General features: G+C 39.1%; 2 protein-coding genes across 6 annotated transcripts; both read left to right on the plus strand.

Moving 5' to 3' along the window:
• Positions 1-34,462: 34,462 nt before the first annotated feature.
• Positions 34,463-110,832, plus strand: RPS6KA3 (ribosomal protein S6 kinase A3). Of its 4 annotated transcripts, none has more exons than XM_042036605.1 (22): positions 34,463-34,689; positions 47,532-47,588; positions 69,181-69,297; positions 71,411-71,492; positions 75,206-75,286; positions 76,269-76,348; positions 78,805-78,911; positions 81,879-81,916; positions 82,292-82,434; positions 85,523-85,593; positions 90,406-90,494; positions 90,762-90,826; positions 90,925-91,027; positions 91,213-91,337; positions 93,119-93,244; positions 94,718-94,807; positions 99,098-99,256; positions 102,689-102,850; positions 103,044-103,120; positions 104,173-104,290; positions 105,002-105,142; positions 106,709-110,832. In XM_042036605.1, exons 1-22 carry the CDS (start codon positions 34,618-34,620, stop codon positions 106,829-106,831), a joined length of 2,226 nt encoding a protein of 741 aa, XP_041892539.1. In that variant the 5' UTR covers positions 34,463-34,617; the 3' UTR covers positions 106,832-110,832. The 4 variants fall into 4 exon arrangements, with proteins under 4 accessions (XP_041892539.1, XP_041892550.1, XP_041892520.1 ...); XM_042036616.1 differs by having other exon boundaries at positions 93,122-93,244; XM_042036586.1 differs by lacking the exon at positions 34,463-34,689 and adding an exon at positions 35,299-35,774.
• A 1,480-nt stretch (positions 110,833-112,312) lies between these two features.
• Positions 112,313-120,999, plus strand: EIF1AX (eukaryotic translation initiation factor 1A X-linked). 2 transcript variants are annotated; one of them, XM_042036631.1, is made up of 7 exons: positions 112,313-112,423; positions 113,298-113,381; positions 115,014-115,117; positions 116,480-116,530; positions 117,739-117,820; positions 117,928-118,019; positions 119,647-120,999. In XM_042036631.1, exons 1-7 carry the CDS (start codon positions 112,408-112,410, stop codon positions 119,650-119,652), a joined length of 435 nt encoding a protein of 144 aa, XP_041892565.1. In that variant the 5' UTR covers positions 112,313-112,407; the 3' UTR covers positions 119,653-120,999. The 2 variants fall into 2 exon arrangements, with proteins under 2 accessions (XP_041892565.1, XP_041892574.1); XM_042036640.1 differs by lacking the exon at positions 112,313-112,423 and adding an exon at positions 112,746-112,764.
• The last annotated feature ends 21,099 nt before the right edge of the window (positions 121,000-142,098 follow it).

Here is a 142,098-nt window from a genome sequence, read left to right on the forward strand (position 1 = left end):
CTGTCTTTGATAGAAGGAGGAATGTGACATGTAAGAACAAGAGAACATTTACCCTCTTGCAAACTAATAAGTACATTGTGTGCTGAGACAAAGGCTGCAGGAAGCAGAGGTGGCAGGCATAGCTGGGACCTTCAGTGTCCTTGGCCATGCTTCTAACATGTCCTTGATCACTCATTCACATACCTGTGTAAGTTAAACACATCCTAACAAATCTGTAGCTGTGAGGATGAGCAAAGCACAACATCACCAGAGGAGCAGAGCACAGCTCTGACAGAGGTGACCTGTGGGCACTTGCAGGGGCACTTGAAGAGCCTGGGCTGCACCCTGGCTCCCTTTACAAACCATCTGGGTGTGTGGACCACTCAGGAGTTTGAACTCACCTTCAGCAGTGCATAGGGCGCACCACAGGCAAGCTCTTCTTCCATCCCCATAAACAGAGAGAGCTTGGGAGGGAAAGGAAACATTGAAACTCCTCTGCAGGGTTGGAAGGGAGGATGCACAGCCCCATAGGTGCAAGTGGACTTTTTCTGCAGGATTCCTGTATTTTCTGGTAAACTCATAAAAGTGACCATCTTCTGCACTTTTTCACATGGAGAGCATTATTCCCAACAATGGAATAAGCAGAGGACACCTTACTCTGCATTTTCCAAAGTAAGAATGACATGCCAAGAATATCCTCATGAATAATTATTCAAGAAAAAAAACAGGAAGCTTTGCCAAATGCTACACATCAGGAAACACTTTCATCCACATGACCAAAAAAAATCTTGCGTTCATCAGGGCTTTTATGATAACAGGCTTTCCTATGCTTTAACAGCTAAAATACATTGTTACATCTACAAAAGGATTGGTGACAGTTGTTTTGCCCTGCATTTCCTACACTTTGACAGGTCATTTCTCAAAAAGGTGCTTGATCCAGGCATCTATACAGATATGAGATAATAGTAATTCAATACTGCAAAGTGAAATTTGTTTCCCATGATTACCTCTATCATCTCAAAATGAAATGGGTTTGAGGATGAAGATTGTAACTCACACTGTGTTACGGTTTCTCAAACAGAAAGCTGATGTAAACCTTCATCAGCTTTCCTTTTAGCAACAAAAGAACATAAAACTGCCACCCAGAAACACTGCATTTTTGCTCACTTGACCAGCTAGCTGTTGAATGAAATTTGCTATGTAATTTATTTCTGGGTCACATTTGTACCAAAAAATAAGTGTTAACCAAAAGTATTTTTGATCTTAAAAGCCACATGTTTGGAACATCAGTGTTCTCATGAAGGAGAGCGGATTTGTAAGGACTCCCTGACAGAAATCTATCCCCAGGCCACTGTCAGGCTTTGCAAGCAGAGAAGTGGGCAGAGATGGCAGCTGTGACCATTGCCTTGTATCTAGCAGGACACAGGTCCTGTATCCACCAGGACATGGTCACAGCAGGATGGGTCCACATGTGGTGTCACTGGCCATGCTGTGCTTCAGACCCCAAGATGGGATGCACATAGGCTGTTTACTTTTTGATTACCAGAGACAGTGAGTCCTCAGAGAGGGTTTATATGCCACAGTGGGGACCCCATGGCTTTAGAGTACATTTCTGACAAAAGTCATCACCACCACTGCCAACGAGATGACACCTGCAGAAGAGGCCTGGGAGACCTTCCCTAGTAAAAGGGAGCTTTGGAAGAGACCTGAAAGAAGCAGCTATCCCTCTGTAACTCTTCTGAAATTTTCTTGCCAGGGAATTAAGGAAAAACAGCTTTAAAATTTCCACCCCAGAACATCAGAAGGTTGGACAAGCATACATACAATGTTATGGGAAGCATATATATAAGCAACAGTGACTTTGTTCCTTTTTCAGCCTTTACCATCATAATGAAACTACAAAAACTATTTTCCTACTTCAGAGCTTCTTAAGGGTGATTTCATGTCATTGTATAAGGCACTGGAGAAGTAATTAGAGCCCAAATGCTGGTATACAACTTACATGCCCTCTTCAAGGCCATAATTAACCAACTTAAGCAAATCCTGATGTGGGGGGAGGCTTTCCATGACACGGCCATGACTTTGCAGTGAGTGTGATGGTGCCTAGCTGCAGTTTATTGGCTTCACCATCGGACGTGATGGGGACAAGGAAGGACTGCCAGCAGTGCATGATGGGAAGCTCTGTTCCTGTCACTTGCCAATTTTTCCAAGTCTGAATGCAGGCGTCCCCACAAAGAGCATTGGAACTTGGCTAGCAAGAGGAGAGGCAGGACAGGAGGGCAGCAGGAATTAGTACAATAAGAAGTGAAGTGCCCCATCCCCTCAGGGTGCTGGCAGGGAGGCAGCTCTGCCGAGGGCATGGAGTTGGGGGGCACTTTACTCAGGCTCGGGGAGAAGGTCATGCCAGCCCTGGGCTGGCAGCTCAGTGGGCTGCCCCTGCTTTCCCTGCACCTGGGAGGCTTGGATGGGCACTAGCAAAAAGGGTACTTTTCTTCTGGGTTTGTTCTGCTGAGCAAGAAGAGTGTGTGTGTGATCTCCCGGCTTATGAAACGCTTGGTATTTTATTGCTCCTCAGCTTTAGTGTAACTGAATTGCAGCAGCTTTTCTGCTGTCTGGGCCAAGTGTGTCTCAACTTGCATAAAAGGAAATTAACACTGAGGTTTTGAACTAAAACCATTTCTATAGTAGGGTAGAACTGAAGTATTTTGATACATTCAGCTAATTTGTGCTGTAATCTAAACAGTGGGAAAGAACTCCCTTACGTTAACCTGTGAACAGATAATATCCACTGCAGCTCCAAGTCCTTCCTCCATACTGGGACTGAGTCCTCTCTCATTAAAATTTTGCTGCTGGCACCAAGATGGGAGGAATCCCTGAGGAGTTCAGCACACATTCATTCATACTCATGAAACATCATCTTTCCCTAGCGGGGACAGGCCGTCAGCTAGGCTGAAACATTCATGAGCAGAGAGTCTGGAGGGAACAGGAAGAGCTTTGCTTTGTTAAACCACTGCAGCTGGACTGTCTGAGCTGTGCTGAGCATTAATCAGCTTTATTTAATTTATTTCTTTATTTTGGGAAGGGTTAATGAAGCTTACCTATGGTAAGAACTACAGCTGTGAGTTATCTCCACTAAGGATATCCATAGAGCATTCAGAGGGGTTTAAAGGTATGAAACTGTAACATCACTGACAGAACATAACCCAAAGGGCAGACCACTTTTTCATCTTTAAGGTATTGATTGTGGCTGTTACTGTTCTTAGAAAAGCAGTGAGATGCCAGTAATAAGCCAAACCACATTGCAGTTTTGCTACTAAATTATCAACATGATTCTAGAAAATTTCTAATTATTTACACATAAACCACCAAAAGTTAAAAAGCAGTGAGCTATTTATTTTGCAACACCACCACATAAAAATTTACATCTACCCATTTCTGGGAACCACATTTGTACAGCAAGGAAAAGATGGTGCAATTATACACAATATGTTCCTGTGGAAATTTATACTAGCTGGAAAAGAAACTGTAATCATACCTCACTACATGGGATGGGGAAAGACTCTCTCTTCAGCTGCCCCATGAGGGGTAAATAAGCCTGTGCTTTCTGTAAGCTTTCAAGTTTCATGTTAGGTCCAGTACTAGCAGGAGTGTAAGTTTTCTGCAAACCATGTCTGCATCTTGTCTTGTGGCTTCTGAGGGTTTCAGCTACAAGTCAGAAGTTCACGTTGCCATCGCTCTTCTGGGAAAAGAGATGTTTAAACTACGGAGAAAGAGCCAAGAGTTAGAGCCCAGATCCTGTGGCCAACCCCTTGAGAGATAATGCGCTCCTTCACACAGAGAGGCCTGTCTCTGCTCCAGCTACAGAGCTGGAGTTTCCTGAGAGATCCATCAGCTTTGTCCAACAATTATAATCTGCTAACAGATCAATGAGGTCTTTCAGCCAGGCAAGTGTCACATAAACTGTTAGCAGTGGAGTTTGTAGTAAGATCCCCACAGCATTCAGGCTCTGATTGAAAACCAAAAATATTGAATGCTTAGAGAAAAGTAATTATTCCTACTAGTCAATAGAGATGTCATGGTGGTGGGTTAGGGCCTGCCTGAAGCTGAAAACTGTCTTTCAAATACCCACTCTTTGCTACATTGGAATTCCTTCCCAGCCCAGCCCAGTGCTAGTGTTTTGACACGTCTCCACTAAACACATCTCTATGTGGAAGTGCACACTGGCTAATTTGGCTTTACTGCCTCCAGAAAAAGAGTACCAACCAAACCCACTGGCTTTACTCTGGACTTGTCTCTTTCCAAGTGGTAATAGAAGGGGCTATTCTAGAAGAGCCAAATGTTGACGTCTTTCTTGCAAAACTGGAGATGGAATTCCTGGAGGCAGAGCAGAGCAATGAAGCAGATTCTAGCCTGGCTCAGGCTGCTCACCAACAGAGTGCTTCAAGGCTGTTTTTGTGTCCTTCATCTACAGTTCCTAAGTCAGGACTCGGTCAATTAACATTTTCATTCAAGTAGTCCAGCAGCACCCCCAGAGCTAAATGCCAACCTCTCCTACACTCTTTCAAACCTCCTTTCTCAGTACAAATGAGATACTCAGGCTGTACCTGTAAATTTTTGCTTTTAATATTCAAGGTTGCTTTTGATGTTGGTCTTCTTTGAGCTACTGGTTCCTTCTACCAGTTCCCTAATTCAGATGTAGAATTACTTGTGTGTATCATGATCAGCTCTCAGAGACCTGTCCAGGTACAGGTGAAGTATTTATGGCTTATCTTGGGTTGAGAGTTATCTTGAGTGTTCAAAGCACTTCCTTGTTGTTACAACATTCCTAAGTCTGATCCTGTATGCTAATAATTACATTTTAGTTGTACATACTTCTTACTAACTACGTGTCATCAAACAATCTCTTCCATTAATTTGGCTTTTCATAGAGATTGCACATGACACACAAATATTATATGTCACAGACTTTGTTAAAAGGCTTTTAGTCCCAGTAACTACCACTCCAGCCCACCACGCACAGAACGCTATGGTGCCACGCTGAATGCTTCAGAGAGGAGGAGATGATACCCAAGAAAGCCAAAAGTCTGACATCTGCCAACACTGATCTGTTTTGATAACTGCTCTGCAGTTGCTGAAACTAGTGCTGCCTGCATGAACTAAAACCAGAAAGGAATTACTCCTTCTCCCATATTTAAAAGTTAGAAGAAAACTCAGGTTATAATGGATTTTCAGCAGAATCTAATGCTAGTCGTAGATAAAGGCCTGAGTACACAAGCCTAATTACTGCACAGGGCTGTTTCTCCAAGATTATCAAGTGCAAAAAAGAAGTCATGCTGCTGACTCTGATTTCCCAGCTAAACTATGCTGGCAAATACTGATTCATGATCCTCAATCTGCTGACATATTTGCTGTGTGATTTCCTATGCACTCTTTAAGCAAATTGAGAAAACTGACACACACACAGAGACCTAGAACTAAAAAGACTTTTATATTCTACATTTAAATATGAGGATACCAGGAGAAAAAGAAGAGTTTAAGTCTGTGAGACATTTTGGTTTTGGGTTACTTTCAAAAGTTTAGCTGTGAAACCTTGGCTTCCTGAAGCGAAACTGTTTGGGGCTACTAGGACAGCACAAGGGGATAATATCCTGAAGGCAGAGCCACAAACAGGGCTGTGCTGCTTGACTGTGACAGTGCATCCCAAATGCAGCAAGCACTGTGCACCCCCTACTAACCCCAGTGTTGGGTCCCTTCAGTCACACTTGACCTAAAGGTGTAGCTTCTGTCAGGTCACTTCCTTTGGCATTTTAGGCCATCTCCATGATGGCTGGAGTCCAAGACTGGCTTCAGGGCAGGTACAGCCAGCAGATACATGACGGGGCACCAAAACCACCAGCACCCAACCACCGGCTCCATTCCAGGCTCTGCCCCTCACCAGACCATGGGTACCACTTATGCTGAGTTATAACCATTATGCCTTTAATATTAACAGCGATGGCAGTATGAGTTATCTTCAGGGTGCAGAAGGTGCAAGGAGCATCAGTCTTGGTAGGCCATAAGTTGCCACTTAGAATGCCACTTTTTCATTTGCTCTCCAATCTCTGTATTTACCGTCTTCAACATCTGCAGCTGTGTATGGTTGGTTCTTAAATTCTACTGGTGACCATTTATTTTGTGAAGTCAATCTGAAACTGAACTCTCGTTTTCCTTACTATTTATTTTTATCATTCTCATTTCCTTCTTCTGGTTATGTGACTATAGCACATCCCTGGGTGTTAAAACTTTCCAAAAGCTGTGGTAGATTCCTTAGGAGCTCTGACATGGGGAGCTGCACGTATTTGGTGTGCTTTCAAGAGGTGAATGCAGAAGTATTTGACTCCTGAAGACCCCAGCTTTTAGGCATTGCAAGATGTGGTTCTCTCACCCACCAAGCTAGCTGGCAGGCAGAGTGGTCAGGGCACTTGTGTGACAGAAGCCAGAGCTGTTAGGAGGAACTGCAGTACTTTCAGCAGCACATCCACAAAAAAGATCATTCCCCCAGTAAAACAGAAAAAAAGCCCACAGGGTTTTGAGGGATTTTTGTCAGCAACTTCATCTACTAGTAACTCTGCAGTGCTATCACATACCTGTTCCCAGTTTTAAAACCTATTAAATAACGTTCACAGTCTGCAAAATTTCCAGACCCTGGGTTGTGCCATCCTCATTTTGATCATCTTAAGATGCTTGCTGAGTCACTGAGATGGCAATCTGAAGGGAAGCTGTCATTTCTCTGAGCCAATGCATCCAATATGAATGTGTGAATGTGACTCCTTGAGGGCTCTGAGAGTGAAAAAGGACAAGAATAATGTTCCAGATATTAAAAAAAAAAAAAAAAAAAAAATCAGGGAACCTCTGTAAAGTACTTTAAGTACATGCTAAAGTAGGAAAGGACTGTTGAAACCCAGATCAAGAATATTATGGCATTATGATATAAAAGTAAAATAAACAGAGATAAAATCCAAAAGCCAGAACAAGGAAGACAAGAAACTGCTTGCTTGCATACATTAAAAAAGAAAAAGCCCTTTTATGAATCATCAGTTGCAAAAGTTGGGTATTATTTTATTTTAAAAATAAGCTGCAAATATATTTTTTCTTTTCCCTCTACCTTCCCTTTTGGGACACTTGCTTGTTTTTCAACAATAGTGAAACTGGTAAAACCTCCCATACACAATGACTGGTTTGGATATGTATTATTTACTCTAAAACCATTCTCCTGTCAGCTCAAGAATTGTGTGTGCAGGTTGCAAGATGCAATTAATTCATGAAATGTCCATGACACTCACTGAACTGGAGCTCAAAGAGATCTCTGCCAAGTTACTGTTTCTTTCCATAGCAACTATGTGCCAAAGAAAAGGTAAGTATTGTCAATGTGTAACACTGGTTAAAAGTTAGAGTCATCATAAAGGACTGCTGGAAGAGGCATTGCCAAAGTCTCCTAATGAGACATCTCTTACTTTACCTCAGCCTTAAATAGGAGTTTGTGTTTTACTTTGGTTTGGGTTTTTTTTTTATGTTCATGAATTTGTTTAATCACTTTTTGAATCAATGTAAACCTTTAGTACTTCACATATCCTCATGTCTGTGTTCCACAGCTGAGCTCCTGCCTGGAGCATCCTCCAATCTGCTTGGATGCTCCCTCTTATTTTAGAAGAGCAAGATTGTTGATGTTCCTTGTTGATCTTCATCCCATACATGATTTTACAGGTCTCTTTCATAATTCCTCTGAGTCAACATTTTTCATAGCTAGAGTCCTTCCATGTTTGATTTTTTTTGTACTGAGCCTGTTTCATCCACAGTTGTTATTCTAGTGCTCCTTTATAAATACATACATTTATATATATATAGATACATACTGATATGAAGGCTAAAAAATGCCCACAGTATTTAAGATATTGTAGCCTAATACTGTTTCAAGCATCGTTCTCCCTCCCTTTCCTAGTAATTTGCTTCATACTGGCTGCCATTCAGCACTGTGCTGATGTTCCTGCAGAATTTGCTATTATAACTTCAGAATCTCTGTACTAGCTGATAATAGCTTCTTCAGAGTCTGCAATCGAATACATTAAATTAGAATGCCTCTTGTGAACTCTGTTTACATTTTCACACATTCCTTTTCCCCACTCTGCCATGTTAACTCAGTATCACAAGACATTACAGAAGCTCTTCAAACTTTGTTAGCTTTTGTTTTTACCACAAAGAAGAGTTCAGAACAGTCACTGGACTTTGTCACTTCATTTTCCATTCATTTGTGAATCTAATGAAGAGCCAGGCTCATCAGATATGTCCCTATGGGACCACAGTGGTAAGTTCCCTCTGGTGAGGAAAGTAACTTCTTTTAATTGGTTGCCTATCCATGTCAGCACTGTCCCTCTCATCCCATTCTTAACTTCTTTAAGACCATTTGGTGAATGATCTTGTCAAGTGACTTTCAGGAACCCAAGGAGACCGTATCAGCTGTATCTCCCATATCAGCATGCCTGTTCATTCCTTCAGAGAACTCTAACAGATTTATGAGAAATTCATTACCTTTACAAAACCATGAAGAATCTTTCTCAATGTAGCATATTTGCCTACATATCCAATAATTCTACTCATTTATTAATGTCCAAAACTGGTCTGTAATCTTCTAAAATCTCTGAAACTCTGTTCACCATCAGGCAGCATCATTTGTTACATTTCCAAACCTCTGTTATCCAGGTTATTGGTTGTAGGTGAGAAACAAGTGGCTCTACACTAAACTCGTATTCATTTGCATCCATTTAGAGCTCTCACGTGAAAAATATGGTCCTGCTGGTAACTCTGTTAACTCTCCATGCAGTGGCCATTTAAGGCAATTTGACTTTTCATGGGTTTGCCATTGCCAAGGCTCAGTTCTCCAAAACTGCTTCAGGTTGGGACATTTTGAAGTAATTTCCTTATTCCTTGTCTCGGTTTTTGAGACAAAACGTCAGGAGGAAACACTCCGGAATGAGTGTTCCTCCCCTTTTCCTCCATCAATGAGACAAATGGGTCACAAGGAGTGAAAGTGGGAAAAAGAAACCAAACTGTTTATTAACACACAAACAAAACAGGGTAGAACAGGTGAAAAAAACCCCGTCAAAATACAACACATTCCCGGAGAGGGAACAGACGTGTGGGCTCGGACCAGCCGGGGCCACCCCACGGGCCCACCGGGGCCACCCCCGCAGGCTCCCCGGACCGGAGAGGAGGGAAGGGAGGCAGTGAGGCAAGGGCAAAGAAAAGGAAAAAAGAACAAGAAAACAAAACCCAACAGAACCTTTTCCAGCTAGCTGGAACACAAAGGAAACCAAAAAGCCGCACAGCGCTCCCGGCGCACCCCCTCCCAAGCCCTGCTGAGCCACAGAGCCCCCGAGCCGTTGGGTTCAGCCGTTAAACTGCCCCACACTCGGGTCCCGTGGTCCTCCCCGGGTCCATCTTAAAGAAACTGTGTCCTTGGGCATTGAGCGGACAGTTAAGGAATAAAGCAGCTTCATAACGTCACCCCAGGACATTCCTACAAAATTAACTGAAATGAGAGTTGTGAAAAGGCCAGGAGATGAAAAAAAATCACAACAACCTGTCACTTAAAGACCATGTCAGAATGTTCATTTAAAGGCTGGACATTTAAAACCTCCCGATTTAACTTCCCACAGCACTTCTTGACAAGCTCTGTGAATCAGCAGGAGAGAAAAGCAAGAGCCTGTCTTCACAACTGCCTCTTTTCCTTTTCAGTTGTCTTTGTTTTCCTGTCTAGAGTCAGACCTGTCCTGATTCAAAAGGAATGAACAAAAAGATAGATCATGGCACATAGGCATGCTTTTCTCAATTAGGATGAGCCTTCATGAAATGAAAGTTTCTGTAACAAAGGCTTTTAGACACTGGGGCTTTTTATACATTGCTCACATATAATTTAGCAATGAGTAGTTACCAATGTAGTTAGGCAGTTGTGGACCCAATTATCCAATTACTGCAACTGCCGGCACAAACAGGGTAATTGTACCATGAATGCACTCACGTACTTGGCATTCGTGCTGTTGTGAGCCTGGTGTCACCCTTTCGGTGCTGTGCCAAAGCAGGGATGTTTCATCTTGCTTATTAACGTCTGTCCTTGGGGAAGTTTTAGCACTTGGTTTGGGGAGAAAACATTCTGGGCTTTCACATAAGGCAGCTAACAGTGGAACTACCACAAGATAGCTGGCAACCAGGAGCATTAATTCTCTAAAATTCAGATGACACTGAAGTTAAATTTGCTAGCTTCTCTGAGCTTCCCCTTCTCAAAGTTTTTTCTTGTGATAAGATAATTCTATTCCTTATAGACGTTGAAAAGTCACAGCAGCCTCACCAGCCAGAAATTTGCATGTGACTGAAACAAATCCACAGAGGAAACTGAATTTTCTGCTTTGCCTTAACAGAATATTAGTTTAGTGTATGCCACAAAATACAAACCCAGATCTAGCTCAAAACAAATTTCAGCATTCTTCATGTTATTCTTCTTGACACTCGGGTTTGGCATGAGAAGGGAGAGGTGCATCGTCAAGTCTGTGCCTGTGCAACAACAGTATAAACAATTAGGCAAATTTTTCTTCAAGATACAAGTTCATGTGGAAAGCTAAATAATAAGAGTAGGTTGCTTGGGCAGTTGCAAATAAATCAGATCATAATTTCATGCCAAGTGGAAGTGGGGTACATATTCTTCCACAAACTTAAGCAATGCATTTCCCTTCACACTTACATTTCTGACTGTGAATTGCTGTGTGGGAAGTCTAATGACTTGGGACAATTACTGAATAAAATGGCACTGCAAGAAAGGAGATATTCTTCGTGGGATGCAGCAAAGGTAAAATCACAGATTGTTCTAAACTGCTTGTATAGAAAGTACCTTATAAACATAAAATATGTAAGTGTATTTTTGCCTTGATACAATATTCTTACAGTGTTCATCTTTTCCCCATTAGTCTCCTGGATTCCCACAGTGCACAGCTCCCTTCCATTAGTCCCTTATCCTAAAAAGTAGTTGATCAAAATCCAGACCATGTTTATCTTGCTAGAGGCAATTAGTTGGGACCAGCTGTCAAAGCCACAGCCAGTTCCAAGCACATGTGTGCAGCCTGTCAGCAGGCACAGTAACAGCATATGCCTTCCAGAAGATAATGACACTGATCTTAAACTAAAATCGGGTTTTGTTGGGTAGAATAACACATGGAGAACCAGATTACACCATAACCAAATACTATGATATTTCAATAAATGATTCAACTTCAGGCCTATTTTCTGTTTTGCAGACTGTTAGCACAGCAGCTGCTTGTAATATAAGCTCACTTTATCTATGCCCTCCCAGTACTTAGAGGTTTGAAACTCCTTTTGAATTTACTGCCATCTCTATTTTTAAAAGCTCATTTATCAGATAAGCACAGCTGAAAGGCCAAGAAACCTCTAGGCTTTGAATTGATGGATTAGATTAAAGTGTTGGGCACAATAAGTGAAGATTTTTTTCAATTATGCAACTTCCCCTGCACATCAGTGTTTTCAACACTGTCATATTTAGAAACTGTTTTGCTGCAATATTATTAGAAACAGTAGTTAAGTGTTACTTATGAAAGAAAAGCAAAATAATGTTACCCGTTGGTGAGCCAGAACTGTCTACCTCCTACTGAATGGGAACTATCAAATAATAAAAAGCTCTTTGAAATCTATAAAAATATCCTGTGCTAATTATGTTTTACATCCAACCTTTGTAATTCCCAACAAATTCATTATGTAAAATTGATAAAGAACAAATGAAGATTAAGCTCACCGTGATTACTAAATTCAGGTCAAAGTGGGGAATATTCCATTCCAGGAACAATTATCAGGATTGAGAAACTTTGTATCTGGGTTGAGATACATTTCTGGAGATGAGCTTTACTCCCTTGTGTTCTCAAACACGCTCCCTCCCCGAGAGGCTGCAACAGCCCCAGAAAGGAACTGCAAAGGCCAGAGGATTTTCTGTGAAAGTGTCTTTAGGAAGAGAAAGTGTTATTAGACCTGACATGACTGAAGCAACTTACTGGAAAACTGACCCAGCCATGTGGGTCACAGCCATGTGGGAGGGAAGTCCCAGCCCAATGCAGTGATCTCTTCTGAAACTGGGAAGTAGAAGAAAAGCAGCAACAAACTGCTAAAGCTTTGAGCCACTGGTAACTGTACTACCTTGCAATAAACAAGGACCTAATTAAAAGCAGACAAAAAGAAGCAACACAAGGAGGACTTTCTCCTTTTCTGACACCCTTCACTGGTTTCTAAAGCTAGATTTGGATGTGCGGATGTGTTTTCTGCCTGCCCATCATTTTGACTGTTAACTTTGTTTGAGCCAATGCAAAACTCCTGAGCAGCAGAAGAGCTCAGATTTTGTTATTTGCTTTTGAATTGCTGAGTTCTAGACTATGGAGGTGATAGCCTCTTTAATAAAGGCTGTCCCTTTCTTCAGATAAGGGAAATGGAGCTGGAAGCTCCATAGTGGGGTAGTTTTGAAACTCATTATCTCCATGCTAAATCTTCTATAACTATTGCAGCAGAAGATTCAAGATCATAGCAACCTCTCTTTTTTGGATAGCACTCTGAAGTGCAAGACAGAGAAGAATAAAAGCAAGAGAAAAAGTGGGAGATGGGAAAAGAAAATGTTGAGCAGATTATGAAAATTATCCAAGTAATTTCTTAAATTAAAGTAATCTTTGACTATGAGCAGCAGAGGTTGCAAGCAGATGAGACTTTTGGGTAGAGAATTCCTCTTACTAATCACAAAGAGAAGCTCTGTGCAAGCAGTCTAAAAGGAGTATAATAGTATTAGTCACTCCTCATGCTCTGGGATTAACTTCTTTCAAAACACTGATTACAGCTCTAAGTACAGCCAAAAACTGAAATTTATAAATCAGACGAGAGGTGGCATTTTTAGCAGTTCCGTTTCAGATCCCAGCCATTCTCTTTCTGCAAAACCAAGATCAGCTTTTGTAAGCTTCTGAAGTTCTACCGTATACAGTTACTCATCCTATATAGTGACTCTTCCCTGTAAGTCAGATTGTGCTTCAGCTGATTTCACAGTTTATTGCCTAGGACTGGAAGTTTGGCAGCCCAACAACCAGCCCTAGCCACTGCAGACCTCAGTGGAATGTCTCTCTTTGGCTTTTAAATCACACCAGGTATCTGCATGCAGAGGCCAGACTTAAAACAATTTGAGCATGGGTCTCTTTTGCCTCCTTTCCTGTGTTTGCCCTCCCAGCTGACACAGAACCTATGGGAGGACACAAGGCCAGTTCTTGCATGGAGCACAGGGGGAACAGGAACAGCAAAGCCTGACCAGCCATTTCCACATGCCACCCTTGGCTCTTGGCCAGGGCAAACCAGTTTTAAGCTCGGAATACTCAAGGTCAGTGATAGCTAAGCAATAAATTACGTCATAAGAAGATGCTGAGCCCCTGACTAATACGCCAGGAGAGAATAACATGGAAGATCCACTTTTGGAAAAATACAGGAGGAATTAAAAAGCAGGAGCAAGGAAGATTGTCAGCCAGTGGACAACCTTCTGTCAGAAGACGCCTAGCCTGATTTTTTTAAAATTACAGCCTGCAAATTAAAGCACATTAAACCAGAAGTAAAAAATTCCATGGATTCTTATTTAACAAGCCCATGTTTTCTCTTGCTTCTCAAGGAACTAAGTTGCCAAGTCAATTCCTGCCTGGTTTGTCTCCAGATATCTGGAGGTTTCACATTGCAGAGCCACTTCCAGGATCTTAGGAAGATGAGTTAGTCTCAGAAAAACTTCTCCCCTTCTCTCTTTGCCTTTTCTTTCTTGTGCCTGAATATGTGTGATGAATCATGGCATCCCTAGGCACAACTCCGAGAAGGGGCATGTTTGTCCAGCAGAATTCACATAACTTTAAGCTCTTGCCGAAATTAAATGTTTAACCACTTCTTAGCTCATACCCTGCCAAATAAAGGCATAAGGACTAATAACCCCAATGCTCAATGATTATGAAACTGTGTGGTCAGACTGACAAAGCAAGTGCTCATCCTGTGATGAATCTAAAGAAGCAGGTTGAAAATTTGTTAACATGGATGATGTCGCTAGAAAAGATCTAACAAAATTGTAGACTTCAGTATTAGGAGACCAAAACTCTTTAATAATTACATTTCATTTACAGTCATTTACATTTCATTTACAGTCATTACAGTTTCATTTTCATTACAGCGGATAGCCCAGGTGAAAGTGAATTTATCTCAGTATATACACAGACACTGTAACATCTCTATGTTCATTAAAAGCAATACATTCAAAGAACATGGAAATTGCCTAAGCACAGCAAGACAGAAAATAGGAAAATTGAGGTTATGCATTCAATCTTAAATGAGTCCCTTGCACTGTCTTTTAACTGATAATACAACATTTCTCTCCATTTCTCTACTTATTCCAGTGTATCAAGTAATTTATTGCACATTGTCACCTAGCCCCAAAAGAGCCATTTTTCCTTTAATTGTTCCTCAAAGCAGTTATTAGTGTGTCAATAGATATTAACAGCAATAGATATTAATAATAGATATTAACAGCAAACAGAAATTTTTTTTAAAGGAACAAGCGTCATTGCTTCAATATTGTCATCTCTTTCCTCTGTTTAAATTACAACCTTGCTAATTACTGCCCAAATTAAATGTTTTTCTTTGAAATATGCATAGCTGAATTAGGGTCCAGCTCAGTTCCTATTCAAAACTAATGATGCAAATGAAAGGGAAAATGAGACATTGTCGTATCTCTCACTCCTAGCCTCAGCTTCCTTTTTTCTCTTCTTTCCTTTTTTCTCTTCCTTCTTAGTTTCACTATACATTTATCTTGGTTCCTGAAGGAGAGGGGGATTATCTGACCACATTGTCTGTCTGCTCACCTTCACTTTTGAACCCTCTGGCTTAATGTACTTTAACATGAGAGAGCTACTGATCTCCAAGAGATTATATTTCTATGCATTCTGGGGACATAGCAGAGAAGAGACAGCCAGATCAGTCATCCCTCTAGGAGAAAGGTGGCAGTGTGAGGTGGGCTGTTACTCCCCCCCATTTTGCTAGGCTGCAATCCCTCTAGTGAAGGCATTACTTGAGAAGCATGGATAGCAATGTTGATAGCTGGGTATTACAGAACACACAGAAGGATGAGTCAGGATGAGTGTGATAGGAGCCTTAGGCAGATCGGATTTCCAGTCAGACTGGAAATTAAGATTCACAAGTGACAACTCACAAACTGAATGTTCTGTTATTTTTTTATTATTATTATTTTTATGTTTTTTTTGAGGAGGGAGGATCAGTTTGATCATGACTTGCAGTCCTTGTGAATATCTAAGTTCTGAAAAGGAATCCAAATGTCGGACAAACATTTGGTTGAGCTAAATCTAAGCAGAAACTTTGGGACTTGTCCCAGTGGCCGTAAGAGTTCACTTCCTCACAGCATTTCCTCCCCAGATGGCAAATGAGTATTTCACCAGCTTCTCACCTAGGCCAACTTCTCACCTAGGCCAGCAGTGAAAGCTCACATCAAGTCCAGCTTCTAAAAGTAACCATTTCACCTGGTGTTGGATTTTTCCCTCTTCCCCCAGTGATAAATTCAGCAAACCTTTCATTTTTGTTTCAGAAATACTATACACCAAATCCCAGGTCTTAATGAAAGCAGCTATATGCAATGTCTTATAAACATAAAAGTAGGACAAGAGACATGAAAATGAAATCCCATGGCCGACTCAGTTGTGGGAATTTCTTTTGTTATAACATCCAGCGCAATGAATGCTCAGCTACATCTAAAATTGCTCACATGCCTGTTCCATTTTCTTGTTTACAGCAGCTTTGCTATTTAAAAAAATTAATTTAAAATGTGTTGTCCATATACTGATCCCACAATTACACTGGCCAGCTTCTCCAGCACCTTCAGATAAATCCTATCCAGTCCTACCTCCTGGTATTGAGTACATCCAGCTTCTTTCAAGTCTATAAGTTGTTTGATCTCTCCCCACTGAGGAAGGGCTGTCCCTCTTCATCCCACACCATGCCAATTTCAAAGCAGCTTTTCCTCGTGAGTACTGAGGCAAGACAGTCACTGAATACTTAAGCCTTTTTTGCTCCATTGTAACTAGTGCTTCTTCTCTACCCATCCCTGGGTCCTGAATTTACTTTGAAACTAACATTCTCAGAATCTATGCCTCTCAGTAGTTTCAGCTCCAGCTGGGCTTTGGCCTTCCTAATTTTGACACTAAGTTTTTAACACTGCTCTATCTATACTGCCTGTCCTTGTTTCTACCTCTTCTCCACTTCCTTTTTGTGAGCTAGTTCAATGAGAAGCTCCACACCTGGACATGCAGACCTTCTCCAGAAATTTAGTCTTTCCACCTGGTGGGATTAATTCCTGAGCTCTCAGTAAGTTACCTTTAGAAACCAGCCAGCTTTCCTGGGCACTCTTCCCCTTTACAGCAGCTCCCTAAGGGATCATGCCAGGCAAACCTTGAACAACTCCCTGTTTGCTTCCCCAAAAACCTGGGTCCTCTGCTCACCTTTCAGCCTTCCTCTGTGCCCCAACCTCCAGCATCTTGTGTCACTGCATCCTGCTCTGCCCTGTGTGACCAGAGCTGCCACCAGTAGGGGCAGGTTGAGTCAATCAGTGGGGTTCTGGATTGTCAAACCACCACCCGAAGGAAGAGAGCCTGCCAGCAGGATCATGCTGCTGTTTTGGAGCTTGTGCCTGTTCCCAAGGAGCACGCACCTTTCTGCCACAGGTGAGGGTTGTCTGTCTGTACCACCACACATTGCCAGCTACAGACACTATTAAACTTCGTAAGACTGGTCCATAATAGTTGCCCTGAAGAGGTGAGCTGGTCCTCCATTTTTAGACAAGTGAGAGCTTTTCTATCAATTAGTTATAGTTAGTACAATGAAAATGGTATTTCTTTTAAAATCTGGACTTTGGAACTCCTTTCTGAAAATAACAGGAATATCAGCTCAAATTACTTATCAATTGCTGATGTAATTTTTTCACATGAAATACAGCTTTCCAGTTTGTTTCAATTTTTAATTATTTTCTGGTATGACAACCACATGTCTTACTGTGCTCCAGTCAAAGACCTCTTGTTTTTAAATTTTGATACATCATCTGAGTCTTAGAAGGTGATTCTGGCAGTTAAAAAACCAAAACAGTATTGTACAGAGATTTATTTTTTTCGAGTTAATTAAGAAAACGACCATGCCTGTACTTAAGCACTTTATTAAGCACAACTACACTTCACTCAATATGTGATTATGAAACCACTGTTTCGTTAAAGCAAATATACATTTGAATGCATTGTGGGGGTGGGGAAAAGTTTGCAGCATAGTGGTAAATGGAGTCTTATGTCCCTGACAACAATAGCATGTCTGAAAAATCTCACTCAGGGATAAAAATGGTATAATTATGGGGGGAAAAAGATATATTGGTTTGGCACTGGCAGCAGTTTGCCAGGCTGGGTGACTAAACCAGTACAGTCTGCACCAGTGAGACATGACCTTAATACCATGTTGCACTTCAATAATGTTTTTATAGCATCTGGAATCTTCAGTGTTGAAATTTAGATCCAAAAATGTAAAACATGATGGAAAAGGGGTTACCTTTGAGACTTTTCTCATCTGAAAGATTTTAAGACTTCTTTTTCTACAGGAGAAAAAGATAACAGCTCTGTCTGAGCTGCTGAGTGTGGTACATGTGTTTTAGGCAGTTTTAGTCTGCAGGGTCAAAAAATAAAGGTGCAGAGTGTTGGTTTAATTGTTACCATCTTATCACATTAATTCTTCCTTTCCTATGCCATTCTTTTTGATCCTTGAGGTTCACACTGCAGGTTGTCACTACCAGAAACTCTAATTTTAGCATCAGAGATCCTAAAATGAGATCCTTATTCCTGGGGATAAAGAACACACTGAAGATGGATAGAAATGCCAGTAATTCTCAGGAACTATCGCAGAAATCTAGGAACAGAAAATTTGGCCCATCTAGTCCAATATTTTTTATTCCAGTCATATGTATCAGCCACCAGTAAGGTTTTCTTTCAGAGCTCAGAAGTTGTGTGGTTCTTTGTTGCCTTTGCTGCAGTCAAGTGAAACTCTGCAGTCCTTGAGTATTTTAAAGACCATGTAGAAAAGAAAATATTTTTTTCCCTAATGTCTTATTCCTTTGCTTTCAAGGTTCTAGTTTAATAGTGTTTTGTAGGCCACCTCTGTAATGTAATCTCTGCTTACAAAGCATTATTGCTTATTCCCTATCTTATTACCCTAGCTGTCTTTATCTAATCAGGTTTGCATGTTGGCACTCATGCCTAAGTACCTGAATGCTACCAGAAGGAACTTGATTCGAGTATCTACAGGAGCATATTATCGTCTAAATAATCACTCTTCCACAGAAAGCTATTCATATTTCAATTTTAGCTTAGCTTTTTTTTTTTTTTCTGTTATGGACACTTGCTATATCTGCCCATGTATAAAGGTTAGAGACTGACCCAGGAGCAATGGACCGGATGGCATTTCCCAGTGCATCAAGTTCTACTTATCTGGTATTCCTGGCAAACAACCTGCATCTTCTTTTTTATAAACTGACCAACTTCTGGTTTAAAACTATGTAGATTCTGTCCTCCCTTATTTCCACTGTACTTTTAAAACAACCAAAATCTTACTGCTCTGATAGTTATAAGCCATCCCATCTTTCCATCTAGTTTATTCACTGCACCTGTTCCAGTCTGAATTCCCTCTCCCTCAGTCACTGATACTCAGAAGTGCACGCAATACTCCAGATAAGGTTTTGGCAGAGTCACTTACACCTGCATGAATATGTCTCTTTTTTCCCTCAATTACTTCAATTGACAAATCCAAGCACGGTGCTTCAAGGCAGCTTCTCATTAGTAGCTCATAGTCTGATTCTGATCAATTAATACAGCCCAAAGCATTTATCCTCTCCATTATTCCCACCTGGCATTCTCACAACACTTTCTTCAAAATATTTCTGCAGGAATTTCATTCATTCATTCATTCATTCATTCATTCATTCATTCAATTTTAGCAATTTGAATGTTAGTGGTCAGGCTCATCAACTTTAAAGTATCTGTCAAAGGCAACTTAGATAGGTAAGTCCCACTGTGATTCATCCCATCTATCTCCAATAGATTTCTAATACTATCTTGATGTCTCCACCCAAAGGTCACACAGAGTCTGGGACACATGGGCAATATTCCCATGTAAATAGTCAGCCCTTGCCTAAGACATCAAGGCCATTTTGTCACATGCTGGCCCTGTAAGTCCCATGTCCTCCACCATCTCCCCAGTTCTCTCTGAGCTTACACCAACCCTGGCCAATGCAAACATGTGAAAACCAAAGCTCCCACACTGACAAACAGGTTCACTCACTCTGTGTAAATACCGAAACACTCAGCCATGAATTACCCAGCACCAAAGAGATGCGTACAATGTGTTTTCACAGAAACCAGTTGGGATTGAGAAGGATGAACTGGAAGACAGCAACAGGGCTTGGAAAGGATATTAGGAAGGATTATTAGGAAGAAGATAAGGACTGGACTACTGTTCATTTTCCTGGAACAGCTGTATGGACAGACCAAGACCTGAAACAGCTTTAAAGTTTGGTGAACCAGAGAGAGGACAGACTATGGAACAGCTCCAGCCATGGCTGCAGGAGGGGTAAGGGGAGCTGCTGAGGAAAACACTTTCTCCTAGATACCAAAGAAACAGTTGAAACTCACTACCATGGCCTTTCTCACTCAGAAACATTAAAGACGAAAATGTTTACTGGCATTTCTTTACAATCTGAGCACAGGCCTTCTTTTCCAGGATAATTTCTCAGATATTACTGAATATAGCATGGGAAGGCCAATCAGGACTAGAGCAATGTTTGGGAAAGAGCCTTTGACTACACTTGCCTGCTTTTTCTCATTGTTTGAAATGGGCAAAGCCAGAACAGACATGAGACAAGCCCACACTATCTCTGTAAAAGCTGTTGTTGCTGTCTAAAAGAAAATCATGGTTAGAAATTAATTTACTCTTTTGTGTATGAAAAACCCAGCAGCTGAGCAGTCTGATTTGACAGGCAGATCAACAAGGTAGGACTAGGTGTGTCCATTGATTCCAAGCCAGGGAAGCAAGACTTTCTCTGAATCTGCTTATATGAGCAACTCCTGGTTGTTGTTGTTTGCCCAGATGGCCCTCCTCCAAATTTTGCTCTTAGGCCCACTCCCATCCTTTGCCCTGACCACAACCCTCCCGTTCTTATCAGTGCAAGTGATCCGCCATTTTGAAACACTAGGAGTCACTTTTTCAATTTCTTTGGTTTTGGGGTTGTTTTCTTATTGTTGTTGTTTAGTATTTCAGCTCAAGGAGTGAAGGTTGTTGTTGGGGTTTTAGGAGTTCTCCTGGTGTTTTTTTTCTGTTAAAGGAATTTTCCCCATACGTGTTGCTAGGGGGACAAATTGCTGGGTACTTAAGAAAAAACAAAAGACCTAGCCAGTGGGGGGGAGGGGTGCATCTGGCTACTCTTGTGTTTCACCTGGGTGTGTGGACAGTCAGTTCCCAGGGTTTGTACGGAGAGAGAGGCTGTTTTTTGGCTGCTTTTCCTTCTGCCAGAGAAACCCCGGGATCCCAAGTCCGCCTTCCCTGCCCCGCTGGGAGCCGGGCTGTGGCCGCCCTGCCCCGCCGCTGCTTCGAGCCTTCGCTGCGTTGTAGCCGTGCTCACCCTGCCTGCCCAGACCTCCGGGGGGCTCCCACCGCAGCTCCGCAGTTTTGATACATCTTGTCTGCCACCCGGGATTTGTGCTCGTCCCTTCCGTTCCAGCCTGCTGTTCCCGAGGCTCCGGCCGGACACCGGGATCGGCTGCCCAGGGGTTTGTGAAGCCTTTGTCCCATCCCTTCCCGGGATCCCAGGCCGCCATTGCCGCGAGCTCCCCGAGCTCGCTCCGGAGCGCCCCCTGCAGCCGCGGGGGAACCATCGCACCTGCCCTGCTCACCGGGAGCCGCCAGCGCCCCTGCCGGCTGCGAGCGGAACTGCACCCGAGGGGAAAGGGCCCGACAGCCGAGAAGGCTGGGACTGGGTTTGTGATTGTTCGCTGTTACTGCCATAGATATTGCTGCTTGTTTGACTGGTTATACACATATAGATATATAATAGCAAAGAACTGTTATTCCTATTTCCCTCATCTTTGCCTAAAAGCCCCTTGATTTCAAAACTATAATAACTCGGAGGGAAAGGGGTTGCACCTGCCATTCCAAGGGAGGCTTCTGCATTCCTTAGCAGACACACACCTGTCTTCCAAACCAAGACAGTTGTTCAGCATATTGCTGACCTTTTTAGGTGCAGCCACCAATCTGCTCCCATCGGTGAGGGTCATTTCTCACCTGACGTAGTTGGACTCCTCTTGCATCTATCAGCCTTGAGGATGCTGTGAAGTCTGTCCAGACATCCAAGGCTCTCTTTACGATGTAGTGGGCTGGAAGGCAGATGGGAATCTCCTGCCATGGCATCTGACACACGGCTGAGAGGAGAAAGGAGAAGCAACTCTTGCATTCTGGGCAAGAAGAGTTCAAAATCAGGGGCAGAGCTGTGTGGGACTACACTAAAGGATTCCCAGCAAGTCCTTTACAGTGACTGGATAATCAGTACAACACTGATTTTGTGCAAGAGAAGAGACTTCTTCCAGCTACCGTCTCTCTTTCTCACATCTGCATTGCCCTAGTGACAAGGAATTCAGGGTGGTGAGAAGGTCTGTGTCAGTAGCAGCCTGAGGCATGGGCCCTGCCAGTGGCTGCCCAGGGGCTTGAAAAGCTTGGTAGGGGCTTGCCCACAAGAAAAATCGTAATTCATTATTTCACTTGAGAAAGTACTGAGTGAGTGCAGAAAGCCCCCTCCAGATACAACACTGAGCTTGATTTCAAGTGGCTGACATTTTCCCGCACATTTTCAGGTTCATCTTCAGCCCGTGACACAATATACAACTACAGGTAAGCTACATGTGTACCATCTTTCTATTGTTGGCATGTTTTAAAGACTGTTGGAAGTTAACAGCGCATATCCCAATATTACAAAATTGCCACCAGTGATAATTCTACAATTTTCAGACAGTGAAGTTTAGTTGCCTTACCATAAAAATGTGCTACAGACGTGCTAGAAGAACCGACATTTTTCAACCTAAATGAACCCTGCTTCTCCATCCTAGAAAAGTTTTTCTGGAAGTGTGTCATCTCAATGCCTCTGAAAAATAGGGCATTAGATATGTTTCACAAAGCAATACAAATTCATAAAGCTGGGATTGATCTGTATTTTTTATTCTCTCATAGTCCATGCATCCACCTGGCACTTAATGCATCATAAATGCTATAGTAAGCATGTCAATGCACACATCTATTTAATTTTGGCAAGTTCTTGATTGCAGTCTTTTGTATGGAGGCAGTTGCAGATAGGAATTGTGACAGACAGTAAATCCAACTGATTTTGAATTGGCAACAATAGCTGTAATGAAGATTTGCATTTTTAAAGGCGTGTAATTAACACCAGTATTAGCTTTTTCCTCCAGCTAAAAAGTCAAGCTGAACTACCTTTTGCTGAACTTACGTTGGTTTTTGTATTTCTTTTGCTTTGGTGACAAGTATAAGGCCTGCAGATCAGCTGCTGCCCAGGTACTGTTTTGAATATTGCTGCTAGAAATTATTAATCCATGAGAGAAAAAGCAGGACAAATGCATAGATGTGCTAAGAACCAATGGATAGAACAAATACATATCTTACCTCAGGGCCTGATCTGAGACATTACCCTTAGAAAACTTGGGCTTTACTCTGTTTTCCACAGCAAAATTACACAATGCATAAGGCAAGAAGAGTTTCCTTCCATACTTTCTTCACTTTTATTGTATTCACCTAATGCACACAGTATCAAACACAGAAATGGCTTTGGTGTCCTTTGTGTTCCCGCAGCCTTTAGACTCTCAGTTCGAACACACCCCTCTGAAGGCATGACATTTAATCCAGTTATTTCAATTTTTTTTAAGCACCACCAAATACATAACAGAACAATACTATGGTGGACAAAATACTAATGATAGTGGTCTTGAACAACTTAAAAACCATATATCAACCAATAAAGCTGAGTTCCCAATTTTTGCTGATTTACTTTTACATTTACTTATTATTTCTGTAATTTTTTATTTTCCAGATATTGTTTCTTTAGCTGAAATCTCCTTCGGCTTGTTTAACAAGCTCAATAATTGCCAGTAATAACAATGAAGTATGATTTACTTGAGCTTTTTCTGGGCCAGAACCTGAGGTTTCTATCTAAAGTTTACTCAGTTTTTTGTCAAACAAAACTTCCATGAGTTTTGATTGGTCCTTGCCTTTTGAAAGCTACGAGTATAAGCTGTTTTACAGAATGCAGAGTAGTTTATGTGAAGAATTCATCAAACTGTATGAAGAATTAAAAAGCAAGACTAAGCATGAACCTTTTAGATGTCACTGTGGGATGTGAGATGAAGTCCCTCCCAGTCTTGTTTATGACACAGCACGGAAATTTTGGTTCTCTAAGTTAAAGTTCTTCACATGTCTTTTACATGCACGGTGTTATACCAGAAAGCTGTTTTGAAAGCTCCTAAGTTGAAGGATGCTATGCAGCAATCCTCTATGACTGGATGAACTGTGCCATTTTAAAATAAGTTTAAAAGCCAAACTGAGTTTTGCTCCTGGATGTATTTATTTGAATTATGCTTATGGTTTCAACAGGAAAATAATTTATTCATTGTTTTACTGTGCTACTACACTACAGAATCAGAGAATCACAGAATATTCTCGGTTGGAAGAGACTACCTTTCCATGTACCTCATATTTAAATTAAATGTTGCCATTAGTTTTCAGTTTGTTTATAAGAAAGTACATTCTACAATTGAAATGAATCCCTAGAAGGAGACTTACAGAAGAGTGGATTCACCAAGAGAAAAACTTGCTTGACCAATGTGACATCCTTGTATGGCACAACTGGCCAGGCAGATGAGGGAAGAGCAGTAGATGTTGTTTTCCTCGACTTCTGCTTTGAGGATGACAAAGCACTGGAATATCTCCTTCTCTGGAGATATTTGAAACTTGCCGGGGCACAATCCTGTGCAGCCAGCTCTGGCAGAACTTGCTTTAGCAGGAGGGTAGGACCAGATGACCCCACTGTGGTTCCTTCCATCTCCAACCATTCTGTGATTCTGTAATTCTGGGATTCTGTAAGTATTGTGACATCAATTTCTAGAATTCCTTAATACTTTTCCTACATAAATGCACACACATTATTAAAAGTGGGACAAATAAAAATTATTTGTTGAGTCCATGAGAATTTAGAAATATGCCAGCATGTTTTTCTTCTGCATCCTAACAAAAGCATGAAAAACCAGCAAGGAGTAGCTTCCAACCTAAACTTTAGACGGAGAAACTAAAAACAAATAAGCTAAAGGCAGAAAATTAGATTAGATTGGATATCAAATAACTTCTAAGGCTTACAGAAAAATAAACTGAAATTAAGGCAATGCTACTTAAACATCCAGACGAAAAGCACACAAATGAAATAATCTCTGTATTTTTGCTTATTCTTATTTCATGTGTGTGCTCGTCCTTGCTCTGAATATATAGAGCCATTCATTGCATTCAAATATACCTTATCTTTTGATTATGGACACAACTACATTCTGCTTAGGCGAGTCAGTGGCATACCTAAAAGATGCAAAGTGGTCAGAAAAGCTAGAGCCCCTTTCATCTTCTGCCAGCAGAGGATTTGGCCCCTGGATACCTACATACAGAAGGAAAGCCAAAGAAAGCATGCTGTCAGGAAAAGTCTCCATTTGCTGCTACTTTGCTTGTCCAAACTAAACTGCAGCTTTTGTTTTTCCCCAAAATGCACATAAAATATGCCATGTAGAAATCAAAAACTTTCTCTGTGAGCAGGAGCAGTTCTGCCCAATCTTGCAGCTACATGGAAAAAAAGATAATAAAACAGACAAAAGAAGGTCCATTTCCACACTCATTTTCCAAAGATGTTTTCACTTCAGCTTGCAGAGATATTATGGGGCAGGCCAGGAAGGAAAAATAAAAGCATCTGAGCAATGGATCTGCAGCCAAACCATCACTTGCTGACACCACTGGCACTGTGTCAGCTGAGGTGAAGGCAACAATTCAACCATCGCAGACAACCAACAACTATATCAACACTGTGGCCTGGTATGGAAGGAGAAAACTCTTCAGTAGGACAACTCTGAAAAAAATCTTATATATTCCTGCTTTAGACAACATCTTCTGTATAACAAAGTGCAAAATTATTTCAGTCTTCATTTCCATTTTCCTTTATGAATAGGAGTACCTGTACCTGCTACAAAGAAGGTGGATATTTGAAGACCCAAATTCATGGCCAAAATAGATGAAATAAGCATAACTACTCACTTCAGACCTAACAACTGAGTCAGCAGTCAGATTCTATTTCCCTTGTAGAAGTCAGAAAACAAATTAAGCAGACAGCATACTTCTAATGGTGATGACATCACTGAGAGCAGAGTTATTTTCAGTCTCTACAGCACTGGTAAATGAGAAGCATAAAAGAGAGAAAGGGAAACTTAACTTTTTACTCATGCCTACTCCTAATATATTTGCTTTGCACCCCGTCCCTCAAGTCAGGTATTTTTTGCTATTGCCATTCTGTACTTAAAAGTATACACACATTTTTCAAAAGCTTGGAACTGAATAAAACTTTTCTTTCTTTCTTTAGAAGCACCAAAACATAAGATTTATAGCAATTTTAGCCTTGTATGAAGTGGGAACAAATCCTCCAAATACTTTGGAACTGCATCTAAATAAAACAGGGAAGAGTTTAAACCATTTGCCAAAATGTTCAAAAGTCACCTTATATGAAGTCTGGCAGTCTTCAGATGCCCAGCCCGTGAGCCCCACAGGATAATACAGAATGTGGCTCTACATCTGCAAAAATAAAAAAAAAATAAAAAAAAAAAAAAAAGAACCTCTCTCTCAACCGCACTGCTTTTTTTTTTTAAAGTGGAGGTGGAAAAGCTTCTGCTTTTTGACAGTACAAAAACTGCACTTTGAAGAGTTTTCTAACTTGGAAAAAAAAAGACTTTCTGGGACAGCAGCTGAGAGACACTACTAAGGTGGATACAGGAAGACTCGAGGGGATTTGGGGAAAAGCAGGCCTTTCTACATGAGAAGCCTGAAGCACAGAGTGACATAAAAAATGCATGAACTTGAGAAGCAGTAGAAAAGAAGATGCATGAGTATACAGGCCCATGAACAAGGTAAAGGAGAAAATGAAGAAATAAGCCAAGACAGAGTTCTGGCAAGCCATAAGGCTGAACCTGAGTAAGAAGCAGAAAGCAGTGAAAGTGTGGAAGTGATGAGAGAGACGGGAGCAGCCTGGCTGTGTTGGTGAGTGATGAGATGTGAGGTGATGAGAACGTTGCAGCAACAGGACTGCAACTCCTGGCATTGGCAACAGGCAGGAAGGAAATGCTGAACTGCCAATATGCAGTTCCTGAAGGTACCTGATTTAGTGAGAAACTGATGACTTGATAAGGAGCATTAGAGAGGTTGGTTTCTTGTGTAGCAAGTGGGAAGCTATTAAGAGAAGGGGAAGCAAAGTTTTGGATGCACCACATAAAATATGCAGATAATTAAAAATTAATGATGACTGGGAAGGAAAGAGGAGTCATGGTAAGCAAGGAAATAGATGTACATGAGGTGGGTGGGCACCTCAGATCCACTTAATGTATTGCAAGGAGAGCAGGCAATCTTCTGCCAAATGCCAGCTTCAAGCTGCGTGAGAAGGATGAAGAATACCTTGAAAGAAACATGAGAATGAAGTTAAGAAAACCATGTCTGTCTTCAGAAGATAAAATGGAGAAGAAGAAACGTACAGAGGACTAAGAGGACTGAGAAAAGGCAGTCAGAGCTGGCTGGAAGGAAATTAGTGATAGATTTCCTGCTTGTCTCCAAGGAAAAAATAAACCCAGTGTGGAATGTCACACTTCAGACAAGAACATTCATGACATGAATGTAAAAGGTGTTTCTGTAGACTAAAGTGTACAAATTTTGTCACAAAGATGAGTGGTGCTTTAATGAGCTAATAAAGAATCTCTTTGTCCTGAGGAGCTATTAAACCAAAACCCAAAATCTGTAGCAATGAAATTAATAATTAAGGAATCCTTGCAACAGACGAATTCAGCACTCTCTAGAGATGGCCATCTTATCACAATTTACACTCTCTCTTAAACCAACATCATTAGTAGTGGCTCTAGAAAGCAAAAAGGAATGAGGCACTGAAATACTGCAGGAATGCTGTCAACACTGATCAAAGCCCTCATCGTAGCTTTTGTTCAACTAGAGCAAGCAGCTCGTTTGTGCACATTCTGATGAAGCAGGCAAAATAACGTCACTCCTTCCCGAAAATTGTGATTTTTAAAATAGCTTCTTTGAAGTCAGAAAAAGTTTCAGTTCTGCTGAAAGTGAATCAGTAGAAGAGGAATATAATCCTGACAACTCATTCAACCCTTTCTACTATCTGTGGTGATGTAATACCAAAGACTCTATTAACTTATAGGTCTACCCACGAGCTAAAAATTTACTTCTTACTGCAAGCATTAAGCTAAGACATTGGAAATTTTATCCAGTTGTAACAGATTTAATGACACACTGAATGGTTGTTTAGTTCATTAATCTTTTATCAAGTGACTTGAAAAAAGAAAATATTGATAGCTTCCTACAAATATTTAGAGCATCTCTCTGGCTTATCACCATTAACACAACAGCCTTTACAATTTCCTGTGATTCACTAAATATTGACACAAATATATATAGATTTAACTGGATATTCACATCCAAGACACAACCGCTCCTTATGCTCTTTAAAACCATTCTGTTCTTTTCCCTGTTTAAAAAGCCATCTTCTATTCTCAGCATTCTGTCTCCATTTTATCCTACATCTTACATTACCTTCCTTGGTACTTACAGGAGAATGACCAACGAGCCAAAAATCTTCCACAATCTCCCATCCTCCAGTATCTTGCCCCATCTCATAGCAGATCAAGTCCATACCACTCGTTAGCTTAAGCCCAGAACCTGCAACAGGTACCGAACAGCACAGACTTTAGTTTCTGACTCACCTGTCACATATGCACCATTTTGCAACACCAAAGCTCTACATAAGGGACCACATCTTAACACATTCTTCAGCTGTTCTGCAGTACAGGATAAATGTTGCTGCCTCCTCATCCTGCTACCCTTTTTGGCAAGGTTGTGACTCTGGAGCAAGGCCTTGAGAGTGTCTTTGCTCCATTAAATAGGACAAAGTGGGTCAATGCAGCCGGGGCAGAGTAAGGTACTTATGAGGGGGACAGGGTTATTTCATCTAACATGTTTCTCTTCACTGCTTCCAGATAATGAGCTGTCTTCCATCACATACATGCTTCCCTCCAGTAAGTGCTGACTTTGGGGGAAAGAAATGTGCGCTCACTGTGGAACTGTGTCATTGCAAGGTACTGAAATGATTGCTGGGGATCTAAAATATCCGTATTTAGAGTAGGCACCTTTTCACCAGTAAATCATTCATGCGACACAAGGAAGGGTGCCAGCGTGCTTTGGAGTTTGATAGCTCCCAGCCAATAGTGACTGCTGAAAAACACTTCAGGGTAAGTCAGTCATCACTGAAGTTCCTTTTTCACGTATTGACAGCACATAGGAGTGTGAATCCATCATTTAACTGAACACGGAGGGGCCCAGGGCTCCTACAGGGAGCTGAGGAAAATACCACCTCTATGCAGCCTGTTGTACAACATACACAATTACGATCCTTATTGATTTACATCTGATGATGTAACAAGTTTTACTGATCACTGGAGAACATTTTTGGATATGATCACAAACCTGGGCCCCCTCTGACACAGCTTTGTTCTCCACAGGGCAAAAGGTAAGGCACAAAGGTGAGATGCTGATGGAAAAGTGAGTGAACTGCCTTGAGAGAACACATGGTTCTTTCAAACCAGTAGAGGTAACAAATGCTATTTTTAGGTATGATCACTTCAACAGCACATATTTTGGAAAATATCCCCAGACTACTGGGAATGAGCATCAGGTGTTGTCAAGCAGGATAAAGGACAGCTGTTAGCTCAGTCTGGAGAATCCTGTTCGGTATAATTAGGGTCAGTGAAGAGAAAGTGAAGCTTTCTAGATTTAAAAGGGATTCTTGGCTAAGAAATGCTGGATAATCTATAAAAGGAAGTGAAGAATAAGATTGTTAGAGTAGATTTGGAGAGTAGCTTTCAAAGAGACCAAGGCACTATTTAATTGGGAGGACATAAAATCAGGAAATTTAGGTAGTAAGGTTAAATCCCAAAAAAGTGAGATAAATTAGGCTTTGCTTGTCAGTAGGCTCTTTAAATCAGACTTAATTTGATAACAATTATAAAAGAGTCTGTGACCCTTAAATTCCTAGATCTGGGGGAGGTAGGGTGCATAAATAATGCTGTGGCCTCCTCTAGACCTTGTGTGTTTTATAGCAATGACTTGTGAAGCTGACAAGCTTTTTATTGCTATATTATCTTGTATAATATAATAGCATATTCTACTTCTATCACCACTGTATCTTTTTTCTTTTTTTCTTTATGAACAGCTATCTTGTGTTGTATTTAACCTAGGAGAACCCTGATCCTCAAACACTGATCCTTGTTCATAATCTACCATTTCCTTTTTGTCTCAAAATACCACAATCTGAAATTCTAATCTCCTTCTCAATGTTCCACTGCAAAGGGGTGACAACCTGCATTCAGTATTTGACAGCAGGTTTCCATGTAAGATTTCAAAGCTCAGCAAAAGGTTTCTTATACTCTGTGGTGAACAGGATAAATTTTGTCATTCAGAAGATAAATCAGAGCTATCTGTATGTACAGAAACACTAAAATGAGAACATATGTTGGAGACAGGTATGCTGTAATGAGATCATATTTTATTGAATTCCAGATTTCCACTCAGGATGTAGAAACCACAGGCACAATTATTTCCTGCTAGCATAGTGACCACAGATAAAACTCGGATAAGTAATTCCATCGAGCCTGATGCATTATGCTTTACCCTTTCAGTGCAATTTTAGGTAAACATACTTACATCCAGAAAAGTTACAGTTTTAAGCAGTGAGTCAGACACCGTATCTCTAATATATATAGGATTTAGAAGTATTCGTATTGTCATTATCGCATCTACTACACTTGCAGGATTAGAACTTCAAAGAAGAGCCTTCCAAAGGAAAATGCAGGAAATGTTTGCATTCCTGCATGATTCCATCATCCAGGGGCCTGTAATGGTGAAAGCACCCTTCAGCAGATGTTGTTTGAAAGGTCAGGTTAAATCTTAATACACAATAGACATTCATTTCAGTTCTTCCCCTTTTAGTTATTGATTATAACTCTGATTTGTACAGCAAATCCTTCTGGTGTCTCTACTATGACAACTCACACCAGCTGGAAACGTCTTGCAGCACTTTGTCTCTCCTCCCCTGGTCTTTGTCAGCTTTGCAAACATCAGTGAAATCATCCTTTCAATATCCCAGTGAGGTTAAGGAGATGTTCTTTATATCTGCACCTAAAGCACAGAGTAACCAGTTCTAATTAGCACTAAGGCTTCCTTAGTTTATTTTGGCAGGATGTATTTACACTTCTCCAATCAAGGCCTCCTCACAATTTGAAAACATCATGAAGAAAGATTAAGTCTCCTTAGTTGAATCTCATCTATATGAAGTGACTAAAATACAGAATTGTCCTCTGTGTTCTGCTAGGAATTTAATCCAGGTGTCTTGAGAGTAAGAGACTCTCTTTGTCTATTAGCTATACAGATAAATGCTATTGATTATTTTTTAACTCATTGGAGGTTTTTCCCACATAAATTCGGACAGTACCTTCTGTAAAATTTTCTGTGCATTAAATTCAAATTATACACCTCAGTGCTATGGTCATAATACTTGAAACAGAATTTCACACTTTTGCACTGTATTTACTGTTTCTTATTTTATTCAGAAGATACTGCATCATAATTCCCACCTAATGCACTACTAGACTTTCTAGATGAGTGTCAGATTGTGGGGATTGTTGCCAGCCTTTCCTTTGGTTTTTTTCCCCCCTTTTATGTGTATTTCAAAAATGCAAGTTCAAGCTCACAAATATTATTCTGATAGCAATATTACTAAGCTAGTTTTGTTTTATACTTACTATTTTTGGGGGCATGACTATGGTGATTTACTAACTCTGCAATTAATTCTGTACTAATTGCAAAGAGTAAGTAGGTACTACTTCAAAGCCAAGCAAAGCATCAGATACCACCAACCACAAGCAAGCTTCCCTAATTTCTGCCGCACACATATCAAGAGGCTGCCTGTGGGAAAAGACAGGTAAGTACTATTAGGCTGATGTCTCCCTTGCAATCAGGTGACATTTTAGTGAGATTTGTTAGAAACAAGAGAAAAAAAAAATGGTGCAGCACGTGAAGCCCACCTAATTCATGTGACAAGTTAATGGGATTTTATACAGCACCGGCATTTCAGTACCATATGCTACCCTTTTCCTAACAAACATGATCAAATTTTCTGTTGCAATGTATATAAAACATCCATGTGGATGCACCACGATTGCAACCACTTATGCAAAGGTGAAGTCAACGCCCACAACCGAGTCTGGTGACAGACAGTTATTAGTGGTGACTACTGTCAAGCAGGGACAGCTGTGCCTAGAGGGGAAGAGGGTGAAAGGAGAGGTCTGTGTATAGAGGTCTGTATTATGCCACAGGTGAAAGCATTATCTTGCTTTGGCCTGAGACAAAAGGAATGAAAAATAGCAGCTACTGTCTTGAGGCAAAATATCTTCAGCATCTTACCTCTTGTTGGGAGGATGATCCAACTCTGAGCTTAGCAGGATTTGAAAGTCAGAATCCCCTGCATCTCCCAGAGATTAACTGATATGTTTGTCTTCCCCGTGGAGACACTTTCCAGATGATTTTCTTGCCCTGAAGTCTGTTCTTGCATAGTAGCTCCTATTAAAATCCTGATGCATTTTTCTCTTTTATAAAATTTAAATGTGTGGTGTGATAATACTGAAACCCCTGAACAATGAAATGGCATACTTCTACCTACTCTCTGTACTTCAGTGCCTGAGAAAAGCTCAGATTTCTATTGTTTGCAGCCATCTTACCTGCTAGTGCAGAAGATCTTTGCCCCTGTTTTATTTTGGATTTGTAAGATGCCTACAGGGAAGGACAAAAGATCATCTATGTAAAAAATTCAGAGACAATAACCAAACTATGACCCCCGCTCCCCTTCTAAAAGGAGTTTTCAATTCAAACAAGCAATTTAGAATATATACCTATGGCAACAACTATGAAAGAAAAAGGGAAGATCATGGAGTTTTTAGTTAGAGTCTTTTCTAAGGAGGGACTTGCTGAACTATGTGAAATGCAAGCTTAGGTTTGGGGTAGTTTTCTTGTTGTGATTGCCACCTTTTAGTTCTTAGGTTCTTCTCCCTAATGGCTCATCTCAGACATATGTACCTGACTGTGCAGTTGATGCAGGTAAAAATGCATGAGCTTTGATAAAGTCAAGTGAAATATCCCTGTGAGGGAATAGAAAACTGAATTTCCAGAGGGATGTAAAGTAACATTTTTTTTAACATCATGAATTTTTACATGAACTCAGCCATTTTTAGGAAGTCCTGATTTGTGTGTCAACCACGTAATGTACGACTCCTGTAAAAAATGAGTTTTATGTTCAACATTCCAGCAGCCAGCTTGAGACTCAAGTGACCTGGTGCTGATCAGACTACAAAAAATATTCCTTGCTATTAATATTATGATGTTAAGCATAAAGGCTGCCAAGCACTACTGAATTATCTGTTTTCTATTGCCTTGTTCTAAACTTCATACCATTAACCAGCCAGAGTTCTGCAAATTGACCACACTGGAAAGAAGCAGTCCCAGCTCCTCTTCAGCTTTTAATAGGGTGGCTTGGTTGGTGGGGTTTTGAGGACAACAGAAGGTAAAAAGGGCAGCGTAAGTTTTGATGTGGATCTGTTCCCTGGTCTAACTCACCACATGATAGCACAAGCAACTGCACCACTTTCACAAGAGAGGCTGATGCAAGGGCCAGACTGAACTGCAGTGAACACAGGGAGGACACATCTGCTTCTCCTGGCTTCAGGTGATCATTCAACTATGACCTTTTACTCCAGATATGGAAGTCTCTGTAGGACCAGCTGAAGACTGATTCATTATCAGTCATAACAATTGCCTATCCACTCCTTTGTACCTCTCTGTAGATAGGTATTTATGCTTACATGAATATGAAGTGGGATCAAAAATGCTACTAAGTAGAAACAGAAGCAGCTGGTGTTCATCACAGCAGGGTGTGCATGCACGTGCACCCACTTTTAATTACTAGCACTCTTGCCATTCCTCCCACTCCAAAGAAACTTCCAAATATTTAAAGAATGTTAACTTTTATAAAGGCTGGAACAAATCACGTGACCTGTCAAAATCTAGAAATGCTCCGGGACAGTGGGGGCTGTTGAAAACTAAGTGGCCTTCTCAAACAATTCTGGAAAGTTTGGCTTCAACAGCAAGAAGCCTGACACCAAGTGTTCACCCACCTTCAGTCGCTGGTCTCATGTTTCAAGGATTCTTCAGCATCGGCCAAGCCATCTAATGTTGCAAAACGATGGGTGTTTATGACAGTGCTTAGCATTTTAAGAGAACCATGTAACACCCCATACGTTGTGGGTCTCAGCTAATAAGTTTTCGTATCAGCTAACAGCTGAGAATAAAAAGTCAAATAAGGGCCGTTTTCGGAACCTGTGGGGGTTTTTTTGACAGCTTTAGCGTAATGTCTCTTGGCCTGTGGAAGTATGACTTTCCCGCTTCGAGGCAACTCCTACTCACACAGTCCAACTACTACTTAAACGCTGTTGCTACAAAAACAAATTCCTACACGTTAATTCCTTTCCCTCTTAGCCTAATGATATTCTGCACAACACATCTCACCCGCCTCTCGACTTCTCCCTCTGCGCTTGTTTATGCAAACAAACTTTCCGTGTCTCCCATTCCCCGCAGCCCGGGGAGGCGGAGGCAGCCCCGGTTCCCGCAGCCCCTCTCTTGGGGCCGGGCCCGCCCCGGCGGCGGCAGCGCTGGGGCCGCAGCCCCTCACGAGCACTCGGTGCACAGCACGGTGACGGCCGGCGCCGCCAGGCGCAGGCGCGGGCGGGCCGCAGCCGCCGCCATGTCGTGAGCGGAAGCCGAGCCGAGCCGGGCCGGGGGAGGGCGGTAGGGCGGCCCCGCCCGGCAGCGGGGAGGGCGCGGGGGAGGGAGGGGCGCACCGCGGCGGCGGCAGCGGGCAGCAGTCGCCGCCGGAGCCGCCGCTGGAGCCAGCCGGGCTGTCCCGCGCCCTCCGCAGCGCTCGCTACCTGCCTGGCTGCCCCCGCCGGGGAGCGGGAACGCGGGGGCTGTGGGAGCCGGGCGGGGAAGATGCCCCTGGCGCAGTTGGCGGACCCTTGGCAGAAGATGGCTGTGGAGAGCGCGGCCGAGAGCAGCACCGAGGTACGGGGCGGGAGGAGGGGTGCTGCGGGGAAAGTTTTGAGGAGAGGACGGGACCGGGACTCCCGGTGCCGCCGTCGCTCAGGGGATGGGCAGAGTTTCCCCCCGCGAGGTTTCGGGGCGGGCACCGGGCGGGGGCCGGGCGGCAGCGGCCCGCTGAGGGGGCGCGGCGAGTGCCGGCCCCTGCATGCCGCTTCCTCTCCGGGGCACTGACTCACGGCCGGCACCGGCCGGGACTCCCCCGCCCGCGCCGGGCTCGGGGCGTGTTTCCCGGGACCGGGCTGCTCCCGGCGCGCTCCCTCCCCTTCCGCCCCGTTCCCGGGAGGGAGTAACCTGCCTCCGCGGCGGCTGCCGGCTCGGGCGCTTTTGTTCCAGTGCGGTGTCTGGTTACTGTCACGGCGAGTTTCCCTTCCCAGGGCGGCCCCGCCGCCTCCGCCGGCGCGGCTCGGGGTGGGCAGGAGGGCCAGGCCTGCCCTCGCCTTGCCCGGTGCCCTCGCTTTGCCGCCGCTCCCCGTGCGGGTCCCCGCCCGGTGCTGCTGCTTCCTTATCTCGGCAGGATGGGGTTGCCGGCAGTTTCGCAAGCGTTTGGGAAACCACAGGGACGTGAAGGGTGGTGAAGCATGGGTGAAGCTTTGTGCTCGGCGGCGTTGCCGGGAACATCCCCGGGGTGCCGCGCAGTGTGGGTTTCCCGCTGTGGTAGCGGGGAGTGCGTGTTGTGCCTGCCCTTGTTACGCAGGACGCGTGTTTGCTTTCCTAGGCTGGGGTAATGAGAGCTGCTGGAAATTAGAGTTATTTGCGACTGAGACCATAGAAGCTTTCAGCTATTTTAATTTTTTTCCTACTAATGTTGGTTTGGATCTATGTAAACTCTGCACCTACACAGTCAGTTGTGCTGGCTCCGTGAGTCCCTAGTAGTCCACAGTGCGTGTGCTACTTTGTGACCAGACTTCATCTGAAAAGAAAAAGCTGCTTCTGACAGTGCAGCTTCGACCTGAATCGGCTCCAGCTGATACAAAGCCAGACTGCTTCAAGTGATGCTGATGTGGAACGGTGTGGACCCAGGCCAGCTCACAACAATTAGTTGCAAGGTTAGGACTCGCTCCTTTGTGAGAGGAGCAAAGAGAGACCAATGCAGAGTTTCTGCAGTATCAGGATTTGTCCTTTTGATCTTTGTCTTGTCATCCTTCTGTTGAAAGTCACTGTATCTCAAGGAGTCAGAAGAACCTACAGTTCAATTTGACAGGCAGATCTATCTTTTAAATTCCTGCCGGGTGCTGTAGTTACTTTGAAATTCTTGCTAGTTATTCACTGACTTGTGGAGTAGTGGTCTTAGATGATTGTAAATTGGGAAAATCTACAATAGTACTGTGATGCTTGAGGGTGGGGCAGAAGGTGGTAGGGGAAGACACTTAGATTAATCATTTAGAGACAAGAACTTAGCTGTTGCTTTAGTTTTTGATGCTCACTGCATGCAGTCTAACTTCAATAACAGTATATATGCTGGATAGGTAGAAAAATAGAGTACATTATTTAAAACGTGTACATGCATGATTATACTTTGTTACTTGTAGCATATTTCAGACATCATTTGTTTTTAAATTGCTGTCATAAACTTCTTGAAACAAGTGTATTTTATCACTTCCTAAGAAATAATTAAACTTTTATATTGACATGAGTCTACAGTAGTTTATCACCAAAAAATTTCTAGGACCACTAATAAAACATGAAACAGCATGAACTGACAGGTTTGTACTCCAAGGCCCTAGTCTAGAATAAATAGTTCTTGAAAAGACCAGGCTGCACCTGCAACAGCTTCTCAGATGACACTCAAAAGGAAAAAGTTACTTAGAAAGGTTGCTTAAGTGAAATGACTATTTAAGAAAAGATATTTTAGTGAAAATAGATAAATTTAATTCAAATGCATAGACAAGCGACCTAAATACATAACTTAGATTTTTGATTTGCATGAGTTGTGTTTATCTGTAGCATAGCAATATCCTAATTACAGACCCTATTCTGCAAGAGTATCCTTGGGCAAAAGTATTCTTACATTTGCCTGAAACTCATTGTGATTTCAGTCATAGTTTGGTACTAATAATGTGTTTAGCTGTTACTCTGAGTAGAGCATTTCCGCTAACCTCTCAGATTTGCTGACGCAGTTCTTGTAACACTGTATTATCTGCATATGGAATTACAAATTTTTGAGCTCTAAAACTCAGCTCAGACACTTTCCTTGTCTTAACAACTCATGGAGTTTTTAATTTACTTAATTTTTTGTTTATTTCCCGGTGCAGTCCTGTAGTTATAGTGGTACCACCAAGGGGATGATACTCTGTGATGGGTGGGCAAATTTAGGAGGAGGACTAGAATACCTGTAGTATTCTAGAAAGCTTTACTTTGGAAGTGTAGTTAACCACAAACCGCTGCTGTAACTTAGGTGTGCAGAACAGCAGAATGTAGTCTTTCTCAAAAAATAATGCAGACAATTTTTTTTAGATAAAATGTGGCTTTATAGTTTTCAAAAATAATTTCCAGGACTTCTGTTTCTACAAGTGCAAATAGGTCAGTGATCCACATTGCATCTCTGACAGCTTTTTCAATGTGTAAATTTGTTACACTATTTTTAAAATATTTTGCCTGTATAATATAATGTGTAGTTTCATGTTGTAAATCACAGCACCTTTAAAGCCTGTGGAATGATGCTGTCTCTTATTGACTCAGCGTCTACTCAGGATTCATAACAAGCATTGGTTTCTTTTTCATGGTGAGAATATGCCTGTTATTTCAAGTCATCTGCTTTCGAGCAAATTAAGTATTGATTACTTGAGTTTGCATTTGAATAACTAGCCTGATCCTTTGATCTGTACTCCCTGCTATGCATATTGATATCAACTGGAGGAGAATGAATACAGTTATGGCAGCCAAATTTTGGACACCAGTATGTTGAAAGAAATGGCCATCATAAGGAGATGCGATGCCATTTGCTAGACTTTCTGGGAAGCATTTGTGACAGCTATCTTTGGGAGTTTTAATTTAGATGCTCCAAGTTGGTTGTGGGAAAAGTTCATTTTTTTTTTTTTTACACTGCTCTTGACAGGGTTTATGGTCACTTGTTCAGATGTTTAAACAGATTGTATGAATCTTGCTTCTCAAATTCCTCTGTATTATATTCTGTATCTAGGATTATTTGAAGTTTGCATGAGACAAGGGGTGCTAGCATTAAACAGTCATGCTGATACTTTAAAGAAACTGGTATAATGTAAATTTTGCTTTGTAATTTCATTCTGATGTCAGTGTGGCATTCTCTATGTCAATATATATTTCTGGCCTGGAAGCTGAAATTTATCTGATGTCTTGCCACCTGTAGCCTTGAGCCTGTGGTTGTGATTGTCTCTTCACATTCTGTACTAGTCTGTGTAATCAGTGTTGTACTTGTCCTCCACAGGAGCAAAGGCAATACGAACAGTCATTTCTGGTATAGCCAACACAGGTGAATAGTTAAAGCCGAAGTGGAATCACCTAAATGGGCTGGTCTGTGGGGATGTTGGAGACCATGCGTTGTGTCTCCATTATAGACAGAATTCTGTGCAGCACTCAGCTGTCACTTCTCATGCGTAACTGCTGTCAGCACAGTGCATTCTGAAGTCTGTTTTTCACTCATTTGTGGGGTGACGTTTTCTTATACTGAGTAAAATATGGAAATTGGAAATTTAATTCTCATCTAAATAAGTAGTATACCCTATATTCCACAAACTGCTGTGATAGCAAGATAACAGATCTTATATATATGTACATACTGTCTTGAGAAACACATAATCTGCATGAAAAGTGTTTTGGTTGCATGGAGGGGGTGTTCAGAGTTTTCATATCCTTATTGGTACCATTTTACCTGCTTTGTTTTTTGATTAACACAATCCCAGTCCTTGACATAGTAATGATGTCCTGTGGTCAGCTGAGTGGGGGAGGAGAAGGCAGAAGGTTTACTCTGTTGAATTCAGTACCTTCATATACTACTGTGAGCTCTCTGCATCTCTTGGTTTGCTCGAGAAGGTGTTGAGTTTAACTTCTTTGAATGGTTCTGTTGGTTTTCTTATGACATCAGCAGTTCTTGTTTTGTTTGTTGTAGTGTAGGCAATATTTCTTGCTCCAGTTGGGGCATGTAACACAAAGTAGACGTAAGCAGATTGACACATTTAAAGGCATGTCTATTGTCTTTGAATTGACTGTGGTCTGTCACACTGACTGTAGTAGTTTGTCGTTTGAAATGCTTGACTTAGTCACAGTGATACATAGACTGAGGTGGGTGTTTAATTACATCTGCATATCAAAAATATCAGCTTTGTGTGTTGACTGATATTGGCAGATCTACCAGCTTTAAGGCCTCATTCAAGATACTGGTTTGGAGTTGTGTTTTTTTCTGTGGCACTTGGTTGGAAGAGGTGTTTTGGTTTGGGTTTGGTGTTTGTTTTTGTTTGTTTGGGTTCTTTTTTTCACCAGATATAAATCATAGCCATATTCCAATAGTGAAACTTTTAACCAGTTTTTCAGGCCAGAGAAAATTCATGTAATTTTTTTTTTTTTATCTTGGTGACTTCCAAGAGGAAAAGAATTTAATCAATAAAACTAGAAAAAGTTAGAATCTCTTCAGGGGATTTTTAAGTTTGCGTGAAGTGGTTGAGTAGTATAGTTGCTGTGCTAGATGCTTGCATATGTGATACTGTGCTACTTATTCTCTCCTTATTCCCTGAAATAAGATTAAATGCCTCACCTATTGGAAATAGAGGGGAGAAAAAATCCTATGTAGCAGATGGGAAAATGAGGCTCAACAGCTTAGTGGCTCCATCTAGCATCATTCGTGGAGTCTGTTGTAGAACTAGACAAACTCTGCTTTCCAGGGACCTACTCCAGTGACTTGACCACAAAGTTACTGCTAGTTCTTTCCTATCAGTAAGAGTTACCATATGTTGCCTTTGATGCAAGAAGCCCCTGTGGTATGCTTAGTGCTCCAGTAAACTATTTTTGGAGGAAACGTGCTACCATTTTTAAATTATTAATTTATTTATTCAGTGAAGCCATTCAATTGTGTATAAGCAAGTATGTATCTTAAAAATACATTATTATTGTCTAGGTCTGTTTCCTGACAGTTTCTAAGTTTAAATTAAAGTAAGTATTAAAAAAAACCCCAAACTTAAATAATTTAATCCAAGCATTAATTTATTGTAACATGCTTAGCTATACGCAGATGATGCGAAGAAATGATATTTTGTGATTTTAAATGTCCAACAATACATAGCTCTGAAAAATAAAACCCTCTGTCCTGCAAATTCAAAAGGTGGTGGCTTTAGGATGTAAACATTATTTGAATTATTTCTTGCATGACATGTTTGCCAAAATTAGTCATTGTTAGACTTACATGTGAAACAATGCTTTTAGCTTCATCGGGAGTCTTTCTCCTCCTGTCTTCCTGTAGCTGACTTTTGTTATACAGTCACCTCAGAAATCCTCAATTTTAGAAAATAGGGAAGTTGCTCCACAGCTTATTCTCTATTCTTAGCAAATTGTATCAAACTAATTCATGAAATAAGTGTAAAGAGTAATGCTTTAGTTGACTGCAGTATTAAATTTCAGCCTTTGTAATTTGTCATACATCCTGGGAAACCAACTCACATCTGAAAACCCCTGTGTGCAACACAGGGAATTGCAGTGCACAGCCTTGCTGTGCCTGTTGGCTGCCCCTGCTCATGGGGGAAGGGCCTGGCACATCCTGCCTGTCTGTGCCCAGTCCTTTGGCAGGAACCCAGGAAGGCGCAGAGCATTTCCATGGGCCTGGCACTGCAGGAGGTAGGGAATGTGAGGTGCACCTGCCTTCTCTTGCAAATGCAGGCTTAGTAATAAGATTTGTACACTAGCAGGTGCCTCTTAAGATTTTGTGCAAGCAGAAGGAATTTCTATTTTCATGTGTGCAGCAGTGGTTGGATATATTGAGGTAGGTGATTTCTAATGTGTATTTCTTCTTCCTCTTTGGAGGAGAATAGAGATTAGATGCTGTGAGTTTTTTGGGTTTGTTTTACTAAGGCTGCTGAATTGATGTGTTAAGTGTCATAATTTACCCACCCATCCACTTGTGCAAGCAGGAGACTAAATGAGACTTTCACTTCCCTGTCTTTTTCTTATTTTCTTGTTTTGTTTGGTTGGTTGGTTTTTGTTCATGATTTGGAGCTGGTTTTAGCTACATAGAGTGGATGTCCAACACAAAGATTTTAAAACATAAGTACATAAGTATATGTACAGCCTCTTGAATAATGTTGTGGCACTTGTTTGACTTCAAGATGAGTTAATTCAGAGAAATTTGCTGAGAGCTGCAAGCCTTTTTACTAGTTTTTTCTAACCTGACTTGGCACAGTGCTGGACAAATGCCATCCAAGGAAAGAATTGCAGTGCAGGAAAGGGGACTGCTTTTCTGTATTATTAAACTATGCTCTTGAGTCGTACTAGATAGGAAGAAGGTGGCAAAGTAGAGAGGGTTTACAAAATCACATAGTTAAAGTTGCCCAAGTATCCTAATTCAAAGAAGTTTGGCTTTGTACCTAAATGATCTGCATGTTAATGGCTTTTATCTGAGGTTTTCTATGGAGAGGCAAGTTTCAACATCCTGTTGTATTTCTTTTAATACTCAGCAAAGGAATAAGTCAATCGCCTTAGACAATAAAATTGATAATAAATTATGTGGAATTCATGGTACTTGAGTTAACAAAGTTTTATATAAAAAAATACTTGTGTGAATTTTCTTTTTTTTTTTTTTTTTAATAAGGAGTTTTAATACTTGCATGTACTATTTCTAACAGTATATGCAAAATGTTTTGGGTGAGTGCTGTAAGAGAACAGCTAAAGAAGTCTAAGATGATGGCTCACTTCTGCTATTTACATCTAGTAAATTTTAATCAGGTCAGGATTTAGGTAAGTGCTTTGGATCTGTGTGGCTTCACAGCTCAGAAGTTAGGGCACAAGTCATTAATTCAGATCCTATTAAAGCCTTATATTTTATTTAAGCACTGGAATAGATTGTGAAAACTCCTGAAGATTTAAGAAGGGCTTAGACATAAATGTCTTGTGAGCAGCATTGTAGGACTAGCTGATCATGCTTTGGTGTATGGAGATAGATTGGATGACCTCTTAAGGTCCTCTCAGTCTATTTTCAACTATTTTTTTGCAGACCTACAAATTTTTTCTCAGGGTAGCTCATTGCTGCTTAGAATAGCAAGTTTGAGTGTGCATAGTTCGAAAGGTTTTTACCCAATGTGGCTCCACACAGCGCCTTGTGTTGCTAACAGCAAATCTATTACGAGTGTTTCAGTGGGAAAACTGCATTCTGTGCTGCTTTGAAACAAGCCAGAAGCATTGTTACAGCTTTTCTCCATCCAAGGACCTCACGATTCTTGGGCTTTGTCAGTTGAGAGTCCCTTGAAAACACCAGAGAGAAAGAGCTCAGGTATATATATGCCCAGTGTTTTAATGACTAAATAATAATACTGGAAGTTCTCATGTGTTAAAATCCTACAGCTGTATTTAGAAGTTGTTGGGTACGTCTGGAAGTTTTGGGAGTTGAAAACTAGGAGTTACCTGACAGAAGCTTCATCACCTACGTTACTCATTGGCATGTTAAAACTTCTACCTAAGAATTTGTAAAGGGTCTGATTCAGACATCTTATCTTTTTTGCTTATTTGTGTACTCAAAGCATCATTCTGCATTGATATACAGTTTAATTCTTGATTTAACTCGTTAATTCTTGATTAATTTCTAAGTCTATGAATATAACATTTTTTATCTTTACTGAGTTTTGTGGTTCTGCCACAAGGCATCAGTTACATGGAAAAGCCAATAGTTGCCAAGTATACTGAACTCTGCTAATAGTGTAAGGACTGCTTAGTAGTTTACATGCTCAATTCCAATATTAATAATTAGGAAATGTTGAGTTTAATGGCAGAAGAACTATTCCAAAAGATGCAACTGGTATTGGTTTCATAAGGGGTTTTAAAATAGCTGACAAACATAGTTGGGGAAAAAAGTTAAAATATTTGCCAGAAAGAGTACTTAAACATCCAGAAATAGTCTAACAATAGTCTAAGTGCAAAGGAGAGATATTATGGAGGTGAAAGAAGATATTTGATTGTGTCTAATATCGAAGAAGCTTTGGGAACAAACTTACACCCTTCAGAAAAAAAAAAATCCTTTTAGACTGTATAAAAGAAGTGTTTAGCAAGGTAGGTCCAAATCAGTGGAACTTTGACTTGCAAACAGTGTAGGAATGGAGATACTAAACTAAATCTAAAAGCTTCAAGTATATACTATCTATGATATTATTGATGAAACTAATCGGAAAACAGGAAAAATTAGTACAATAGGAAATATAATGATTTTCCCACTTAGTATTCCAATTAATATGGTTTAGATACATGTAAAAAACACTATGTAATAAGAATGATGGTTACCTAACATTATTATTAAAACAAGATATCCTGCCCCAGATTGCTAAATTCTAATTGTATTTATGGATGGTAGGTGCTGTATTTTGCATACAAAATTACCCATCTGGATCCAGTGCTAATCAGAAGGATAGATGGGAAAAGCATGAGGTTTATTGTGCAGGTGAGTTTTGCCAGACTTCTGAGATGAATTGGATCTCTTGCAGTAAGTGTTTGCATCATAATTTTTTTAAAAATGGCATTATGACTTGCAGATCAATATATAACTGTAGTATGTAAAGTGCAGGATATTCACTGCTTCAAAGGAAGTGGTTAATTGATTGTGGGGGGGATGTGGGCTACATTTCTTGGTGTACTTCTTTCTTACAAAGGGTTTGGTATGACTGTTTTCTAGATGCCAGTACCTTAACATATGACGCTACTTGTGACCTTGTCGTCCCTGCAGTGGTTTTTATGGGCGTGCATTACTGGTCAAGAATTGAAATAATCTGAATTTTAAAAAAGCTTTCTTTAAACTGTCTTTCTGGCAGGAAAATCCTACGAGTTCTTATATCCTGAGAGTTCAGTGGGTTGAAACCTGCAATTTTTGATTGCTAGAAATATTGATGATTGGTTGACTTTTGTGTCAGAGGTTCTGTCAGATCATATGGGGGGGGCATTCATGTACCAGCTGCCTAATAAAGATTCCCTGATGTCTGTCTGCTTTATGCCTAGTAGAGAACCTGGAGGATCTCTTTGTGTTCCTGTCCATGTGCCTTCAGGAAAACTGCTGGAACCCAGCTGTGTTTAGATATTGATTTCTACTAATTTAATGAGATAGGTCAACAAGTTTAAAAGCTTTGGGGAATCAAATTTGGACCTAAATTAACTTGACTTTTTCCACTGGAAAACACAACAGGAAGTTGAATCAGAGTGGACTGGAAGACTGTTTTGTAGGTTGCCTTTATAAGGGATGTGCACCCTCCTTTCCCTGGCATAAATTGATTGCTGATGTGGTCAGGTGTAAGTAGAAATTTTCTGTGGATCTTTTCTGTTATTTTTCTTACATTTCTCTTGTGTTGCCATCTGAAATATGTTTTACTTTTGGAACCAGAGTACTGGGAATAGCCAGATCTTGGATCAACTCTGCTTACTTAGTTGCCCTGCTGTGGGAGGAGAGCAGCTGAAGAATAATCAAGGTCTAGAGTCTCTGTCTTTTGAATTAGACTAATCTGAGAATGTGACAGATACATACTCAGCCTTCTCTTAGTCTGTGTTCATCAGACTATTGTATCTTCTCCCAGTCTGTTATGTCATCGAGGCATGCCCTTAGTGCTAGTTAAAAACTAGAGGGAGGCTATTCCCAGCAAAACAAAACTTATTTTATTTGCTCACCTCTTAAGCATGCTGCTGACCTCCTCACTCCACAGTGGTTTCAGTAGTGCCATTTCCAACAGGAACCCTTGGGCTTTATGTTTTAGCTCTTAAGAAAGTCAGTGCACTTTTCAGCCTTTCCGAATACACAGCTGCTTTCCATTTAATGGTATCATATACCAGCAAACCATAAATCATATATACATCTTCTTCTTTACCTTACATGGCTCAGACTGTTCTGAGGAAAACTGGTTCTACCATCCAGTGATTCCCCTAGCATAATCATTGCTTGGGTATACCTGGTTAAAAAGATCTTGCTAATCCAGTGCTCTGGCTCAGACATGACTGCATGGTGGTCATGCTGATTCCTTGAGTTTGTTCCTAGTTCCAGTGAGTGTGTTTTGAATGCATTGCTTGAATTCAACTGAAATGTAACTGTAAGGAGTGCAGGATTAAACAGGAAAACCAGACTGTGCAGAACACTTTATTTGTTTTGCAGAAGTTTGCTGTGGTTTTTCTGGTTGACTGTTGAAAAAGTCGGTGAGGTTGAAGATTAGAGCGTTTTTAAAAACAGAGGTTGATCTCCCCTTTTTGTCTTTGAAGGGAGGCTTGTCTGAAGTTTCTGAGAGCGGGTTTCACTTCCAACTAGTTTCAGTTGTCTTAAAATAGGTAAATGTGAAAACTTAAAGCTTTTTGTGTGGTAAATTCTTATTTAACCTGCAGTTAATGTACATTATTATTTAGCAGAATGACTGTTGTAGCAGGAATCACTGTTTCTGAAAATCTGCGTGTAGAGTGGAGTCTGTTTAGAGCACATGGTTTTGATATACAAATTGCCCTATTTTAGGCCCCAGAGTTTAGCCATTGTTGTTGTTAGGACACTATAAACTCGTTCTTTTCAGCTAAAGTCAATTATTTTATTTGTTCTACTGATTTATTTTCTTTTTTTTTTTTTCTTCCAGTTGACAGGATACAAAGGAAGCTATCTTGGAGCATGAACAGTGTAGAGATCTGTAGCTAGCTAAAATACAAATGTTAATTTATGTACTAAATTTGAGAAAAGGGAAAGTATGTGACTTGTGGCCGTGATGGTAATGATAGATGTATACACAATATGTTTCCCTGCAAACAAGCTTTATTAAAAACACTCATTTCTGTTACTTAGCTAAGCTGGTATTTTTCTGGTCTTCCATTTGATCATCTCAACTTTTTATGTATCTTAAGGAAGGATAGTACAATACAATATTCACTGCCTGTACACTGTAAGTAAAAGATACTACAATGTGGGGAATGTGGGCCTTTTGGAGAATCATCAAATTACCCTTAGCTGTACAGATAGGTTGTATTGACTGCCCTTAACTGAGACAGCTTTTAAAGATTGTATTCACTGCTGTAGTAACATATAGCACGTGACACTGATTTCTTATTAGTCCTCCATCATGGAATGATGACTTTTAGAGTAGACCAGAGTTGTGCTAGAAATCTCTAGTATCTTCCTGATGCCAGGAAAGATGAGAAAATAGCACTACTACCATTCCAGATGTCTGCAGTAGAAAGACAATCAGCAAGCCCAGCCTTCTTCCCCTGCCTACCATCTAAACAAAACAACCAAAAAAAACCCTAAAGAAACACCCCCTCAAAAAAACCCAACCCACCTGTGTCATATTTGGGAAATCCATAATTCCTATAACTTAGCTTTTTCCAGCTGCATCTTCTAGCAAAAATAAAAAAGCTCAGGAGAAAAGTTGCTAGAGAGCTCGTAATCATCTGGTTGAGCATTGTATGCTTGCAATATTTGAAAATTAGAATTCATAAGTGGTTAGGATTTAATGTGTCATATATGAAAGACTCTCCTCCAGCCATATGCAAACTAGAAGACTATATTAATCAGAAGTTGTTATAGAAGAATGCTGGGAAGGTTCTCAAGAAGTCTGCTGAAAAACTGAGTAGTGGGAAGGAAGGCGTAGAGTGGAGCTAAAATCTCTGAATTTCTGAGCAGCTTTTATTAACTTTCTAGCATCTAGAAGATAACTATCTATACATGCATGTAACTATTAAGTAAATTAGGATTTGAAAAAATAAATTAATTAGATTTTGGGTTCTCTAGGAAAGCAATAGACAAATGAACTTAAATTCTGTCTGCAGTGATAATGGAAAATGGTAACCATTTTTAATAGTTTTTCCTTTGTTTCTAAAATGATACAGAATTGCTGTTAAACTTTAGGAGAAAAGTAATAATTAATGCCCAAGGTGATGCCCTGTACCATAACTTAGAAAATACATATTTTTCCTTACAGCTTGCTATTGATCATGTTTGTTGTGTAAGCAAAGTCATTCAAAGTCTTTCAGGGAAAAATATCTCTTAGAAATTCTCCAAGTATAGTATCACTGTCAAGAAAAAGAAATCCTTTGTTTGCCAACTAGGTATTTAAGATTTTCTAAAAAATCTTTATGGCTAAATTTCAAATTCAAAAGCCTTTTTCTGTATGGTTTGTTAAAATGGCCCTTGGGAAAGTACAGAAAGTAGTAAATGCTGTAAAATTAATAGTAGAATTAGAATTGCATTCAGTGTTTTTTCTAAATCCATACTGTAGTTACAAATTATCCTTAAAGTGGAATAAGGGCTGAGCTGCTTTGTAAGGTCATGTTCTTAGAAAGAACCTGCTTATCTGTTCTTTTTTTATGGCTTCTTGCTGTTCAGTCTTCATCAGGTTTGGCTGTTTTGCAGAATGGAAAATAATGTCTAGCTGTGTAGTAGTGAGGCTGCAAATGCCAGATTGTTTTATAGATTTCTTACTGTGACTTCATTCAGGTTGAGAATACATGAGGATCAAAGCAACAGTGGCATTACGTGCCAGCAATATGGAGTTTTCAGTGTTTACTTTCAATTACCCGCTTTTGTAGAATATGGAGAAGAGAGTACAGTAACATGCTATGATAGCCTATCTCCAATATATTTATTTCTGTACTTGGATTCAGTATTTATTTTCACTTTGTCTTTTTTACAGAATGGACAGCAAATTGTGGATGAACCCATGGGAGAAGATGATATCAACCCACAAACTGTGAGTAAAAGATGGTTGTAATAAAGATAGTACAATATTGGAGCACACTGACATCGCTTAATTCATAGGTGTTTGCCACTAGCATTTTGTTGATTAGGTTTTCTGAACATGGAGTGCACTCTAGGATCTTAGTATTTTTGAAAGGGGTTTTTTCTCACTGGCTCTGGTCTAGCTTGGTATCCTACTGTTCTCAAAACTCATTCCTCAGCTTTTAATAGTGTTTCAGGGAAGGTCAAGGGGTGAGGAACAGCTGTGAAAGTGTTTCCGTTGTGCTTGTTATTGAAAGGCCTTCATCGAAGGAATTCTTAAGCTAGGCTTCTTAAAAACAGAGATTGTTACTAAAGAGCAGATCAATGAACCTTCCTGACTGTGATAATTTTTAAGGTTCCTTGTCTTCATGTCAAACTTGCAGTTTACAAAATTTCTTATTGTGAAAATACCACTGAGTTCAGTTTTCTTGTTGCAGTGCCTGTGAGTTTTGTCAAACGTGAAGTTTACCTGTAGTTCTGTGTTAGAGAATACTATCTGAATGTTAAGTCTGGTGATAAATGGCTTTACCAATAAAAACAATTTTTGAAACTCTGTATTTGGTTGGAGTTCAGGGTTCATATGCTGGTATTGCATATTGTGCAGACTTTAGGTTGTGAGTAGATGGTCAAAGCTGTTTCCATCTATACAGCATGGATATAATTGCAACACCAAAGCAGTTTCTCTCTCTGCTGAAATTGTGCACAGAGACAGTTGAGATAAGTTGCTTTTTCCATGTTTGTCTTCAAATGTACCTGTAATAGATGTAGCTCTTAAGCTGACATGAAAACTGGGTGATTGCAAGCCTGCACTGTGTAGCTACTCTTGGTTCCTCCTCATAGCATCAAGGTTCTGCTGTATTTAACACAAGATGAAGAAACAAGGCAGCTGCTGACAGATGACTGAAGCAGTGCAGTGTTGAAGAGTAAGAAAAGAACAGTATTTGTGTTTAGAAGGCAACACTAGGAGATTGTTCAAATATTGTACATAATACAGACTACAATCCTTACTTGAATTCTTGAAACTAGAACATATCTTTGGGAAAGTGTTGAGTTTTGTTTTGGTTTGTTAATTTATTTTGACTAGTGCCATTGCTTGATTGTTTCCTTATTTTGAGTCTGTAACTTATCTATTGTATTTGGTTTACAAGGCAAGATTTTTGGGGGGGGAAGGGGTAGGGGGTAGTGGGGGGTTGAACTCTGTGAGAAGAGTTCAGGGAGTTTGCACCACAAAGTGGGACAGAGCCAGATTCAACCAGCTCCAAAATGGGCCCAGCACTGGCCGAAGCTAAGCCCATCAACCATGTGGGTGGGGAGATCTGTGATAGCATGCTTTGGGTAAAAAATGCTGCGTTGTGTCTGTGAGGGTAAGGAGTTAAAAAGTGAGAGAAACAGCCCTGCAAGACGCTTAGATGAGTGAAGAAGGAGGGACAGGAGGTGCTTTGTGTGCCAGAGCAGAGACTCCCCTGCAGCCCTGGAGAAGACCATGGTAAGGCAGGCTGTCCCCTGCAGCCTCTTGGAGGATTACAGTGGAGAAGATCTCCACCCTGCAGGCTATGGAGGCCTCCACGCTGGAGCAGGTAGATGAGCCCTGAAGGGAGCTTGAGCCTGAGGAGACCCCATTCTGGAGTAGGCTGGTGGCAGGAACTGCAGCCCATGGAGAGAAGCCCACAGAGGAACAGGTTTTCTGGCAGGAACTGCAGCTCATGGGGGACTCAGGCTGGAGCAGTCTGTTCCTGAAGAACTGGACTCTATGGAAAGGATCTCTGCTGGAGCAGGGGAAAACTGAGGAAAAAGTAGCAGAAACAGTGTTAACAACTGACTGCAATTCCCATTCCACCTGTGCTTCTTGAGAGGGAGAAGGTAGAAGACTGAGGAATTAAGGAGTGAAATTCAGCCTGAGAAGAAGGGGAGGGTGGAAAAAAAGGTGGGTTTAGTTTCATCTTTTTCTCACTATCATAGCAACAGGTGAAATAAATTTTCCCTAAACTGGTACTCTTTGACCCATGGTGGTAACTGGTGAGTGCTGTCCCTCTTCTTAAGGCAGTGCATGAGATTTTCTTCCACATGTCCTGCTGAGGAGCGGGGATTGAGAGAGTGCCTGGGTGGGTGTCTTGCAGCCAGCTAAGGTTCATCCCTCAAAACTGTCAAACTTCTCCTTCAATATTTGATAACTACTGGATTGCTTACAAATGTTTCCATATGCTTCCTTTGGAAATTTCCAAACTGCTGCTTTTTTGGTGAGCAACTGATTTTAATACAGTATAACCATCAAAAAATTAAAATATTTCTCTAATATTCTTTCTGTCATGCTTGAGCTGCTTGGTTAAGATTGTTTTAGCTTTTTTCTCAGACCAGTATTTTAGGAATATATTTTGCATTTATTTCTAGGCTGTGGTGAGTAAAAGTTTGCCAATTGTGGTATAAATTAATGTAGGGATTTTTAAACAAGACGTTACTACTGCTGCTCAGTCAGTTATAGCTGGAAGCTAAGCAGTGCTGTTAGTCAGATGATAAAATACTACTTGAGCTGAGATGTGAGATTCTGTCAGTGCTTCATAATCTGTTTTGGTGCAAGATACAGACAATTTTAAATTACCACTGAAACTCATTTAAGTTCTGTTTAACTTTGCACTTAAAGGGTCTAGGGACACTTACACAGGTGCTGACAATTTATGAAATTTCTCAGATGTAACTGAGGGCAGCAGAATGCCTAGGGTGTGCTAGCATATCAGGAGAGAAGACAAAATACTTTGTAAGTGTGTAAAGTATGCAAGTTCAGGATAGGAAGTTGCCATACGTCTGTGGAGATAGAAGGTGAAAGCTTGAAATACTGCATCCTTTTGCTGTCTTAAGTGGTTGGATAGTATGCTGATAATGGAAACAAGATGGGAAGCTTAAAATAAATATTAAAAGTTAACACAGTTCTATGTACATAGGAGCTCTTCCTAGTATTCTGTGTACCAAAAGATAAATTGTTTCATTACACCTGTGTTCTTTTGGTCAAAAGTAAAGTTAATTAACAGGAGAGCCTGAGTTACATGTCTGTGATTCAAATTTAGTGGTTGTTTTAGGAAAAGCAGGAGCTATAAAGATACCCATTTCTAAGGAGTCCGAGATGCTGTATGGTTCAAAGTCTTGCTTCTTATTCAGTAGTCTGGTTTTATTGCAACAAGTATTCTGATTATATCTGACTTTACAGCTTGTTGTCAACATTTTTTTAATCTGATTTATCTCATAAATGACCTGGGCCAAGCAGGAAATAAATGTAAGAGCAGCTGGCTGAAGTTTAACCTAATGTGAAAGCTTAAGTGAGCATTACTGAAAGGGGAAGCTATTTAAAGCCTTTTATTTGCTACCTTTCTCACTCTTGTGCTGTCTGCTATTGCTTTTTGTACCTCAGTGTCCATAGAGATTGAGTAAATTAACTGAGCAAATTAATTGTTTTGGGCTGTTGCAATCATGCTGCATGCTTTATTGCTGGTTAAAGCTAACCAGAAACTGCAGCTAGTCTAGCAGGTGGCTTCCCATTTTGTGTATATGTGAAGAGCGTATTGTGCTGTGTTCTTTGTTGTTTTGTTATCTGGATTCTATTTAGCTGATAAAACACTTAGTGCAACTGATGTATTACCATTGTATTCTACTAGTTTAAGCCTAATTATTAAACATATGAAAAATATTAGGTTCCAAGAATTTGTAAAAACTTTTCTTTTCACTAGTACTTTGTAAGTTGCAGAAAAATTGTCTATTTCTTTTTGGTAACATGCAAGAACTAAAAGTTGGGGTTTTTTCAGTACAGGCAGAACTGGAACCTATTCAGACTCAAACCTGCGATGAACCCCTCTTCAATGCAGGTGGTGGGGTCACGTTCCTACCCTTGATTTCTTGTATGCTTTGGTAAAACTTTAAACAAGGCCCTACTTTTAAACAAGCAGAATTAAAGCATACATAGAACTAAAACTAAATTAAAACAAATCATATTAAAATGTGCTGATTTGGGCGATTAAAAAATTAAATCGCAGTAGCTGTCATCCTCTTACTGAAAATATATAGCTGAGGTAACAATGACTAGTCAGTGGGTAGTCAAAAGGTAGAGTAAGAAATGCTTGCAAAGAGAAGTCAGTAATTAAAAAGGTCTTTTTCATTTATTTTTTTCCTAGTAGAATTTAAATAACACATATTTGGAGTCAGGAGAGATGAAAATTAAGATCACTGTCTTCCCAATCAGTGTTTTTTTATTAAAAGAGTTTATAAGAAAAGTGTGATCTTAAAAAAGGATACATTGGAAAAATAATCTGAAGCATGTGGACAATACAGTCTCTTCCTTGAAGTACTGAATGTGACTGGTCAGTGCTGAGATTCTGTATTTTACATGCATATATACCATACAATTTACACTAAATCTACGGCACTGAGGTGGGGATGTCAAGATAAGGAGAGAGATATAATTCACCAGTTACAGCCATGGGCAAGGCCCCATCACTCAAGCAATAATGCTAAATCCAGAGTAATCTAGGGTAATCTCATTTGTTGTATCTTCATCTGTGAAAATAATGTAGGATGAGAATGTTATTCAGGAAAATTCAGGGAAGAAAAGCATATCTAAACTGACAGATTTTTAGGTTTTAAAATATTTCAGAGAGGATTAACTGATTTTTAGTTTTACCTCAATTTCTAATATTATGTACTTGCGAGAACGCAACGTTTCGGAAACTTTTGTTTGCCTTTTGGCAAGTTGAAGCACGATTTCAGGACTGCTCTAAACTTCTGCTTGATATTCCTGCTCAGGTGATCAGTAACAGTTTCCCTGTTTAAGAACAGTCATATGTTAACATGACAATGAATGCATTTCTGATGATTGTTTTGATATGTTTGTTTTGCTTTTGCTGAGATAACCTTCATGTTTCAATTTTCTGTGTGTGCATTTTTGTCAGGTTTTTTTATTCAAATTCTTGGCTCTGTGGTAGAGGTTTTAAGACATAGCTGTAATTTCTTAAACATTAGGGAAATGTTTGGATTCACAAGTGTTCATAGTCCACCAAGTTTTGGGTTTCTCATTATTTACAGACTAATACTTATTTTTAGCTGAAACAGCTACTTGTGTAGCTACTTGTAACAGCTTAGGTTACAAATACTAAACTTGTACTTGAAAGTATTCTATAATCTTACATTCCTTTTAGTGTATTCTACTAAATATACTTAGGTATATGTACTCATGTATTTAATTCTATTTTACAATCAAATAACTTGATTCTTGAACAAATAAGCTTCTCAGGCAAACCATTTACATCTGTAAAAATTAAATCCAGTTATTCCCTTCTCACTGCCTAGATTGTGCTTCATAAAAGGCAGAATACCTTTTTTTTTTTTTTTTTGTCTAATATAATGAAATTGGAAATTCAGTATCTTCCAGAGCACTCTACTGCAACTTGGATGAATTTTGTTAGCAACTTAGTGACATGGTGCATCTTACCTCTCCGAATGAACTTGTGGGTCCTTGTCTAAGTAAGAAGTTACAGCATCCTTGTAAACAGTTTAGGGCATTTGGCTGATTAACTCTTAGATATCAAACTAATATATAAAGTAGGCAAGCCCTGGAATACTTTTTTCCCCCAAGATGTTATCAGGTGTTGAAGAAAGGTTACAGCAAAGCTTTCACTGATGTGTTCTAATGGATTTTCTGAGTGACTTACTTTGTATTTGCTTAGGTGCAGGGTACTTTCTGCATCTTGGTCAGAAAATTTGAATAATTTGAGTGTGTAAGCAACGTTCAAAGTCAAGCTGCTTACTTGTTACATGGAGAGAAAACAGATGGTAGCTCTGCAAAGCCTGTAAACTAACAGATGGAAGCTGCCACACCCACTGTTTAATAGAATATTGCTGCTTTGGCTATACAAACATATTTATTATGAAGAAAAGTATATTATTCAGCTTATGAAAACTCAGGAAATTAGCTCTCTGTTCCTCAACTGTTGACCTTTGTCAAACAAGGGCTTTTCATTCCTTATGTGTGCTGCTTCTTTGTTTTTTCCAGATAATTGAAAGCAATCCGTACTACAGAGCCTTGCTTTTCTAGCACAGCAAAGACTTAATTTGCATTATTACACTTCTCGAACTGAGGGTATAGGAGATTGTCAGTCCGCCTAATGGACTCTACTTTGATTAAATGTTTCAGCACTCAATAAAACTCATGGATTCCCAAATATTCTGTACTGCTTTGAGAGTTCCTCAGCATTTTTCAGTTCTCCTGCTCTCTGTAGTGTCTGTGAGCCCCGTTCTCTTGAAAGTCTAGACAGCATTTCTCTTTATTTTTGTAAACTCAGAGCATCCAGTTTGAGCAATGAGAAGGGGAAGATGGGGGATGAACTCACTTTATATTTCTGTACTGGAGGAGGAGGAAATGCATTATGCAAGTGGAGTTCTGCAATTGACAGAACTGTGACTGACAGGCATACCACATTCCCGTTGTTTTGGAGATAGTTGTGTCTCCTGATAAACAAGTATAATACAAATCCTTATCAAAGATTTCAAGGTAAGGGGAGCAACTTGCTGGAGCAATTTGTTCTTGTTATGAGAGACTTCCCTGCTGGGGACTGCTGCCCTCTAACCTGTCTCCTTCGTATATGAAGGAATATTTAAAAGGGCAAGCTCTCCTCTGAGAGATTCTCAGAGTTGTGTAGCTTATATCTCAATGTTTCTGGTTGGCTGCTGGTGCTCTTTGGGAACCGTGCAGGCTGTGTTCTCCCAGAACACAAGAAATTTCTTCCACCTGCCACAGACCCATGCCAGTTATGGGAGAGCTATTGTTGTGAAGTAACCCTACTGACCCCTGAGCACTGTGCTTTGTACTTCACTGGGAGGTCACATAAAAGGTTTGGGAGAGCAGTAGTCAGTAATTGTACAAATGTTTCAGTTGAAATTCCTTATTCCTGTCACCCTTAGCATATACAGCAAATACAGTCTTACCTTCACTGCAGAAAGATAAGGAAATTGTTATTTACCCATGGTATCTTTTCATCTTTAAGGAACATTGTAGTTAGAGCAGCTCTTACTGTTTACTCTCCATTTCTGCCTTTAGCTCTTTTTGCTACCACAGGGTTTAATTTAGTTACTTGAAGATTCCTGGTCACTCTACTTTTAGTGTAATTGTATCTATTCTTGACAAGGTAAAGGCAGAGAGTTTCAATGGTCTCTCATTTATTTACTTAAATTTCTTTTAAGTTTTCCAAGTGCAAATAACTATATTGCTGTTAAACTGCAGTTCTTGAGGTATTCCAGTTTTGAAGGGGGAAGTAGCTGCAAGTTTGAAACAATTGAAGAGAGGAAAGCTTCAAGTAATTTTTATGCTATTTATGAAATATTTAAAATCCTTGTGTTGCTGTAAGCTCCTTGTGTTCAAGAAGCTTTATTCATCATGGAATTAATATTTAACAATTCTTCATGCTGTGTTACTGCTGTTGTGGCAAAGACTGCTTCTTCCAAAAAGGCTGTAACACACTGGACTGTGAAAAGCACATTGGCATTGAGGACTTTGGAGCCCTCAGTTGAGTTGCAAAGTCCTCCGTTGTGTAGTAGTAGTTCCTGAAGGCCTGTGCAACTTACAATAATAAGAATAATTGTGTATATTCAGAACACAGAATTTGAAAGATTGTCCCTGCAGATGTGATACAAATAAAGACTCAGAGGAGTACAAGAGAACAATAAAAGGGCACAATTTTGCTTGTGGGATATGACTAAAGTCAGGTCTTTATTTCATCTCTCCATTTTGGCAAGATGGTCTTGGTTCACACTGAGATGATGTGTAATCCTGATTTAAAGGAAAAGCTAGAAACTGATACTGTAGACAGCCAGGATGTGGGACAGAGATAGCAGCAATGTGTTCTGTCACTTAAATTATGGGCTTTGTCTTCTGAAGAGGAATTAAAATATAACAAAAAATGTAGTAATCCTGATATTTGTTAGAATCCAGTCAAGGGAAGCTGTTTGCAGGGTGAGTTTGTTTTCATATCTTGTGCTAGCAGGACTACAGCATTTTTCTGTATGTTTCCTTTGATAGAGTCACTAAACGGAATCACCTGGATATGTTTAGAGCTAAATACTTATATATGCCTTTGACTAAAAGCTTTTACTTGCCTTTGTTTATTTACTTCTTGAAAAACAGTCTTGTTCCACTAAAGGAGCATGTACTTTGGAATTCATTGTTTTAATAAGTATCAAAAATGCTAAAGACAGTGTCAATATTCAGAAAAATATCTCCCATTCTAAATCTAGAGAGCTCCAATTAAAAACTTCATTTCTTACTCTTTGAAGTAATTAGATGGAATTCTAATTCCTAGAAACATTTGAAGTGTTTGAGGCTTTTTAAACATGGAAAGAGTGCTTAGGGTTTTTTTTTTTTTTACTTTAAGAAATCTTTCATTCTCTACAGAGCAATACAATATTGGTGCATAAGTCAGACATTTGAGCTGGGCAATCCAACTGAAATATTTCTGCAGTCTGCCTTGGCCTAGAACATCTGTGTAGCATTTTCTATGTACAGAATTTCAAAGGACTAGGCACAAGGTCATTTTGGTCCTCTAACTAAACTCTAGTACATAAAAACAATCTTTAGGCATTCTCTGCATTGAAGTCTAAAAAGTAGTGATATGGGAGATCTTAAAATATTTTGTAAAGTTAAAATTCATAAAAATACAATTATCACATATAGGACTTAAAATGTGCTTAGTCAGTGAAATTTTGCATAGTAGTGTGATTTCTGAAATAGATGCTGGTCTCTTTTGTTCTTTTCAGGGAACCAGGAATCAGTAACATCTGCAACAGCCTGTTGCTATCAGGCAATCTGCTTAAGTTTCCTGTGCTGATCTCTATAAGCATCAGCAACATGAGTACCACTGCCGCCCAGTCTTTCTTTATCATGGCTGTGTGTGCATGGAATCAATGTCCTTTTTTTATGCCTTTTCTTTTTTTTTGACCTTTTTTTCCCCCCTTCTCTCTCCCCACCCCCCAACTGTGTCTGACTTGCCTGACAGGAAATTTTCTAATTGCCGGAACAGCTGGTCACAGCAAAAACGCCAGGGTTGGTCTTCCCTGCTAGACTTAGGATCGCTCAGTCAGAAAATCCAAACATCATGGTTTCTTAGTCATGTTTAAGTTTCTGGCTCTGCGTGTTCGCTCTGTCCGGGTGAGCTTAGTTTCTTATTTAAGAGAATAAGGGGGAAAGGGGAAAGTTTTACTTTAATTAAACTTCTAATTTTAGAGCAGTTTTAGTCTTTCACTGCTTAGGGATCAGTGTTGTTTGGAAACAGTGTTTTGTATTTCTTTAAAAAAAAATGTGCCTGTGGTATGTTCGTATGTTGTAGAAGTTTCTAGCATACCTGCTGATAATTTAGCCTTATTAGGAAATTGCTACCTGTATATAAATAATGTAGAACTTATATTTCAGGGAGAGGTGGGGGGGTGTTGAAAGATATGAACTTATGTTTTCTCACTGAGAGTCAAGTTTTTAATAAAACACTTGTATTTTTAATACTTAGTGGTTCTTTTAATAGTTACATCTTCATGTATTACTTTAAACTGTAAAATATGGCTCCATAGGGTGGTAGTTAAAGTAATTCAGGCTTACTAGTATCTTAAATTTACTTCTGAAATGGTATGAAGAGTAGTTACGCTTGCATAACAGTGTTAGAGTTATTTCAACTTTTCAATGATAATTTAGTCATAGCAAATGTTTAATTTGTATAATTTGTCTTGTTGGGCGTATAATTTGTCTTGTTTAAGCATTAAAAAGTTTGGTTTGAGAAAAATTACTAACAGAGTACTGAATCATCCCAAGCACTGTTTCAGAACTATTTAACAATACATGTAAGCATGCAATGGGACAGAACATTTTGTCGTTGGAAGTCAAATCAGTTTTCACGTTTATCCTCCTGCTAGTCTGGAAATACTTTTCAATAAGGGGGTAAAAAATCCAAAACCCCATGACCTTCTTGTGTAATAACATCTTAAGTGAGGGTCTGTTAACTTGTAAAAGCAGTAGTAATGTAACACCTACTAGCCTGTGTACTGGTTTAAACTTTGCAATGTGTATTTAAAAATGAAATGGAATTTTGTTGCCGTAAGTGAAACACCAGAACAAGACATGTATGTAAAACAAGAGAACATAGGTTGCATTATAATCAAGAGATTTTTTAATGTAAACCTTGTAAAATAAGTATTTATCAACTCATAGTCCTCAATTACAGTTCTTTTCCACAGGCAACATGAAAGGTATTCCTCAGAAATTTGGTTAAAAAATTACATTGTTTTATCTACTTACAGCAGCTTGATTAGGTTGTCTTTAATATTCTGTTGATTTTAAAATGTTAGATATTGCTGGCCAAACTAAAGGTTTTCAGCCCATATAGATTTCGGCATATGTTTACGAAATTATGCTAATAAAACAGGCTTTATAGCTTTCATAGATTAGTGCTGAATATGCTCATGGATTATTTTTCCATCTAAATAGTTTGGGGCTTTTTAACCTTTAGGTTTTTTGGGGTTTTTTTTAATTGCAATGCTCTGAAATGTTAGTGCTTACAAAGTAGGAAAAAAATTTATATCACAGTTACTGGGAAATGAAAGTCCCACCCAATGAGTATTTTTTTCCAATGCTGACGAGCACATTTCAGTTCATGAGATAATTTTGTGCTGTTTGATCAAAAGAGAACTGCATTGCAAAACTGCTTTTGGTGCCATTGAACTTCTAAAATGCTTACAGGAATTCCTCAGCTTACCTGCCAATCAACCTACTGCTCACAGTTCCTTTGGCAAGGAAGGGGTAGTGTCCTACTTCTGTCCTGCCCTTTTGTATTTTCATTCTGAGGAAAGAACGCATTTTCAGAATTACACTCCCAGCCTGGTGAGCCACATTTTTCCATAGGACTTTACCTGTCCTCTGGCTTGTTTCTCTGGGACAGGATTCCTTCTTCAAACTCCTATCTTGCTTCATCTGTGCAACCAAAAGAATGGGAGTAGTTCTGTCTCAGTAACCAGGTCTGCCATCTTCATTCTATGATTTGGATACATGGAACAAATACAGACATAGGCATCCTCCTAGATCTCCAAATGGTTGCAGTGAAAAGCCAGAAGTGAAAAAGAGTAGAGAGTAAGGAATAAATACAATTTTTTCTTTATTATCTCTGCAAATTGTTTTTCTCTGAGAGACTTAACAATTTAGGAACTAAAAAAAAAAAAAAAAACCCTAGACCCTGAAACAAAACATTTACAAATGGAGTTTTCTTTTAGGAAATCTTATTTTCTATCAGGTAACACAGTAGATGCTGTCTGCAACAAGATTTGATGTTACTTGAAATCGTAAGTTTTTCCATCTTTTGAGAAGAAGCAAAGACAAATTGTGAAAGCCTGTATTTCTGAATTCAGATGTCCATGTTAATTAGAACTTCTGCTCTACACTTGCTTTTCTTTGGTAGTAGTGTAAAACAGACAACATACACAGAATATCCTTAGGTCAGCTTGACTTAATTTTATGCATGGTAGTGCTTTGCTTATTGTTGTATTAGAATAATTGCTACTTCAGAAGCAGAATTTTTTATCAGCTTTTTAGAACAATTGTTTGTGTGTGGTTATTTCTATTAAGTGACTCAAATTGATTAGTCACAGATGCAAGGAATGGCTTTAAGTCCATGATTTAGCTCAGTAACTCTGCTTACCAAAGTAATGGGAGATTGTGAAGTGTACTTGTTGGACTGTGAGTTTTATTTTTAAGATAGTTTTGAATTTAAAGGTAGGAATATAAGAAGTACAGAATGTATGAATGTATACAAAATATGTCTAAGATATTTAAAAATACCTAGACTGGTGCACTCTTCACATTTTTAACTCCCATTTTTGCCTTAATTAAGATTTCTGTAAGCTCTAATACAAGAGGTGAAAGTAATTAGTTTCTAGTTGGTTGGCTCCTTATTACTTCAAAACGTATAGCTCAAAAGGATGGTTTCATTTCTGCAGATAATGCTGAAAATTCATCCTATGTTCATAACAAGTTGGGAAAGTAAAAATGCATCTAGGAGACTTCCTGACTCAAGGGAGGGGGAGGAAAAGGAAATTCTGTATATGAGCTGGGGAGCTGTGCCAACATTGAGTCATCCTTTTAAAATCACTTGATATCCAATAAGCTTACTGGCCTTACAGGACATAACTGCTTTATGTAACTTCAGCACCAAGGTTCAGTATCACAGTCAATACTTCAGGAATGGTTTATTTGATTATGGGGATCAGCATTATGATGCCTGTGAGAGACAAATATTTTGCCAAGCACAGCCATGTCCAGCAGTACACTGGAGTACACTTAGCAGTACATGAAGGCTAGCAGAGTAGTAAAAGGAAACCTACAACCGTCATTGGAGCAGTGTTAAGTAAATTGCTGGGGAATCCATTTTTCTGTTTTCAGCCTTTTCTTTGCTTGTACTGAATGTACATGTGCCTCAGGAACGTGCATTTGTCCAAAGGAAGCAAAACATTCCTGAAAAGAGATTGAGGGGGTGAAAACAAAACTGCTACTTCCGTAATGAAAATGTTGCTACATAATCAATAATAACAAATGAAAAATTGTAAAAGCAGTATCTTTGCTGCTGCACATTTTTTCAAGAGAAAAATAAGATTGCATTTAGCTCTTTATTCACTGAATTTGCTTTTTTGAAAATTGTATAGTTAACAGCATAAACTGATTTTGGGACTGTGGTCTTATCTTGAAAAATGGCTGATGTTTGAGGGAGGTGTTCACCGATACGGGCAATATGATTTTGACTCAATTGTTGTCATTAAAACTATGAAAAGGATTTTTTTTCTCTCTCATTCTGATTCCAGAATATAGAAGTTGAAGTTCCAGAACTGGGATTTTTCCTAATGGTGATTCTGGTTGTTTCTCATGTGTAAATTATCCCCATATAAAATAGATATGAAAATTACTGTAACATGTGATTTTAAACAGAAAGTATTTGTGAAATAGTTCCCTAAAGAGTTTCTCATGGGATCCCAGCAACACTTTTTAATGTATTAATAAGGTCTGCTTAAAAGAAGTATTAAAGGCACAATATTGGAACAGTTAAATGCTAAATTGTGTATTAAGAAAAAAATCTTGCACAGTTTGGGGGTGTGACTTGACTTTGTCAGGCAGTGACTCTTGGAAGGACTCTCAGTACTGCTAAACACAGCCCCATGGTTGGTCCCTTAGCAGCTGTGATCACTGCAGGTTGAGGCAGGAGGATTGTGGCTGGAAGTGTGGGGGCTATTGCTCTATGTGCAGCATCAAATCAGTGATGCAGAGGCTTCCATAATAACATGAACGATCAAGTAGTAAAAATAAATTTTTCAGGGAAGGCTTTACAAGAACGAGAGTTGGAAAATCACTTTATAGTGAAAAATATGAAAAAAATTAGTAAGGAGCAAATTAAGTCATAACTAAGACTTAAGTCTGTAAGTAAATATATGTCCAGGATGGTTCTGTTTTGTACCTTCTTTATTCTGTTAAGACCAGTACAGGTTTAACAGGCAAAGGTAAAACCTCGGTAATGCTAGAATCAGGATTATCGGTATTTAAATTAATTTCTCCAGCAGTTACTTAAAATGGCTTAGCTATTATAAAAAGTATTAATTATTTATTGAGATTAAAATCTGTTAATCTTTTTATCTAATGTTTACCTTAAGTCAAAGTCTTAACCTCATTTTTGCAGTTTTTGGTCAGCATGTCCACAATGTTTGCTGTCCAGGAAGAACTTTCATGATTACTGGACTCATCCAAGGATTTGTTGCATGTGTCAGATTTCCCTCCCCCTGGGTTTTGATGAACTCGAGTAGGTGTAGCCACATCTGTCCTAGTCACATGTGCTTCTTATTAGAAAATGGCAGCTTATTTAAAAGTCCTACTGTTTTTCTCAGTTCTAAAAGCAAAGTTACTACAGGGGTTTCTTTCTGTCCAGAAACTGTGTTGTAAAATTCTGAGGTTTTATTTAAAACAAGTGTGAGGTTAATGTTTTGTCCTTGTTCCTTTTATGTCTCTTACTTCATAACTTCCATCTCTGTTAGATGCAGAAGGGATTGGTACGTGGCCTTTTACTTTCTTCAACCATGAAACCTTTTGTTCCAATAGTACAGGTTTGGTGTTCTGTTTCTTGCTATATTTTGTATAGCCAAGAGTGTGCAGAGGGGAAGTTTTTTTGATCAGTATTTAGTCATCTGCCAGCTGAAATTCACTGCACTTCTGAGGAGATTTTTACCTTCATCTGGGTAATGTTCATTTCATGGGAAAGTGAACATGCAGTCAGCCTTGTTTTGCACTCGTGTCCCTTCTTGTAACAGCATGCGGATGTTGTGTGTTATCTTCAATATCCCCTTCCTGATGCAAAGGACTCAAGATAGGGTAGTTATTCATCACATGTCTCACGCAATAATGACTTCAGGGATTTTCTAAATCAACTTTTTATAAAGAGAACTTTCTCAGCGATCTGTTTCTGAATTTGTTAGAAGCTTCCAGGTGGAACTCAGGTATGGTGAAGGAGCCATTTATTTTGTTTAGCCTTTAGCTGCTGTTATTCCTTTTTTGTCATCAAATAAGAACGTCTATTTTCCACAATAACGGGCCAGAGAGTAATAAAAAAAAAATAATAATAACAATAATATATATAATATATAACAATAATAATAACAAATAATAACACTTCCTTTTGAAGTGTTTCAACATGTTAAAAATAAATAGAATGTTCTTTTAAAAAGCCTTAATCTATAGGTACTTGTAGCATGTACTGCACATACCTATTTTTGCTCTTGATGTGATAAATTAAACCTGCCAGGTGTTCTGTTATTCTCTGCATCATTAACCAGAAAGTTATTTTAATTTATTTTTTTTTTAACCCCACACTATTATAATCAAATAAAATTTTCCTGGATCCTTCTAACCCCCTATCTTGTTGTGCATGCATATCTTTGTTAGGGATCTTAGTTTAGGGCATCTTGCTTTTGGTTAACTTTGTTTCGTTTAATTTCACTGATGCTGACAGCAGAGACCATGCAGTCTTTCTGCTCAGGATGGGTCCAGTTTGCTTTGAGAGTCACATTCTATTTGACCTTAGTGTTTGAATGTCTTAAGCTGTAAATGTTTCCCTGTAGTTTTTTTTCTTGCCTTTCCAATTCTATGTCACTTCATGAATTTTCACCCTTTAAATATCATCTGTGTGTAGGAACAATTTAAATACACCGTTCCATTATTATTATTGCACTAAAATTTTACATTTTTTAGGTAGCTGCTGTTTTTTCCCTTTGGAGTAATTTGTACATATCATAATTTTCACTTACACTTTCAGTATATTGAAAAGTATATACTCAAATTGTTGTCATTCATCATGAAGCTGATGACCTAATTATTCTTTTAATAACTGTCATTAAGATTTAAGTGTTTAAAATATTTCTACTCATACTCCCAGAGTTTTGAGTATCTAGAAAAGGAGAAATCTGTCTTCCAGGAATACATTTCCTAAGTAAGCATTCCATAGGTGACATAGCAGTTTATTCTTTGATGTTTTGTTTAAGTTAATTCACATCTAATTCTTACACCTCTTCAAGAGTAAATTCTTGCTGAATTTCCTATTTCTGTCCCAGTATTTTGAAATTTCTTTGCCAAGCACTTGTCATCGTGCACATTCACACTTTGCTTATGCATTTATTCAGGAAGCTGAGACTGAGAATTTTAGGTGCAGTGAGACTCCTTTGGTGTTTGGATGTGCTAATATTCCTTATTCTGAATGGCTTTGCTCTTCCTGCTACGAGTAAGAGCACAGATCTGATCCTGTGCTGTCTATTTAGATGATTTGGAGCTGTTTCCTTGTGAATTATTTTGCTGTTACTGGAGCATATATTTATTTATTTTTTAATTATATTGATCTTTAGTTGGTTGTTTCTCTGTCCTTTTTATATTAAATTTGTAGACTGAGAATGCTTCCATTTCGAGGTGCTATTTAAATACTGAGTGTCGCAATGGTATTGTGGATTTTATTGGTAGTTCTCCTAGATACCAGTTCAGAGCCCAGCTTAGCAGTCCTAGAGCAGCTTTTCAGCTGTTCCTGGAACATACTGCTCAGAAAAAGATCTGCAGATAACACACATCGTGTTCTGCACTGATGAGTTTATGCCATCCAGCTCTGCATGGGCCACTTCTTTAAACAGAGCAGATTTCAGGTCTCCTACTGAAAAATCAGAATTCTGAAGGGTAAATTGCAGAAGAGTCTATGTATAGATAAACTCATGGTTTTCTTTTGCTTTTCTGGGCTTTTTCATTACTACTGAGAAATATGTACCTAGTAAGACTCTGCTTCTACTTCCTTTAGGGTTTGAGGTCTGGTTTCCTTTGAACACATTATCTAATAGTTGTTCCTGTAATAAGATCTCAGAAACAAATACAAGTATTTTATGTTGCAGCAGAGTTTATTTACTCTTGAATTAAAAAGTGAAGGTAAAGGAAATTCACATAAATTCAATTACTAGAAGCAAAATCAGTGTTTAATGTTCATTAAGTACCTAATTTTTTTTCCCAGCAACATGATTAGGCTATTATTTTTATAGCCTAATACTGATTAAATAGTTTTTCACTGCTTCCCTAGAAGGTGTGTGCCCTTTTTTTTTTTTTTAGCTGGCAAGCATGTTTTGTATTCCAATTTGCAGCCAATTCCTTAAGAGAAAAATAAGTTGCCCTTGGTGTTGCAGAATCCCCTTTTTTTTTTTTTTTTTTTTTTTTTTAAAGCTTTTCTTTCAGATTTCATTTGTCTGTGCAATGTGGTCCATTTGGTGTTCTTTCCTATGTATATGTATGCATTATTGTGCATAGACATATATTGTGAGCTTACTTAGATAGAATAATTCTGACTTGCAGACGGTATCAGTACAGTAAATTATTCTGGAATAGTGGTGTTTTAAATTCATACCTAAACTTGTTTGTCACTTGTTTCCCTTCTATGCCAGTGTTGATTTAACACTATGACATTGTCAAGGAAACTCAGAGTAATGTTACCTTCTGTTTGTTTCCTTGTTCCTTGTATTCTGTGTTTGGTTTCACTGTAGTGGAAGCCAGTAGCAACCACTTAAAGTTGAGTAACGTGGTTGTTTTGGGGGTTTTTTAATGGCTTTCTGAGACAATATGACTTTCTAGTGTGAAGAGAGAACTTGAGAGAACTGTATGCCTAGAAGAGGAAATCTTGTCTTGAGACTTCTATTTAGACCTTGCTGCAGTATAACACTTGAGAAAAGGGAGCTTTCCAAGATTATAAACAAATAAAATGTAGGCAGTAGGGTATAGTTGTAACTGGAAGGAAGACCCCACCATTGCAACTGGTGAGTGAGTACCTGTACTTGCATGAAAGTTGTCAAGGAATGGAACAAAGGAGAGGAGGACCCAAGTATTCCAGCATCTCATTTATTTTGAATTCATCACCTGGGACAAATGTTTTTACCGAGTATCAAGGAATGATCAGAAAATTCACTACCAGATGGAACAGCTGGCTTCTCTTCCAGCTGTTATCTACCATGATAGATAATTACATCTATCATCTGATGTAATTAGTGCAGTTGGTTGAGAATAGAGATCTCTTTCTACAATGTGTAAGACTTTTATTTTAATTCAGGTAGATAGTGAGGGTTGATTACCTCTGCCTATAATTTGTATTTCTATAAAAGACTTAGCTTTTGTATTTTTAACTGCATTTGCAGAACACTGTTCAGGTTAAAATAACAAACATTCAGCAGTTATGTCAGAAAAGGAAACTGCAAATTTGTGGGCAACCACTCATCATAAATCTTGCTCCCAAACAAGTGTTACGGACAAACTGAAGCTTGGTGTTGTTTGAGTTCCTTTTCATTTAAAACAGAGTTCTATTAGGTCTGCCTTTTACGGACTGAAGAGTATCTGAGCCCTGAGAAAATGCAAAGTCTGGGAATATTCTTTTGGTATCAGCAATGTGAAGTGGTGGTTTGGAGTTTGTTTTTTAGAGGGTGCTCAAAATAACCACTGGAAAGTTGGTTGCATAATAATTGCATTGCATTCAAAAATAATAATTTTTGTTTGTGTATAGAGAGCAAGTTAATGTATTTTCTTCTTCTTTTCTTGTTGAGTTTTGTAATGTTTTTAAAGCAATATAGAATCATAGAATAGTTTGGGTTAGAAGGGACCTTAAAGGTTGCCTGGTTCTAACCCCCTGCCCTGGGCAGGGACACCTCCCACTAGATCAGGTTGCTCAAGGCCTTATCCAACCTGGCCATGAACACTGCCAGCATTGGGGCATCCACAACCTCCCTGGGCAACCTGTTCCAGCATCTCACCACCTTCACAGTGAAGAATTCCTTCCGTAGACCTAACCTAAATTTCCCCTCTTTCAGTTTGTACCCATTACTCCCTGTCCTATCACTACAGTTCCTGATGAAGAGTCGCCCTCCAGCTTCCTTGTAGGCCCCCTTCAGGTACTGGAAGGTTGCTATGGGGTCTCAGTGCAAACTTCTCCAGACTGAACAGCCCCAGCTTTCTCAGCCTGTCTTCATAGGGGAGGTGCTCCAGTCCTCCTACCAACTTCATGGTCGTCCTCTGGACTTGCTCCAGCAGTTCCGTGTCCTTCTTACGTCCACCTGACTGCTTTGTGTCCCTGGCTGCAGTAGATAAAAAAGATTTGAAAAAGTTCTGTTTCACATGTTTTTGACTTTCCCAAGATTGCCAGGGAGCAAATAGATAAAACAGTTAAGCAGAAATGGATCAAAGTATCTGAAGTAATCTGTACTTGGCAGTCTGTTTTGCTGAGCTATTCTATTCCTCCCTTGGGATTCTCTAAGATTCAGTGGGTGGCTTAAGTAGTATGTAATCCAACTGATCACATACTAATTTAAAAGATAAAACCAAAAATATCCACCAGCAATTTATTCCTTTGACAAGTAAAAGGGAACAATATTTATTTCAGACTCTGTAAAGACACAGTCTGGAGTCAATGATGGTAGCATTTTCTCCTGAAAAGACAAAGAAGTTTAGATTACTAGGTGGCGTACTCAGCATGCCTTTGTGCACACACATGCAAAATTTTGCTGTCTTAAAGCAGTAACAGGCACCTAAACTTACTGGTCATCTTGGATTTGCCTTGGGTGTTCTAAAACTATTCTTAAAACTATGTTCTTCATATTAAAGTATCTTCTTTCAGTCCGTGATTTTAAAAGTTGCCAGCATGTTCTGTGCATTATTCCAAATCATGTGATGGAGTTGTTTAATGTATACAGACTTTGACACATACATGCTCAGGATTTCTTATGTGCATCTTGTTTCCAACTTTGTCTGTAATCTTTTGGAAAAAAGAATCGTCAGTCTGGGAGAAGTGTGTGTTGGAACATGCTAACCTGGGTGGACAGTTGCTATGCATTTATATACTGAAATGATCAGATGCAAAAGGATATCTTCAGCACTAGTTCCTGCACATAAATTTTGCAGAATGTTTGAAAAACTTAAAAGTGAGTGCTTCAGAAACACAGTTTTAGAACTCTGACTCTACTAACCTATCACTATAACTAATTAGTGCACATTTTGGTGCATGTAGATAAAGGGAAAGACTGGAGCAAGGAAGACATACTCTTGGAGGAAAATCATAGAATATCCTGAGGTAGAAGGGACTCATCAAGATCATTGAAGTCCAGCTCCTGGTCTTGCACAGCACCATCACCAAGAGTCACACCATGTGCCCAAGAGCGTTGCTGCTTGAACTCTGTCAGGCTTGGTGCTGTGACCACTTCCCTGGGGGGCCTGTTCCAGTGCCCAGCCACCCTCTGGGTGCAGAACATTTTCCTGATACCCAACCTAAACCTTCTCTGACACAACTTCAGGCCGTTCCTTTGGGTCCTGTCACTGGATAGGTTAGAGAATACTTAAGCAAACAGCATATACCTAAATCTGTGGGCCCTGACAGGATGCACATGAGTGCTGAGGGACCTGGCAGCTGTCACTGTGAGGCCACTCTTGATTATTTTCTAATTATCATGATGACTGCGAGAGGTGACTGAGGATTGAAGGAAAGCAAATGTCAACTCCTTTCTTCAAAAAGGGCAAGAAGGAGGATCCAGGGAACTACAGGCTGGTCAGCTAGGACTTAATCCCCAGGAAAAGAATGGAAAAAGTAAGCATTTCTGTATACAGGAAGGACAAAAAGGTAGCTTGGGTTATTCAACATGGATTCACAATGGTGAAATGATATTTGACCTGCCTGAAGGGAGGGTGCAAAGGGCTTTTTTCAGTTCTGCCCAGTGGCAGGACCAGAGGCAATGGGCAAAAAGGGGAATATTGGAGTTTCTGTCTGAAACACTTTATCACTGTCAGGCTGACTGAGCCCTGGCACAGGCTGCACAGGGAGGTTGTCACCATCTGTGGAGATATTCAGGTCCTAGACAACTGTCTCTGGGTGGCCCTGCTTGAGCAGAGGGTTTAGGGTTAGACAAGGTGATCTCCAGAGGTCCATTTCAATGTCAACCAGTCTGCAATTCTGTGAAATAGGTCCAGGAGCTCCTCATTAAATAGATGAAAAGTATACTCAGATTTATTTTATTCACTATAATCCACAGAAGAAATAGAGAATGAACAAGAAGCTAAAATTGTAGATAGTATATTGCTTTCTGTATGTTAATTAACAGTCAGTTGTGTGTTAACTTACAGTAGATTGGATTGTATGTAATGCCTAGATAGAGCTACAGATGACATTAACAAGAATGCTGGTTTTTTACTTACTTGATGCTGATAAGTTCTGAAATTCTTTCCTTGTGTGGCAAGAAGTGTCATTTTTCAGGGAATTTTCAAATTCAGTGCAGAAAACTCTGAATTAAGTGCAGAACACAAGAAGATAAAATTCACTGCTGCTTAGAACTTTCTGGTGACCAGTTTCTCACAGAAGGGGAAATGGTGAAGACTGGGCAGCTTTTATAGGATAGACTCTCCTTGAGAAGAAAGGCAGAGTATTTCTTCAACAGAATTTTCTCAGTGGCAGGTATGGTGCTGCTGAAGTGGGGGCAGCGAGTGTCTCTTTATGTGGAAATGTCTTGAGTCTTACACTGTTTCCCTATAAAGGTGAGCATTAGCATTACTGCAGCATAGTGGTCCTCATTCAAGTGTTAAAAAGGACGGCTTTCCAAAGACATTTCGTCTATTTGATGCACTCTAGGTGTGCTTTAAGAGGACTAAATTCTTAAGAAGATTGGTTTCCATTAATTGGTTGTGAATCTGGAACAGAAATATGAACCCAGTGTGGTCCTAAGAGAAAAAGCTTGGGAATTGCTGACTTTCGTCAGCTCTTCTATTGTCTGGATCCTGGTGCATCTCTAAAAATTTAAGTCACATTGTTACTGAACTAGTGCTGTCTGTCTTAATTATGCAAATAGCATTGCTAAGTGGTTTTTGCCTATATTTGGGATTGTCTAGTTCAGTGCACTGGTATTTTTCAACATATTGTGAATTTGTAAACATTTGTAAACCATTAATCTAAATTTATTCCTCTGCTTTCCTCTGCCAGGAAGAAGGAAGTATCAAAGAAATTGCAATAACTCACCATGTAAAGGAAGGACATGAGAAAGCAGACCCTTCACAGTTTGAACTTCTGAAAGTACTAGGACAAGGATCCTTTGGAAAGGTTGGTAACTGAACTCTTGTGGAGCCAATTACTCAGGAATATAGCATTGAATATTGTCAGTACAATATTTAGAACAGGTTTTGCATTAAGGCAGTGTTGCAAGTGAAAACTGCTTTCTAAATTAGTGCTAACTAGGCACTGTAATTGTGGCAGATCTTTTTAAAGCAGTAATTTTTTTTTCATCTTTGCATGATATGTGGATTTCAAAGTACAATAGAAAAAGTGGCCCAGTATGAAATAATTGGTTACTCACTGTTAAAATGGAATGTCATTTTTCTCTAGCTATTCTTCTTATCTATTTGAGAGGGTGAGGGTTGAAAGGTTTTTTTGATAAGTATTCCTTGTTGCTTGCTAATGGCAGGACATCACCACTACAGAAGCTGGTTTTTGAAGCATGTTGCAATTGTAATCAACAAATTTTAGGCAATAATGGCTACTGAAGTAAATGTGATGCACCCCAGTCATGTTCATTATCTGTCATAATTTGCTTAAGATGCAATGTACCTGGATATTTATCTGAACATCTGTTAAAGACTCGATATTTCTAGCATTTCATGAGTACTGAGATCTCACTAGGCATACATTTTTTATGCTTTTAGTTGTCCAAATCCAACTTGAAAGCAAAATATTAAGTTCACATGGCAAGACAGTTCACCAAGACTGAATGGAATATGTATGGCAAGACAACAGAGCCTTTACATCTGTTTTCAGCCATAATTGCAGTTCTGAATGTGATGTTAAGCTCTAGCATGTAAAAAATCCTCCTTAGATATGGGGGAAAGTTAGAAAAATAGGTTCAATTCTCTTTTGGTGGTAGTAAGTTACCATTAGTCACATTATTGTTCCAGTTAAGTTTGGAAACCTAGGTGCTTAGAAACTATGAAATTTTGTACTCATACTAGTAAGAATTCACTGAGAAACCTGATTCCAAGGGTTTGGTTTAATGCAGGATCATAACCAAGTTTTTATTTGGAAATCTTCAGATCATGAGAAGTAAATCAAAGGCAAGGAAAGTAAGCTAATAAATGATCATTTCAGCAATCACTTATTTTATTGATAATACCAAATTCACTACTACAAAGGGAGGGAGAAGGGGGAATGTGAGTTTTAAAAAAGCAAAAATAGTAAACTGTCCAGCTGACTCAAATTTCTGCAAAAATGCCAGTCTTGTCCTCAGTTGTCTTAGCCTTTATGAAAAAATTATTAATATTTTAAAAATCCATAAATCCTTTTGTTTTAGTAATTTGTGAGGATGTCACTATTTCCCATTTAATTTTAAAAAAGTAAATCGGCATGCTTTTCAAGGTCTCTTGATGATGTTCTGGTAATCTCTGGGTAATGCAAGGGATGTTAACGTAAGTAAGAATTGGGCACAGAAACAGACATCAAACTGATATCATATAACATGTTTAACTTTCTCATGTACCACAATATGTATCTATACATGTACGTAGCCAGAAAACCTGTGACAGGTTTTTTTTGGGGTTTTTTTTTTTTCATTTCTAGATTTAAAATTTGTCTCTGCTGGAATTAATTTTGTGTTAAGGGTATTAAAAACAATACCAGTCAAGAAATCCCATGATACTGAAGAAGGAAATGAAACACCCTTTAATTGAGGCTGGTTATCCTTTATTAGTACATGCAACACTAGGTTACTTTTTGGAAGTTATTTTGTTATGCATTGATTCATATAAGTTTCTGGATCAAATTTGTTCACATATTTATTGTCATATCTGAAAATTATTTTATTAGCACATTTGCTGTACTGTCCTATGAATTTCAGTAAGATAAAACTAGAGATTAATTTTTAAAAGCTGATTTTTGTGTTTCAGATTTGTATGAACTTCTGAAAGAATCCTTTTTTTTTTTAACTCATTGAGATCACTTAAGTTAAACCAAAGTTAATTTGGCAGAGTATCTTGAATAATCCTTTTAGATTATGAAACGAAGGAATAGAAGGAAAAAATTGAAAGTAGATTTGGCTTTGCAGAATCTAAAACTGTCAAATTGGGTTTTGTTGAAATCATACTGACTACTTGAATTTCATAGCAAAATACATTAATTTGACTTGGTTTTATTTTCTTTTAAGAATTCTTTCTAATTTTTAATGCAGGTCTTCCTTGTCAAAAAAATCTCAGGATCAGATGCTAGGCAGCTTTATGCAATGAAGGTATTGAAAAAGGCTACCTTGAAAGGTAAGTGTTGTTTAGAACAAGAGAAAAATAAAAAAGATGAATCAGGGACATTATACCAAAACCTACTTTTTACACAGGTGCTGCTCTACAGACTGTCATCCAGCTTTCTTCTCTGAAACAGGAAATAGCAGAATACTCTGCTTTGTGTTGTAAACCTGGAAAGATTAAGGATTAAAAATACCGTACTGGTAGTTAGCGAGGAAAGCAGATTCCTTCCCATGCAACTTCCCTTATGTGATGGTGGGTTAATAGAGTGGTTGTGTTACATCTGCCACCTGACTTGCTCCTGAGCTGTTACTTGAAACTTAATATCCTTCCGTTTTTCCTTTGCTGTGTGCCACCAAGGATACAGTTAATGCCTTTTGCTCAGTTTATAATTAGGTCATGATATTTAAAAGTGCATTATGTCGGCTGTTTTATTCTAGAAGTTCTAAGCACATGACTTAGTCTTTTTTTTAAAGCAGACATATACAGTACATTTGCCCCAAACTTTTGGCACACGGTCTTGATGTAGAATGTATTTTATAAAATCTTAAGTTAATCATCTAAGTTACTTGAGCCAAAACGAACTGTGAATTGATCTGTTTATTGGGTGCTTTTGATCTTGAATGCTGTCAGTGGCAAAATAAGTTCAAGCCTGCATGATCCCAATTCTGTCTCAGAGAATTCTGTAAGAAAAAAGAAAGAAGTTTTTTACTTTAGATCAAAATGAAAGTCATCTTTCACATTAATATCTTAACCAGGATGAATGCTTGTTCTTTCATGCCACTGTTTAATAGTTTTGTCTATGTGAAGTTCTTCCAATTCATGACTGTATTGAAATTGAAATGATAGTTTTGGGATGGTTCCAACAGCTTGTTGTGCTTTACCTATGTTATTGATTATTATATCGAATTTCAGTTTTAACATACAGTTTCACCTCAAAATACTTACAGAACAGTGGAGGGAACAAAAACATTGGATTATCAACTTATGCTAAAATGTTGAAATTTTTTCATTTACGATCTAGAGCTGAATGCCACAGATTTTACACTTAAAACTATTACAGCGGGTGTGTATTTGAACAGTTTCCTATATTTTGATTCCTTTGTGTTTTGTGGCACGTGTCATTCCCATTATTTACTTCCTATTTTTCTGAAATTGATTTCCACTCATTTAAGGTATGTTAATATCCTCAACAGACTTTCATTCCCCAGCCTGTTAATAGCTCAGGACTAGTCAAAGGTCACTCAGCAGTTGCTTTTTTAAGATGTTCAAAGGCTTCTCTTCATCACCTTTTGATTGCAGTTTAACCTTGTGCAAAAATTACAGTCCAGGCTGTGGTTCTGGTTTTGCCTACAGATGTCAGAGACTGATAAATACTGAAATTGGCACCGTGACTTTTAATTGGGAAAGGAGACTCTTTGAGGCACTAAGAATTCAAGGATGCAAAAGGTTTAAGCAGAAAGGTGACACCATCAGGAGGATGCCACAGTTCTCAGCACTTTGTATCTGGATTATCAGATGCTTTTCATTCACTGCTTGCTTGTGATTCATGTTTTAGGAAGAACAGAGTTGCAAGCAAATTAAGGTTACTATTGAAACTTTAATATGAAATCAACTGGAATTAATTATATTTTCCATAATTGCAACTTTTTTCTATCTATAATACTATATTTTTAAATAATACAGTGTATTACTTGGTTTGTCTGTGTTTCTTTAGCTCTTTCAAATCTATTTCATAAAGACATTTTTGTGCTCTGTAATTAAAGATAAGAAGACCACACTTGAAAACATGTGTACCTGATCCACAAAACAAAATTAGAGAGAATATTTTCATAGGAATGCAGCTGTATTAGCCAGAACACATTGATGTAACTACAGTCCAACTTTTTAATGTTTAGAGCAAATCTAAGAATGTATACATATAATTTTGTTTACTGCAGAGACTAGTCTATTAATATACTCTGATGGAAGGTGTTATCTTTCAGTGCCCCTTTATGATGAGGAGAGAGAAACAGAGCCAAAACATTGCTAGAGCATCTGGCATCAAATGTATTAAGAAAAAATCAGTGCTTCCAATAGAATGCATATAGAAATTACAGTCAAACAAAAGTCAGATGTCAAGTCAAATAATGGCTGATGCTAATGCCTGAAATGAGCTCAGTTCCTCACACTTTTTTTTGCTTGGAGTTTTATAAGTCCGTACTTTCCATGTTACTGTTGCATAGCTGCAGACACTTGGATGTCTTTCAGATTTTTTTTCTCAACTGAACCTGCCTAAAAAAAAAAATATTCTGAGTTTCAATCTTGTAATTCAGATGAACTGCTGAAACAGTTAAACTGCACAACTATCTTGTGACATTTTAATGGCTTTAGATGCAAAGGTTAACATTCAAATGTGGCGTTTGCTCTGTGTTTGAGCACTTATTTCATGAGCTTCCATTTTTAGGGATGTGTTCTGCAGGCAGATGGAAACTTGATACTTGTATTCATTCATGAAAATGTATCTATATAACTTTTTCACAAGTACCTGTATGGTTGTAAGCACCTGTTTCTGGGAAAATATAGATAAATGCCTAAACACCATTTTGCTTTTTGTCCTCTTTTTTATTTTCTGCCTTGTTATGTTTTAATATCTGAGAACTCTGGCTTGTTAACTGTACAAGGAATGCTATCAACTTCAACTTTGGATGGGACTTCACTGCTCTGGAGTGCTTCCTTCGGGAAGATAAAACATTTGTGAAAGGAGCAGTAACAAAATGTAGAATAGAGGGCAAGAGAAAAATGCAGCATCTTAAACCACTGAAAGCAAACTTTCACAGCTCTCCCCTGTGTAGGGTTTTGAATCTTGTCTGTGTCCTGGCTGATTTGGAGCTTCAGATGGGAACCATGCACTGACTGGACTTGGCAGGAGAGTTGTGGAGAACAGCTGAAGCAGGTGCTGTGCTCAGCTGACCACCCTGCCTCTATTCCTGCATTGCTGGCATGTGATGCTTGGTAGGGTTTAATCTCTCGTGGCATGGGAGCACTTCCATGTCCCCTTCAGAGCCACCATGGAGGGACAGCACAGGCAGCTTGAGCAGCAACTGCTTCTAATGTCTGATATATTTCTCCATGCACATTTACTCTCAGTAAACATTCTTAAAATCAAAAAGATAATCTGAAGTATACACTACATTGAATCAATAGCATTTGTATTTTAAGTTCATAATAAGGGAAATGAAAAAAAAATTTCCCTTCCAAGTTGTAAAGGACTTAATAGTGTGAGTTATTTAATGAGTTAAACCAATATAAATATCTTTATGATACTGGGATTATATTTATGCTGTTTGTTTTGCTATAACTTTAATTCTTTATGCTTTTCAATAGTAGAATGTTTTCTCTACATAGCTGTGGCAGTTTTGCTCTAATGTTTAAAAGATTAGCTAAGTATAGAGAAGACTGAAGGGTGGTTATGTTTTCTCATGTGCTTTTGTTACATTTATTTGCCTAGTGTTAGGTTTTGTCAATAGCAAAAAAGATATTTATCAGAAAAAAATGTGGAATAAATTCAGTTCTCAGCTGTGTGCAGTATAATGGCCTGCAGACAATTATAATATTACAGGACACAATGGGAAGTACATCAGGAAACATATGAGAAATACTGAGTCATAATGTAAAGTTGTGTTTTGGTTTGGTTTTTTGGGGTTTTTAGGAGTTTTTTTATCTTGCTTGCTCATGTTCTATTGTAGTTCGAGATCGGGTTCGGACAAAAATGGAACGTGATATCCTAGTAGAAGTTAACCATCCTTTTATTGTCAAGTTACATTATGGTAAGTTGCAGAAAAATTCATTTTTATAGGATGAAAATGTGTGTTTGTCAAGATAGTTCCTAATACTTGCATTGTGGTTCAGAAAATCATAGAACTTTAGTGTGTTAAGTCCCAATTGTGCAAAGACTTGCTCTGTAACAATTCTCATGCAAAATAAGCATGACTGACTTCATGCAGTGTTAAATCTTTATAGGACTAAGAGTCCGTAGCCCTTTGTGCTATTAAAAAGCAGTTACTTATTAATGACTAGCCATTATTTTCCAAAACCTCTAATCTTTTGTATAACATACACTTTAAGTTATTTCCTACAGTTGCTTTGTTTACTCTATAGAAAACGTATGCAATGGCATTAATTCCACTTGCATCAAGATCGGTGGAAATTAGCCTTTTAATTTTAATAGTATGAGCAGCTGTAACAGAATACTTATGTGTAAAGGGGGAGGATATCAGTACTCTTAACATGTGCAAAAAAAAAAAAAGTTTCTGGTTTGTTTGGGGTTTTTTTAGTTCTTTTTTTCTTGGGGTTTGTTTTTTCCTATAGTTAAACCTCCTGTCTCTCTCACTTTCTGATGTGGCTTAAATTATGTACCTTTCACTATTTTATGTGCCATTCTTTTGGAAACTAGACTAAATGTCCCTGTTAAGCTGAATTTCTAGAGATTTTAAAAGGTGCGTTAGTTACTAGTTTGCCCTTTAAAATCTGGCTTCTTACATTAAAATCTGGAATAAAATGCTGGCTATCCTAAGTAAAGTTTATTTTTTAAGAAATTTTATTGGTGATTTGCTTTACTTTCACATAGCATGGGAATTACTTGGTCCATGGTCGAGGATCAGTTACCTAATTCATTTGAATACATTTTTCCACAAAGGAGAAAGTAAAATTAATTTTAATAATGAAAATAGTGGTGAATTATTTGGTATGTTATTTTCCTGATCATGCATAAAGTTAGGCGATTTTTTTTGTTTTAATTTATCTTTTCAGCTTTTCAAACAGAAGGGAAGCTGTATCTTATTTTGGATTTTCTCAGGGGAGGAGACTTGTTTACACGTTTATCCAAAGAGGTACACTTTTTTATTTGAAAAATCATCCGTTGATAGAATTTGACTATAAATTGTCTGTATTAGGAGAGTTTACATTTTAAATTCTGTTTCCATTGAATAAAATCTTAATCTGTTTTTAACCAGGTATGTTTTTTGTATGGTTGGATTTTTTTGCATAGAATAGTCACTTCATGGAAGGGCTGATGGCAATTTACGTTATCTCTGAAAGAAGTCTTAGACAAGCAGTGTTTCTGTGCTGCTTTTTATACCTGGCAAAATTTTCTTCTCCTATTGCTACCATGCTTAAATATAAGACTCAGAGCCTGGATTTATACAAAGTGAATGTGTTCAAATTAACTGATTTATGTCTGGTTTAGTATCCAGAATTCAGGGGCAGATAAGATATATTCTTTTTTTACCCATGAATGCAAAATTGCATTATGTATGAATATTTAAAAAGCAATAATTGTATTCCACTTCTTTTAGCAATTTTCAAAAAGTGAATATTTTGCCTCAGTCATGATGGTAATATGTCTGTGTAGATACAGGAAATAACAGGTTTGAAGAGTTTCATTACCTCAATTTAATTTGAATGTAATTCCTAAAATAAATGTCAACATCTAATATATCACCATATTTTTTAAAGTTTTTGTTTTCCATTACTCAAAATTTTGCAACAAGTATCTTTTAGGATAGAGATTATATCCAATGTGTATCTGGTAGTCTGGACTTGCAGTTATAGCTGCTTTCCATTTTCCTTTGCTACGACAGTATCTGGGACAGCTGGGTCACCACTGCAAAGCTATATTGTTATTAAGAGGAGAGTAGAATGGAATTTACTTTGTGTATAGATGTATCCTTCTGTACTGACCACATAAATTACTACATTTATTTTCATGATGCTATCTGTTTCAAGTTGCCTTTTGTGTTTGTTTTGTCACAGATAACAAATAAGTTATTAGTGCTCTAAAATTGAGGTACTTTTCTCTTGAAGTTCATAGTTCATTTTTGATTCCCAAAAAAGAATGTATATTGGCTTTCTGCTGAGGTCTTTTTCATCTTGATCCACTTGCATTTTATGAAATTTAATGTGGTTACATGAGAAATATTCATTATAGGTACCTGAATCTAAGCAAAGTGTTTATAACTGGTGAGTGAAATGGGCATGCTGGATGCTATTAATATCATCCTCATACCAATCCATGTGATTTTGAAATAGATTAGAGGAACTAAAAGTTGTTGCTTTTTTCCTGTTGACTACAAAGGGAAAAGTGATTAATTCAAAGCTGGATGTCTGCAGATGTTTAAGGTTAGGAAAGATGAGTCCCATGCAATGGTTTTAAAGAATGTAGTGTGGGTGTACTATCCTCCTCATGGGATCTTTTATTATTTGAGCTTTTAAATGTTTCTTATAGAGATTTCCCTTCTTGAATATGCCTGCACTAAATATTGGCTCTTTTGTAGAAGTAACATCAGCAACAACCTTTTGTACAAGCTTTAGTATCGCTTTCTATCTTGAAACTAAGGGGAAAATATATTCTCCATTCTTAACTCTTGTTTTAAATCATGTTCATCTTTGCTCCCTATTGCCATTCTTTTTTCCAGGTCTGTATGCTTTATCTTAAGGTATTAGTCTTAGATTCTAAAAACAAAACAAATTAAATAACTGAGTAGTAACTGAAATAGAATCCAATCATGCAGAATATTTTTTTATTTTTATCTTTTTCTACAGTCTCAGAAGAGTTAAATTGTAATGTATTCTGTCAGGAATCACAGCATCTGATATATTGGGACAATATGTTCATTTCAATGAGCATAAACAGAGATTAGTTTATCTTCCTAAACCAAAAAGTGGGATTGCTACCTGGGATCCTCCCTGTGCTCTTACACAGGCTGTTTACTTTGTTTACTCTTCCATCTGCCTTTTCTGCAGTTACATCTCAGGCTGCACCTTGGGCCTTTTACAATCACTGTAACTTCTTTCTCAAAGTACCTAGAGACGGTCATTCCAAAACCAAGATACATATGCTTTTCTTCCCTCTAACTTTGTAGATGAAATTTGGGCATTTGGACTTCTTCGGTCCATTTGTTGTCTGGAAATGAAATGGTCCCATCCAACCAAGAGGTAGTCACATTCTTTAAGTGCTTCCAAAATATTTCAGTTTCACTACGACGTGTCTGTCTGTTCTCTTGAACAATCAGAAACAGATAATCTCCTGGTTTGCAGAAAGAATAATATATTGCCTTTAAAAGTCCTTTTTCAAGTATGTCCAAGTATTTCAAGTATGAAATAGTGTGGGTTACAAAATCCTAGGTTTTGTGTAACCAAGAAATTTGAATTTTCTAGTGTTTTGCGTGGAAATGAATTCAAGTATTAAAAGAAACCCTTCTGAAAAACCACTGTTGTTATTGTTTAGTTGGTGCTGGTGTAACCTTTACAGATCTCATATGTGAAATACATTGTGTTACTTTTTCAGGTGATGTTCACAGAAGACGATGTTAAATTTTATCTGGCAGAGTTAGCACTTGCTTTAGACCATCTACATAGTCTTGGAATAATATACCGGGACCTAAAACCAGAAAAGTAAGGCTCCTCTATGAGAAATGCAGTGTATTAATTTCATTTCTATAGCACTTCTACCTATGCACTTTTTCCCAACTGTTAAACTTCAGTAATTTACTAAATAAATTGAACAGAGGGAGGTGGGGGCGGTTTATGAGCTATTTTCATTTAAAAAGTTGGATTTCCTGTCTCAAAGAGGAAAAAGGATCATAGCTGAGGAGCTAGAGGGGCTCGTTGAGAGAACTTTAAACTCTGTTTGAGGGGGAATGGGGACAAAAACAGAGATAAGCCTTGGTGTGGCACACCACTCTTTGAGGGACGGTGTTCTACCAAGGTCCTTTGGTCTGCCATAGCAGTGGAGTTAGGGGATGGAGGTCCTTGCAGCAGAAAGGAAGAAAGGATTATCAATGTGTTAGAAATCCCAGAAGCAGAAGACAACAAAAAAATATTTGTAAAAATCAGCGACAAAAGGAGGGCCAAGGAGAATCTCCATCCTTTGTTGGATGTGAGGGGAAACATAATGACAAAGGATGAAGAAAAGGTTGAGGTACTTCCTGTCTTTCTTGCCTTAGCCTTTAATAAGAAGACCAGTTGTTGTCAAGGTACCCAGCTCAGTGGAAGACATAGAATGGGAGCAGAATTAAGCCCCCATAATCTAGGACGGAATGGCCAGCAGACTGCTTATACAACTTAGAACCTCAAAAGTCCATGGGACTGGATGGAACTCACCCAAGAGTACTGAGGGAGCTGGTAGAAGAACTCACCAAGCCACTTTCAATCATTTACCAGCAGTCCAGGTCAACCATGGAGGTCCCAGGTGACTGGAAGTTGGCGAATGTGACACCCATCTATAAGAAGGGTTGGAAGGAGAAGCAGGAAACTACAGGCATGTCAGCCTGACCTCATTGTCAGGGAAGGTCATGGAGTCATCATCTTGAGTGCCATCATGTAACATGTACAGGACAACCAGGGGTTCAGGCCAGGCCAGCCTCGTTCTATGCAAGGCAGGTCCTGCTTGACCAACCTGATCATCTTCTATGATGAAGTTACCTGCTTAGTGGATGAGGGAAAGGCTCTGGATGTTGTCTGCCTAGACTTTAGTAGAGCCTTTTGTGACATCCCACCCTTAAGGTGAAAGGAGCACTCAAGATTTGTAAATGCTCATGGTGGAAAGAAATAACAAAAGTCAGAGGGTCTGAAAAAATCACAAGCTTTTATTAGTAAATTACGTACCTGGTGTGGAAATTGATATTTTAGTTCCTGACCTACTATAAAAGTACATGACAGTGGGGTTTGGATAAAGGGGTAAGAGGAAAAGGAAGAGAGAAAAGAAAAGGTGAATTAAAGAGGGGGAGAGAGAGAGAAGGAGAGAAAAAGAGATCAGTCTTGGCTCCAGTGTCAGTCCAACTGATGGGATGGATATCCAGGGTCCAGGGGGCACCACCTGGGCTTAGTGAGGGTATGTTTTTATAGATAGGTTTCCCTGCCGTGAAGGTAAGTTTCTCATTTTCTATACAAATTAGTTGTCACCCAGTCTGTTCTTTCAGACCTTTCTGGAAATGGGTTGGAGGTCTTTGGGGATATTGGGTGGTCTTTTCTTCCCCTACAGTCCATGCCCACTTCTCAACCTCATTCCTGTGCTTGTGCTGTACTGGGTTGTGCTTATCTTCAGGAATTAGAACAAGGATGTTTGTCCCAGAAAAGTGGTGCTGTATCTCTGCCCTCTTCTTTGGGCACGTCTTGTTCTTTCTCATAGTGTGTTATTACCAGCAATCCTTGCTTATTACTAGCAATTCTTATCTGTTGTTACCAACAATCTGTGGTTGGCTGCACAGCTAGATGACTTTCAGTGTTTGAGACATACACGTTAGCCCCTTATCTTCTGTGATTCTACACCTTTGACACTGTTTTCCACAGCATTCTCCTGGAGAAACTGGATTCCCATGGTGTGGATGGGTGCACTCTTCACTGGGTAAAAAACTGATTGGATGACCAGGCCCAGAGAGTGGTGGTGAATGGAATTACATCCAGCCAGAGGCTGGTCATCAGTGGTGTTCCCCAGGGCTCTGTGTTGGGACCAGTCCTGTTTAACATCTTCATTGGAGACCTGGACGAGGGGATTGAGTACACCCTGAGCAAGTCCACAGACAACACCAAGTTGGGTGGAAGTGTTGATCTGCTGGACGGCAGGAAGGCAGTGTTTGCATATGGCACTTGAGGACATGCTTTAATGTTTCCCTCCATGGAAAGTGCGAAGTGGAAAAGGAAAGGGATAGGACCTGGCTCATGTCTTACCCCCAGGATGAAATGCAGCTGGAGGAACTAAATCCACCGTGTAGGGGGTGTTAAAAAATCCGGTTCTTGGATACCTTGCATGCTTTGCAGTGCAGTAATATTCAGTAGTGGTCAAGGACAGTTGGCATCTTGGAGAAGCATGGCCTTTCTTGTGATTGAAGTGAAAAGGTGGAAGCCTAAGGTCTGCTCCAAGTATAGGGCCTGTGGGTCCTGTCCTTTGCTACAACATGAGAATATTTATTACTTGATGTTATTTGAAGTGGTCAATAACCTTTGAAATGGTAATTACAAATTAATACTTGTTTTGTATGCATATGAAAACATACCTGGTATAAGAGAAACAGAAGTATGCCTCTGTTTTTAACAATTATGATGATGCTGCGTGTGCTGCCGATGGCCAAAACTGCAAGTTCAATATAAATGTTACTACATACTGAATTTAATCAAATATCAAATAGTCGAATAAAACTATGATAAACTGACTGTTTCTTAATCTTTAAAAAGAAAGAATGGAAGGAAAAGAAAATGTCTAGTCTGAAAGTATCTTCTAATAATTCATTTTCATGCATGTTTAATTTTGCCTGTCTTTGTGTATCCTCTTCTGTTTATTCCTAAATATTGTCAGTATGTTGTCTGAAACAACACTTAAAAGATATTTTAATTAGTTTTTATATTCTTTTTACTGTTTTTTAGCATCCTGCTTGATGAGGAAGGACATATCAAACTGACAGGTGAATAAAGAAATTGCAATACTAGGATCATTTCTGTTCACAGTAAAATCTTTGCATGTTCCTTTTGGTAAACCAGTATGATAAAATAAGTTATTTTAACTGATCGGTAATTTAATTGTGGAAGCAAGTAGTGTAATTAGCTTAAAATAAATGAAATACATAAATATTTCAATAAGATACCTGCTTTACAAGTATATCTGGTGTTACGGACCTATGGTAATGTGGGGAGGGAAGGAGAATCCTGTAATTTCCAAATTAGTATTTGGTTGTATATACAAATGATAAAAGCATAACATTTTACGTTATGGTAAAAGTATCAACCTTGAATGTTTTTAAAAAAAAATTTACATTCGGAACTATTTTTTTTTCTTTCAGATTTTGGCTTAAGTAAGGAGTCAATTGATCATGAAAAAAAAGCCTACTCTTTCTGTGGAACAGTGGAATATATGGCACCAGAAGTTGTTAACAGACGAGGCCATACGCAGAGTGCAGACTGGTGGTCTTTTGGTGTTTTAATGGTAGGTTTCTGGTAAATCTAAATAATAGCAAAACTGTGCTTTGCAAGGTGTGGTGAAACAAATCAAACACTAAACCCTAAGGTGAGCTTTACATAAATTTTAACTACAAAGGAAGTCTAAATTGTGTGAAATTAATAACACCACAGAGTTTGGATCCAAGAACATGGACTAGGTATCATATCAACGCCAACAATATGCCATATTTTTATTATCATTTAATTCAAATACTTTACATCTGTAGTAGCTTGAATGTTTTGGGGACCAAGAGGAATATGAAAGTATACAGAAAAATACTGTCTATTCCAAAGTGGGGAAGAAATTTAGATCCAAAATTTAAATTTGAATTTACATTGAAGAGGAAAAAGAAGATTGCTAACTTTCTAGTTAGAGTCTACGGTGTAATTACAAGTTAGTGGAATAATGACAACTGTTGTTCTCACACATCAAAATGATCTAAATGACACTGAGCTGATACAGGATATAGTTGCTCAGTTGCTTAAGGCATTTCTGAGAGGCGTAATTACTGTAAAGTTGCAGGGTCAGGGAAATATATATATGGAGTATGAATTGGAAAAGAATAACAGATCATGTTTGGTATTTAAGGAATGCTGAAAGACTTTTCATATTTAAAATATTTGTTTGCATTTTTGACATGGAGATTAAATAATTCTATAAATGTATTCATTTCTTACTGCTTTTGCTACATATACCTGTAACAGTACAACTAATGTGTGTGCTTTATAGTACAAGAAGGACTTTTGGGTCTGAAAATAGGTCATCCTATTGCTTTATGATGACTAGAATGCTGTTGTGATCTGAAAACTGACTATGTAAAAGTAGCAGCTGATAACTCTCTCCAGACAAGCATACGCACTCCTCACAGCCTCACATTTTATCACTAAGAACAATTAAAAGATAATTACAATGTAGTTGCAGAATATTTGTTGTTGATAACACAAACATAATTAAACTTCAGCTTTAATTTATAAAGCTGAAAAACATAATTTGGTGTTTATCAAGTGGATATGGTATAATTGAAAATTGCTGAAAGATGTTAGCTGTGACTGGGGTGGCTTTCACAGTCTTAAGTGCATTGCATGTTAAATACTTTGGCTTCTACTTTGAATACAAAAACATGACCTTAAAAACCAAATTCTGTAAATTAGTATATGAAATACTGTGCAGTTTTCTCTAGGACATATTTTTGTTGCTTGCATTTATAGTTTGTAACTTTCACAGACAATCTGTGAATATCTACTTCTAGCTCATTCTTAATTTCTGAGTTGATCAAAAATTCAAGTGATGATTGGTGTAGTCTAAGTACACAGTAAATAGAGTGAAAAGAAGTCATAGCGCAGAGAGGGAGACTTTAAAGATGTTTCAACAAATCATTTGGCTCCTTTTCTGGTGCTGCTAGACATGAAGTATGCTTAAGCCATTGTTAAGAAATATATTCCGATTTGTCCTTTAAAACAGTGACAGCTTTAAGGGATGCCATACAAGTAAAAACATTCATTTCAAGTTTTCAAAAGCACTGAGGTACTCTCCTCTTGAAATAAAACGTAAGTAGGGAGGCCAGTGATGGCTTATTCTTTAAGTACTACTGGCCTATTAATGTTGGAATATAGTATTTGGGAGGGGTGACAAAGAATACATGTGTCGGGCTGTTAATTTGTCACAAGCACACACATTTGTATTGGGAGCTTGCTAAAGAAACTATATTTCAAGCAAGTGTAAGTGGAGCACTCCAAATTTACCTTTTTAAAAAGGTTTTTTTTTTTCAAGTGCACCTTGTGAAGGTATTTCTAAACCAAAAACAAAACTTTTTTTCTTAGAGTTCTGGCTTATCCCTCTCACATCTTTGACAATTGTCTTAAGCGTTCAAGTTAAAAGTAGGCTTTTTTCATGTTGGCATGACTATTAAATTTAATTTTTTAAAATATATCTGTAAAAAATATTATTTAGAGTATGATGTATCTAGCAGTAGTGAAGAGATGGCAGTAAGAAATTCAAATTTTATTTCAATAAAATGGTGTTTTAAAGAATACTGTTAGTGCAACTTCATGCTCTTATTGTAGATCTGCAAATACTACAGTCACACATTATTTGTTCAAGTTATCCACATACATTTTTTATGTTTAGGAGACTGAATGTTTGGGTCATACCAGAAAAGAGGGAAATAGAGGATACCTTGTGTTCAGGATGACTTAAGTTTGCATAAGCTGTTCAGAGGGTTCCTTTATAATTATTTTTATTTTTATGTTGTTAACTGTATGCAATGAACTTGCATTGAACTAAATTATTTTGCAATTTTTAAACCAAAAAAAATCAGGTTTCTGCCTAAGTGCTGGCTACCATGACTGCTGCCAGACTGCTTTCACTGCCTCACTTATATCTGATACCCCTGTGTATACTGCAGTCCAACAGGAGTGCCTTTATATTTATCTATTTTTACTCAGTCACTTTCAGAACAAATCAGTATTTTAGCAGTGTCTGTTGCTTACTGCCAGGCACTGTAGAATGTGCATGCACGTACTGTGTAGCTCTTCCATGTTCCTTCAGGCTTTATTTCCACTGTATGCATACAGTAACCACTTTCCATCATGCATGTCTTTGTCAATCAGCTAACCTTTTCCCCTTCCCAATGAAGGCTATGTACATGCCAATTTTCAGAATTTTGACCTTTTTAAAAATTTCTGCATGAGGAGAAATCATCACTAACTTTTGAAAGGAAAACCTTTTTCCCTACCCCCACTCCCTTTTATTGAAAACTAAAAATACAGTTGTAAAGATCAAGACTTCCTAGAACAAACTTTTTAGGCAGAAATGAAATACAGAACATTATAGTCTAAATTGTTCAGATAAAAGCATGTAAAGCAAGGTATCAATATAGGAAAATATTTTGCAGCTTTAAAAATGGCAAAGGCTGCTCAATGTTCTTAGCAATTTAAACTGTACAATGAAGTTGTTTTGCACAGACTTGATTGTTAACATGCATGAATTTTGGAAGGTTAAGATGCTAAGTAGTTTTGTCAAAAATTAGTTTTTGTCCAGGTAATGTAATTGATGAAAGTTTTACTCTATACAGTTTGAAATGCTCACTGGTACTCTACCTTTCCAAGGGAAAGACAGAAAAGAAACCATGACTATGATTCTCAAGTGAGTACACTCTTATTTATATATCTCATCAGGTATTCTACAGGGATGCCCTCCGGGCTGCAATATCTAATTTCTACTCTTCCCTCATTTTCAAAGGTACTGGTAAATCCTCACTCCCTATTCCATATTATTAATTCCCTTTGCTGCCTATCTAATATGCTTTACTATTCCTCCGCCATACCAGGTACAAAGGATTTCATAGCAGCTCTTTAATCTGTAATAATGACTTCTCCAACCGTATGATCTTGCCCATCTTATATCCATAATATTTTTTAACTTTCTTATCCTTTTTGATAACCTGTGCATTTTTTCCTTGTTGGTTTTTTTTTTTCCTTTGTTTTAGGCTTTTGGTGGTTTTTTGAGAAAGTATTTTCACTCCTTATGCTTCTTTATCTTACCAGCTCCTCACCCTACCTCTTTATATTAATGGTGCTGCCAACAACTTGCCTCCCCAATGCTCCTCCTTTCTGTACTCTCCTGTGACTTGCCTAGGCTCCAATTTTCCCCTTTGCTATTTTCAGCATAGATTTTGCATTAGCTCTCTTGTGGGAATTGCTTCCCTTCGTGCAGTTGATGTTCCTGTTTTTGCTAATGAAGATCTGCTTTTTTCCTTGCCAATTCCCCACGTATTCGCTAAACTAATACAACCTATGGCATAACTCCCCCATTTTTGGGACTGTAGCCAAACACTGTGCAAACAAGTCTGTTTCCTCATATCACAGGTTCACTTCTCTGTTTCCATCTATTTTTAACTAATACCATTTTTTTCATGGAAGCCCATAAGACTATCTTAGTTTTCTCATTTGTTTTCTGCTTCATTGTTTATCATTGTTCTCAGTACTATTAACCACTTGTCTACCCATGTATCAAAGATGGAATTTCTTTTGCACCAACAGCCTGTTTTGAAAAATAAATATATGGAACTCTTTCATTTTTTCTCTAAGTAATTAGAACGTGAAAACCACTAGAAAACACACTCATTATTTTCCTTGCTTTTGCTTTCATAATGTATAAATGTTATGTTATTCTTTGCCCTTGTTTTTCTTCCTCATATTATTTGCAAATATATTTAGTGATGCTAGTTTCTTCTGCTGCCTCAGCATCATGCCAGATCAAATCTTCATGTTGTTATTATTCAGTGTCTTTAACTAAAAAGTTCTATCTATTCACAGCAAGCATAAACTTCTGACCACCTCCTATTTACAAGAAGCTAGTCTGAGATAGTTCTGCTGCACTCTCACTTGTTTCAGGAGCCATGCATTTTTTTCTGTGTCTCATGAGTCACATCTTTCTCTTCTTCTCTTTGCCTGCATGTGACTCCGCTCTGTTCCTCAACAGTCTTTTCATTGGTGCTATAAATATCTTCTGTATTCAGCTGCCATTTAGAATATCCTTGTATCTTTCCAGGTAATTGAAGTTCATAGTCATTCATAGCCCAGAGAGGGGCACTGAATGGAGTGAAATCCAGCTGGTAGCTGGTCACAAGTGGTGCTCCCCAGGGGCCAGTCCTGTTTAACATCTTTATCAACAACCTGGACAAGGGGATTGAGTGTACCCTCAGTTTGCAGGTGCCCCCAACCTGGATAAGAGGGAATGTGGATCTGCTGGAGGGTAGGAAGGCTCTGCAGAGGGATCTGGACAGGCTGAATCAATGGGATGAGGCCAGTAGAATGAGGTTCAGTGAGGCCAAGTGCCAGGTCCTACACTTGGGTCACAACAACCTCAGGGAACACTCCAGGCTTAGGGAAGAGTGGCTGCAAAGCTGCGTGGCAGAAAAGCACCAGGGTGTTGGTCAACAACTGCTGAACATGAGCCAGTGTGTGCCCAGGTGGCCAAGAAGCCAATGGCATCCTGATCTGTGTCAGCAATAGTGTGGCCAGCAGGACCAGGACAGTGATTGTCTCTCTTTACTCAGCACTGGGGATGCCACACTTCAAATCCTGTGGCCAGTTTGGGCTTCTCACCATGAGGACATTGAGGTGCTGGAGCGAGTCCAGAGAAGAGCAAGGGAGCCTGTGAAGGGTCTGGAGCACAGGTCTTGTGAGGAGTGTCTGAGAGATCTATCTGGGTTTGTTTATCCTAGAGAAAGCTCAGGGGAGACCTTATCAGTCTCTACAACTCCCTGAAAGGAGGCTGTAGCCAGGTGGGGGTTAGTCTCTTCTCCATAGTAGGAAGCAACAGGATGAGAGGAAATGACCTCAAGTTGCACAATGGGAGGTTTAGATTGGATATTGGGAAAAATTTCTTCATTGAAAGGGTTGTAAAACATTGGAACATGCTGCCCAGGGAACTGGCTGAGTCACCATCCTTGGAGGTTTTTTAAAAAGATGTGCCACTTAGGGATATGATAGACTGGGTGGTGCTTATGGTTGGACTTGATAATCTTAAAGGTCTTTTCCAACCTAAACAATTATAGGTTTCTATGATTCTGTAATTACTTTCAGATTTCATTTGAGAATGTATCTCTTAATGCCCTTTCCACCTTCTTTCTTTTTTCACCTTCTAGTCTTTGCAATTGTTATTAGTTTCAAATAGCTGCACAGAAAGTGTGCTATGGTATAAAGACATTTTACCCTCTTTTAATGTTTTGTACACTTATGAATATTATCTTGCACAGAAGTGTTTTGCTTTTGGTAATATAAGCAGCTGAAAACCAGAAGATATTTTAAAGTGTTTTCTGATAAGTTCACACTTTTTTTCCTGGCCTCTATTTTCTTTTTATTTTCTGCATACCTAGTATATTTTTCCTTAAATTTTTCATAAAACTTTAAAATGGACAGGTGTGCATATGAATTCCTGTTTTCATTGTGTATATTTATGATATATTGCTTTTCTTACCTTCTGTTCCTAAAAATCCACAGAAACTGCATTCTTCTTACAACAAATGTTTTTTTGGGTTCTTTATTTCTCACAACATTATCAAGACAAATTTTTGTTTATTTTTGTGTGTTTTACCTAAAACTGGAAAACTCTGCAGTTTGAAAAAAATCATAGGTTGCAGCAATGAAGTTAAATTTTTAAACATCTTTTCTCCTTTACTGAAGAGGTGTGCCTTCATACAAAATTTTGTCAGAATGTCAGAAAAAAATTGCTGTCACTCATGTAGTTGCATAATACATAAACTCTGAGGACCTGGAAATTGCCTTTCCTTCTCCTTTGTCACGTGCCTGATACAAGACTTTGTGAAAGGTGCTCCTTGATGATGGAGAAGGAGCAATGAGTCTTAAATCACTGTGGTTTGCACAAGGGCCTCTCATTCACTCCACTGTGGACTGCAGCACATACCAGTCCTTTAGAATTTCTTCTGCATGTTGTTTCTGTTTATTGGGTCACTTCTCCATAAGATTAATTGTACTTATGGTTTTGGCCTGGTTTTAGATTCTTCTAGGTAGCTGACTGTGCTGAACCTCCAGAGCTGTATCCTAGTCTTGGAGCTGTTTTGGATTACAACAGGGCAAAGAATTCCACCCACTCCAACACTGTCCTGTCCTAGCTGTCTGTTCTCAGACCTTCAGTAACATTGTAAATGATACCATTGGGCCTCTCCAGTCAGTGTTCCCTGCTTCCTGCTTTCAGTGTAGCTCTGTGATACTTGACTACGAGCTGAAATGACATCAAGTGAGCATGCAATGGATATAAAGTGTGTGACTAAGATTCAGCTGCTAGTGGTGCATGCCAGTCAGGAAGCATTGGATGGCCCAGTGCCCGTTCCTCCTCTCCATTGGTGGCCTTGATCTGCCTGTACTATGTTATTGAAGAGCCCAAAGAAGCCAAAGTTTTTCAGATTTTCCTCCTCCCTGCCCCTAGCTTTTCTAATGCTGAGAGGAATGGAAAATTTAGTAAATTCTAGTTTTAAAGTAATGAATAGTCAATCAGTGGCAATACATACGCACTTACTGAAGTGATACAGGGGTGAATATCTACAAATACCTGGAATACAAGACAAATCAGGTTTTCTGACTGAAACACAGAGAGCTTGTGTCATGGACTGTTACAGAAAAACACAAGGTACAGGTTGAATTAGTGATGGAAAGGAGGGAATTATATCCCTCCTTACCATTATCATAGTTAGAAGAAAAAGTAAGCCCTAGTAACAGTGAGAGAATGGAGACTGAACGTTAAATGGAGAGTAAGAAAATATGGCAAGGATTACAAAACAAAATGAAATTAAAGAAGTACAAAAACTTAAATCTAAAAATTCAAATCTGGCAAGTTGCAAAAGTAGTATTTGAAATAGATTGGGGAGGGGAGCAAAAAGGAAGAGAGGAGTGGGTTTGGGGCTTTTTTGTTTGTTTGTTTGTTTTACCTGCTACTACTGCAAGGTCTATCCTACCTTAATTCAATTTCTGTATTCTAGTTTAGATTTGCTGGGTGTTCTTGGTGTGTGTCATAGTGTGGTAGTTTTCTTACTCCTTGTAAACTGTCTTTTATGTAACTGTCAGAATGCTTTGTTTGATGTCATGTGCTAGTAACTGGACCTGTAAGTGGATCAAAGCATATTATGAAAATTTACAAGTTTATAAACTGCTATCCTGTAGCTATTCTTCTCTACATGTTTTTCCACCTCTTCCTTTACTTAAGTTCCTGAGTCATTACTGAAAATACTATACTACTCAAAAAAAAATTTTAAAAAATCAAACATGTTTACATGACTGACAGCACTTTTGCTCTGTGTCTGATGTCTGAAGGCAATTTCTTAGTGATGCTACTTCATTTATTATGGACTTGTTGAATGACAAAGGACAAGGGGGAGTGCAGAGTTAATTCTTACCTAGATATGTTTGTATACTATTAATTATTTTTATTCTATAGGGCCAAACTTGGAATGCCCCAGTTCTTGAGTCTTGAAGCACAGAGTCTCCTGCGAATGCTCTTCAAAAGAAACCCAGCAAACAGATTAGGTAAAGTTTTTAGCAGAATATTTTAAATTTGATCCAACTATGCATAACATCAGTGATCATTAAACTGACTAAAAATTTTGTTTCTTGTGTAAAATAGGCTTTAAAGTAAGAATGTAGTTTGCTCTTCAAATGATCACCAAAGTATTATCAGTTCTGCTAGTTATACATCTAAAATTAATGCAGAAGAAATAAGAAATATAATTTTGCTGGCCCATTCCTTTGACCAAGAGGAAAATAATTCAGAGACATTTTTCTTCCTTATAAAAGGAGCAGGTCCAGATGGAGTAGAAGAAATTAAGAGGCATGCATTCTTTTCCAAAATAGATTGGAATGTGAGTATCTAATTAAAAATCAATCCAGTAAATTTCTTGGTTAAGTCTTTTACGGTATCATATAACTTTTCCATTTACAATGTGTTCCTTCTTTTCAGAAATTGTACCGGAGAGAAATTCATCCTCCTTTTAAACCTGCAACTGGCAGACCTGAAGATACGTTTTATTTTGACCCTGAGTTTACAGCAAAAACTCCAAAAGGTAAAGAGAGATTAATAAGATAATTTACATATTCAAAATATAGAATTTGCATTTCAAATTTTTTCATTCAAAATTTGATAGAAATTTCTGTCCTTACAAATTTAAGGTGCTACCAGAATTTCAGTACTTAATCTCATAGCTACGTGTTAATGACTCTGCTCGTAAGTAGATGATGTGTTTTTCAGATTCGCCTGGTATCCCACCCAGTGCTAATGCACATCAGCTTTTTCGAGGATTTAGTTTTGTAGCTATTGCATCAGATGATGAAAGTCAAGCAATGCAGACAGTTGGAGTGCATTCAATTGTCCAGGTGGGTACATCTACAAAAAAAAATCAGTGCTGTCTCTTGGTGGATGGATTGTTTCCTTGTCACAGAATGAAGTATCATGACAAAGTCATTGTCATCTTTTATACAAGAAAAGTAAAGATCAGATTATTTTATCCAAACAAAATCTCTGAAGGTGCAGGACCTGTTTAACTACTGAGCAGCTACAGGTCCAAATAGGCTTCAGCCTTAAATGACAACATTTTACCATCTGTACTGTATTAAAACTCTTTAATGCCAAGCCCTGACTATAAGGTGGAGTGGAATAACAGATATATTGATTTATAGGGGTTTTTTCCCCCATACATGAAAATGTCAGTTGATTCCTGCAATGCAGTAGTAGGAGGCACTGGAGTACAACTGCGAGTTGTATCTGGATGTTCGGGACTGCCTCTTGGAATCCGTGACCCAGGATATATTCTGTCCCTCCCAAGCCACTTTAAGTTAATTTGCTAATCTGTGCTATTTTGTGATTTATTCCAGTGTCATATCATACAAGTCAGTGTTACAGTGCACACTCTAGCTTTGGCTTCCTTGATGTATTTGCATGGCTCCAGTAGAGTCTCCTGTATTAATAATTGTGAGGTTGTCAGCCAGAAGATGACACCTCTGCAAAATTTGTATTTCTACCTCCTCTTTGCTTTTAATAATTCTAATTACTGAGTCATGAAAACCAGTTCATTATCTAAATTGTGTTGAAGACTTCTTAATGTATAGGTAGGAATAAAAAGGTGTGCTGTATGATTGGGTTTATTTATATTTTTCTCTGCACTGGTATTTTGCAAATGCCTGAGAAAATTTTAAAAAACCCACAATTTATACAGAACATGAATAGCCCTTCTATTTCTCTAACACTCTCATGTCTAGAATTGTTGCAACATGCTTTTCTATGCATTACTGTTTCATGTGTAATACCATTTTTTTAAAATATAACTTTAGATCCTTTTTTGTTCTCAAGAAGCTTTCTGATTTGATATATGCATCAGAATTATTTCTGATCCTGATATCTTGTTAGAAGTTTCTGCAGGCATTATTTCTCCTTGTATATGGTTTCCTTCTCTTGTAAAGGTCTGTTTCTGTGCTGCCTTTCCTCTGTGCCCCTCAACAACTTCCTCACTCCTATTTCCTCTTTTCTGTGCTGCAGGATACCCAGATGGTTTCCTGCAAATGCTTTGCATCCTTTGCACAAACTCCATATACTAGAACACCATTTCCTTCCCTTACAAGAGTGAACACTTGTCCTCCTTTCAGCTTTTTATTTCTGTGAAAGGATTTTTGACTGCCATTCCATGTAATTCCAGCCAATCTGATTCTATTCAATATCTCTAAATTTTCCAGCTGGCATTTATCTGTCTATTCAGATAATAGAAACAGGGATAGTTCTTTACAATTATTGTATCACTATTTTATCTTGAAGTTTTCTGTTTTTCTTTGGTTTCAAGTTTCTATCTTTAAATTAATAAAGCAGTAGTCAGAAAAAATGTTGTCAGTTTCTAAAATACAGTGTGCATTATTTACAATATGGTTTATATTGTAAATTATTAATACATTACATATTATTTACAATATGTCTAATATTGTAATGTCTAAATTTATCTTATACTAATTTTGAACAGAAGGTAATGGGGATTTAGACCACTTTGACCTAGTAGAGTCATCAGTTTAAAATTTTAATCAAATCAGTAGGAATTTTTAAAAAGTTATTTTAATAAAAAGATCAGTTACATATTATGAATATTCATCAATTGATAATGTTATTTTGGTAGCAGTTGCACAGGAACAGCATTCAGTTTACTGATGGATATGAAGTAAAGGAAGATATTGGAGTTGGCTCTTACTCTGTCTGCAAGAGATGTATTCATAAAGCTTCAAACATGGAATATGCTGTAAAGGTAATTACTTTGTTATAAACCACACTTTTCAGATTTTAGCATTGGACATCTTTTATTTGTCATAGAGAAACATACTAAGATTATTTTTTTAATATAAAAATACTTTATATGCAACTGCAAACGTAAATTCGTAAATTCTCAGATGGGTAAGGAGTTCATTACAGTCTTCAGTCTGGTATAACTTCCAGAATAAACTTCAACTCTTTGTCTTTGCTTCCTGGTTTTCAGCAAGGTTTTTAATGTTGTTTTTATGTTATTCTATAAGGCTTTCTAGCACTTCTTTGAAGGCATTAAATTCTCAGTTGAAATTAGTAGATTTCCCAGAACTGCAATGATAAGGTTTTTTGTCTTTTTGTGCAATAACCCGGGACCAAATGGTTGCTATGAAAGCAAGAGTACGGATTAGCAGACTTTTATAAGTGGGGGGGGGGAAAAAAAGTAGTCTTAAAATCCTATACTATGAGGCAGTTCTCTTTTTGAATTGTTGAACAGCTTACTACTTAGTTATGTAAAATACAAAGATGAATTAAGCATGTAGATTGCCTTCTGGAAACCTTGCAGTTTCAATTTGGTAGTTAAATACTTATTTTTATTCTAGTTCTGGCCAGGAACAGATTTGACTTCCGTGCTTTCAGTTTGAAGTAATATCTTGAAACTGTAAGTCCTGGCATAGCTGATAACTCCCTCAGCTGTAACATTTATTGTGAAGATTCCCTCGCTTTTCTATTGCCTCTGTTAGGGCATTTTTTTCCTCAAGGAATCTTGAAAAAAAGAATAAGATGATCCGTGTCTGATGTATTAGCAGGGGACCAGTAGCAGTACGGGCATAAGGATGAAGGGGTAACACCACAATGGAAAAGACATGAGAGGAAATTCTGCGGTTCAGGAATGGACAAACATGAGAATCACAAGAATACTTTTTAAGTAGGGCAAAACAATATTTCACTTCTTTGCACAGGGAGAACTTTAGAGCCAGAGATTCAAATGGACCTTTATAATGAATGTGTGTTTGAATTAACTCTGAGAAATTTTTATTTTTTCTAATTTTTTAATTCTCTTACTCTCCTGCTTTATCTTTTGCTGCACCAAATACTTGGTTTAGATTAGCATTGTGAGAATCAGTTCATTAGCATCATCCAACCAGTATCTCATGTTAAATTAGGAACTTACAGTTTTATGAAATAATGTATCACTAAAGTCTTATCTACTAAACAGCCTTGCATTATTAATCACAGCCAAAGAGACCAGATCGCTTATCCTCCAAAATTGTTTTCGAAGAGATTTTTTCATTTTTCCCAACATTTTTTGATTTGCCTTGCTTTTCCAATTTAACAAATTTGAGTTTGGTTATAATCCATGTCTTTTGCAACAATAAATATTGCTTAACTGCTGATGCTAATAAGCATACCAAAGCATTACACTATATAATATTCACAAAAATAATTATGTCTATGTCTGTACTTGCTCTTACAGATTATTGACAAGAGTAAAAGAGATCCAACAGAAGAGATTGAAATCCTGCTGCGCTATGGACAGCATCCAAATATTATTACCCTAAAAGATGTAAGTAGTGTTATAAAGACATCCTTTAGTGTATTATAATTGTGAATCACTTTCTAATTTGAGAGATGACAAACTGCATGTTTTAGATTTATGTTCATGTTTTTCAGTATTAAAAATAAAACAAGGTCCCAATGCAATTTATCCAGTAGTATCTAATTTTTTACTGAGATGTCAGTGTTTTCTCTTAAAGATGCTTATATTGTGGTACAATGTTATTCTAAGGAATCAAATAATTCATCCTTCATAAATCCTAGCACAAGAATAATTTATTTAACGTTGGCTGTATTTTTAAAGAAACAAGGAAGGTTTTTGATTGCTTAGTTAACTTTGAATCTGCTTTTGCCTACATTAATCAAAAGCATTTTTAATGTATGTTATTATATAACAAAGGACTTGCTGTTAGCACAGTACCCTAAGTAATTTTCATGGACAGTAGCAAGTATTACTCAGTAGTAGACAAAATCTTTCCATGTCCGTGGTTGCCACTCTTTTCTACCCATCTTTATCTGGCCTTTGTGTGAACACTATCTAGGTATTTTTTCTTGTATTATTTGTTCTGACCATGGAAACACTTTGTCCATAAAAAGCAAGGAATAACATAAGCTGGGAGGTAGAGGGTTTTCATAGTGAACAGTATATTCTGATGATCCAACTGAAAAAGAAAATTGTCTTTCTCTCCTTGATTATTCATTAAAGAGGATTAAAAATTAAAAAGGCATATGCTTAATGACTTTAAGCTTAGACTGCAGGGAAATATTCTGGTCCCCCAAACCCAACCTCAGGCAAAAACCATTTCCAGGAAGCTGAGCTCAGCTAAAAGGAGATTGTCAGACATTTTGAAGTCATTAAAACAACAGCTCATAAATACTGTGGAGATGAGCACTAAAGGACTCTGCATGAAGTTGGTCTACTATAATCTGTCTTCACTTTATTGATATCATACTGTTTGGCCCTTTCTTGGACAAAGAAAATAAGGTAGATATTCAGGGGAGCCCACCAGGGAGCTTATCTTACTGCAAGCAAGATACAATTACAGTCCCACTTTCTGTTCTGCTACATGTGGTTGGACAGTAAAGCTACTTGAAAGGAGCTGTGCTGAACAGAACCTCTATCAGCATTCATGGTGCTTTTAGTGCTGCATGCTGGGCTCATATGCTACTTTAATTCATAATAGAACTTATGTTATTTAAGCAGGAAGACAAACATGAGAATGTGAGCACTTACCTGAACTTGAGCATTATGAATATTTTACATTGAGAACAGAAATCCAGGCAACATTAAACAGCTGCAATATATGCTGAATTATTTCACTTTGTAATTAATCTTTTATCATCATCAGTCATCTTCCAGCAGGAACCATCTTTCATGCACAGCAGCAGCAATACACAAATAGGAGACTACCAAAAAAGCCCACAGAGGGAGAAAGGCTGTAATTCTCACTCACTTCTGCTTCAAATCAGTTCCCAGAACTGAAGTTATGGATGTCCAGTGTAAGAAAAAATATACAGACTTCATATGTAATAGAATCTTGTATAAGTCTGTAAGAATGTAACATTAAGTTTTCCTTGTCCTAATACAGACCCATGGGGCAGATTCCTTGCATATCCCACACGATAGCTTTCAGAGAAGAGAAGGAGTATTTTGCCTTCAGGTCTCAAACTCTAGAGCACCGTGTACTATTATAAAAATAAAACTCATCATTGATTTGCTCAATTTTTCATTCAGTTCCACATCAAAGCTTAAATGTTTCTAATCTGAAGTGCCAAAATAGAACATTTCAGCACTTAAGTGCCTGCTTTGGAAATTATTATTCTGTGAGAAATAATTTCTTTCTTTTCTTCTATTTCAAGAAGAAATGCAGTAATATTTGAATTTTGCTTAAGATGGAAGTTTTCATTCTCGTTCAGCCTTTTTTTGTAATTTAATTCTGAAGGTGTTTGGATTGAAACAATGGATATTCAAGAGACCAAATTCTTTCTGCAGTGTACAGTCCTCTGGGGGTTTTCCTTCTGATTGTTATCAGTGGTCTTTTTCAGTTACACAGTATATAAACAAAAGGAGCTATATTGTGCTAAATCAGATGTCCTTCTTATCCAATATCCTGCCTCTGACAGAGGCCCTTAGTGGATGCCTAGGAAACAGTATAAGAAGGGAGGAAGCACACAGCTTCCAACAAAACATTACCTAGAAACTTCCTGTGCCAGACCATTATAAGTATTTTACCCTTTTTATGTAATAGTTACTGTTTTGTAACAGAACCTTTGTTCTGGTTTGAGTTATTTAAAGCATTGCCTGAATAAGCTTTTCAGAAACATTTTAGAAACCTGAATACAAGATATCCAGTCTCCCTGTCCAAGTGCTTATTTATGATTTCAAAAAACTTCATAATATGTCTGTAAAATCTTATTTCCCTTGGCAAAAACTTTGATTTCTTTTTCCATTGTTTTATATTTTGTTCATGTGCCTACATCTGTTTCTCAGTATAGTTTCTTCTACTTTACCTGGTAGAGGAGACATGCTGACTGACGTGTGGCTTGTGCCCAGAGTTAATTTTAAAAAGTAGTGTCACGTTTGTGATCTTAGCATGATACTGTGCACCTAACTGTGAAGAAATCTTCATCAGTATTTATTCAAAAACAACTTAAGTTGATAATACCATTAGAGAAATTGGTGCGAGGCGAATGATTTGTTCAGGGTGAGTTATCTGTGGGATTTTTTTGGGCAGGCAGACAGGACCAGCAGATAAAATGGTAACCAAATGCAAATTTTCCTTGAATTCTGCATTCCTGAGATGTTTTCTCTGTCATGTCAAAGAAAATAATAGCTGATCTCCTCATGTTATACCAGGATTAGAGGAAGCATGCCTATCCAAAAAAAAATCCAGTTTAGTATCTAGAATTAGATAATTCTGCTTTTGAACTGTGTAATATTTAAAGTCTTAATAAAAACACATTCAGATGATCAGTCATTATATTTCATGGGGGAAAAATTCCTGTTAAATGAGAAGACAGAAAAACCCATCATGTCTTCATGTCTTTAATATCATAAGTTTGTAAAGCCCACAGAATTATTTAACATTCTTCTGTTTTTATTTAGTATCATTAGGAGAACAAAAATTTTGATGCTTAGAACTTTATTAGCATGTTTTTGCCAGGTAGCTTAAGACAAGGGAATTGGGATGAAAATTTTTTTTATTATTTTCTGTTACTTAGCTGATATATATTCCTAAATTTATTTTACTACAACTTGGATAATTGTCTCTACTTAAACACAAGTTATTTTTTATTTCACACATTTTACTGAAAAAAAAAATTGTAACATCACCATAAAAGTAGGTTGAAATGATAAAAGGGACAGTCTGTAAAAGGTTTCACTAAAGCAGGAATTGTTTCTGGGTTAAGTTGGAATTCCCAGGCCAGGTTGGACAGAGCTTTGAGCAACCTGGTCTAGTGAAACATGTGCCTGCCTATGGAGGGGAGCTGGAACTAGATGATCTTTAAGGGGTCTTCCAACCCAAACTGTTCTATGATTCTGTGAAAGTGCAACTGAAATGAAATGCTGAACTTGTGTACCTTAAAACATGGTTTGGCATCACTCAGTTTATTGCGCCCCCTGGTGAGAATGTAAAAAATTCTCAAATGCTTCCCTGGACAACAAAAGCCATGCAAAAATTAAGCCATTTTCCATAAGTAGAAGTAAGGGATAAAATATGCATATTTTAAGACATTTAGACTTTGGTATAGGCTTTATGTGCAGAGTAATGTATAAGTTGTAGGTTTTTATCATAGCAACTTTGTATGCATTCACTTCACTGTTCACAGAGGCTATTTTGAGGTAAACTTAGATTTTATTTTTTCCTTTTATTTTTGTCTGACGGTTGGAATGATCTCTGTTCATATTTGTAATTTGGTGCAATAATTGCTGCTTGAATTAGCTCTGGTTTTGCCTTCATCAGACTCATTTCCATTTTTTACTAAATTTCTCACATGTCTAGTTTACTTAGTTTTAGTGAAACTATGTGGGGGGAAACTACTTGTTATTTATCCTTTTTTATCTTTAAACACATGCCGGTATTTCTATGCTATTTTGGTACTGTACTGTCTTTTTGTAAAGGTTTTTTGTTCGTTTCTGAAGATGAACAATATTTGGATAGTGTGTGGGTTGTGAAATGTGGGGAAAACAATTGAAGAAAACAGCTTGTGGACACACCTGCACTATCTCTGTGCATTTCACAGGAAGACAGCAGAGAATAAATATTTTGAAGTTTAAATGTTTATGTACTTTTTGCAGGTGTATGATGATGGAAAATACGTGTATGTAGTAACAGAACTTATGAAAGGAGGAGAACTGCTGGATAAAATTCTTAGGCAAAAATTTTTCTCAGAACGAGAAGCTAGTGCTGTTCTGTTCACAATAACAAAAACAGTAGAATATCTTCACACACAAGGGGTAAGTTTTCATCTCAGACAAAATGCTTATAGCTATTGATATTCTTCTCTTTCAGAAGCATAAACTTATATCTTGATACATTCTTCTGTGTGGTAATTAAGTAGGTTTTGGTAAACAGTTACATTGCAGCAGGAGTTTGGGTTGAAATCAAAACTTTCCTTATCAGCTCTGTATGCATTCAGATAACTGAGATGATGCAACTGTTTCTGTTGTTCTTCATGCAATCTGTCAGCAGTTCTGTGGAATATGCAGATAATTACTAACACAGAGGATATGAGGGGAAGAAAGTCCAGGAAGAAGTGCTGGGGCCAGTGTCATTGCAAAGCCACAGGGCCTAATGTAATTCCAATCTCATCCTGTGATAGACCCTGCAAATTTATTTTCCATTTGTCATATTTGTAATTCCTTTGACAACTTGGTTTTGAAGAACATGGTTTATGACTTGTAACTCCTGTGCCATAGTGTCATTAACTTGTAGGAGACAGAAAATTAACGCTTTGGGAAATTAATTTGTAGACATAGGAAGTAGTTCAAATATAGAGAAGAGTGGTGTGGTAATTGCATGGCAAAAAGGTAAGTTATGTTGCCTCTTTAGGTAAACAAGAAAAAGGGGATAGGAAAAAAAGCAGAAAATAAGGGTGCAAGGAAAAAGTCAAGCTGCTAAAACATTATGTTGTTACCCAAGAAAAGACACTTTGAAACATATAGTACTCAAATTATTTGAAGTAACAAATAGCAATTTAATACACATTGTCATGTCTGGAAGCTGTTATTTCAGAAAACTTATGATCAAAGTTATCTGGAATCTCATTCCGTGATTCATCACTTCAGTCACTTGCTCATGTGTGTATTTTTATTTGAGCCTGTGTGCACAGACTATAGTCCTTGGCCAGCAGCACCCGTGGGAATTATGAACAAATCTTGACACCTTCTGTATGGAAATACAGATACTAGAATAACAAATCATAACTTGGTACATTCTTGCCACATGTGGCCAAAAGAGGCCCAGTCTCCTTGCATCAAGTAAGGGATTTTAGGGGTTTTTGTTTCTTTACTGTAGATACCTGTATATATTGGCATTTGGACTTGTATTAGACCACATGCACTTTGGAATGTTTGCTTTTGGAAATTTTCAAGTCTTCTATTAAGTACACCTCCACAGGAAATCCGGCCATATATGTAAATAGTGAGCACTTCAGTCGTCTAATTCTTTTCTGGAGGAGTCCCTCGTGTCTTCAGTGGATTTTCCTGTTGTAACTCCTTTGGACACAGGAGGAGCTCATTTGAATATGATATTAGGTAGTATCAGGTTTGACAGTCTGAATCTGTGTGCAGTCTCCACAGCCCTTCCCAGGAAGAGTTTCCTTGTGGACATTCACAAGATACTTTTGAACTGAAAAACTAGCTAAGCAAGGAATGAAATCCTCCTCTTCAGAGTAAGCAGTGCTTCCAGTGCTCACCCAAAGAGTTCTGAAAGTATTAGGGCCAACATACAGTGATTAAGGATTGGCACAAGAGACATCATAAAACAGATAAACAAAAAGTGTCATGTCATCTTGGAGCAGCAGACTTGTGAATGCTGGTAGATAATTGAGACTGCTAGTCAAAAGCACAATGCGAAGAAATGAAGAACTGAAATTTCCTGCATGTTATTTTGCTCTCTCTTCTGTTGCTCTAAAATAAAATGTTATTTCTATACCAAACACCAATATAACCTAAACAATCTGGCAATTTTTTTTAAACATTGTTTTTAAATGTTTTCAAAATTTACCTTTGGGAAAACAGCTTAATGTAGGAAGGCGTTTCATTTATTCCTTGACATAAACGTTTTGATTGCTTGGGAAGTAGTGTTTTAATATGAACTAGACTGTTAGACTTACTCCTCTTCCTACTTGAGAATTGCTTCCCCTTCTTCCAAAAAAAGCATACAGCTCAAGCAGACTGGTTCTAGACACTGCCAAATGCCCAGCTCTGTGCTGCTTCCATTGCTCACTTCTTCCTTTCTACCCCTTTTAGAATCTCTTTCAAAAAAACCCCCAAAACTCATGTAAGAATAAAACTGAGGTTTTTTATTTGCCTCTTGGAGCAGTAAAGGTTGTTTCACTCTTTACTAGGGGAAAAGGTTAAAAACAAGGGCAATCAGGAACTGGTTCTCTCATATGCTGACATCTAAAGCCAAGATGTTCCCCTTAACACCTACTGTTCCAAGTCAAATTCTTTAATATCATTTGTGTATTTCAGCTTACAAGGTGCTTATTTCCATAATTTTAATACTTGGTTTTTTAAATCTGAGAATTGCAAAGGATTTGCATGCTGAAAAAGTCTGTACTAAATAGACTTAATGTGTTAAATGGCTTTGCAATGTGCATGACCCTCTGCACTCTTACTGCTTGGTCTCACATTGCTTTCCTGAAACCCTGCTAGGTTTGGATGAGTGTGTTGAGCTTCTGCTTTCTGGACACTGCTTACTTGCAGAAGTCTGGGGATATCTCTTTGTTCCAATGTGATTACTTTTTTGAAATATTTCACAATCTCTTCTGTTTAAATTTAACCATGAGAAGCTGTGTTTAATACTAATAAAGCACATAGGACAACAAGATAAAGGCCCTCATGTCTCTGCTGTTTTATAGGGGTATGTACCCTCTTCTTTACAGAGAGCAAAGCCTCTGGAGGCTGTAGACTAACTTCTCTTGTGAAGAAAATACAGCAGGTCTGATTTCAGAGACTGTCCTTGTGCATTCCAGGTTTTGTTAAGGCTTGTTATTACATAGCTTCAAATAAGATCAGATTTATTCTGCTGGAACTTTGGCAGCTTCTCCAGTTTTTCAAAGCATTTTACATCTCAAGCCCCTGCAGAAGCAGCCACTTGGGAACCAGTACAGGCTTTTTTTGATATTTGGAGAATACCTCTCTGATACTTTGTCAGGAGTTTTTTATTATTAAAATTCCTTCTTAATCAGGCTTTAAGTGTTTTTCTGAGATTAATTCAGACTGTCTGAATGAAGAGAATGGAACACAGAGTTACTCCAGCAGTAACTAGTCTGTGTTTACATAGCAAGGTGGTACATCAGCAGCTACAGCAGCCACTGACTCCAAAAGATATTAGCAGCCAAAAGTTCTGATTTAAAGAGCCTGGTAGTTGTGCATGTTAAAAGGGAAAGACATGATTCAACCATGAGAAAAGGCATCTGGAACTGCCTCTACAAATAAATTAGGGTGGCATGGGACATTTGGAGGGGGTTTTAGAGTTTGCAAGTTAGAATTGTAGTGCTCCAGACACCACTGAGCATCAGATGATGGTAGAACCTGGAACTCTGGAAACTGAGCGTGCTGTTGGGAGACTTAAAATTAAGTAGCAGAATTGCTAATTATAATAAAAAGCGTTTCATGTGCTTAGCTTATTGTATTTAGTGGTTTGTTTTATTTTTTTAGGTAGTTCACCGAGACCTGAAGCCTAGCAATATTCTTTATGTTGATGAATCTGGTAATCCAGAATCAATTCGAATTTGTGACTTTGGCTTTGCAAAACAACTGCGAGCAGAAAATGGTCTTCTGATGACTCCATGTTACACAGCAAATTTTGTTGCACCAGAGGTAAAACCTAGGATAGTTTATATGCCTTCATTTATTTTACTGGGATGTTTTTGCTAGATAGATTTTTTTTTCCATTCTTGTGTAACAAATAGAATCACTTTGTAAACAGAAAAATCTGAAATTTTACTATTTTTATAGCATAATGAATGCATTTCTAAGCATTTTTTTCAGAAAGAATATTTGTCTCCCTCAGGTTTTAAAGCGGCAAGGTTATGATGCTGCATGTGACATATGGAGCCTTGGTGTTCTACTTTATACCATGCTCACTGGGTAAGGGTGTTTATAGTTTGCTTTGCTGTAGAATAGCAAACCAATACAAACAAAAACAGTAATAAATGTAGGCCCACCATTGCAGATGTTTCTATCAAAGCAGTAATTAATTTCAGCTTTGGGGTTGAGAATATGCTTTGCCTTTAGTAGAATCCAAGTTTGCAGGGACCGATGTGAAAAATTCTTTGCTTCTAATGTCTCCTCTATTTTATGTGCTTAATTTCTGCTTAAAGGTGATTTGTTTCATGTGAAAATTAAAAGATTAAGCCATGTATGTTGAAGAAAATGTTACAAATATATTTGCATGCATTAAAGCATGTTTGTGTGCAAAATTCAGCCACTGAATGTTTGAAGTGATCTGGTTAGAATATAATAAATGCAGTAGAAAAGCATTTGTATATGCAACAGAAATTATTTGTATAAAAGATGATGAATAAGAAATTCAACTATAGTACCAGAAGTTCAAAAGATAATCTATTTAGTAGATGCCATAGCAACTATCTTTTTGTGCTGGGTTATTCAGATTGCCACTTTGGTTAAGAGTTAACATCATCAAAGAGATTTTTGTATTTTAAATAAGTGACAAATACATTTGTTTTTAAGTATATCTCTTTTTTGATTGGGGACATTCTAATAGCAGCAAAAGTATGTGTAGTGAAGCAAGGAAAGCCGGTGCACCTTTCTTCCTCTGGTGTTAAACCAACATCTATTCTTTCTCAGACATTCAGATTTACAACAGATTGGATTGGTTTAGTACTTCACTAGAATATGAAAGATTAAGGAATACTTTCTGTAATTCAGGAACCACCAGTATTTGAACTGCTGTAGGAAAAATCTGCTTTTCAGACCAGATACAGAGGGAATACATGCAATAAGAACAGATCTGTAGTCAGTGCCGTGTATTTTCACATGTTCAAAATAAATTCTTTTTACAACTGTTTGACTGTCTGTTGCCTATAATCATGTTGAACTTGCTGAATCTTACAATCAGATTTATAATACTTACTGAGGCCCAGGTTATGGAAGTTACTAACATTTGTTTTGTTAAATAGTTACACTCCTTTTGCAAATGGTCCTGATGACACCCCAGAGGAGATTTTGGCCCGAATAGGAAGTGGAAAGTTCTCTCTCAGCGGTGGTTATTGGAACAGTGTTTCAGACACAGCTAAGGCAAGTATATTTGCTTTGTCCCTTGGGGGATCAGGAATGGATTGCAACACAACATGTTGATTATAATTTATATATCATATACGATTGGGTAAGTTCCACCCATTGTTACATTGAAATACTGATCTAATCCCTTATGTGCCTAGGATTTTGTTTCCTGTTTTTGATCCTTTCATGTTTCAGCAGGCACATAGGAGAAAAAAAACAGGTGTGCCTTACACTGTAGTAGTTAACAGCTGTCCTTAGAAATATAGTGTGTTTTATCAGTATTCACACACAATTATCCATGGTGCGAAGTGCTTTGATAAAACTTGATGTGTAAGCATGACGTTCAAAAAAATCATACAGATAGTCTAAATCATGATAATGAAAACCAATGACGTATTACACTTTTTTTACTGCATTTGTACAAAATAAACTTTTATACAACATTTTTGAGAAGCCTATTTTTGACAACAAATAGTCTCTGAACCTCAGTGTGCAATATCCTTCATGCCCCTTATATATGGATGCTTAAAATGCTAAAATTTTCCTCGATTAATTTCCTTTTGTGTTACCAAGTGTCTATTAAGTCACATAATTAAAAGATACACTGTTAGCATTGCTGGGTGGCTTTTGTTTTAAACCTTTAGAATCTTCTTTTATGGTTTTGAACTACTAATCTGTTTTAAAGTTGAAGTTCTACTGTTATTTCCATTGACCCTTTGTTGACAGGACCTTGTTTCAAAAATGCTTCATGTTGACCCTCATCAAAGACTGACTGCAGCCCAAGTTCTCAGTCACCCCTGGATAGTTCACTGTGACCAGTTGCCTCAGTACCAGCTGAACAGGCAGGATGCTCCCCATTTAGTGAAGGTAAATAGCTATTTGTTCAGCTTGCTGTTTAGCCAGAATGAATGTAAACTGTTGTAATCCCTAGATTTAGTTTAGCAGGCTGTAGCGTCCTGAGAGCTCAGCGAGGCTGCTTAGGGCAGTGCGACCCGGTCGCATCCCATAGTCCATTTCGGACGATCCCGCGATCTTGCTCCGGCCAGCTATCAGCGTTACAACCAGTGATGGCGAAGCAGGCGAGAAGGGTCTCCCATGAGGGCTTGAGAGGACTTTAATCACATCTTGTCCCCACGATCCCCAGAGGCAGAGAGACCTCATGGTCCGAGCGCGGAAGGAGGGTGTCGAGGCGGGGGGGGTGTCAGGGGCTCCGGGGCGGTACCTGGGTGGAGTTGGGGTACAGGAACCAATAGGGAGAAACCGAGGGAGTGGCCAAGGGCAGGGGCAGGGGAGAGCAGGAGGGGGAACGTGGCGTCACAAAGGCAGTGGGTTAACTGATTACCACAGTAAACAAAAGGGGGTTTTGTTTTTAAAGTTAGGGGGTAGCATGTGTCTCCTCTAAATACTGTGTAAAAGTTATGACTGGATGTTGCACTAAGCCATAAAATGAACTTTTAATATGTAGTAGGATTTGATGAGAAACCACTTACAGGGAATAAATCTAATACATTTGGAAAAGACTTCAGTTTTCTTGTGTTCGAAATCTGTTGGACTGACTTAACTGGAAGGCTTAACTGCTTTTAGAAATCAACATAAATTATTCTTCTCATAGTGAAAAATGTGAGGTGACTATAGGGGAGCTGTAAAATCATTTGCTAACTTTAGTTCCAGAGGAGGGTACTTGTCAGTAACTGAAGGAAAACAGAGTACTTTGTGATCACAGTAAAAGCAGAAGAGAAGTCAAAAGGGCAGTGTTGATTCCTAGGGTATCATACTTCTGCACTCTGTCTGAAACAAGATCTGGTTTTAACCCTGAAACTTTTTCACTTTGAACAAGCAGAGGAAAATCAAAAATAATTGAATTCTACTTCTCTGTATTCAACCTTGTTTTCAGTCCTGCCTTCAAGAATCTCTTGTTCAACATAAAAGGGATCTGAAGAATATAATTAACACACTCTCTGAGCCAGCTATTAGAAATTTCTAGCATCCAGAAACACAAGTGGAAAGTGGGGGAGTTCTGATGACAACTTTCTAAATCTTTTAAAAATAAATTTCATGTGCTGAATAATGTGGGTGATTTTTAAATATTTTGTTGGAAACTGAAATGGTTATATAAGTGATAAGCAGAGACAGTCTACCAATGGGATTTCTTTTCCCAACTCTCTCTCACAACATAGCAAGAGAACTTAATTTGGCAACCTAGCTTATACCTTCTGGGTTTGACTCTTTAAGCAATGTAAAACTATTTATTACCCTAAAAAACACTTGTTCCTAACACTGCTAGGACTTGAGTAATGCAGTAGTATGTTTCTGTTTAGTAGATGAAAATAGAATGAAAGCTAAAACCTGTTCAGAGTCTCTGGCACTTAGCACTGCTATAGTGTGTGCATCAGCCACAACATACTTACTGTTCTTTTCTCCTCTGCCCCACAGGGTGCAATGGCAGCAACTTACTCTGCTTTGAATCGTAATCAGTCACCAGTTTTGGAGCCAGTTGGCCGTTCTACTCTTGCTCAGAGGAGAGGTATAAAAAAAATTACCTCAACAGCCCTGTGAAATGACCTCAACCAGACACTTGGTACCATGGCATAAGATGATAGCACAAATCATGGCGACAGGTAGCACATATCTGACAGATACCTGCAAGCACACTCTGTCCCAGCTGGTACCTATAATGCTGCTGCTCCTGCTGCTGCTACTGCTTTCATCTACTCTTGCTTTAAACTGTTGATGGCAAGTTACTGATCTTACTGGAGCTGCAAATGGAGTGACAAGTGGAAACAATGAAAATGATCATGTTCACGACTGAATAAACCAGAAGAGTTATAAATGCCACCTCTGTCAAAAGTACACTGAATAAAGCACTCTGCACCACATAGCATTATTTTTATAAGGAATATTTTTTTTGTCCCCTAAAATATTCTTTGTTACAGGTCAAGATGGACAGTTTATGTTAAGCACTTAGCTTAAACAATCTGTTTATATTAGCACTATATACTTTGTGCCATCCAACATTTTGTATGTTTTTGTAAACAGTTCACAAGCAGTACATTTCCGTGCTGTTTTCTTTAATGTATACATGCCTTGTTTTACTTAGATATTATTAATCATTATGACAATTAAGTCTGATTAAACAGTTCACCTGGATTAATCAGTATTGTTGGATAGCTCTAAAAGAAGCCTGACTGTTAAACAGCTATTGAATGTAATACTATGGATAAGTAGTTTTCCTTGCCTATGTCTTTTCTACATTTCTGTGTTTTTGATGCCACGTTATGAAACGTTATGCTATGAAATTTAAACAGTGAATCTCTCACCATACTATATATACTATAGGTAATAATAACCCAGAGAAAAGATAACTTGTTCCATATCTCACTGTCTTTGTTACCCCTCCCCTCCCTTTTAGTCTCTTCCATCTAATCTCTGGACTCAGGAATTATTGCTAAATACTTTCTGATAGAGGACATTTCTATATGGTTTATTCTTATAATCCATTGTTAATATTTTATCTGTATTCTATGACTTTTGTTTAAGCTGCAAAGGATTTGTTCAGTGAATGAATGTTGGCATTATAGAAGAAAGGCAACATTTGAAGATAAAGCAAAACATATTGGTCGCTAATAAGCAGAAGCCTGTAAAAAGTAGGTTTTAACTGCATTCATTGCAGTTGCAAAGCTGATGGATCTAATGTTGTGTCAGTTATTTTTGATCATTTTAATTGACCTCAAAAGCAAAATGAGAGGCAAGTCATAAAGAACTGTTGGGTTAGAAAAGGGTCTTTCTAATTTACCATGAAAATAGTGTTGTCCCAGTCCGGTAAGATGAAGCCATTCAGAGGGAACATTCTCATTTTTCTGCAGATGGAAGCGAGTTCATAATGAGGGTGGAAGACTCACTTTAAATACTGATATAAACTTTTAATACTCTTGGCCTCTTGGTGTCTAAAGTAATTAAAGGTCCATCTTGATGGCTGGTGTTGAAAAGATGAAATTCTTCAAATGAGAAGGGGCACTGGAATGTGTTTGAATACAGGGAGTGTTCCATGCCACCAAAATTATAGGCTATGTACAGTCCTTCCATATGTGAAAATGACTGATGGGAATTCCAGCTTCAATAAAATATGGATCTGGGTGAATGGCTGTTGGTGAATGATACAATTTTAAAACTAAAGGATGCAATTTTGTGTCTTGCATAAGAAGGTATTTTCTTGTTTTAGTGGTATTAAATTTCTTTTATGGTGAGTAATCGTTTATTTCCCTGAAATCATCAGTGGTTTGTTGAAAGGAAGAATCATCTTTATTACACCACAGATTTGCTCTGAATGGGAGTGTTTCTTCTGCCAGAATTTCTGAGTTCCTAGGGGAAGCTTCCTTTGCTAGACTTGCAAAGGTTCCCACTTTTATTGCCCTTAAAAATCTGCTAAATATTTAATCCATTATATAATTGTGAAGAAATTGGTTTTATAAATAAGGATTCTTAAATTAGCATAGCTCTCAGAAATTTGAAACACAGCTCTTCCCAAGCAATTTGTATTTTTCCCTTACTTGGTGCTCTAGCATTGAAGTTCCCTTTAGCTGTGCAGATGCATCTACCCTTCCTTCAAGAAACATCTTTAAGTTGAGACAGAAAAAGGCCATCTTAATTTTTTTTTTTTTTCTGGACAGTGTCAGCAGTTCCAGAGGAATTTAGTAAAACCTTACCTCTCAAAAAAATGTATTTTTCAGCTCTGTGAGCAATCTTAAGTCAGGCTTCTCAAAATCCAGAAACTGTACATTCTGGTGGGTTTTAAGGTGTTAATTAGAAGATTGTCATATCTAGTCAACAAAATTATTTAAATACTGTTGAAATAAAAGGATGGCAGTACTTGCCAGTGTATCAGTAATAACATTTCACTTCAAGAAGGAGTTCCTACTCTGTTCAGTGTGTGTATATAGGTACCTGGCAAAGAACAGGCCAAAAAGAGGAAGTGTTAGGCTGCCTCACTATTGGCAATATCCACATTAAAATAATATTAAAGTATTTTCAGTAGTTTTATTGTAGCCGTATTTTGTGGTCCTCAAGCTCACTGATCATTAGCCAAATAGTGAAGCAAAGTTAACTCCTACATTTTACGTATCTACATTCTCAAGTGAGCTGTTAATTTAGTCTAGACTTTACAGATATTTCTGTTAAGTCATGTATAAATATCAGCAGAGGATGAACATTTTAAATTGTAGCAAAACTGGGCAGTTTAGCACACCCTGAGATGAATGTGTTGAAGTCTAGATCAACTATATTTTAAAGTTACTTTCTAAACCAAGGTGTAAAGGGCCTGCCTATGCAGGGAGGTGTATTTTACAGACTAGGTGCAATTTATGTACCTTACCTCTTGGTTTGGATCCATGTTCACTTTCACTTTTTTTATGTTTTTATATCTGCAGTTGTTTTAACCTATAAAGAAATCCACGTAATGCTTCTTTGAGTCTCAGCACCTTTCTGTTAGAATGTGAGTATATGACGCACTGTGTACATTCATTGCTGGACTGCTGCTTGGTCTGCACAGCATAGCAAGTGACTCAGAGAGTCATAGAGGATAAAAAAAGGAGAATGCAGATACAGGTGAATTTTCTATATGTTGACCATGGTTTCTTTTTAATATTTTTAGTGTGAAATTACCATTTACTGTGCTTGAGAGCATGAGGGAACAGAGGGAAGAGTGTAGTTGCAATACCCATTAAATGCCATCTATATCCAGTAAGGGCAAAGTTCTGTGTTCATAATCACTATAACATTGAATGAGACTTAAAAGGAGTTTTTCAAGAAAATATTTAAAACTTTTTTTCTAAAGAGACAAGGCCATAAGAAAATAGATTTACATGTCTGGGATTTTTTTGTGTGTGTGTTTTGCTTTTGTAAATGTGGTGTACCAACTAAAGCTGTGCTTTTCTAGTATTGGAAGGAAACGATTCAAAGTGTGCTGGCCCTTAGTAAGCAGCAATGGTTAATAGATGAATTTTCACTTATGAAAATGATGTAAATGATTAGCTTTATCTTGATACTCTTGATAATCAAAGGGAAGGTGTACTTATGAGGGATGTAATTATTTTGCAACCTAGTTGGGGGGGGAAGTCTACTTAAACAATTTTTAAAAAATGACAAAATCACAGATAAAATATTTTTCTACGATTCTATACAATCATACTTTATACTAGTTTTCTCAGCATGGCATGTAAGTGAGTCTAGGGTACTGTTCCAGGAAATCAGTGGTATTGTACCTTGTTCTAGACCATTACAATAGCATCTGTTAGATGCTTGGCACTGCTGTCATAGAACTGAAATGCTAGTTTAAAAAAAATAATTAATTGTACTGAATACTTTAAATGATTGTTTTATTCAGAGTCTGATCTAAGAGATGTTCCAATCATGCTATTAATGTGTAATTAAAACTGTTCCAGATGTAACTATGAACAGTTTTGGAAAGTTATCATTGCTTGTTTTCCTGTCTAATGGCAGGTTTTGTAGTCTTCAAAAGAAATTGAAATTTCTACTATGAATAAACTTTAAAACATCTTAAAGGGCTGTTTTGTGTAATCATTTGTTCTGACCAGTTACAAAAGTCATTACTTGTTCATCACTAACTCTGAACTACCTTCACAGCACTTTGCCAACCAAAAAGGGTTTGTAAAAAGCAAGTGTCAGTTACAGTGTCCCGACCTTGCAGCATGTTGAGGAAGGTAAACATGAAGATAAAGGAAAAACACATTCAGCCGGTGCTTATAGAGCTGATATAAGATACAACAAGACCGCAGTGCAAGGATATTGTATTTTAATACCCTATGTGGATTCTAGTTGACTCTACCACTGAATGGAAGGCTGCTAAATAACACTTGCAATGCCTGCATTGCTCTGGACACTGAAAATATGGGCATGTTGGATAATTAATGCACTTTGTAAACATTTGAAACAATATTATATTCAGAAGCACTCCATAAACAACAGGTCCATGTTTTAGCAGCTCATACAACTTGGAAGCTTACAGCTGTGATTCTTTTTAACCTTGCAACCTGGAAAAAATGGAAGATTTTCAAAGGTTGCATAGTCTACAAAAAATTGCATTAATTGTGATAGAGGATGTGTGAGGAATGTAACCAGAGGTCTTGCTAAGTGTACCAAAAGAAAGGCATCAGAGGACACAGAGACGTTTGGTAATGGGCATGGGGCAAGGGTCGTGTGATTTCCTCAGTGAAATTCACACCTGGGATCAGAGGTGTGCATTGCTGTGGCCCTCTGCTCACACAAGGCTTTATCCTGTCCGTCTAAAAACATTTTAAAATTTATTTACAAGTAAACTGGATAATTTGTAAGCCTCCAGAAACTCTGCAAAGGCAGAAAGGGGGACCGATATACCACAGCTCCTGCTTCATACCCTCTAACTTACAGAATCGTAGAATAGTTTGGGTTGGAATTGAGCTTGAAAATCATCTAGTTCCGATCCCCCTGCCGTGGGCAGCGACACCTCCCACTCGACCAGATTGCTCGGAGCCTCATCCAGCCTTGCCTCGAACATCTCTGGGGCTGGGGCTTCCACGACCTCTCTGGGCAACCTACGCCAGTGCCTCACTTTCCAGTAAAGAATTTCTTCGTAAGGTCTTACTTAAACCTACTTCCAATCTGAACCTATTCCCCCTTGTCTTGTCACTCAGTGCTCCTGTAAACAGTCTTGCCCCATCTTTCCTGTAAGTTCCCTGGAGGTACTGGAAGGAGTTACCACTCACACCGCTCCCCCGGAGCGCTGTGCGGTGTCCCGGGGCTGGCTGGGTGCGCGCTGCCCGCTCGTCCTCCTCCTCCTTTTCCCTGAACTCCACACAAAGCCCCTCGCAGTGCCCGGGCGAGGCCGTTCCCGTTCCCGAGGCCGGGGCTGGGCCGCCGGGCCCGGGCAGGCGGCTGGGCGGTGCCGGAGTCCGCCGGGCCGCGGGGGGCGCTGTGGCCGGCTCGGCGTAGCGGCCGGAGCGCAGCGCACGAGCCCGCGCAGCCCCGGCCCCGCCGCTGGTCCCGCCCGGAGCCGCCGCCGAGCCCGAACCGCCGCCCCCGCCCGGAGCCCCCGCCCGGAGCCCCTCCCGCAGCCTCTCCGCGGCGGAGCGTTCGGCGCCATGCCGAAGAATAAAGGTGAGGCGCCCTTCCCTTCGCTGGGCCCGCGGCGGCGAGGCCGGGCCCGGGCACGGTCGCGCAGGGCAGGCCCGGGGGCCCCTCACGTGGGTGCCGCCGGAGCCCGGAGCCCACGGGCGGAGGGGCCACCCCGGCGGGTCCCCGGGCCGGTTCCCCCTGCCGGGCGCGGGTCGGAGGCCGCTGGGGCCCGGTCGGGAACGGGAAGCCCTGCCCGGGGCTCGCTTGTCAGGAGCGGCCCTGCCGAGGAGGCGGCCGGGCCCCTCCGTGCCCTCGCTGGGCAGTGCTGCTGCTGCTGCTTCCCTTCTTTCTCACCCGGGAAAAGAGACGCAAAAACCGTGAGGGTAAGGGAGCAGCAGATTTTAACAGCGGGGCAGGTATGAGCTGCTCTTATGCTCTTCGTAAAGAGCATCTTACCCTGTTGCCACGTGTGTGCATTTTAAAAAGGGCAGCTTCATTTGGAGCGTAAGCTTCCCCTTGAGTATTTCAGGGATTTCGGCACCACAGTAACTGAAGTTATTCATCTGCTCTTGATGATTATGTGCATCAGGCTATCCCACCATTATTTATGAGATATTTGGTAACAGGGATCACAGAAACTGAAAATGGCCATCTTGTGAAAATCCTTTTTGAAGGCTGCTGTCACTCCAGAGCAACCAGGACATCTTAAACAGTGGAGACTCAAATGTTTAATACTTTGATACTACTCGGCTAAAAATTTAGACTTAAAAGTAAGCCAAAAATCTAGATTTGGGTGGGATACTTAAAATAGCCGTAATAGAGTACAAGCATAAAAATCTCCATAAGTCTGATTTTTTCACTCACTGTGTCTAGAGACAGTAACACGTGCTTTTTACTATTCTCACTTTGAATTTAGGCAAAGGAGGTAAAAACAGGCGACGAGGTAAGAATGAGAATGAATCAGAGAAAAGAGAACTGGTGTTCAAAGAAGATGGGCAAGGTGAGTTTTTAACTGTAGTCTGGCAATGTCATTGTTTTCAGTCGCATACTGTAAGTGACAGTAGAGAGAGGTATTCTTATTGGGGTTGTATTTGCATGCCAAATGACATACTGAGTGTAAGAGAAAGACAGTAGGAAAAGGGAAATTTTCAATAGCTTCACCACTTAAGAATGAAGTTTTTCTCTCCTTGACCTTACTGCAATGTTCTGTGTAAACCAACACTTAAACATTCCCTAGAAACCCCTTGATAGCTTCGTGTGAGGGTCTGTGAGCAGCTGGCTTAGCGGCTGTGGTTCAGTCTTGCCAGTAATTCTCCCTGGGATCCACAGTCTGTGCATCTGTTTTACACTGTTCTGTTTTACACTGACTCTAACTTTCTTGGATCCTTCACTGAACTCCCCAAAGTCACTGACATGGCAGAGCAGCTCATCTCACTGTTCTGTCCTGTGATAGTTTGGTTCAGTTGGCTCCTGGGCTGGAAGTCTTTAACAGTTATAAAACAGGAGCAGTAGGTGGGATGTTGTCAGGTGAAGTAAGGCACAAGAGAGTTCAGCCAGGGGATGATGACTGGGATTCCCATCTGCCCTGCCCTTGGTGACACTGAGCTCACCTCCCTTTCAGCTCGCCCTGTCTTGTGTGTCACACTCTGGTGGTTGCTCACATAATGCGAGTGCTTTCCTAGTAACCAATTAATCAGTTGGTTTGTTAGAAATATGGGAGAGGTACTGATTTAAATTCCTGTAGAAGTGCCACTGAACTAATTTCTGGTATTCTGTGTTGGTTATAAGCAGAAAAGGGGGTTTATTTTTATGCACACCTGAAACTTCAGATCCTTCAGATCCTTTACATGTCCCAAGCAAAATCTACTTAATGAAACATTATTCTCAGTTATGAACAGTCTCATGCTCATTGGAGTATCTAACTTACGTGAAGTTCTCCAGTATGTGATTTCTGCAGCTTGGTGAGGGAGAAGATGAAGAGTGAATATATTGAGGGCAGGTGTTGGAGAGGTGCTTCATAGACTTCAGCTGAAGTCTGCTAGTTGCCTTTCAGACAGTGTCTGTAACACCAGGTTATGTGCTTTCAAGGACAGTGGGGTGATTTCCACAGAACCTCTGCAGGAGGGATTCAGAGTCTCGGTGGGTGGCTAAACAGGGCATGCAGCTTTCTCCTCCCTCAGTGACATTGAGATGCTCTCCTTTAGGACAAGTGCTGTGATGCTGTCATAAACTTTCAGACTCTGAGTGTGACTTAATAGCTCCGAGATTTTCTGTAGCAAGCATTTCAGAGGGAACAAAAGGGTGGGTGCAGCCAAGAAGGAGCAGTATTTGAAAATGTTAATGTCAACAGTGATACAAAACTGTGATACATTGAGCAGCCTGTGTGGGTGCTCGAAGCTCCTCTCAGCAGTTCACTTTTGATAAAATGTTACAGCAAATTTGGGTTACAGTGGAAAAGTTAATTGGTTGTGTCTTGAAGCTGGATTTGTTCAAAAGTTTTACTCTGTGGCACTTTGGGACATGGCTTAGTGGTGGACTTAACCATGCTGGGTTAACGGTTGGACTTGTTGATCCTAAAGATCTTTTCCAACCTAAATGATTCTGTGTTTTTGTATGTTACCATCTCTTTCAGAATATGCCCAGGTGATCAAGATGTTAGGCAATGGAAGACTGGAGGCATTATGTTTTGATGGTGTGAAGAGGTTATGTCATATTAGAGGGAAGCTAAGAAAAAAGGTAATTCTGAAGCATTGCAATAGGAAACAGTGACATTATGCATGATATGTAATTGTAAAAATTTACATATGTAGCTTGTTACAAAAATGAATATTTCTACTGCACTTAGTATCTTAAGTTCTTTTTTTCATCGTAAACTAGTCTGTCCTTCTGTTTCCATTGCTGGTACAAGAATAGGCAGTCTTTGGCTTTTGGGTGAAGCTCACAGTTGAAGGGCTGCCTTTCAATGTGTGTATTTCAGGGGAAGGTTTTTTGGCTGCTTACAGAATACTAGCTTTTCAAATTCTAGAAAATTATATGTATATAAAATAATAAAAATCTTCCTAATTGCAGATGGGGAACTTGGTGACTATTTAGAAAATACACCTCCAATGCCATCCTTTCGTTGTCCACTTCATCAGTTCCCAAAATATTTCTGTTGAAAGCTAATCTGCAAAAATTTGTACCTTCAGGGATGTCAGGTGTATGTATCTGCATTCTTAACTTTGCTATCTTCAGATGGTATCCCTTCTGGGCCTTGTCAGGTGTTACATCTTCCTGTCCTCTGCTGGTGTATGGTAAGGAGGAGGTCCCTCAGACAGTCTGTTGCCAATGAAAACAGACATTCACTGTCTTCGTTCTGGATTGTTCCATTTTTTGGAGAACAGTGAATGCACGTGTTGTGGGATCAGTGTAACCAGTGCTATAGCTGCCTGCAAGAAACTGTTGAAGGTAGTGGGGAATGTGCTTAAATAAACACTAAGTGCTACAGAATTAATTTCTTGCTACAAAAAGCACCACTTATCTATTCCTCATGTCTAAAAGAAAGGAAATTCCAGCTGAAATGAGTTCAGTCTCCAAAAAAACCAAGCAGATGTGGGATAGAACCACTCTGTGCATTTAAAAGCATATTCTGTTTTGCAGATTTCTGGTTAACAGTTTCTAGAAACAACTCTGTTCATTTTCTTGTGCTCTTCACTGTTCTTGTCCATCATCCCCTTCATCAGGTTTTTCTTTAATTTTTGCCCTTGAGGAGCTCAGTTCACAGAGTTCACGAGTGGTGCCTTGATGCATTATTTCTGTTTTCTCAGAAGTTAAGGCTTAATAACCGCCCTGTTGGCTAGAAGCTCTTCAAAGAAGTTTGATTTATCCTGTAATAGCTCCATAACATGTAAAAATAATGTAACTCTTGAGTATTTATGACCTTGGATTTGCTGTTAAAATATCAAATTGGATATTTCCAGCTTACTGGTTAGAAAATGAAGGTGGTGGCTGTAGTGAAATGTTTCATGTCTCTCCGTAAATCTAAATTAAATGTGCTGTTTGGTTCTTGGTGTTATACAACAGAAATTGAATTTCTGTAACATATGTTTTCTCCCTCAGGTCTGGATAAATACATCTGATATTATATTGATTGGCTTAAGAGACTACCAGGTAAAAATTCAGTGTAATATGCCATTATAAAGAGATCTTACAAGTAGCTTTATTTACTGTTAAATTGCAGCAGGTATTGTGAGGACATTCCTGTCTAACTTTTCATTTGTATTTAGTTATGCTAAATCATGATTTTTAGTTTCCTTGTATTACAGGAAGATTGTAATGAGTAGACAAATTCTGGTTCAACTTGTTCTTCTAAATTGCATCCTGAGACTTTGTGAGTGAAGGTGCTTATTGTCATCAAGCTTGACCTTTTTTTCCAGATGTAGCTGTTTGGTGCTTGGATCCTGTGGTATAAAGAGAGATTGAGTCAAGTACCAAACATTTTATTGTGATAATTAGAATTTTTGGTAATAGAATTTTGGATCCTTGATGTTTCGGCTTGTACCTTAATCAGTAATTAGTTTGTACTTAAATTTCTAAAAATGGAGTAGCGTAACTTTGTGTAATATAAACGGTAATGGGAAACAGTTGTCACGTTTTCATTAGGTGAATGCCTTTCATGAATGTTAGTGTTGTGTCATCAGTTGTTGAAGACAGATACTGCTTCTGAAATGTGCATTAGGGTTGTAAAACATTTAAGATACTGTCATTTGCTGTATATATTAAAGTACTTAAAACTAGGAATTTTTTGGTTTTGACACTTCCTGACTGACCACCAAACACCTCACTATGTGTATGGTCTGAAGAAAGGTTAATTTCAAAGGCATGAAACTGAACTTGTCAAGTTGTTGAGTTCTCTACATTTCTCATTTGTCTCAAATTGTCTTTGTCTTGTTTCCCAGGGAAGTTGTGGATGCCCCATCCCTCACAGTGTTCGACACCAGGTTGGATGGGGCATTGAGCACCCCGGTCTAGTGGAAGGTGTCCCTGCCCATGGCAGGGGGGTTGGAAGTTGATGATCTTTAAGGTCCCTTCCAATCCAAACCATTCTATGAATCTGTCAATTACTTGTAATTGGAGATAATTAAATTATCACCCAGAAAAAATGAAAATATTCCAATGTGTTTACTTCACATTTAAAGGAACTGGAGGGGATGGAAGAACAAGAAGTTCTTCTATAAATACTGTAGGTGTTAATCCTCTGTAAATAATACAGTTGTAAGTAGTACAGTCTGCAGAGGTTAATAGTTTTATTTTTCTATTAGTCAGACTAAAGGCATTAGTCAGAGATGACTAACACATTCTAATAAATTATTATTTAGGATAACAAGGCTGATGTTATTCTAAAATACAATGCAGATGAAGCCAGAAGCCTGAAAGCATATGGGGAGCTTCCAGAACATGGTAAGAATCTTTTCACTTCAAATTGGAAGTTCATACTGGACAAGAATACTCAGTCTGTCGTGGCACAGTGTGAGTGCACTCCTTAACTTCTCTAAATTCCTTCATAGCTAAAATCAATGAAACAGACACATTTGGTCCTGGAGATGACGATGAAATCCAGTTTGATGATATTGGAGATGATGATGAAGATATTGATGATGTAAGTAGTAAATGTGTATTTTTATCATATGCTTGAAGCTGTCCTCTTTGGCACTAAGCTGTTGTTAGTTCTGCAGCAAGGAACACATGGGTGTTCAGGATAGCTTTCTCCTCAGGGACTGCCTCAGGAAGTGGTGTGGTGCATGCATGTGCCAGCTTTCTGTCCTCTCTCCTGTCGTACAGTCATTCCCGAGCTGACCTCTAAGCACATGGTACACTTGGTGTCATGCTGCTGAAACACACATGGAGAGCAGTCTGAAGGTGCTCAAAGAAAAAGAAAATCAGTCACTTGACACCCCCCCCCCCAATTCCTCTGTAGGGTTAACAGCCTCACTGTCTAATCAGAACTGCAGAAATAATTGAGGAATTTGTTTTTTAAAAAACAAAGGCTTTAAGTCTCTGTTTACATAGAAACTACAAGAAGCTGCATCTTAGTAGTTTTTTAAAGTTAACCATGATCTTGAGTGTCACAGTCACTTGTGTGGCTTACCACTAAACTGTAGTAATTGGTTGTGCACACTCTGAAATTATAGTAGTAGAATTGTTACAACTCAGATTTTATAATAAATTGCAGAAGTAGAATCTGCTGTGCAATGTTTTCTAAGTTGATGCACTTTAATTTACAGCTGAGAGATGTGCAGGGTCAGCTGGCTGAGAGGATAAGTAGTAACTCACTGAGCCAGTGAGTTAACTTAATTGGATAGACTGTTCTAAGTATACTATTATGTTTTAATTCTTCATCTTTTTAGTCCTCTCTCTCTGAGTTGATTATATGACTAATTCTTTTTAAATGCTTACATTATTCTGGGTTTTTTGAGGTTCTCAATATATGATTCATTAGATCAAGTATTTTAAAAATATCAAAATGTTGAGGAATTTTTCTTCAGACTTTTGAAAATTGCACTTTGGGCCTGTCAGTGGTTGAGCTTACTGAAGATTTAGCTCATTGAAGCTAGAAAAACTAGTACTGCATGCTTTTAATAATGAGGCTATTGTAAGACATCAAAGAGATAAGTAGCTGTAGGACAAATTTGCAAATTAATGGATCTGTGTGTGGGGTTAAGTGAGCATCTGTGATTGTTTTTAAGCTTTTGTCAGCTCTTCAATGAAATATTAATATTATGCTTTAAAAAAGTAAAAGACATAAAGAAAAGATGTGAGTAACCTTTCTGAGGATCACCATCATATATCTGGAATGAAGTGCAGCTTCCAAGGTCATTGTTAACAGGAAGAACTTGGTGGAGCCTTTCCTTTTTTCCTTTGTATCAGAAGAATGATTAGAAAGTCACTACTTAGGGAAGTGACTCTCAAACTTGGTTTTATTTTCATTTTTGAGAATCATGGGTGAATTTATTCCTGTTCTGTTGATGTATAATTGTATTGCAGATGCCGCGGTTCTGCAGAATTGCTCACCTGCATGACCATAGTATTGTCACAGGGATGGTGGGGACAAAAGCAGGGAGTAATTGTTCACATGTTAAGAAAACAGGATATGATCTGAGGCAAAACCTGGACTGTGCTAAGTTCAGGAAGTCTCCTGTTGAACTGTAAAAGTAACTTAAAAAAATAATAAAATGATAAAAAATACACTTGGATGAATTACATGGTGTGGTGTTTTTGCTTTTCAGATCTAATTTGGAACAGAGGTTTACATTCCGACTTTTTTCCTCCAAGGATTGTTCTACATTGATACTTCGATTATTTTTTGGGTGAAGTCCCTTACTTTTAAGAAGACTGAAAATTCTCGGTAAAGAGTGTAGTTTGTTACATCAAAAGGATTTATTTTCAATGTTTGTTTTAAAGTATTTATATTTCTTTAGAAATGGATAATGCTGGATTATCACAAAGGTTCAATGACATGCCACAAATATTTTGTCTCTACACCAATTAGAGCTTTTACCTCTGAAAGTGAGATACAGTGACATGGGCTGTAAAAGACTGCATTTTTCCCTATTCTGCTGTCATCACTACAATTCCAGTTAAACTTGTATTTTGAAATAAAAATCGTTTACCCTGTAATTATCATGGATTTTGATTAAAGGAAAATAACCCAGTTCAGATTAGTATCGAATCATACTATGCAGTGTCTGTCCTTATACCCCTTGCCTTGATGTTAACTTTAAAAAAGATTTTGATAATGTAAGAGGAAGGCAGAAATCTGCATTTAAACTCACAATGCATGATGAATCTGCTTTTCGCATCTAGTAGCATGCTGCTATTTTTATACTGATTTTGATAACTAAAAACACTCATTATTTCAAAGATATAAATTTCCCATAGTGGAGGGAGGGGTGGGAGAGGAGTAAAGATGAAAAGTGAGCAGCATCTCAAATTGGCGATTTTTTTTGGAAACTGCGGTTGGTGCAGTGGCCGAGCTGCAGCTGCAGACGATGAACACTGGGTGGCACCCGACTGAACAGGGATACACGAATGCAAAACATTCCCAGTTGGGTTTGTACTGAAAAATGCATAGAATAGGTTTTCCCCAAAGTAAATGCTTAACATTCTTGATATGTTAAACATGTAGAATATTTTTACATTATATAAAAGGTTATGTTAAGACTAGAGTTTTATTTTAATCTGAAGTTCCATACATTGTAAGGTGCAACATAAAAGCTGATGTGAACTTTGAGTAACAATATAAATAAGAAAATAAATTTGTGTCAAAAGTAGAAAGAATCTTTTCACTCAGAATAAATCAGTGAAACAAACTACTGGAAAGATTCTTCTCCACCTTCAGACAGGAGGAGTCAGTTGAGAAAGTGAATAAAGACTAACGTCATCATGCAAATATTATTTTGTGGTAGCCTTAGTGTCTTTGTCTTAATAATGTATTTAACAACTCTGAAAGCAGGTTAATGGAAAAATTCCTTTTGTGCCATAAAGATCTGATTCTTGACACTTGTATTCCTTATACAGTCTTTTTGGTATGATGTAAAGTGACTACCCCAATAGATAAAAACAAAATGGCTTTAAATATGGAGTGGCTTCTTTGCTTTGTTTTTTAAGGAAAATTTAAACATCCAGAGCTTTTGTAAAAATTTATTTTATTTTACTTTTTACTTTCATTTCAGTGTCTCTTTTCCTTACATGGATCAGGTACCCTGCTCTAGGAATAACGTTGTCTTAGTATTAAGTAATTTTGCCAAATATTTCATGGATTTTAACTATTTGTTGTAAAAACTTGCTAAATATTGAGGGAAAGATACTACCAGTACAGCATTCATACTCGACTGATCTTAAATATATCAATTTACTGTCTTTGTATGCCTGTGAGGTTCAATTGTGAAGGAACATAAATGGTGTAATGTTTCAGAATAAGGCTTATAAACCACTCCCAAGCTCATTGGTTTCCTTGTTGTATTCAGAAGGCTATAAGCAGCTCTGAAAATGGTTAGAAGCTCTTGAAGTTCTTGAGATCTAAGTGTAGAAGGTGTCTTGTCCTTTCAGTTGTATTAGCAGGAAGGTTAGTGGTTAAATTGCAGGGAATGTATACTGAAGATTCAGATAGTATGGGAACTGTGCTTGCCAGAACTGATCTTCGTATGTGAAATGTAAATGCATGGTCAGTGGTAAGGGGAAACACAGGTACACACTGCTGCTGTAGGGAGTCTACAGTTCTCTAGTACAACACAGACTTCAGCTGTGGGTCAAAGATGAAACTGTTCCTGTCAGAATCGGTTGTGGTTTGCCCTGAGGTTCCTTCCAGTCTTTATTGCTCCCAGTCTTTATGGCTCAACCTAAACTGCAGATTTTAAGGAAATTTCTTATTTAACTATTAATTTCTTATTAGTGCACCAGCTTAACACTGTTAGGTTTCTACTCATAAGCTGGGCTGTATTGCCTTCTTGAGTGCCCTTGGTCACCTTGTTTCTCTATCCTCCGCTAAAGCTCCCTTCACAGTCCAATCTAGGTAGCTTTATATCATCCCTCTTGCCTCTTTTTTCTTTGGGGCTGGAAAAACAGCTTGCACAAGAAGCTGTCTTTCCCACATCTACATGCAGAGAACAGTGCTAGAACAGCAGCTGCCAGCTAGAGGATTGCAAGGTTGCTGACTCTAAAGCTATGAAAGGTACACCATCTGTAAAAGTATTTCCTAGATAAATTTTTAATAATTCTTGTTTAACTGTGGGAACTGCTGCTGGCTTCTTACCTAGAGTGCAAAATTGAAAGCAGGGATTCAAAAATTTACCTCCCACAACTAAAATATAAACTTTGTGTTTGTTCTCTGTTTCCCACTGCGAGGTTTTCTCTGTGATTAACATTTTGAAAAATTATTTTTGTCCATTTTTTCAAGTTTTGTCTGTTCACCTTACAATAGGTCAGACAGCTTACAATAGGGGCAGCTGTGCATTTGCTTGGACAGCCCTAATGCTTTTCCACCCTAATCCTTAGCAGATACAGTCCAGAGACAGCAACTGGAAAAAAGCGTATGAGAAACAACCTCTTGTTCCCTTCTCAAGAGGAGGAGCTGGTAACCCATGACTGCTGAGCTCTGCCATTTATTTGTCACTGCTGATAGGTTGTGTCATGACTGTGCTCTGCCTGTGCCAGCATGCACGTCTGTGGTAGTGTGTGCTAGTGCCATACAGATGTGTGATACATGCCATATATCTCATATATGGTACCATATTATACACACACACTAAATTAGGGTACAGATATAACCTGCAGAGGTTAGGCTGGCACAGGGGTTGCTCTGTCCTCTGGGTGATGTCCATGAATGGCAGTGAGCTGATGACCAAGGCTGGCAGGTTGCTCCTTGTGGTGTCCGGTCACACTCTCAACCAGGTTCTTCATGATAAACTGGTAGGACTGGTGGCATCTCTAGGTGTGAAATGATGCTGGGACTGCTGCTCCCTGAGGCCCTCTGGCCATAAGGTAAGTCCTGCTTACACCCCCTGAATTGGGGTGTCGAATGTTCCTGCTGTTGAGCAAGCTCCAATCTAATCCATAATTATTTGGTGTTACTGAATATCAAGGGACTTGAGTTATCCTATGGTTCCCTGGAGGACTCAAACCTAGCTTTTCATCTGTGGACACTGTGGTATCCTATAGGTAGGTTGACTGCTTCATGGAGAAGAAGACTTAAGTGTAGCTTTTGGGAAGATGTGTGGGAAGAGGGAAGTTTTATCTGAAATAATTTTGTAGTAGTGTGAGTGCAGCTTTATTTGTCCCTTCAAACTGAAGACCCATGGCTGGCTTTTCTGCAGGTAGCTGTTGGCATGCCTTCTCATTTTATTGCAAAAATGAGTCTTCAGAATTTATTTCTCAGGCTGTGATTGCCTCTTCTTTTGGAGAAGGAGAGGGAAGAAGTAAGGGAGGATGCCTTGGCTTCATTACATTTTTAATCACAGCAAGCAAGAGTCAGAGTTCCCATTGATTAATTCAGGTTATAGCTTGTGCTCTTATCTTGCCCATCAGATTTCACACCAGACCTCAGCATTGTGATTATAAAATGCAATGACAACCAAATAAAGAGGCCAACTGAAAACTCTGAGTACCTTCATTTAGTAATTGCAACTAGTTTAGTGGGACAAAAAATACTTTCAGAAAATGCACAGATGAGACTGTGTGGTCTGACCTATGAGCTGTTCTTCATGGGTTTTCTGTGTCTGTAGAGAGGACACTTGCACAGCAGTTTTATTTATATCCAGGCTGCCAGCTCAAGGAAGGAAAGCTTCAGCAGAAGCTGACAGAGACTTGGGGCCTCTTAACTGCATCACTTGCTTAGCAGTAAATTCTCTTTTGAAGCCCTCTCACTGTGTTTTTTAAGCACTCCTTTTTCCCTCTTGCAGAAGTGGACGGCTTGTATTGTGTGCCTAGGCTGTGATGGTGTAGGAGTCCCTTCTGTCACCAGCACCTGTATTCCTTAATCAGCCCTGCTTTTCTTTCTGGTTAAACTAATGAATTTTTCTGCTGGCTGAGGAAGATGATCAGCTAAATACCTTTGCGTGCTTGGCCTCTGGAGGGAGCAGACAAGCAAAAAACCAAACAGACCTTGACATACGGGAGCAAGCAGGGTGCTTCAGCATCTCGGTAGGAAAAGTTTCTAGTCCTGGCTTTCAGGGACTCTGAAGTGCCCATGTCTGAAATAAGTATTGCCAGCAATGGAAATACTTGAGATTTTTTTTTAGGGTTTTCAAAGTAGGTCACCTTCCTAAAGAAGCAGCTGACTGAAGTATGGTCTTAGGTGCACATCTGGCACTGGCAGCAACACGATGGCTACTGCTGTTGGCAGCTGGAGTAAGTACAGCAAAGAGCAGCAGAAATACTGGAGGATCCCCATGGGACACCCAGAAGGTTACGTACATTCCACTATCAGTGGTGCTGGCTGTCAGGGAGGATTCAGCCTTGTGACAGTCCTCAAGACAATGACAGGACACTGCAGGGACTGTGTTTATCCTCTGTGCTTAGAGGGGAAAGCCAAGTGCTGCACAGAGCTTGAGGAAACAGCTTCTGACTTGCAAGACTTTGAAACTAACTGTAGCAGACAGTTGTGGGGATGGGGTAAGGGGCATTAATGAGGTTTCTGAGAAGAATTTTAGTCTTTTGCTGCCTGACCTGTTGGAAAGATCCTCCCTGCTCATGAAGATTTATAGAGAGACTGCAGTGGTTAAAGCTGTAGTCTTGAAGACTTGGCAAGAAGCCCAAGACACTGAAAAGGTGTGGAAGACCTTGCTGCCTTTTTACCCACTGGATAGTGACTATCCCAACTCGCCTTGCAGGTTGCTCTGGAATACATTGGGATGTTAATAATGAGCTGTTGCAGCAGGTCGCTGACCAGAGGGAGTCTTTCAGCAGCTCTGACACAGGGACCCTTGTGTCTTGAACAAGTAACAATATGCAGCTAGATCATAAGCTTTGCTGAAAATGGCAGAAGCAGCCAGTGCTAAGTAACTGTGTGATGGGATATACAGAGATGGATTTTCAGATCTGATTCTGGCACCCCTGTTAAGTTGAAAACATCTTAAAAGATGCCCTAAGACCCATTGATGTGTCGTCCAGTCTTACTGTATTCCTCTCAAGTGACTGGGTCAGAAGGAATGGGCACCTGTATCTCATTGTGGTTGTCAGCTGCATCCCCTTGATAGCACCTTATACACTTCCAGCCTAGTCATGTGTCTGGTTTGCTGCAGTTAACCAGAGTATGGGCGAGGGAGCAGAAACCTCTTCCCAAAACAGGGCACCAATTTCACAGAGGTGTTGGAAATGTGCAACAGCCATGGGACTGTGTCATTAAAAGTGTTGAGTGTGCCACCTGTAAGTGGAACAAATACTGTTACTGGTGTATTGTTATCCTGGCACGGACTAATGAAACAGTTGCTGAAAAGTGGAAAAAGCCAGTATTAGCTCGTGCTTCTCTGTATTAAATTATGCTTTAATCCGCAACAACTCCCTTCTCTGCCCCTCCTCCCCCCAGTTTGAATTGGTTCTATCGTATTGCCAGGTGTATGCTTTGTCCACAAATGTAGAAAGAGTGATCTCAGGCTTCATGAAAGGTTTTAAACTAAACTGATGTAAAGCTACTGTTTAGGACTACAAAAGTCTAGGTTAATTGTAATATTTAGTATAGGATAATACAGAAAATATTGTCTGGTTACAAAGAGAGAACATAATGCAGCCAGTAGCAGATTATGTGGGTTTATAGGCAGTTTAGGTTAACCTATCAATAGTTATATAGGCAGATGTTGGAGAATCAAAAAACACTGAAGATGTCTGTCTTATCTAGGACATGGGGAGGCATTTAGAGGAAACAGCTTGAGTGCCAAGAAGCCAATAACTTTATATTGAGAAGACAGCATGAGTGTTTCTGATTACTTGTGTAGATTGACATCTAAATCAATTACAATAATAACAGGGGGAAGGAAGGAGAGTATGACACCTAATAGTTTCCTTCTTTAATACCCAAGCCTTCCTTGAAACATGTAATTTCCTTATTAATGGTTTTCAAAATATTATTTACTCTTGAACAGGTTTGGGGATTTGTTTTGATGCATGCATGCCTAGAGAGGACAAGTTGTAAACCACTGAGCATTCCCCAAACAAGAATTCCGAGAAATTTAAACTTCCATGATAATTTTATACTTATCACTGATCCTCAGAAGAAACAGAGGAGAGGAGAAAATGAGATCCAGTGGAGATCTATCAATCAAATTCAGATTAGGGGCTCCTGCCTGTTTATGTATTTTTTAATAGTTTTCACTGTAACAATAATGAATGCACCTAGTTTGCACAGCTGAAGTACTACATGCGTATGATCTCTTCAGCATATATTATTATATTGTACTATTTATTATTCAATAAGAAGAAATCAGAAGCTACAGAAACCTTTTTCTCTCTTGGGCTAAACTGAATTAGTGGTAGCCTGGGAATCTTTGCAACAAATTTCCCCACTGTAATTCTGTGATATTAGTCCCTTAATGGTGCTGAAGTTATTTTTATGTTTATTAGTATAGAGTTGGTACTGACCACTTTAGGAAGTCAGTATTTGTGTTACTCTATTTCTCTATGGTTGTGTTGGCAGAATAATGCTTCATTAGTATAAATGACAGAAGAAGATAAAACTAAATTTATTAAAACAGGAGAATTTCTGAAATAGTAAAAATTTTAACAGTGATCACTGGCAGACAATATTTTTGGATAAGTGATCTTGAGGTCTTTCCCTGGTCAATACTCGTTTTGAACCTCTGCCACAGTGTGTTTTATACAACAGCTTGGGCAGCACAGCCTGAATGATCTCAGGGCAGTTTAGTTGTTCAGTCACTTAAGAAAACTTGCTTGGTTGGTTTTTTGGGGTTTTTTGTTGTTGTTGTTTTAGTTTGGTTTGGGGTTTTTTGGGGTTTCTTTTTGTTCGTTTGGTTGGTTGGTTTTTTTGTTTGTTTTTTTCCAAACTTCTTTTTAATCTGGATCACTTCACTGTTCCATTTGCATTAGTGCCAGCCAAGCTGAAGAAAAAATGCACTGGGAGGTGAGAAGAGCAGTGGAGGTACAGATACTGCTGTAAGCTGGTATTGCCTCTGGAGGCTTTGAGGAAATCCTGGCCTCAAGCAGCTGTTTGTACAGAACTGCACCCCTGGGGGTTGCAAGTCCAATGTTCTGTGCAAAACAGGTCCAATTAGAGCAGGTTGCTCATGGCTTTTTTAGTATTTTCAAGATTGAAAGTTCCATGGCCTCTCTGGGAAATCTGTTCAGAGTTTGAAAACAAATAACATCCTTGCATCTCATTGGAATGTCCTGTGCCCTGGGTTGTGTCCTCTGTCTCTCTTGTTCACCCACGATGTGCAGCCAAGAAGAGTCTGGCTCTCTCTTCACCTCAATTACATAGTTGCAGACAAGAGTAAGATTTCCCCGCATCATTCTTTTCTCCAGGCAGAGCAAACCCAGATGTATGCATCTCTCCCCAGTATCATGTGCTCCAGTTCCTTCAGGAAGCTTGTTAGTCATCTGCTGCTCATCTTTCTCATGATGGGGAGCCCCAAAATGGGCACAGCTCTTTGGACACAGTGTCAGTGTAACGGTGTTCTTCACTGCAGTCCGAACCAGATTATTTTTTTGTATTTTTTTGTATGATCTTTTGTCTGTTGCTGACCTGTTGTAGCACTTGATCTGAATCACAAGATTAGAACTTGACTCCAAGGATCTGAGAACTCCTGACTCACCTCCCTGTTAGAGAAGGTAACTGAGCGACTGACTGAGCAGCAATGGAAAAATACAATTGGGAAGGATTGCATAAAAAATGTAGAGGTCCTCTTTTTTGCATTTTCTTTTTAAACTAGCTTTTATCTTCAGTGGAATTAGAAGTGCCTGTATCTCTATTGAAAACTGCACCACAGACTATGGTACTGGTTACTGTCATAACCACAGATAGATAGATCTGAAAGTGTTTGGGAATCTTAGAGCTAAGCTTCAAAGGTGTGATTTATATCTACTGAATCTCGGCTCAGAAAAGTAAATTCTGGTATAGAGGGTAGGACATATGTCTCATACAAGAAGGACTTTCAAAGGTGTACTTGCTTGAGCTGTGAGGTTCTGGAGTTATTTCTAAGTTCATATGTTTAAACAAAGTATTTTTCTTAAGCCTAATCAGTCTGAGCGTTCATTCTGCAGGATCATTTGTTCATCCTTTTATTTAGTTGGCTTGCAGCCTTTCTTCTAGGGAGGTGCTTTCTGAGGAAATAAGTGCAACCGCTGGAATAATTTAATTGTTGTTATTCTGAGGCTCTGTCTGTCCCAGCCCCATTTTAAACTCCCTTTCTGTGTCTATCTGGATTTGATGGGTGGACTGTTTGGTGGAGGAGAAACTGGTTGGATGGTCACATCTAGAGGGCAGTGTTCAGTGGCTCAGTGCCCAGATGGAGAACAGTGTGAAGAGCTGTCCCTTGGGGTCTGTACTGGGACCAGTGCTGTTTAATGTCTACATCGATGACATAGTAGGGTCAAGTGCACCCTCAACAAGTTTGCAGATAACACCAAGCTGAGTGGTGTTATCTCACCACACCTGAAGGATGGGATGCCATCCAGAGGGACCTGGATGAGCTCAAGGAGTGGCCCATGGGAATCTCATGAGGTTTAACAAGATCAAATGCAAGGGGCTGCACCTGGGCTGAAGCAATCCCCAGTATCAACACAGGCTGGGGGATGAACAGATTGAGAGTAGTCCTGCTGAGAAGGACTTGAGGATACTTGTGGATGGAAAGCTGGATGCAAATGGGCAATGTGCAACTTGCAGCTCAGAAAAACAACCATGTCCTGGGCTGAATCCAAAAGCAGTGTGGGCAGAACAGTGAAGGAGAGAATTTTGCCCCCCTACTCTGTTCTTGTGAGACCCCACCTGGAGTGCTGCATCCAGCTCTGGGTCCTCAGTACAGGAAAGACATGGATCTGTTGGAACCAGTCCATGGGAGGGCCATGACTACAATCCCGGGGGTGAAGCACCTCTCCTTATGAAAAAAGGTTGAGAGAGTTAGGGCTGTTCAGCCTGGAGAAAAGAAGGCTCTGGGGACACTTTCTGGACAAGGGATGACGGTCCTAAAGTGAAAGAATTTAGTTTTAAATGAGTTATAAAGCAGAAGTTTTTTACAATGGGAGTGGTGAAACACTGGAACAGTTTGCCCAGAGAGGTGGTGGATACTTCATTCCTGGAAACATTCCAGGTCAGGTTGAACAGGGCTCCGAGCAACCTGGTCTAACCGAGGATGTCTCTGCTTATTGTAGGGAGGGATGAACTAGATTATCTTAGAGTTCCCTTCTAATTCAAACTATTCTATGATATAATCAAAAGCCCTATTTATTTGTCACTGCCTTAGTGTCAGGAACCCCTGAAGTCACAGTTTTCTATCTGCAATATTTAAGACAAAAGAGTCTTCAGCTTGATCTTCTAAGTGTCAGAAGTTGAAGAGCCCTTCTATGGCCAAGTACTCACTGTCACAGACTGGTGAATAGGAACAATGGTCACCAGGGGTTCAAACAGTGCCAGCTTTTACTGAACTACTGGATCAGGTACTGCATGAGACAAGTGCAGGCTGTCTCGGTTTTTGAGACAAAACGTCAGGAGGAAACACTCCGGAATGAGTGTCCGGGGCCACCCCGCAGGCTCCCTGGACTGGTGAGGAGGGAAGGGAGGCAGTGAGGCAAGGGGAAGGGAAGGGAAAAAAGAACAAGAAAAAACCAACAGATCCTTTTCCCAGCTAGCTGGAACACAAAGAAAACCCAAAAAGCAGCACAGTGCTCCCAGCGCACTCCCTCCCAAACCCTGCCCAGACCCTGGAGCCTTTGGGCCGAACCGTTCGACGCCCCCTCGGGTCCTGGCTCCGGCCCCGCCCCCTGGGTCCACCTTAAAGGCAGAGCATCCTTGGGCATTGAGCGGATGGTTAAGGAATAAAGCGGCTTCATAACATCACCCCAGGACAACAGGTAAAAGGACATTTCTACTGCTTAGACCTGAAGAAAAGAAAAAAAAGGAGATCAGACATAGTGTTTCAGTCCATCCTCAGGTACTTCACTTTTTCTCCCCAGGTGGAGCACTTGGCACTTTCCTTTCTTGAACTTTGTAAGGATTCTGTTGACTCATTTCTGCAGACTGTCAGAGTCCCTTTGAAAGGCAGCACACTCATCTGATGTTTCACCTACTCCTCCCAGTTTTGTGTCATCTGCAAAGGGTACAGTTTGTGTCATCATCCAGGCCATTAATGAAGATGTTAATACTACATAACTCCAGGGTTACACCACAAGTGACTGACCTCGAACTTGAGCTCATGCCACTGATCACAACCCTTTGAGTCTGGCAGCTCAGTCAGTTTTCAATCCACCCCACTGTCCATTGATTTTGTACACATTTTATCAGTTTCCCTACGAGGATGTTATGAGAGACCGTTCTGAAAGCCAACGTAGATAACACCCACTGCTCTCCCTTCCTCCACCAGGTCACTTACACGATCTCATCACAGAGAGGCATAATCTCCACTTTGTAAATCAATCCTTACTACTCCCCAACACCTTGTTTTCCTTCATATGTTTGGAAATCATTCACATCACTTTCCCAGGGTCTGATGTGAGACTGGCTGCCCTGTACGTTCTTGGATCCTCCTTTTTGCCCTTCTTGAAGAAAGCAGTGACATTTGTTTTTTTTCCCAGTCCCTAGGAACCTCCCATGATCGCTGGCACTTTTCAGAGTGATTAGTGAGAGTGACCTCACAATGACATCAGCCAGCTCTATGCTGTTATAACTTACATAATTCAAATCTAGAAGAAGCAGCACATTCCATGAATTGCAGGATTTGCAGGGAGGAAAAAACCTCATCCTTAGTTGTACGTGACAGCGAACTTTAACCTTTGCAATTAAGGTAAGTTAATGTTTGATTAATGTCATATGTTTACTCAAGTTTTGACATGTATGACAAATACCTAAATGCAGCTCTGTAAGACTTCTGTAAAGTTACATTATTTTATCTTCCAGGTACGTGGATTAGGTGTATTCCATCAGATACATTCTAGTTTTAATGTCTCCACTATGGCTGCTCTGCTCCTCTCGTTTGGATACATCATGTCCTACCATCTCTCCACTGAAACTTTGAATACTGAACCCAAGATCAAATCCACAGTACAAGAAAGGATTCAGATGTATGGCATATATGGATCTATACTATTCTCCAAGAGTAGGGGGTAAAAGATTCAGAGTTCTAAACAGAAGACAAGCAGGTTACTGCTCCCCCCAAAAAAAGTAAAAATAATTTCTTTTGGTGGTGTTATCAGTGTGGGAATCTACTGGGCTGAGGTGTTATGGAATCAATATAGTTCACCACAGAATATGTCTATGTATATCAAATAATTTCCTATGGAACAAAGAAGCTGGATACTACTTCCATAACAGAAGGCCAGAGAGAGGCTAATTACTATTTGTTTCAGATACGCTGGAAGGAGCAGCTGAGTTTGTATTTAGATTTTAATGTAGTAGAGGCCTAAGTCAACTAAGTTGGAAAGGTGAATGGGTGCCAGGGCAAGGGAAAGAGGGATGTGGAGCAGAAGTGTGACTTGAATGCCTTTCCTTAGCGGAAGTCTCTTGCTACATTTCTAACTCCATAAAGTAGGTTGGTGAGAGGTGTTGTCCCAGTTAGGTAACTCACCAAGGTGTTTCCCATATATTGAGTCTTCTCTCTCCAAACAGGCTAGGTGACAATCTTTTACCACTACTCATTAAACCAAGCAAGTTAATAAATAGATTATTTTAATAGTAGGCTTTATTAATAAGATGTGAAGACCTGAGACCTGCTGCAAGATCATCAAAATGTTGGTTGAAAGGTACCTCTGAAGGCTGTTTTTTAGTTGGACCAAGTCAGCACTAGGCTATATCAATCTTGGCTTTGCCTGAGTCTTAAAAAGCCTCAGTGACAGAGATCCCTCCTCTCCTCTGGACAATCTATTCTAGTTCCCAGCTACTCACTCGTTAATTTTATTTCCTGATGCTCAGTCTGAACCTCCCAAGTTGTAAACTGTGCCAATTGCTCTGTTAGACCAGCTGGCAGTGATAAGAAAAGTTTGGCTCCAATACTTTTCAAATGATCCTTCAAACACTTGTAGGCTGTTATGTTACTTCATAGCTTCCTTTCTACCAGCTAAGTCCAGCACCTTCAGCCTCTGCTCAATAACTTTATCAGTCCTCCATTGAACATGCTCTAATCTTGCCCTGTCTCTCTCAATCAGAGGTATCCAAAACTATTTCAGGCATGGCTTCACCAGTGCCCAGCAGAGATTATCAGCAGATTCCCTTTGATGTGCTGGCCATGGCTCTAATGCACCTCCTTCCAGAAGAGCTATGGGTTCCTGTTCACCCCGGTGTGTGCTGTGACCCACAGGATTGTGACTTCGCCAGCCACTTCCCACTCCGTACCCATACATGGGGCAATCCCAGCTGTTCCAGGGGCAGAACTTCATACTTCTTATAAGGATCATGACGCCTCTATTTAATCCTTAAGCTTTTCAGGGTCCTTCTGGATTGAACCAGCAGCTGCTCCCTGACCTTAGTGTTATGTGCTCAGAATGAGCTCTGCATTGCAGCCAGGTTGTTGATGAAGGCACTGGATATGGGCACTAGTATTGAGCCCAGAATGCTTTGGTGATTACCAGCCAAATATGGAGTTATTGATTGCTACCCTTAGAGCTTCCAATTCATCCAAACAGGTGGTTTGTCCAGTCCATGTTTCTGCTGTTTCCAGATGGGAAGGGTGGGAAGGTGGTGTCAAAAGCCATATTCAAACCAAGGTATGTTTTAGCCACCACCCTGCCCTTGCCCACAGGGCCGGACATTTCATCACAGCAGGCACTCAGCAGGTCAAGCATGGTTTGCCTTCCTGGGCTGACTACTGCAGATTATTTGCTCCCTGATCTTTCCATTGACTGAGATGTGGCTGACTGGCCCATCCAGAGGGCAACCCTCCAACCCTTTACAAGCCCTTCCAACCCAAACCATCCTGTGATTCTATGATTCCCAAGTCTTCCTTCTTGCCTTTTTTTTTAAGGATGGGGTTTGATAGTGGCCTCGCAGTCAGGCCCACCAGGTCTCCCAGTAAGCTTGGGGTGATTCCCATCCAGCCCAGTGGATCTGAATACATAGAGCTTCTCTAACCTCTTGCTCCTCCATTGCTGGCTGCCCAATTCCCTCCCCAGTTGTGTCTATACAGGTAGGAGTCAAGGAGCTGGCTTTGGCTCCAGAGACAGAGGCAGAAAAAAGGCACTGAGTTCATCAGCTTTTTTGTCAACACCTGTTGTCACAAGGGGCCTCTGTCAGCAGAAGCCCATTTTCCTTGAACTTGCTTTTCCAATTAGCCATCTCCAGAATCTGCTTTGTTCCAGCCAGTGCCCCTCGGCAGTCTCAGCTCCATCTGGACTTTGGCTTTCCTGGTTTTGACACTAAGTGCCTCACACTGTGGGTGTTTTTGTCTGTCAAGTGGTAGTGGTTTACTTAGGACATTAAAATACTTTTTTTTTTAGTTTGGCTAATCTAAACCACATAGGAGAGATGGTCTTTCTGACTCTTGGACGCTTTTGTTCCAGTAGGTCAACACTTATGAATGAACATGGAAAAATTGCTCCAACTGCAGAAGCAATTGGCAGCTAGCAGGAAGACATGGAAAAAATGTCTGAAATTATAACCCAGTTAAATGTGATTAATACAAATATCAATAAAAACTGAATGGAATTCTTTTGTTTTTTAAAGCTTTAGAAGGAAGATGGAACTAGACAGTGAAGACCAACAGATGACCCTATAGGAAGGCTTAGGGTTGGTCTGCCATTGGGACATATTCTTGGAAGAGGATCATACACACACTCACAGAGATTAGTTTGAGGTCTGGACTGGGGTCAAGGCTAATTTGATTGATAAAAGCTTAAATTTTAAAGTAGGGAACAAAGCTGGGAAAGGTTCATTTAATCTGCATGATGATAATGTAGTTAGAAAGGAATATCAAAAGGAATATCAGAGGAATGAAAGTGCCAATACTGATATGTGGAGTGAGAAACTGCTGGCTAAAAATTAGCCCCTTGTGGTGGCCAGCATGAAGTTATTGGATTGGTACCAAAAAACAGAGGATCCAAAACTATTGTGTCAAAATGCAAAACTAGCTAGTATGGAGACCTGTGGAGGATTAGCAGTTGTGGCTGGAATAATAGGATGGAATTACATGCATAATTTAGGGAAGATGGAGGAGAAAAAAAAGACGGTGAAACAGCATTATACATTAATGACTTCACAGAAGGGGAAGGGATGGTGTGAATAACAGGACATTCCAGTAAAGATTGTTTAGAAAAAGTTAGAAAAAATACTGTACTGTACTGGAATATCAGAGAGCCTGCAGTATCCGAGAGAGCCTGGGAGCTGGATTTAGACAGGGGTGTAGATGTCTGTCATGTCAACTGGAAAAGAAAATAAGTACCTTTAGTTTCTCTATAAATATGGAGATAAAAGATTGTAAGACCTATTCCTAAGTGTACTAACAGACCACTACATTGCAGTGAGAAGATATGCAAGAGTGCTATGAAAACTTTGCCATATTGCTAGGAAGAAATTTGTAGAAACATTAAATATTTTTAGCTACAAGTAAGTAATTTCCATTATTTCGATTTGAAATAAAAAGGAATTCTGAAATGTCAGAATTCTCATTGAATAGAAACACTGTTTTTAGTCATCATAATTTTCCCCAGTTAATTGTGGTAGTTGCATCAGGTTGTATCCTCAAGTTGAGCTTGAAGACAGAGTAAATATCTTCTCTCATAAGTATCACAAATTAATTTAAACACAAACTTTGAACATTCTAATATGCAGTAAATATATATAAAAGAGGAAATTTAGAAAATACATACTAGGTAATTCTGATTTTCAATGGGGTGAGAGGTAAAGCTAAAGAGATAGAATTCAGAAAACACACAAAATGGCTACAAAACCAGTACTATGCATTTGGGACCATCCTCAACATTATTTCCACAGAATCTCTCATCTCAATCATCTCAATCAGTTATTCAGTAGCTAGCAATTAACTGGTTTTTTTATTTTGGTCTCTCTTATGTTGGCTACAGAGGTTTATGTACATGTACAAAATGCATACACTCTATTTGCTGACTTGTAATTCCTATGAAATTCAAATCTAGAGGAAGCAGCATGTTCGATGATTGGATTGGTGGGCAGGCAGAAAATGGATCCTTAATTGTTCATGAGAGTGATCTTTAACCTGTGAAATTCAGGTGAGCTAATGTTTGATTAAAATCTGATGTTTAGTCAAGTTTGAAACACGTGACAACCATCTAAGTGCATCTCCATGAGATTCCTTGAAGTTGTCATTTTATCTTTTTAGCATATCTAGTTAGGGTTTCTTTATCAACAGGTTACACGTTATAAACTGAAGTAACTGGTTTTTCTCTTCAGAGACAGACTAATTTGTTGTAGCTGTGTTGAAGTCAGTGAAGCTTAGCCTGAAAATCTGTTTCATTCTTGATGAACAAGTTTTCAATAGACCCTCCCCTTTTGTGTTAAAATGCCCAGTATAATATTTTATACTAATTGATTTCAGATTCAGCTCAACCATTTTTCAAACACTACTTGCTTAAAAATTATTGATCTCCCTTTAATCACCAGAAGGCCTTCAGACTGTAACCATCTCCAGGCACAGCCTGATTTATCATGCTTTGAAGGAACCACAGAATCGCTGTGACCAGCATTGCTTCCTCTGTGTCTGAGTGTGCCAAGTCACATGGCACACTCCTTGTCTGTGGAAGTTAAGGAAGAATGAAAAATTGATTACAAGAGTAAATATAATCCTTACAATGTTCTTTCTCCCTCTTTCAATAAAAGCAATTAGAGTTTGACTTCTACTTCCCTATGCTGGGCATGTATTAAGTATATTCTTAAATTACATCTGGGTCTGTCATAAATTCCTAAAAGGTAAAAATTCATGAATGTTTATGATTTAAAAAAGAATTGAAAATTATTTATGAAAGCAAACCTAAAACACACTGACTTCTGTCCTAGAATTATCATGTCTCTCCCAGTGTTATCTCATGGATAGTACTCAGAGAGGCTGAGGCACTGGACTTACCAGGCATTTAGGAAGTGGTGAGCATGGAGCATGCAAATGGTCTCACTGTGACTGTGAGGCAGAGTCTGGGTGTGCAGATGCAGTGCTATTCCTAAAGCTATGTAGTCACAAGACCACACAACTTCTTGGAGTACCTGGTCTATATGTTGCAGAGATTCCCTTCTCTTCAAAGTGACTGAATTTATCATACTTGGGATGCTAGTTTAACCAAAAAAGTAAAAAAGTAATTCTATACTGACTGACTGACTGACATCTGATGCAGTATAATTATTACTCAATGATAACTAAATTTAATTCATTTAATGTTATTTTAGGCATTCAGTCAGAGTAGAAACATCTTAGGATTTGATATTCCATAAACTTGAGAACAGTTCATAATCAATCTGAGGTAGGAACATTCCTGCCCATGCTTCTCTCCTATATAACATAATCTTCTCCTGTATGTTTAGATGAGGTACTGCTGGGGGAAGAATGTTCCACTTCCTGGCAAAGTATCCTGGTGCAGTTAAACAAAAATATTACAAATAACTGCAAATCCTTCAGGCAAATATCAATCACTTCAGCAGGTGGTGAAGAGAAATGGAAAAATGTTTCTATGGCTGCAGGGCAGACATTCTTCCCTTCTGAAGCAAGACTTATCTTCTCCTGCCTCTCCCAGCAAAAGCTAAGACTGTGTCACATCCTCTTAAAGCATGAAAAACTGACACAGCTTTTGCCTTTTCTTTGCCTATTACTGCACAAAATAACTTTTAGCTGTATCCCAGAATCAAAAGCAATCCAAAACTCATCAAAATCTAACTTGTTCATATTCCCCAATGATACCTGCCCACAAATCTGCAAAGCAACTAATAACACAGCTCTTAAGATTCAGGGCTCACAAGGTTTTGAATCTGGAGGAGAATAGCTGGTATTTGGTGGCAAATATTTAAGGACTTATTTACAGGAGAACTCGAGATATAATATATATCACTCTTACAATGAAATACTGATGAAAAAATATTCAGTTTATATCAGTTTAAATCAATGTGAAATAGGTTTCTGCTGCATTCCACTACTGATTATCCCATTACCATGCTCAGCAAAGCAGGGTGTGTATACACGGCTATGTTTGTACATGACTTAAAATGCCTCTGCTGTCAGTAAATAACAAAGGACAAGGTGATGAGAGAGTTCCTCTCTTGCTCTATTTTCACTTATTTTTGTGAAGATCAATCCTGTTAGTGCCAAGCTTTTCCAAATCAAATAGCTATGACTGAACTTCAAAAGACAAAAGTGTGAGGCAAGTGAAAATATGCCCCTAGTTCAAGGCATTTGGGGAGTACAAAAAATCACATATGGCATAGGATATTGAGGTGTGTGATTTAACAATTTAACATTTAACAAGGTTAAAAAAACATCTACTTTCACATGAAGGAGAAATAATACACCTTTCACACGTCAAATAACAAACACAAAAGCAATCTATTATGATTCATCCTAAAAATTATTTTAACATTGGGCTGATATTACTCACTGAATGACAGTTCTTAGATATGTAAATACACAAAAATAAAGCAGACAGATGTCGTTCAAGTTTTTCCAGACTGAGTTGCACATTGTTCCTGGTCTTCAATCAAGGGAACCTAAAAAGACAAGCTTAATGCTTGTGAATATCTGTGGCTTCTTAAACAGTGAGAGACAAACAGAAACGGAAGTCATTTCACCTGGGCAAATTCAACTATTTTTTATAAAAATATTTTTGACTAAAAGGTACAAGTCCTTCAGAAATACAACCATGAGTTTTGAATTCAAAACTGTGATTTTGAAACAGAGCACCATTTTGCTGTTTGTATCTACCTTCAAGACTGCTACCACCAACACATTTTATAGAAAGATTTCAAGTGACTGGAAAAAAATATTTTCTCTGTTATCACAACGTGCTTCAATTTATTGACTCAGTGCCCATGATATTTTTAAGTAAGATTCATCTCTCGTGAGGAATATTTCTTATCAGTCAATTACACCATGAGTGTTTCTGTCATTTGAGCTGGTTTGACCTTTGAATTGGAAGTTTGAGTTGGAAACCTTTTAGTTTGAGTTGGAAGAAACCTTTTAGAGCTCATCTTATCCAACCCCCCTGTGGTGAGCAGGGGCACCTTCCACTAACCTGGGTTGCTCAAAGCTTCATCCAGCTTGGCCTTGAGCATTTCCAGGGATGGGGCATCCACAGCTTCGCTGGACAATGTGTTCATGTACCTCACCACCCTCACAGTAAATATCTTCCTAATATCCAATCTAAACCTGCCCCCTTTCAGTTTAAAGCTATTCCCCCTTGTCTTACCCCTACATGGCCTTGTAACCTATTTTAGGGCAATGCTAAAGATTCCCCTAAAATGCTGAGTTTTAAGATGATGAGTTAATATTTCAACAATCAGGAACAACTATATTTAGTTATATCCACCACCTTTCTTCAGTCTCTGATACATGTGCTAAAACACTCTTTCCAACTTCTGAGTCATGTTCTGTTTATCTCAGAGAACACGAACTTACCTGATGAAGAGGAGAACTTCTCTTCAGATGAATTTGCACTGCTTATAAAAATACTTTGGTCTGAGCACTTAATTTCATCCAGAGTTTGTGAGGCACTGGACTTCCAGGAGTTTCAGAAAAGGAAGGATGATTTTGAAGTTAAAGCAGACAAATACTGCCTAGGAGAAGTGGATTTACCATCTCTGACACGCAGCGTTTGTGTGGCACTGGGCCAATTGCTCCAACTGAAGTACCCCAGGCAGCCATTCTACTTGCCTTACTTTTTTGGGCACTCAAATTCTCAGCTGTTGATTCAAAATAGCAAAATACAGCAAAAACTATGGACCAACATAGATTTGTAACATTGCAAATTTGGCTAGTTTGCTCAGAACTGACTGTTTTCCCTCAGAAGCATTCTTACGGAGGGATGGCTTTGGTTGCATAGATACAACCATCTCAAAAACACTGAGAAAAGAAGTCAAGATTTTCAAAAGTGTAAAATTAGTTTACACTTTTGACAGTTTTTATTTGAATGCCTGTTAAGGTGGCAAAATTATCAGTCCCTCCAGCTTTTTTCTGTCTGCATCCCGAGCTGACTATAAGACTTTACTTCTCTGCAGATTTACCTCTGAGATTTTCACAGGCTTAGGTTCACCACCACCTGTTTAAATACAGCATCTGCTGGAAATATGTGGTAAGAGAGGAAAAATGTTTTCCACAAAAGAAACCCAAAGTGGTGTTGATTTTAACAGTGTGCAACACACCATAAAAGAAGGAAAGAACAACACTTTAGAACACAACCATCTAGAACAAGTATTACCAGAGCTTCATTCATAGCAGGACAAACTGGGCTTCAGATGAAGAAAGCAGAATAAGCAAAGTGTCTGCAATAAATGTTTTCCCAATTGGAGTGCTCAATGTGATTTGCCTTACAGAGATTGAGTTGTGTGTTGGGAAAATTCCTGCACTGCTTTATAATTCACGCCAGAGAGCTGCTGATAAGAGACTGGCAATGCCCAGCAAACACACAGCTTCTCCCTGCTGTCTCATTGCCCTTGCAGGCAGGGCTGTGATAATTCACATTCCTGGCCCTGGAGGTGAGGAGAAACTTTCCAATCCCATCCCTCAGCAATCAAAGGCTATAGGACTGTCAGGTTGCGTAATCCTTCTCCTATCACTGAAAAGCAGACCCTCACATTCCTCCTGGTGATGTGCAACCTCTAGGATGCTTTCCTTCTGCTGATAGGAAGGGACATTAAAGAAAGGTGGGCTGTGGAGAGTTAGGGGGGAACACAGTGACATCTCCAATTCTGAGCATGCAGACACTGGCCGTAGTCCCACCACAGCTGGGAAGGCCCCTTTTGCTGCTCTAGTCAAGAAAATAATCTTGTTATGTGAAGTATGGGCAAAATTAAACTGTTCATAACTTCCATTTTAAAGGTTGAATATGAAAAAATTTCCCAGAGTTCCTCTATCTGTCATAAAGAAGGATACACAGACATGCCTGAAATCAGCTCCTGACTCCCAGGTGTAAGTGCATACCAAAGCTTTGTAGACTGTAAGTAACCCACTACATCCAGTGCTTAAAGATCTATAAAGTATTTAAAGTCAAACCTGAGCAAGAACAGTTATGCTCTTGTTTCTGAGGTGCTGGTGGATACGCACTGTATGAAATCCACTATTTCCCCTTTAAAACAACCTTCCAGCCTCCACAACATTAAAGAATTAACAAACCACTACAGACAACCCCAGACACACTACCTTCCATTAGCTCTTCCCTGTGTGTAAAATATGATAATAGTACTACTTCAACTTAGAAGGCTGTACAAAGTTAAATTTATGAATGTTTTGAAGGAGTTATGAAACTACCACAGCAAAGTCATCATGGAAATTAATTAACATGCCTTCAAGGCAGGGTTTGAAGAATGACAGAGAATATGACATGAAAGATTCCACTTTACATGATGAAAATGAAGAGAAACATTGAAGAACTATACATTAATTAAAGACATCCTTGTACTGAATGAGGCAGGAGTCTTGTGGAAAAAACCACTCTGCAAAGGTAATTTAAAAACTGATTCATATCACATGCAACATATAATACTGTAGAGGAGGGCTTTGTCTTTGGAGCTTTCATGTTTTCTGTATAGTTTCCTTAAGATTTCTTGAAAATCTCTTTATTTTTTTCCCCCACTGCATGACTCCCAGTCTGAATGCTGTGAACCAACTATCAGAGGAAATTACAGTTGTAGAAGAGCACTTCTTTCTCCATGTGACATGCTGTGCTTATGGGCTCCACGACCACTTGAGAGCTAGCACTAGTGGAGCCCCTTGACGTAAGGTTAGCGTGGGAAACAGCTGAAATGAAAACATCATTTGACACTTTTTCGATTTGGCAGAGTTATAAACAATGAAAATTAAGTATTTCATTGATAAGGCAACATTAGGAATAATTATTACTGTATGCACCAGAAACCCTAAATCTGTGTAGCTAGACTTTTATTGAGGTGTGTGAACCCAAACATGAGAACACCACTTGAATGTGTAGATGGAAAGATTGTTGCCCAGCACCCCAACAGAATAATTGCCTCTTAGGAAATAGTGATTTAGTAGGAGACACATCAGGAATACCAGAGTAAGTGCTTTCCTCCTCCTTCTTACATTGACTATGGCCTTTCAGGTAAAGTTTATAAAGGTGATATAATTGCTTGGCAAAAAGAAGAAAACAAAAGGAGTAAGAATGGGAAGTGGAAGGATTAAATATATCTTACATTTAAATTTTGTTAAATTGGCAGTGAAGATGAGTCAGTGCGGTGTTTGGCATCTAACACCAGTTCTGGCAACGTTTTGAGCAGGAGCTGCCTGAAAGCCACAAGCCCCGGGGCCGCGTGCGCTCCCGTAGCACTGCTGTGTCCCAACGTGGTCCAGAAACAGCAAAGCCAGTAAGGGGAGAGCAAAAGAAGAACTCAAGGTGTGTGCTAAAATTTTGGGGAGGGGAGTTCAACCACTAGTATGTGAGTGATGAGGAGGAACAAAGATTATGTTTATTTCTCCCCTTCTAAAACCGAGTACTAAGTGGTCCTGCTGCTGCAGGGCCAGCCCGGCCTGAAGGGACCCCGTGGGGGGAACCGCGACCACAGCTGGATGGGAAAGACACGCCTGTACCTTTCCCCGGTGCCATCGATTCATCCGAGGCCACAAGTGGCTGCAAACAGCGCACGCAAACACCTTGATGGAAAAATCTGGGAAAACGGCAGGATCCGCGCGGAAAGCCGGAGGGCGCGTGTTGTTTGGCTCTCGGGGATAACCCGACTGAACGCGCCCGAGCACCAACGGGCCGCTCGGCCGTCCTTCTGTCGGAGCGCAGCCCCGCAGCCGGAACACGGACCCGCGGCTCTCGGGGCGCTGAGGGCGGGGCGAGGCCCCACCTGGGCACCGGGCCCGCCCCGCCGCGCCGGGCCCGGCCGCGTCCCGCCCCTCCCGTCC

The sequence above is a fragment of the Corvus kubaryi genome, unplaced genomic scaffold (assembly GCF_017639235.1).
Source record: "Corvus kubaryi isolate FWS band 111438036 unplaced genomic scaffold, C.kubaryi_AGA036_p1.0 133, whole genome shotgun sequence".
NCBI classification, from domain to species: domain Eukaryota; kingdom Metazoa; phylum Chordata; class Aves; order Passeriformes; family Corvidae; genus Corvus; species Corvus kubaryi.

Bases quoted from the DNA above. Each gene is read 5' to 3' on its own strand.
- RPS6KA3 (XM_042036605.1), top strand. From the start codon at position 34,618: ATGCCCCTGGCGCAGTTGGCGGACCCTTGGCAGAAGATGGCTGTGGAG. The intron at 85,594-90,405 runs GTGAGTACACTC...TTTATTCTATAG, and splicing joins ACCATGACTATGATTCTCAA to GGCCAAACTTGGAATGCCCC. The intron at 103,121-104,172 runs GTAAGGGTGTTT...TTTGTTAAATAG, and splicing joins CTTTATACCATGCTCACTGG to TTACACTCCTTTTGCAAATG.
- EIF1AX (XM_042036631.1), top strand. The intron at 113,382-115,013 runs GTGAGTTTTTAA...CATCTCTTTCAG, and splicing joins GTTCAAAGAAGATGGGCAAG to AATATGCCCAGGTGATCAAG. The intron at 117,821-117,927 runs GTAAGAATCTTT...ATTCCTTCATAG, and splicing joins TGGGGAGCTTCCAGAACATG to CTAAAATCAATGAAACAGAC.